Source organism: Bufo bufo, chromosome 5, assembly GCF_905171765.1.
Source record: "Bufo bufo chromosome 5, aBufBuf1.1, whole genome shotgun sequence".
NCBI classification, from domain to species: domain Eukaryota; kingdom Metazoa; phylum Chordata; class Amphibia; order Anura; family Bufonidae; genus Bufo; species Bufo bufo.
In genome coordinates this window covers 2,533,124-2,676,290 of record NC_053393.1, presented here as the reverse complement: position 1 = coordinate 2,676,290, position 143,167 = coordinate 2,533,124, and the positions used below count along the sequence as shown (strand labels likewise).

General features: G+C 52.2%; 2 protein-coding genes across 4 annotated transcripts; one reads left to right on the top strand and one right to left on the bottom strand.

Annotated features, from left to right (window-relative positions):
• The first annotated feature begins 25,878 nt into the window (after positions 1–25,878).
• CPSF1 (cleavage and polyadenylation specific factor 1) lies at positions 25,879–75,068 on the top strand. Its single transcript, XM_040434148.1, has 37 exons — positions 25,879–25,939; positions 29,534–29,678; positions 30,781–30,808; positions 30,890–31,023; positions 31,104–31,184; positions 32,988–33,139; positions 33,281–33,427; positions 33,505–33,644; positions 34,502–34,612; positions 34,717–34,810; positions 35,014–35,101; positions 35,333–35,455; positions 41,112–41,163; positions 42,078–42,172; positions 42,297–42,371; positions 42,566–42,646; positions 48,719–48,808; positions 48,883–48,987; positions 49,190–49,331; positions 53,868–54,046; positions 54,646–54,782; positions 56,072–56,243; positions 58,158–58,361; positions 60,056–60,142; positions 60,221–60,358; positions 60,440–60,592; positions 60,933–61,049; positions 66,502–66,592; positions 66,763–66,847; positions 67,536–67,677; positions 67,900–68,052; positions 68,204–68,380; positions 68,470–68,536; positions 68,614–68,661; positions 68,854–69,139; positions 72,700–72,841; positions 74,774–75,068. Exons 2-37 carry the CDS (start codon positions 29,535–29,537, stop codon positions 74,819–74,821), a joined length of 4,308 nt encoding a protein of 1,435 aa, XP_040290082.1. The 5' UTR covers positions 25,879–25,939; position 29,534; the 3' UTR covers positions 74,822–75,068.
• Positions 75,069–82,079: 7,011 nt separating this feature from the next.
• Positions 82,080–136,963, bottom strand: ADCK5 (aarF domain containing kinase 5). Of its 3 annotated transcripts, XM_040434151.1 has the most exons (15): positions 136,902–136,963; positions 133,104–133,192; positions 130,510–130,656; positions 94,555–94,630; positions 94,248–94,448; positions 93,634–93,774; positions 93,440–93,553; positions 92,585–92,716; positions 91,413–91,496; positions 91,046–91,127; positions 90,845–90,923; positions 90,670–90,761; positions 83,553–83,802; positions 83,221–83,322; positions 82,080–82,405 (listed from the first exon to the last, which is right to left on the bottom strand). In XM_040434151.1, exons 1-15 carry the CDS (start codon positions 136,914–136,916, stop codon positions 82,300–82,302), a joined length of 1,710 nt encoding a protein of 569 aa, XP_040290085.1. In that variant the 5' UTR covers positions 136,917–136,963; the 3' UTR covers positions 82,080–82,299. The 3 variants fall into 3 exon arrangements, with proteins under 3 accessions (XP_040290085.1, XP_040290083.1, XP_040290086.1); XM_040434149.1 differs by lacking the exon at positions 136,902–136,963 and having other exon boundaries at positions 133,104–133,431; XM_040434152.1 differs by lacking the exons at positions 133,104–133,192; positions 136,902–136,963 and having other exon boundaries at positions 94,248–94,443; positions 130,510–130,558.
• Positions 136,964–143,167: the final 6,204 nt, after the last annotated feature.

The following is a 143,167-nucleotide window of genomic DNA, read 5'->3' as shown; positions in this document are numbered from 1 at the left end:
CACATATCTGGGTATAACTACTGTGAGGGGGCACATATCTGGGTATAACTACTGTGAGGGGGCACATATCTGGGTATAACTACTGTGAAGGGGGCACATATCTGGGTATAACTACTGTGAAGGGGGCACATATCTGGGTATAACTACTGTGAAGGGGGCACATATCTGGGTATAACTACTGTGAAGGGGGCACATATCTGGGTATAACTACTGTGAAGGGGCACATATCTGGGCATAACTACTGTGAAGGGGGCACATATCTGGGTATAACTACTGTGATGGGGTACATATCTGGGCATAGCTACTGTGATGGGGTATATATCTGGGTATAACTGGGCTCTGTGGATGACACTGTTATGGGGGCTCTGTAAATGGCACTGTTATGGGGGCTCTGTGGATGACACTGTTATGGGGGATCTGTGGATGGCACTGTTATGGGGGCTCTGTGGATGACACTGTTATGGGGGCTCTGTGGATGGCACTGTTATGGGGGCTCTGTGGATGGCACTGTTATGGGGGCTCTGTGGGTAGCACAGTTGTGGGGGCTCTGTGGATGACACTGTTATGGGGGCTCTGTGGATGGCACTGTTGTGGGGGCTCTGTGGATGACACTGTTATGGGGGCTCTGTGGATGGCACTGTTGTGGGGGCTCTGTGGATGACACTGTTATGGGGGATCTGTGGATGACACTGTTATGGGGGCTCTGTGGATGGCACTGTTATGGGAGCTCTGTGGATGGCACTGTTATGGGGGCTCTGTGGATGGCACTGTTATGGGGGCTCTGTGGATGGCACTGTTATGGGGGCTCTGTGGGTGGCACAGTTGTGGGGGCTCTGTGGATGACACTGTTATGGGGGCTCTGTGGATGGCACTGTTGTGGGGGCTCTGTGGATGGCGCTGTTATGGGGGATCTGTGGATGGCACTGTTATGGGGCTCTGTGGGTGGCACAGTTGTGGGGGCTCTGTGGATGGCACTGTTATGGGGGCTCTGTGATGGCACTGTTATGGGGGCTCTGTGGATGGCACTGTTATGGGGCTCTGTGGGTGGCACAGTTGTGGGGGCTCTGTGGATGGCACTGTTATGGGGGCTCTGTGCATGGCACTGTTATGGGGGCTCTGTGGATGGCACTGTTATGGGGGCTCTGTGGATGGCACTGTTGTGGGGGCTCTGTGGATGGCACTGTTGTGGGGGCTCTGTGAATGGCACTTTTTTGGCGGCTCTGTGGGTGGCACTGTTGTGGGGACTCTGTGGATGACACTGTTATGGGGGCTCTGTGGATGGCACTGTTGTGGGGGCTCTGTGGATGGCACTGTTGTGGGGGCTCTGTGGATGGCACTGTTATGGGGGCTCTGTGGATGGCACTGTTGTTAGGGGGGATCTGTGGATGGCACTGTTATGGGGGCTCTGTGGATGGCACTGTTATGGGGGTTCTGTGGATGGCACTGTTATGGGGGCTCTGTGGATGGCACTGTTGTTAGGGGGGATCTGTGGATGGCACTGTTATGGGGGCTCTGTGGATGGCACTGTTATGGGGGTTCTGTGGATGGCACTGTTATGGGGGCTCTGTGGATGGCACTGTTATGGGGGCTCTGTGGATGGAACTGTTATGGGGGCTCTGTGGATGGAACTGTTATGGGGGCTCTGTGGATGGCACTGTTGTGGGGGCTCTGTGGATGGCACTGTTGTGGGGGCTCTGTGGATGGCACTGTTGTGGGGGGGGGGGATCTGTGGGTGACACAGATATAGCACCTTATGCTATATATGTGTCATCCACAGATCCCCCATAAAAGTGTCCCTGTGAGTGAATGACCCCCAATACAGGGTCTGGGGGCCGGCATCTGGTGCTGTAATGGCAGCGGGGCCCGGTGCAGTCACTGTATTCTATTACACCGGGCCCCGCTCACTGTAATATTGAGGCCTTAATGTAGGCAATAGGCATTAAACAAGAGAAATCCTCTGCGATACTCTCTGTACTCACAAACTCAGCAGCAGGCAGGCCGGGCGGGCGGCAGCGCAACTCACTGACGTCACGCGCCTGCTCCTCCCACTGTATGAATGAAGCAGGCGGAGCGGGCGCGTGACGTCAGTGAGATGCGCTGCCGCCCGGCCTGCTGCTACTGAGTTTGTGAGTACAGAGAGGATCGCAGAGGATTTCTCTTGTTCACATATGAATATTAGTATTACAGTGAGCGGGGTCCGGTGCGATAGAATACAGTGAGTGCACCGGGCCCGAAGTGCCCGACCGGTCAGTCCGCCCCTGCACACACACCTCCCAGCACTGTTCCCATTACCTTCTAAAGTCCTAAAAAAGAAATAAAAAAAATGAAATTTACAAAATGATAGTGACATAAAGCAGACACACGGGGAATGATGACTGATGACTGTTTTATGAGGCATCACTATCTGTCATAAAAGTAGAGAAACTCAAATTTAGAAAATTTTTGGTAAATTTGGGATTGTTTTATAAATAAAAGTGAAGTATATCGACACAAATTTACCAGTGTCATGAAGTACAATGTGTCTCAGAAAGTTATTAGAACATAGAGTAACACAGGTCATGGCCTGGGCAGGAGGGTGAAAACTGGCCCGGGGTAGAAGGGGTTAAACAAGTCGACACAAAGGGCGATTTCCACTTCCCCCAGGCGGACAATACCGCCGGATAAGGAAAGATTGTACCACAACTGAAGATTTCACCAAACAAGCCAAAATCCTGCAAAAGAGATTTAAAGAGAAAAAGATACCCATCAAAAATGTTATCCACAGCATTAAAGGGGTCCTCTCATCTTAGCAAATGGCATTTAGGATGTAGAGGAAGTTAATACAAGGCTCTTACTTATGTATTGTTATTATCCATATTGCTTCCTTTGCTGGCTTGGATAATGTTTCCATAACTTTATAGACGGCTCGTTTCCATGGTTACGGCCACCCTGCAATTCATCAGCGGTGGTTGTGTTTGCACAATATAGGAAAAAGCATCAGGACCGTGGGCGCTCACATAGGCTAGTGTATTTTCCTATATTGTGCAAGCACGACCACCACTGATGGATTGCAAGGTGGTCGTAACCATGGAAACGAGCCGTGTATAAATGTAATGGAAAAATGAATCCAGCCAGCAACGGAGGCAACATGGATAATAACAATACATTAGTAAGTGGCTTGTATTAACTGCATCAACATGATAAATGCTATTCACTGAAGGGAGAGGACCCCTTTCCTGACTCAAAATGACGGCCTAAAACAAAAATGAAGATCAATAACGAAATAAAAAACATATTTACAAAAACTGGAACATTCTACTAAATGACCTTATTCTGAAGAAAATATTACCAAAGAAAGCAAATATCCCCTACAGAAGAGCAGAGCCCTAAAAACCATCCTGGCACCAAGTATGGGGAATCTTTCAAAAAAGGTAAACACGCCCATAAATCCTGCGAATTCTATCCGGAATTAGTGATGTGAACATAGAAAACGTTTCTGCAGCAGGAACATCTCCCCCGGACTGTCGTCTATCACAGGGGAATATCGTAAAATACAAACGCCCCTGGACGGCGGCTCGGCCTTTATTATATCTCGGCGGTCCCTGCGACCTGCGATCTGTAGGATGATCAGCCCAGAGTATGAAAACCATAGAAGCAATAATAGTAACGGAAAACACCGCCACAGCATTCCCAGACATTGTGACGCACGGCACAACCGCCATATATCCGTAAACAACACTCATCAACTGGGTTCCTCCAAACACTAAGCAGAGATTCCAACAATTAGGAAATAAAGAATCCGACGGGATATTCCGCCTACAGACCCCGGACCAGAGGGGCTCAACGAAGAATAGAACGCAGAAAATAATCCGTATTCAGGCTCCTCCCACAAGCACTTATTATAGACAAAGAAATAATATATTTTTTCACTAGTTGGTGTTAGATATGATTGATGGACGATATAGGGTTGGATTAGCTTGTTATTTATTGTAAATGTGACTCCGTTATAGATTCCTTTGTGAGTGTGGGCATCCTTCTTTTCCATTTGTCGATTATTGGTAGGGGTTCTGCGCTGATCTTTGCTTGAACTAAATGTGAATAAATGGCCGATACGAATCCTTCGGGGCCCTCCTATAGGTGGGTATTTGGATACTCTAGTGCTGTTGTGTGGAAATTTGCAAATATGAGAAAATAAGGGTACGTGATATATCATATTTCTGAGTCAAGTCCTCAAATGTCATCATGATGCCTTGCTCATAAAAGAAATAATTATTTTAAGAGTTTTCTATTAGAAATACAGATTTTCTGTCAGCCATCTTAATTTTCTAATTTATTGATTGAATTGAATTATTTATTACTTAACTATAATTTGTCACCAAAACAGTAAATTGCTGCACTTTATAGTCTGATTTTACACATATCTATTTGTATCCTATCAGTTATTTATCTGCCTGTGTATCATATATTTGCACAATGTTTCATTTAGCTTTTTGTATCTGTGGACTGAATCTTTCAATATAATGATGTCATTTCCTGTTTTTCTGTGTGAATTCTGGTGTGTGGCTCTCCTCTGGGTCAGCCTGAAGAAGCCAACGGAGCAGTAGTGAAACGCGTAAAGGTCATCTTGAAGAAGCCAACTGAGCGGAAGTGAAACGAATAAAGGTCAGCCTGAAGAAGCCAACGGAGCAGTAGTGAAACGCGTAAAGGTCAGCCTGAAGAAGCCAACTGAGCGGCAGTGAAACGAATAAAGGTCAGCCTGAAGAAGCCGACAGAGCGGCAGTGAAACACGTGAAGAAGCCGACAGAGCGGTGGTGAAACATGTGAAGGTCAGCCTGAAGAAGCTGACGGAGCTGCAGTAAAATGCGTAAAGGTAAGCTTGAAGAAGCCAACGGAGCAGCAGTGAAATGCGTGAAGGTAAGCCTGAAGAAGCTGACGGAGCTGCAGTAAAATCCGTAAAGGTGAGCTTGAAGAAGCCAACGGAGCAGCAGTGAAACGCGTAAAGGTCAGGCCTGAAGAAGCCAACGGAGCAGCAGTGAAACACGTAAAGGTCAGCCTGAAGAAGCCGATGGAGCGGCGGTGAAACACGTGAAGGTAAGCCTAAAGAAGCTGACAGAGCTGCAGTGAAACGCGTAAAGGTCAGGCCTGAAAAAGCCAACGGAGCAGCAGTGAAACACGTGAAGGTAAGCCTGAAGAAGCCGATGGAGTGGCGGTGAAACACGTGAAGGTAAGCCTGAAGAAGCTGACAGAGCTGCAGTGAAACGCGTAAAGGTCAGTCCTGAAGAAGCCGATGGAGCGGCAGTGAAACATGTGAAGGTCAGCCTGAAGAAGCCGATGGAGCGGCGGTGAAACGCGCAAAGGTAAGTCTGAAGAAGCTGACAGAGCTGCAGTGAAACGCGTAAAAGTCAGGCCTGAAGAAGTCGACAGAGCGGTGGTGAAAAATGTCAAGGTAAGCCTGAAGAAGCCGAGGGAGCGGCAGTGAAACACATGAAGGTAAGCCTGAAGAAGCTGACGGAGCGGCAGTGAAACACGTGAAGGTAAGCCTGAAGAAGCCGACGGAGCGGCAGTGAAACACGTGAAGGTCAGCCAGAAGAAGCTGACAGAGCGGTAGTGAAACACGTGAAGGTATGCCTCAAGAAGCTGACTGAGCGGCAGTGAAACACGTGAAGATAAGCCTGAAGAAGCCGACGGAGCGGCAGTGAAACACGTGAAGGTCAGCCTGAAGAAGCCGACGGAGCGGCAGTGAAACACGTGAAGGTCAGCCTGAAGAAGCCGATGGGGTGGCGGTAAAATGCGTAAAAGTAAGCCTGAAGAAGCCGACGAAGCGGCACTGAAAAGCTTAAAGAAGAAGCCGACAGAGCGGTGGTGAAAAATGTCAAAGTAAGCCTGAAGAAGCTGACAGAGCTGCAGTGAAACGCGTAAAGGTCAGGCCTGAAGAAGCCGATGGAGCGACAGTGAAACATGTGAAGGTCAGCCTGAAGAAGCCGATGGAGCGGCGGTGAAACGCGTAAAGGTAAGCCTGAAGAAGCTGACAGAGCTGCAGTGAAACACGTAAAGGTAAGCCTGAAGAAGTCGACAGAGCGGTGGTGAAACGCGGAAAGGTCAGCCTGAAGAAGCCGACGGAGCGGCAGTGAAAGACTTATCTAAACCAAGACCCGATTGCTTTGTTTGTTTCTAGTTTTATCCTAAAATTAAGTGTGGTTATATGTTAGCGCCGGCAGTACTGACATTTTTTTAAAATAAACTTAACGTCACAGTTATGGGGTGCACTGATTCTGTACTGGGATACTGTCACAGTTATGGGGAGCACTGCTTCTGTACTGGGATACTGTCACAGTTATAGGGTGCACTGGTCCTGTACTGGGGTAAACACGTAAAGGTAAGTCTGAAGAAGCCGACAGAGCGGCGGTGAAACGCGTAAAGGTCAGCCTGAAGAAGCAAACTGAGCAGCGGTGAAACGTGTAGAGGTAAGCCTGAGGAAGTGGACGGAGCAGCGGTGAAATGCGTAAAGGTAAGCCTGAAGAAGCTGACGGAGCTGCAGTGAAACGCATAAAGGTCAGCCTGAAGAAGCCAACGGAGCGGCAGTGAAACATGTGAAGATCAGCCTAAATAAGCCGATGGAGTGGCGGTGAAACGCATAAAGGTCAGCCTGAAGAAGCTGATGGAGCTGCAGTAAAATGCGTAAAGGTGAGCTTGAAGAAGCCAGTGGAGCAGCAGTGAAACGCGTAAAGGTCAGGCCTGAAGAAGCCAACGGAGCAGCAGTGAAACACGTGAAGGTCAGCCTGAAGAAGCCGATGAAGCGGCGGTGAAACACGTGAAGGTAAGCCTGAAGAAGCTGACAGAGCTGCAGTGAAACACGTAAAGGTCAGGCCTGAAGAAGCCGATGGAGCGGCAGTGAAACATGTGAAGGTCAGCCTGAAGAAGCCGATGGAGTGGCGGTGAAACGCGTAAAGGTAAGCCTGAAGAAGCTGGCAGAGCTGCAGTGAAACGCGTAAAGGTAAGCTTGAAGAAGCCAACGGAGCAGCAGTGAAACGCGTAAAAGTCAGGCATGAAGAAGTCGACAGAGCGGTGGTGAAAAATGTCAAGGTAAGCCTGAAGAAGCCGACGAAGCGGCAGTGAAACACATAAAGGTAAGCCTGAAGAAGCTGACAGAGCTGCAGTGAAACGCGTAAAGGTCAGTCCTGAAGAAGCCGATGGAGCGGCAGTGAAACATGTGAAGGTCAGCCTGAAGAAGCCGATGGAGCGGCAGTGAAACGCACAAAGGTAAGCCTGAAGAAGCTGACAGAGCTGCAGTGAAACGCGTAAAGGTAAGCCTGAAGAAGCCAACGGAGCAGCAGTGAAACGCGTAAAAGTCAGGCCTGAAGAAGTCGACAGAGCGGTGGTGAAAAATGTCAAGGTAAGCCTGAAGAAGCCGACGGAGCGGCAGTGAAACACATGAAGGTAAGCCTGAAGAAGCTGACGGAGTGGCAGTGAAACACGTGAAGGTAAGCCTGAAGAAGCCGACGGAGCGGCAGTGAAACACGTGAAGGTCAGCCTGAAGAAGCCGACGGAGCGGCAGTGAAACACGTGAAGGTCAGCCTGAAGAAGCCGATGGAGTGGCGGTAAAATGCGTAAAAGTAAGCCTGAAGAAGCCGACGAAGCGGCACTGAAAAGCTTAAAGAAGAAGACGACAGAGCGGTGGTGAAAAATGTCAAGGTAAGCCTGAAGAAGCTGACAGAGCTGCAGTAAAAAACGCGTAAAGGTCAGACCTGAAGAAGCCGATGGAGCGACAGTGAAACACATGAAGGTCAGCCTGAAGACGCCGATGGAGCGGCGGTGAAACGCGTAAAGGTAAGCCTGAAGAAGCTGACAGAGCTGCAGTGAAACACGCAAAGGTAAGCCTGAAGAAGTCGACAGAGCGGTGGTGAAACGCGGAAAGGTTAGCCTGAAGAAGCCGACGGAGCGGCAGTGAAACACGTATCTAAACCAAGACCCAATTGATTTGTTTGTTTCTAGTTTTATCCTAAAATTAAGTGTGGTTATATGTTAGCGCCGGCAGTACTGACATTTTTTTAAATAAACTTAACGTCACAGTTATGGGGTGCACTGATTCTGTACTGGGATACTGTCACAGTTATGGGGAGCACTGATTCTGTACTGGGATACTGTTACAGTTATAGGGTGCACTGGTCCTGTACTGGGGTAAACACGTAAAGGTAAGTCTGAAGAAGCCGACAGAGCGGCGGTGAAACGCGTAAAGGTCAGCCTGAAGAAGCAAACTGAGCAGCGGTGAAACGTGTAGAGGTAAGCCTGAGGAAGTGGACGGAGCAGCGGTGAAATGCGTAAAGGTAAGCCTGAAGAAGCTGACGGAGCTGCAGTGAAACGCATAAAGGTCAGCCTGAAGAAGCCAACGGAGCGGCAGTGAAACATGTGAAGATCAGCCTGAATAAGCCGATGGAGTGGCGGTGAAACGCATAAAGGTCAGCCTGAAGAAGCTGACGGAGCTGCAGTGAAATGCGTAAAGGTAAGCTTGAAGAAGCCAACGGAGCAGCAGTGAAACGCATAAAGGTAAGCCTGAAGAAGCTGATGGAGCTGCAGTAAAATGCGTAAAGGTGAGCTTGAAGAAGCCAATGGAGCAGCAGAGAAACGCGTAAAGGTCAGGCCTGAAGAAGCCAACGGAGCAGCAGTGAAACACGTGAAGGTCAGCCTGAAGAAGCCGATGAAGCGGCGGTGAAACACGTGAAGGTAAGCCTGAAGAAGCTGACAGAGCTGCAGTGAAACGCGTAAAGGTCAGGCCTGAAGAAGCCGATGGAGCGGCAGTGAAACATGTGAAGGTCAGCCTGAAGAAGCCGATGGAGCGGCGGTGAAACGCGTAAAGGTAAGACTGAAGAAGCTGACAGAGCTGCAGTGAAACGCGTAAAGGTAAGCTTGAAGAAGCCAACGGAGCAGCAGTGAAACGCGTAAAAGTCAGGCCTGAAGAAGTCGACAGAGCGGTGGTGAAAAATGTCAAGGTAAGCCTGAAGAAGCCGACGAAGCGGCAGTGAAACACATGAAGGTAAGCCTGAAGAAGCTGACAGAGCTGCAGTGAAACGCGTAAAGGTCAGTCCTGAAGAAGCCGATGGAGCGGCAGTGAAACATGTGAAGGTCAGCCTTAAGAAGCCGATGGAGCGGCGGTGAAACATGCAAAGGTAAGCCTGAAGAAGCTGACAGAGCTGCAGTGAAACGCGTAAAGGTAAGCCTGAAGAAGCCAACGGAGCAGCAGTGAAACGCGTAAAAGTCAGGCCTGAAGAAGTCGACAGAGCGGTGGTGAAAAATGTCAAGGTAAGCCTGAAGAAGCCGACGGAGTGGCAGTGAAACACATGAAGGTAAGCCTGAAGAAGCTGACGGAGCGGCAGTGAAACACGTGAAGGTCAGCCTGAAGAAGCCGACGGAGCGGCAGTGAAACACGTGAAGGTCAGCCTGAAGAAGCCGATGGAGTGGCGGTAAAATGCGTAAAAGTAAGCTTGAAAAAGCCGACGAAGCGGCACTGAAAAGCTTAAAGAAGAAGCCGACAGAGCGGTGGTGACAAATGTCAAGGTAAGCCTGAAGAAGCTGACAGAGCTGCAGTGAAACGCGTAAAGTTCAGGCCTGAAGAAGCCGATGGAGCGACAGTGAAACATGTGAAGGTCAGCCTGAAGAAGCCGATGGAGCGGCGGCGAAACGCGTAAAGGTAAGCCTGAAGAAGCTGACAGAGCTGCAGTGAAACACGTAAAGGTAAGCCTGAAGAAGTCGACAGAGCGGTGGTGAAACGCGGAAAGGTCAGCCTGAAGAAGCCGACGGAGCGGCAGTGAAACACGTATCTAAACCAAGACCCGATTGCTTTGTTTGTTTCTAGTTTTATCCTAAAATTAAGTGTGGTTATATGTTAGCGCCGGCAGTACTTACATTTTTTTAAATAAACTTAACGTCACAGTTATGGGGTGCACTGATTCTGTACTGGCATACTGTCACAGTTATGGGAGCACTGATTCTGTACTGGGATACTGTCACAGTTATAGGGTGCACTGGTCCTGTACTGGGGTAAACACGTAAAGGTAAGTCTGAAGAAGCCGACAGAGCGGCGGTGAAACGCGTAACGGTCAGCCTGAAGAAGCAAACTGAGCAGCGGTGAAACGTGTAGAGGTAAGCCTGAGGAAGTGGACAGAGCAGCGGTGAAATGCGTAAAGGTAAGCCTGAAGAAGCTGACGGAGCTGCAGTGAAACGCATAAAGGTCAGCCTGAAGAAGCCAACTGTCACGGATGGTGTACAGGAAACAAGACAATGCAAAATAATCTATGACTCACTGGATCCACAACTAAGGAACAAAAGGGAGACCCCTGCATGAGACCTGGCACACTCTCCCTGACTGCTCAGCCTATGCGAACACCCCAAAGGTGGATGATCGCATATCCACGAACCTCGACTATCTAACGCCTGAAGACCCTACAATAGTGAGGGGACATGACCACCGGCTCCCTACACTAGACACGGAGGGAGTCAGGGTCTCCTAAGATCCAGCAAACAGAAAATCACAAATAAATATACAGCACTTATCTTGCAGAAGACTGGGATATAGGAACAGCATGCACACACACTCCAGGAAGTTGTATAAGCCGCACACTATTGCATTATAGGGAGGAATTTAAAGGGAAGCAATCAGTAAAAAACTGCATGACAGCTGAGAGAGGCTAACGAAATGAGGAACTGAAACCAAAACAAAGAAAACTCAAGGAGGAGGTTCTGAAAGGCTTCTGTCAGAGCTTCTCAGCTGTCTGGTTGTGACAGTACCCCTCCCTCTACGAGTGGACTCCGGACACTCAGAGCCCACCTTCTCAGGATGGGACCTATGGAAAGCCCTGATGAGACGAGTGGCCTTAATGTCCGTCACTGGGACCCACATCCTCTTCTCAGGACCATAACCCTCCCAATGAACGAGGTACTGGAGAGAACCGCGGACAAGACGAGAATCCACAATCCTAGAGACCTGAAATTCAAGATTCCCATCAACCATAATCGGAGGAGGAGGCAAAGGCGAGGGTACAATGGGTTGAACATAAGGTTTCAATAAGGACTTATGAAAAACATTATGGATCTTCCAAGTCTGAGGAAGATCAAGACGGTAGGCAACAGGATTGATGACAGACAGGATCTTGTAAGGCCCAATAAACCTAGGACCCAACTTCCAGGAGGGAACCTTCAATTTGATATTCTTGGTAGACACCCACACCAGATCACCAACATTCAGGTCCGGACCAGGCACACGTCTCTTATCTGCCACACGCTTATATCTCTCACTCATGCTCTTTAGATTATCCTGAATCTTTTGCCAAATAGATGACAAAGACGAGGAGAATCTGTCCTCATCAGGTAAACCAGAAGACCCCTCTCCCGAGAAAGTCCCAAACTGCGGATGAAACCCATATGCACCAAAAAATGGTGACTTATCAGAGGACTCCTGACGACGGTTATTTAAAGCAAACTCAGCAAGGGACAAAAAAGAACACAAATCCTCCTGATTCTCAGCCACAAAACAGCGCAGATATGTCTCCAGATTCTGATTGACGCGCTCCGTCTGGCCATTCGACTGCGGGTGGAAAGCAGAAGAGAATGACAACCGAACCCCCAAGCGAGAACAGAAAGCCTTCCAGAATCTGGAAACAAACTGCGTGCCCCTATCAGAGACTATGTCTGAAGGAATACCATGCAATTTGACAATGTGGTCAATGAATGCCTGCGCCAGCGTCTTAGCATTGGGCAAACCCGGAAAAGGGATGAAATGCACCATTTTGCTAAAACGGTCCACAACCACCAGAATCACAGTCTTCCCCGAGGAACGAGGCAGGTCCGTTATGAAGTCCATGGACAGATGTGTCCAAGGACGGGAAGGAATGGGTAAGGGAAGGAGAGGACCTGATGGCCGTGAATGATGGACTTTGGCACGAGCGCAAGTCTCGCAGGCTGCCACAAAACCCTCAACCGACTTACGAAGCGCAGGCCACCAGAATCTCCGAGCGATGAGATCCAGTGTGGCTCTTGCCCCCGGGTGCCCAGCAAGGACCGTATCGTGGTGTTCCTTAAAAATCTTGTGTCTCAAAGCGAGAGGCACAAACAACCTCCCAGGAGGACAAAGATCAGGAGCCTCTGACTGGGTTGCCTGCACCTCTGCCTCCAATTCAGGAAAAAGAGCAGAGACCACCACACCTTCAGCCAAAATGGGACGCGGGTCTTCAAAATTCCCACCTCCCGGAAAACAACGTGACAGGGCATCTGCCTTCACATTCTTAACCCCAGGGCGGAACGTAACAACAAAATCAAACCTTGAAAAGAACAAAGACCATCTGGTCTGTCTCGGGTTCAGACGCTTGGCTGACTCCAAGTAGGCCAGATTTTTATGGTCAGTAAACACGGTAATAGGGTGTCTGGCTCCCTCTAGCCAATGGCGCCATTCCTCAAAAGCCAACTTGATGGCCAACAATTCCCTATCTCCCACATCGTAATTTCGCTCTGCGGAGGAGAGTTTCTTCGAGAAAAAGGCACACGGTCGCCATTTGGCAGGAGAGGAACCCTGAGACAAGACCGCACCCACACCTACCTCAGAAGCATCAACCTCAACTATGAAGGGTAAAGAAATATCAGGTTGTACCAGGATGGGAGCGGAAGCAAAACTCTCCTTGATATTAGAAAAAGCCTTACGCGCCTCTACCGACCAGGAAGAAAAATCTACCCCCTTTCTGGTCATATCAGTGAGTGGTTTAACAACAGAGGAATAATTCAAAATAAACTTCCTGTAATAATTGGCAAAGCCCAAAAAACGCATCAGCGCCTTCTGATTCTCAGGAAGCTCCCACTCAAGCACAGCGCGGACCTTCTCGGGGTCCATGCGAAAACCAGAAGCGGAGAGAAGAAACCCCAGAAATTGAATTTCTGGAACCGCAAACACACATTTTTCCAGTTTCGCATATAATTTATTCTCCCGCAGGATGAGCAAGACCTGACGTAAGTGTTCCTTATGAGTTTTGAAATTAGGAGAAAAAATCAAAATGTCATCCAAATACACTAATACAAATTTTCCCATTAAATGATAAAAAATGCTGTTCACGAAATGCTGAAAAACGGCTGGGGCATTCATCAAACCAAAAGGCATAACCAAATTCTCAAAATGGCCCTCAGGGGTATTGAAGGCCGTCTTCCATTCGTCTCCTTTTCTGACCCTGACCAGGTTGTATGCCCCTCTTAGGTCTAATTTGGAAAAGACTTTAGCCCCAACAACCTGGTTAAACAGGTCCGGGATCAGAGGAAGCGGATAAGGGTCACGAATAGTGATACTGTTTAGCTCCCTGAAATCCAGACAAGGTCTTAAAGAACCATCTTTTTTCTTAACAAAGAAAAAACCAGCGGCAACAGGTGACTTCGAGGGTCGTATGTGTCCTTTTCTCAGACTCTCGGAGATATAAGTACGCATAGCGACCCTCTCAGGTTGGGAAAGATTGTATAAACGAGATTTAGGCAGTTTGGTGCCTGGGATGAGATTAATAGGGCAATCGTACTCCCTGTGCGGGGGCAAATCCTGAACACCACTCTCAGAAAACACATCCGGAAATTCAGAGAGAAAAGATGGTACAGTCTTAGTAGAAACCTCAGAAACAGATGTCATGAGGCAATTCTCTCTGCAAAAGTCACTCCAACCATTTATTTGCCTCGCTTGCCAATCAATGGTGGGGTTATGTTTAGTGAGCCAGGGTAGCCCCAACACTAGAGGAGTAGGCAAATCGCTAAGGACGAAACATGACACATCCTCAACATGAGTATCACTCACAATTAAACGGATATTGTGAACTATGCCCTTTAATGATCTCTGAGAAAGTGGAGCTTAATCAATAGCATAAACAGGAATATCCTTTCCCAGAGTGCATACCTGGAAACCATGAGTTATTGCAAATTAAAATGCTCTTGCTCTCTAGCGCCACCCTAGCAGGCAGGACAAAACGGGAACTACAAGCAAACGGAAAACCTTCAATTTCCGCCTCAACCCTGCCAATAGTAACAGACGGAACATTTTTAAAAGATTTTTTCCTTTTTGTTTCTTTATTACTCCCAGAAAACTGCCTGAATCTCCTAGAGGGACAAACATTTGCCAAATGATTTATACCTCCACAACAAAAACAAACCCTGCCATGCGGGCTGAATCTTCTATTGTCAGAGGCAATCAACCCCAGCTGCATGGGCTCCTGCTCAGAAGGGGCTGACAGCGACTGAGACCCCTGCGCACAGAATGAGACCGCTGCACTGTCCCGGGACTGAGTATGACAGGAAGGAGAGATCTCTCCTCTCTCTCTAAGACGCCTGTCAATACGAACGGCCTGAGACATAGCAGAGTCCAAGGAGATAGGCCTCTCATGAGTGCAGCATCATTCCAACCAGTATCAGCTGCCCATCTCCGAAATTCTGAGCAGTATATCTCTGCGGATTGTTTACCCTGGCATAACAGACGTAGTCTAGACTCAGCCAGAGCAAAACGATCCGGATCATCATATATCTGACCCAGGGCTAAAAAGACTAAAGGTCAGCCTGAAGAAGCAAACTGAGCAGCGGTGAAACGTGTAGAGGTAAGCCTGAGGAAGTGGACGGAGCAGCGGTGAAATGCGTAAAGGTAAGCCTGAAGAAGCTGACGGAGCTGCAGTGAAACGCATAAAGGTCAGCCTGAAGAAGCCAACGGAGCGGCAGTGAAACATGTGAAGATCAGCCTGAATAAGCCGATGGAGTGGCGGTGAAACGCATAAAGGTCAGCCTGAAGAAGCTGACGGAGCTGCAGTGAAATGCGTAAAGGTAAGCTTGAAGAAGCCAACGGAGCAGCAGTGAAACGCATAAAGGTAAGCCTGAAGAAGCTGATGGAGCTGCAGTAAAATGCATAAAGGTGAGCTTGAAGAAGCCAATGGAGCAGCAGTGAAACGCGTAAAGGTCAGGCCTGAAGAAGCCAACGGAGCAGCAGTGAAACACGTGAAGGTCAGCCTGAAGAAGCCGATGAAGCGGCGGTGAAACACGTGAAGGTAAGCCTGAAGAAGCTGACAGAGGTGCAGTGAAACGCGTAAAGGTCAGGCCTGAAGAAGCCAATGGAGCGGCAGTGAAACATGTAAAGGTCAGCCTGAAGAAGCCGATGGAGCGGCGGTGAAACGCGTAAAGGTAAGCCTGAAGAAGCTGACAGAGCTGCAGTGAAACGCGTAAAGGTAAGCTTGAAGATGCCAACGGAGCAGCAGTGAAACGCGTAAAAGTCAGGCCTGAAGAAGTCGACAGAGCGGTGGTGAAAAATGTCAAGGTAAGCCTGAAGAAGCCGACGAAGCGGCAGTGAAACACATGAAGGTAAGCCTGAAGAAGCTGACGGAGCGGCAGTGAAACACGTGAAGGTAAGCCTGAAGAAGCCGACGGAGCGGCAGTGAAACATGTGAAGGTCAGCCTGAAGAAGCCGATGGAGCAGCGGTGAAACGCGTAAAGGTAAGCCTGAAGAAGCTGACAGAGCGGTGGTGAAACGCGGAAAGGTCAGCCTGAAGAAGCCGACGGAGCGGCAGTGAAACACGTATCTAAACCAAGACCCGATTGCTTTGTTTGTTTTTAGTTTTATCCTAAAATTAAGTGTGGTTATATGTTAGCGCCGGCAGTACTGACATTTTTTTAAATAAACTTAACGTCACAGTTATGGGGTGCACTGATTCTGTACTGGGATACTGTCACAGTTATGGGGAGCACTGATTCTGTACTGGGATACTGTCACAGTTATAGGGTGCACTGGTCCTGTACTGGGGTAAACACGTAAAGGTAAGTCTGAAGAAGACGACAGAGCGGCGGTGAAACGCGTAAAGGTCAGCCTGAAGAAGCAAACTGAGCAGCGGTGAAACGTGTAGAGGTAAGCCTGAGGAAGTGGACGGAGCAGCGGTGAAATGCGTAAAGGTAAGCCTGAAGAAGCTGACGGAGCTGCAGTGAAACGCATAAAGGTCAGCCTGAAGAACCCAACGGAGCGGCAGTGAAACATGTGAAGATCAGCCTGAATAAGCCGATGGAGTGGCGGTGAAACGCATAAAGGTCAGCCTGAAGAAGCTGACGGAGCTGCAGTGAAATGCGTAAAGGTAAGCTTGAAGAAGCCAACGGAGCAGCAGTGAAACTCATAAAGGTAAGCCTGAAGAAGCTGATGGAGCTGCAGTAAAATGCGTAAAGGTGAGCTTGAAGAAGCCAACGGAGCAGCAGTGAAACGCGTAAAGGTCAGGCCTGAAGAAGCCAACGGAGCAGCAGTGAAACACGTGAAGGTCAGCCTGAAGAAGCCGATGAAGCGGCGGTGAAACACGTGAAGGTAAGCCTGAAGAAGCTGACAGAGCTGCAGTGAAAAGCGTAAAGGTCAGGCCTGAAGAAGCCGATGGAGCGGCAGTGAAACATGTGAAGGTCAGCCTGAAGAAGCCGATGGAGCGGCGGTGAAACGCGTAAAGGTAAGCCTGAAGAAGCTGACAGAGCTGCAGTGAAACGCGTAAAGGTAAGCTTGAAGAAGCCAACGGAGCAGCAGTGAAACGCGTAAAAGTCAGGCCTGAAGAAGTCAACAGAGCGGTGGTGAAAAATGTCAAGGTAAGCATAAAGAAGCCGACGAAGCGGCAGTGAAACACATGAAGGTAAGCCTGAAGAAGCTGACGGAGCGGCAGTGAAACACGTGAAGGTAAGCCTGAAGAAGCCGACGGAGCGGCAGTGAAACACGTGAAGGTAAGCCTGAAGAAGCTGACAGAGCGGTAGTGAAACACGTGAAGGTAAGCCTCAAGAAGCTGATGGAGCGGCAGTGAAACACGTGAAGGTAAGCCTGAAGAAGCCGACGGAGCGGCAGTGAAACACATGAAGGTCAGCCTGAAGAAGCCAATGGAGTGGCGGTGAAACACGTGAAGGTCAGCCTGAAGAAGCCGACGGAGCGGCAGTGAAACACGTGAAGGTCAGCCTGAAGAAGCCGATGGAGTGGCGGTGAAATGCGTAAAAGTAAGCCTGAAGAAGCCGACGGAGCGGCACTGAAAAGCTTAAAGAAGAAGCCGACGGAGCGGTGGTGAAAAATGTCAAGGTAAGCCTGAAGAAGCCAACGGAGCGGCAGTGAAACACATGAAGGTAAGCCTGAAGAAGTCAACGGAGCGGCAGTGAAACACATGAAGGTAAGCCTGAAGAAGCCAACGGAGCGGCAGTGAAACACATGAAGGTAAGCCTGAAGAAGCTGACGTAGCGGCAGTGAAACAAGTGAAGGTAAGCCTGAAGAAGCTGACGGAGCGGCAGTGAAACACGCAAAGGTTAGCCTGAAGCCGACGGAGCGGCAGTGAAACACGTGAAGGTCAGCCTGAAGAATCTGACGGAGCGGCAGTGAAACACGTATCTAAACCAAGACCCAATTGCTTTGTTTGTTTCTAGTTTTATCCTAAAATTCAGTGTGGTTATATGTTAGCGCCGGCAGTACTGACAATTTTTTTTTTAAACTTAACGTCACAGTTATGGGGTGCACTGTTTCTGTACTGGGATACTGTCACAGTTATGGGGAGCACTGATTCTGTACTGGGATACTGTCACAGTTATAGGGTGCACTGGTCCTGTACTGGGGTACTGTCAGGGTTATGGGGTGCACTGGTTCTGTATTGGAGTGCTGTCACTGTTATGGGGTGCACTGATTCTGTACTGGGATACTGTCACTGTTATGGGGTGCACTGGTTCTGTATTGGAGTGCTGTCACTGCTATGGGGTGCACTGATTGTGTACTGGGGTACTGTCAGGGTTATGGGGTGTGTAACGGATCTCCTAGCACCCCGACCGGCAACCTCCGTTGAATGGATGCTCCTAGTGCTTCCCGAGAACTCCAAGCACTCCACTTGACACAGTAAGCACTGCAGACCCCACAAACCGCCGAAGCTTGGTTGAGGTCTTACCATCTCCTACCCACCCTGGGCCTACGACAAGGCTCCAAGCTCCAGTGGGTGAACCTCTCCTAAATCCTGAGAGCAGGAACAGCTCTTACAAGAGCTAATAGTATAGCCAGGGGAGTATAGCAAATCTTCAGCGTATAGCAATCCCCCTGTGTCGATCAGTTACCCAAACACTAGCCTCAACATGATGAAGGATAAAACAGGAACTATTTATTGAGGGCTACCGGCCCGTATTTATGCAGGTCCCCATCTGGTGGATACTCCCCTAGGGGACCAGATGGAGGACTGTGACACAGGACAGATATGCAGCAATTCAGGATACACAGACACAATACATCCCCACAATACATCATGGTTTGCTCCTCTCTGCCCTGGAGACACTCGATGAGTAATTCAATTATCTCTCAGGACAAAGGGAAATCGCCAATACACATGTGGGGACAACAGGACAGAAATCACCCAGATCCGAGCAGGGGTTCCCGAATTCCATGGAAGTCACATTTGGCCGACCGCAAGCATGGCTTTCCTGCCCAAAACAGTTCCACAGATTTAAGCTGTGCGGCCGGTCTGTCTTCTCCTTCAAAGTTAGTATGGGCCATAATCCTGAGGCAAGAGGCTGGCAAACAGGCCCCTCCAAAACCCAGTGGCAAGGTTGGTTTTGCCACAGGGTGCACTGGTCCTGTCGCTGTTATGGGGTGAACTGGTTCTGTACTGGAGTGCTGTCACTGTTATGGGGTGCACTGGTTGTGTACTCGGGTACTGTCACTGTTATGGGGTGCATTGATTCTGTACTGGAGTACTGTCGCTGTTATAGGGTGCACTAGTTCTGTACTGGGGTACTGTCGCTGTTATGGGGAGCACTGGTCCTGTACTGGGGTACTGTCGCTGTTATGGGGTGCACTGGTTGTATACTGCGGTACTGTCGCTGTTATGGGGAGCACTGGTCCTGTACTGGGGTACTGTCGCTGTTATGGGGTGCACTGGTTGTGTACTGGAGTACTGTCACTGTTATAGGGAGCACTGGTCCTGTACTGGGGTACTCTCGCTGTTATGGGGTGCACTGGTTGTGTACTGGAGTGGTGTCGCTGTTATAGGTTTGCACTAGTTCTGTACTGGGGTACTGTCACTGTTATGGGGTACACTGGTTCTGTACTGGGGTACTGTCACTGTTATGGGGAGCACTGGTTCTGTACTGGGGTACTGTCACTGTTATGGGGTGCACTGGTCCTGTACTGGAGCTGTTGTGGGGAGCACTGGTTCTGTACTGGGGTACTGTTGCTGTTATGGGGTGCACTGGTCCTGTACTGGAGCTGTTATGGGGTGCACTGGTTCTGTACTGGGGTACTGTCGCTGTTATCGGGTGCAGTGGTTCTGTACTGGGGTGCTGTCACTGTTATGGGGAGCACTGGTTCTGTACTGGGGTGCTGTCACTGTCATGGGGTGCACTGGTTTTGTACTGGGGTACTGTCACTGTTATGGGGAGCACTGGTTGTATACTGGAGTACTGTCGCTGTTATGGGGTGCACTGGTTTTGTACTGGGGTGCTGTCGCTGTTATGGGGTGCACTGGTTTTGTACTGGGGTGCTGTGGCTGTTATGGGGTGCACTGGTTTTGTACTGGGGTACTGTCGCTGTTATGGAGTGCACTGGTTTTGTACTGGGTTACTGTCACTGTATGGGGAGCACTGGTTTTGTACTGGGGTGCTGTCACTGTTATGGAGTGCACTGGTTTTGTACTGGGGTGCTGTCACTGTATGGGGAGCACTGGTTTTGTACTGGGGTGCTGTCACTGTTATGGGGTGCACTGGTTCTGTACTGGGGTGCTGTCACTGTTATGGGGTGAACTGGTTGTGTACTGGGGTACTGTCACTGTTATGGGGAGCACTGGTTCTGTACTGGGGTGCTGTCGCTGTTATAGGTTTGCACTAGTTCTGTACTGGGGTACTGTCACTGTATGGGGTGCACTGGTTCTGTACTGGGGTGCTGTAACTGTTATGGGGAGCACTGGTTCTGTACTGGGGTGCTGTCACTGTTATGGGGTGCACTGGTTGTGTACTGGGGTACTGTCACTGTTATAGGGGGCATTGGTTTTGTACTGGGGTACTGTCACTGTTATGGGGTGAACTGGTTTTGTACTGGGGTGCTGTCACTGTTATGGGGAGCACTGGTTCTGTACTGGGGTGCTGTCGCTATTATGGGGTGCACTGGTTGTGTACTGGGGTACTGTCACTGTTATGGGGAGCACTGGTTCTGTACTGGGGTGCTGTCACTGTTATGGGAGCACTGGTTCTGTACTGGGGTGCTGTCACTGTTATGGGAGCACTGGTCCTGTACTGGGGTGCTGTCACTGTTATGGGAGCACTGGTTCTGTACTGGGGTGCTGTCACTGTTATGGGAGCACTGGTTCTGTACTGGGGTGCTGTCGCTGTTATGGGAGCACTGGTTCTGTACTGGGGTGCTGTCACTGTTATGGGAGCACTGGTCCTGTACTGGGGTGCTGTCACTGTTATGGGAGCACTGGTTCTGTACTGGGGTGCTGTCACTGTTATGGGAGCACTGGTCCTGTACTGGGGTGCTGTCGCTGTTATAGGGTGCACTGGTTCTGTACTGGGGTGCTGTCACTGTTATGGGGTGCACTGGTTCTGTACTGGGGTGCTGTCACTGTTATGGGGTGCACTGGTTCTGTACTGGGATACTGTCACTGTTATGGGGTGCACTGGTTCTGTACTGGGGTGCTGTCACTGTTATGGGGTGAACTGGTTCTGTACTGGGGTGCTGTCACTGTTATGGGAGCACTGGTTCTGTACTGGGGTGCTGTCACTGTTATGGGAGCACTGGTTCTGTACTGGGGTGCTGTCACTGTTATGGGGTGCACTGGTTCTGTACTGGGGTGCTGTCACTGTTATGGGGTGAACTGGTTCTGTACTGGGTTACTGTCACTGTATGGGGTGCACTGGTTCTGTACTGGGGTGCTGTCACTGTTATGGGGTGCACTGGTTCTGTACTGGGGTGCTGTGGCTGTTATGGGGAGCACTGGTTTTGTACTGGGGTGCTTTCACTGTTATGGGGAGCACTGGTTTTGTACTGGGGTGCTGTCACTGTTATGGGAGCACTGGTTCTGTACTGGGGTACTGTCACTGTTATGGGGAGCACTGGTTCTGTACTGGGGTACTGTCACTGTTATGGGGTGCACTGGTTCTGTACTGGGGTACTGTCACTGTTATGGGGTGCACTGGTTCTGTACTGGAGTGCTGTCACTGTATGGGGTGCACTGGTTGTGTACTGGGATACTGTCACTGTTATGGGGTGCACTGGTTCTGTACTGGGGTACTGTCACTGTTATGGGGTGAACTGGTTCTGTACTGTGGTGCTGTCACTGTATGGGGTGCACTGGTTGTGTACTGGGTGCTGTCGCTGTTATGGGGTGCAATGGTTCTGTACTGGGGTACTATCACTGTTATGGGGAGCACTGGTTCTGTACTGGGGTGCTGCCACTGTTATGGGGTGCACTGGTTCTGTACTGGGATACTGTCACTGTTATGGGGTGCACTGGTTCTGTACTGGGGTGCTGTCACTGTTATGGGGTGAACTTGTTCTGTACTGGGGTGCTGTCACTGTTATGGGGTGCACTGGTTGTGTACTGGAGTGCTGTCACTGTTATGGGGAGCACTGGTTTTGTACTGGGGTGCTGTTACTGTTATGGGGAGCACTGGTTTTGTACTGGGGTACTGTCACTGTTATGGGGAGCACTGGTTTTGTACTGGGGTACTGTCACTGTTATGGGGTGCACTGGTTCTGTACTGGGGTACTGTCACTGTTATGGGGTGCACTGGTTCTGTACTGGGGTACTGTCACTGTTATGGGGTACACTGGTTCTGTACTGGGGTACTGTCACTGTTATGGGGAGCACTGGTTCTGTACTGGGGTACTGTCACTGTTATGGGGTGCACTGGTCCTGTACTGGAGCTGTTGGGGGGAGCACTGGTTCTGTAGTGGGGTACTGTTGCTGTTATGGGGTGCACTGGTCCTGTACTGGAGCTGTTATGGGGTGCAATGGTTCTGTACTGGGGTACTGTCGCTGTTATCGGGTGCAGTGGTTCGGTACTGGGGTGCTGTCACTGTTATGGGGAGCACTGGTTCTGTACTGGGGTGCTGTCACTGTCATGGGGTGCACTGGTTTTGTACTGGGGTACTGTCACTGTTATGGGGAGCACTGGTTGTGTACTGGGGTACTGTCGCTGTTATGGGGTGCACTGGTTTTGTACTGGGGTGCTGTCGCTGTTATGGGGTGCACTGGTTTTGTACTGGGGTGCTGTGGCTGTTATGGGGTGCACTGGTTTTGTACTGGGGTACTGTCGCTGTTATGGAGTGCACTGGTTTTGTACTGGGTTACTGTCACTGTATGGGGAGCACTGGTTTTGTACTGGGGTGCTGTCACTGTTATGGAGTGCACTGGTTTTGTACTGGGGTGCTGTCACTGTATGGGGAGCACTGGTTTTGTACTGGGGTGCTGTCACTGTTATGGGGTGCACTGGTTCTGTACTGGGGTGCTGTCACTGTTATGGGGTGAACTGGTTGTGTACTGGGGTACTGTCACTGTTATGGGGAGCACTGGTTCTGTACTGGGGTGCTGTCGCTGTTATAGGTTTGCACTAGTTCTGTACTGGGGTACTGTCACTGTTATAGGGGGCATTGGTTTTGTACTGGGGTACTGTCACTGTTATGGGGTGAACTGGTTTTGTACTGGGGTGCTGTCACTGTTATGGGGAGCACTGGTTCTGTACTGGGGTGCTGTCGCTGTTATGGGGTGCACTGGTTGTGTACTAGAGTGCTGTCACTGTTATGGGGAGCACTGGTTCTGTACTGGAGTGCTGTCACTGTTATGGGAGCACTGGTTCTGTACTGGGGTGCTGTCACTGTTATGGGAGCACTGGTCCTGTACTAGGGTGCTGTCACTGTTATGGGAGCACTGGTTCTGTACTGGGGTGCTGTCACTGTTATGGGAGCACTGGTTCTGTACTGGGGTGCTGTCGCTGTTATGGGAGCACTGGTTCTGTACTGGGGTACTGTCACTGTTATGGGAGCACTGGTTCTGTACTGGGGTGCTGTCACTGTTATGGGAGCACTGGTTCTGTACTGGGGTGCTGTCACTGTTATGGGAGCACTGGTTCTGTACTGGGGTGCTGTCACTGTTATGGGAGCACTGGTCCTGTACTGGGGTGCTGTCACTGTTATGGGAGCACTGGTTCTGTACTGGGGTACTGTCACTGTTATGGGAGCACTGGTCCTGTACTGGGGTGCTGTCACTGATATGGAAGCACTGGTTCTGTACTGGGGTGCTGTCACTGTTATGGGAGCACTGGTTCTGTACTGGGGTGCTGTCACTGTTATGGGAGCACTGGTCCTGTACTGGGGTGCTGTCACTGATATGGGAGCACTGGTTCTGTACTGGGGTGCTGTCACTGTTATGGGAGCACTGGTTCTGTACTGGGGTGCTGTCGCTGTTATAGGTTTGCACTAGATCTGTACTGGGGTACTGTCACTGTTATGGGGTGCACTGGTTCTGTATGTTATGGGGTGCACTGGTTCTGTACTGGGGTGCTGTCACTGTTATGGGGTGCACTGGTCCTGTACTGGGGTGCTGTCACTGATATGGGAGCACTGGTTCTGTACTGGGGTGCTGTCACTGTTATGGGAGCACTGGTTCTGTACTGGGGTGCTGTCGCTGTTATAGGTTTGCACTAGTTCTGTACTGGGGTACTGTCACTGTTATGGGAGCACTGGTCCTGTACTGGGGTGCTGTCGCTGTTATAGGTTTGCACTAGATCTGTACTGGGGTACTGTCACTGTTATGGGGTGCACTGGTTCTGTATGTTATGGGGTGCACTGGTTCTGTACTGGGGTGCTGTCACTGTTATGGGGTGCACTGGTTCTGTACTGGGGTGCTGTAACTGTTATGGGAGCACTGGTCCTGTACTGGGGTGCTGTCGCAGTTATAGGGTGCACTGGTTCTGTACTGGGGTGCTGTCACTGTTATGGGGTGCACTGGTTCTGTACTGGGGTGCTGTGGCTGTTATGGGGAGCACTGGTTTTGTACTGGGGTGCTTTCACTGTTATGGGGAGCACTGGTTTTGTACTGGGGTGCTGTCACTGTTATGGGAGCACTGGTTCTGTACTGGGGTACTGTCACTGTTATGGGGAGCACTGGTTCTGTACTGGGGTACTGTCACTGTTATGGGGTGCACTGGTTCTGTACTGGGATACTGTCACTGTTATGGGGTGCACTGGTTCTGTACTGGGGTGCTGTCACTGTTATGGGGTGAACTGGTTCTGTACTGTGGTGCTGTCACTGTATGGGGTGCACTGGTTGTGTACTGGGTGCTGTCGCTGTTATGGGGTGCAATGGTTCTGTACTGGGGTACTATCACTGTTATGGGGTGCACTGGTTCTGTACTGGGGTGCTGTCACTGTTATGGGGAGCACTGGTTTTGTACTGGGGTGCTGTCACTGTTATGGGGTGCACTGGTTGTGTACTGGGGTACTGTCACTGTTATGGGAGCACTGGTTTTGTACTGGGGTACTGTCACTGTTATGGGGAGCACTGGTTTTGTACTGGGGTGCTGTCACTGTTATGGGGAGCACTGGTTTTGTACTGGGGTACTGTCACTGTTATGGGGAGCACTGGTTTTGTACTGGGGTGCTGTCACTGTTATGGGGAGCACTGGTTTTGTACTGGGGTGCTGTCACTGTTATGGGGAGCACTGGTTTTGTACTGGGGTGCTGTCACTGTTATGGGGAGCACTGGTTTTGTACTGGGGTGCTGTCACTGTTATGGGGTGAACTGGTTGTTATGGGGTGCACTGGTTGTGTACTGGGGTACTGTCACTGTTATGGGGAGCACTGGTTGTGTACTGGGGTACTGTCACTGTTATGGGGAGCACTGGTTTTGTACTGGGGTACTGTCACTGTTATGGGGAGCACTGGTTTTGTACTGGGGTGCTGTCACTGTTATGGGGAGCACAGGTTTTGTACTGGGGTACTGTCACTGTTATGGGGAGCACTGGTTTTGTACTGGGGTGCTGTCACTGTTATGGGGAGCACTGGTTTTGTACTGGGGTGCTGTCACTGTTATGGGGAGCACTGGTTTTGTACTGGGGTACTGTCACTGTTATGGGGTGAACTGGTTGTTATGGGGTGCACTGGTTTTGTACTGGGGTACTGTCACTGTTATGGGGAGCACTGGTTTTGTACTGGGGTACTGTCACTGTTATGGGGAGCACAGGTTTTGTACTGGGGTACTGTCACTGTTATGGGGAGCACTGGTTCTGTACTGGGGTACTGTCACTGTTATGGGGAGCACTGGTTTTGTACTGGGGTACTGTCACTGTTATGGGGAGCACTGGTTTTGTACTGGGGTGCTGTCACTGTTATGGGGAGCACAGGTTTTGTACTGGGGTACTGTCACTGTTATGGGGAGCACTGGTTTTGTACTGGGGTGCTGTCACTGTTATGGGGAGCACAGGTTTTGTACTGGGGTACTGTCACTGTTATGGGGAGCACTGGTTTTGTACTGGAGTGCTGTCACTGTTATGGGGAGCACTGGTTTTGTACTGGAGTGCTGTCACTGTTATGGGGAGCACTGGTTTTGTACTGGGGTACTGTCACTGTTATGGGGAGCACTGGTTCTGTCACTGTTATGGGGTGAACTGGTTTTGTACTGGGGTGCTGTCATGGTTACAAGATGCACTGGTCCTGTACTGTGCCGGGGACTCTAGAGCTGAGGGGCCCCGGGGGCTCTCAGGGGGCTCGCCATTCTATACCATTACCCGGTGACGTTTCCACATCTCTACCATACATAATGCTCCAATGGGTGTACACAAATGGAGCGATAAATACTTCCGCTTTTAGAGCGGAACAGTTGTCATGGAGACGCCGGAAGTAGCGGAGTGGTCTTGTCTAGCCCTCGACTCTATGACTGACAGAGCGGATTTCCGGCCAGAGTATAGCAATCTCTGCTGGCGGCGTGTGGCTCTATGACTGCAGGTAAGGACAGAGGCGCCTGCTTCCTGACGGTATCCCGGGGCCTCACAGAATATCTTCTCCTCAGTGTATACATCCCCTGTACTGTACTGATAATACCTCTCCTCAGTGTATACATCCCCTGTACTGTACTGATAATACCTCTCCTCAGTGTATACATCCCCTGTACTGTACTGATAATGCCTCTCCTCAGTGTATACATCCCCTGTACTGTACTGATAATACCTCTCCTCAGTGTATACATCCCCTGTACTGTACTGATAATACCTCTCCTCAGTGTATACATCCCCTGTACTGTACTGATAATGCCTCTCCTCAGTGTATACATCCCCTGTACTGTACTGATAATGCCTCTCCTCAGTGTATACATCCCCTGTACTGTACTGATAATGCCTCTCCTCAGTGTATACATCCCCTGTACTGTACTGATAATACCTCTCCTCAGTGTATACATCCTCTGTACTGATAATGCCTCTCCTCAGTGTATACATCCCCTGTACTGTACTGATAATACCTCTCCTCAGTGTATACATCCCCTGTACTGTACTGATAATGCCTCTCCTCAGTGTATACATCCCCTGTACTGTACTGATAATGCCTCTCCTCAGTGTATACATCCCCTGTACTGATAATACCTCTCCTCAGTGTATACATCCCCTGTACTGTACTGATAATGCCTCTCCTCAGTATATACATCCCCTGTACTGTACTGATAATACCTCTCCTCAGTGTATACATCCCCTGTACTGTACTGATAATGCCTCTCCTCAGTGTATACATCCCCTGTACTGTACTGATAATGCCTCTCCTCAGTGTATACATCCCCTGTACTGTACTGATAATGCCTCTCCTCAGTGTATACATCCCCTGTACTGTACTGATAATGCCTCTCCTCAGTGTATACATCCCCTGTACTGATAATGCCTCTCCTCAGTGTATACATCCCCTGTACTGTACTGATAATGCCTCTCCTCAGTGTATACATCCCCTGTACTGTACTGATAATGCCTCTCCTCAGTGTATACATCCCCTGTACTGTACTGATAATACCTCTCCTCAGTGTATACATCCTCTGTACTGATAATGCCTCTCCTCAGTGTATACATCCCCTGTACTGTACTGATAATACCTCTCCTCAGTGTATACATCCCCTGTACTGTACTGATAATGCCTCTCCTCAGTGTATACATCCTCTGTACTGATAATGCCTCTCCTCAGTGTATACATCCCCTGTACTGTACTGATAATACCTCTCCTCCGTGTATACATCACCTGTACTGTACTGATAATACCTCTCCTCAGTGTATACATCCCCTGTACTGTACTGATAATGCCTCTCCTCAGTGTATACATCCCCTGTACTGTACTGATAATACCTCTCCTCAGTGTATACATCCCCTGTACTGTACTGATAATACCTCTCCTCAGTGTATACATCCTCTGTACTGTACTGATAATACCTCTCCTCAGTGTATACATCCCCTGTACTGTACTGATAATGCCTCTCCTCAGTGTATACATCCCCTGTACTGTACTGATAATACCTCTCCTCAGTGTATACATCCCCTGTACTGTACTGATAATGCCTCTCCTCAGTGTATACATCCCCTGTACTGTACTGATAATACCTCTCCTCAGTGTATACATCCCCTGTACTGTACTGATAATGCCTCTCCTCAGTGTATACATCCCCTGTACTGTACTGATAATACCTCTCCTCAGTGTATACATCCCCTGTACTGTACTGATAATGCCTCTCCTCAGTGTATACATCCCCTGTACTGTACTGATAATACCTCTCCTCAGTGTATACCTCCCCTGTGCTGTACTGATAATACCTCTCCTCAGTGTATACATCCCCTGTACTGTACTGATAATACCTCTCCTCAGTGTATACATCCCCTGTACTGTACTGATAATACCTCTCCTCAGTGTATACATCCCCTGTACTGATAATGCCTCTCCTCAGTGTATACATCCCCTGTACTGATAATACCTCTCCTCAGTGTATACATCCCCTGTACTGTACTGATAATGCCTCTCCACAGTGTATACATCCTCTGTACTGTACTGATAATACCTCTCCTCCGTGTATACATCCCCTGTACTGTACTGATAATGCCTCTCCTCAGTGTATACATCCCCTGTACTGTACTGATAATGCCTCTCCTCAGTGTATACATCCCCTGTACTGTACTGATAATGCCTCTCCTCAGTGTATACATCCCCTGTACTGTACTGATAATGCCTCTCCTCAGTGTATACATCACCTGTACTGTACTGATAATACCTCTCCTCAGTGTATACATCCCCTGTACTGTACTGATAATGCCTCTCCTCAGTGTATACATCCCCTGTACTGTACTGATAATACCTCTCCTCAGTGTATACATCACCTGTACTGATAATGCCTCTCCTCAGTGTATACATCCCCTGTACTGTACTGATAATGCCTCTCCTCAGTGTATACATCCCCTGTATTGTACTGATAATGCCTCTCCTCAGTGTATACATCACCTGTACTGATAATGCCTCTCCTCAGTGTATACATCACCTGTACTGTACTGATAATGCCTCTCCTCAGTGTATACATCCCCTGTACTGATAATACCTCTCCTCAGTGTATACATCCCCTGTACTGTACTGATAATGCCTCTCCTCAGTGTATACATCACCTGTACTGTACTGATAATGCCTCTCCTCAGTGTATACATCACCTGTACTGTACTGATAATGCCTCTCCTCAGTGTATACATCACCTGTACTGTACTGATAATGCCTCTCCTCAGTGTATACATCCCCTGTACTGTACTGATAATGCCTCTCCTCAGTGTATACATCACCTGTACTGTACTGATAATGCCTCTCCTCAGTGTATACATCCCCTGTACTGTACTGATAATGCCTCTCCTCAGTGTATACATCCCCTGTACTGTACTGATAATACCTCTCCTCAGTGTATACATCCCCTGTACTGTACTGATAATGCCTCTCCTCAGTGTATACATCCCCTGTACTGTACTGATAATACCTCTCCTCAGTGTATACATCCCCTGTACTGTACTGATAATGCCTCTCCTCAGTGTATACATCCCCTGTACTGTACTGATAATGCCTCTCCTCAGTGTATACATCCCCTGTACTGTACTGATAATGCCTCTCCTCAGTGTATACATCACCTGTACTGTACTGATAATGCCTCTCCTCAGTGTATACATCCTCTGTACTGATAATGCCTCTCCTCAGTGTATACATCACCTGTACTGTACTGATAATGCCTCTCCTCAGTGTATACATCCCCTGTACTGTACTGATAATGCCTCTCCTCAGTGTATACATCCCCTGTACTGTACTGATAATGCCTCTCCTCAGTGTATACATCCCCTGTACTGTACTGATAATACCTCTCCTCAGTGTATACATCCCCTGTACTGTACTGATAATGCCTCTCCTCAGTGTATACATCCCCTGTACTGTACTGATAATGCCTCTCCTCAGTGTATACATCCCCTGTATTGTACTGATATCTCCCGCTCCATATTAGGACAGCCCCCCCCGTGCTCTTTGCTGACTCTTGTGGTCTTGGTCCCCCTGCAGGATGTATGCGGTGTACCGGCAGGCCCATCCCCCCACCGGGCTGGAGTTCTCCATGTACTGCAACTTCTTCTCTAATGCTGAAAAGAACCTGGTGGTCGCTGGCACTTCTCAGATCTACGTGTATCGCCTCAACCATGACGTCGAGGTTTGTGCTGCTCTGTACATAGTCCATGCGTATCATACTGTAAGAAGAGCGAGGGCCTGGCCCCGCCCACTGCGCTTATCCTCACTGCCCCTTTAGTCCATCCGTATGATACTGTAATAAGAGAAGAGCGAGGGCCTGGCCCCGCCCACTGCGCTTATCCTCACTGCCCCTTTAGTCCATCCGTATCATACTGTAATAAGAGAAGAGCGAGGGCCTGGCCCCGCCCACTGCGCTTATCCTCACTGCCCCTTTAGTCCATCTGTATGATACTGTAATAAGAGAAGAGCGAGGGCCTGGCCCCGCCCACTGCGCTTATCCTCACTGCCCCTTTAGTCCATCCGTATCATACTGTAATAAAAGAGCGAGGGCCTGGCCCCGCCCACTGCGCTTATCCTCACTGCCCCTTTAGTCCATCTGTATGATACTGTAATAAGAGAAGAGCGAGGGCCTGGCCCCGCCCACTGCGCTTATCCTCACTGCCCCTTTAGTCCATCTGTATGATACTGTAATAAGAGAAGAGCGAGGGCCTGGCCCCGCCCACTGCGCTTATCCTCACTGCCCCTTTAGTCCATCTGTATGATACTGTAATAAGAGAAGAGCGAGGGCCTGGCCCCGCCCACTACGCTTATCCTCACTGCCCCTTTAGTCCATCTGTATGATACTGTAATAAGAGAAGAGCGAGGGCCTGGCCCCGCCCACTACGCTTATCCTCACTGCCCCTTTAGTCCATCCGTATGATACTGTAATAAGAGAAGAGCGAGGGCCTGGCCCCGCCCACTGCGCTTATCCTCACTGCCCCTTTAGTCCATCCGTATGATACTGTAATAAGAGCGAGGGCCTGGCCCCGCCCACTACGCTTATCCTCACTGCCCCTTTAGTCCATCTGTATGATACTGTAATAAGAGAAGAGCGAGGGCCTGGCCCCGCCCACTGCGCTTATCCTCACTGCCCCTTTAAGTTGTCACACTGTGAATCCTCTGAGCACCCATCTCCTGCTTCTCCCTCCACCACTCTGACCTGTGACTTTCCGGCACTCATTGAGGCACGAGGTGCCAGGTGCCTCATTTTCATCCTTGATAAGACTTGTGCTTTTCTCTTCCAGAGCTCCAACAAAGGGGACAAGGGATCCGGTAAGATGGCCTCCTGCGCAGCGCAGATGCTGGATACAGGTGCCCCCTGCTGCTGATAATCCTCTCCTCTTGTCTTCACAGATGGGAAGGGCCACAAGGAGAAGCTGGAGCTAATGGCATCCTTCTCGTTCTTTGGTAATGTCATGTCCATGGCCAGTGTTCAGCTGGCAGGAGCCAAGAGAGATGCCCTGTTACTCAGCTTCAAGGAAGCCAAGGTGAGCCTGTGGTGCTGCAGCCTGTGCCTGTGTCGTCTGTGTGGAGGCGCTCATCACCTCATGCCTCTTCTTCCCCTCAGCTGTCTGTGGTGGAGTATGATCCTGAGACCCACGACCTGAAGACCTTGTCTCTTCATTACTTTGAGGAGCCAGAGCTACGGGTACGTTACTGCCAATAATCATGTGGGGGGGACACGAGTGATCACACCGGGGAGCACGGCGCCAGATAGGGAGCACACCGGGGAGCACGGCGCCCGATAGGGAGCACACCGGGGAGCACGGCGCCCGATAGGGAGCACACCGGGGAGCACGGCGCCCGATAGGGAGCACACCGGGGAGCACGGCGCCAGATGGGGAGCACACCGGGGAGCACGGCGCCAGATGGGGAGCACACCGGGGAGCACGGCGCCAGATGGGGAGCACACCGGGGAGCACGGCGCCAGATGGGGAGCACACCGGGGAGCACGGCGCCAGATGGGGAGCACACCGGGGAGCACGGCGCCCGATAGGGAGCACACCGGGGAGCACGGCGCCCGATAGGGAGCACACCGGGGAGCACGGCGCCCGATAGGGAGCACACCGGGGAGCACGGCGCCCGATAGGGAGCACACCGGGGAGCACGGCACCTTATGCACCAGATAGGGAGCACACCGGGGAGCACGGCGCCAGATAGGGAGCACCCCGGGGAGCACGGCGCCAGATAGGGAGCACCCCGGGGAGCACGGCGCCAGATAGGGAGCACACCGGGGAGCACGGCGCCCGATAGGGAGCACACCGGGGAGCACGGCACCTTATGCACCAGATAGGGAGCACACCGGGGAGCACGGCGCCAGATAGGGAGCACACCGGGGAGCACGGCGCCAGATAGGGAGCACACCGGGGAGCACGGCGCCAGATAGGGAGCACACCGGGGAGCACGGCGCCAGATAGGGAGCACACCGGGGAGCACGGCGCCAGATAGGGAGCACACCGGGGAGCACGGCGCCAGATAGGGAGCACACCGGGGAGCACGGCGCCAGATAGGGAGCACACCGGGGAGCACGGCGCCAGATAGGGAGCACACCGGGGAGCACGGCGCCAGATAGGGAGCACACCGGGGAGCACGGCGCCAGATGGGGAGCACACCGGGGAGCACGGCACCTTATGCACCAGATAGGGAGCACACTGGGGAGCACGGCACCTTATGCACCAGATAGGGAGCACACCGGGGAGCACGGCGCCAGATAGGGAGCACACCGGGGAGCACGGCACCTTATGCACCAGATAGGGAGCACACCGGGGAGCACGGCGCCAGATAGGGAGCACACCGGGGAGCACGGCGCCAGATAGGGAGCACACCGGGGAGCACGGCGCCAGATAGGGAGCACACCGGGGAGCACGGCGCCAGATAGGGAGCACACCGGGGAGCACGGCGCCAGATAGGGAGCACACCGGGGAGCACGGCGCCAGATAGGGAGCACACCGGGGAGCACGGCGCCAGATAGGGAGCACACCGGGGAGCACGGCACCTTATGCACCAGATAGGGAGCACACCGGGGAGCACGGCGCCAGATAGGGAGCACACCGGGGAGCACGGCGCCAGATAGGGAGCACACCGGGGAGCACGGCGCCAGATAGGGAGCACACCGGGGAGCACGGCGCCAGATAGGGAGCACACCGGGGAGCACGGCGCCAGATAGGGAGCACACCGGGGAGCACGGCGCCAGATAGGGAGCACACCGGGGAGTTTAGCACCTTAAGGTGCTGTGCTCACTATCAGGCCTATATACACCTGATAGGGAGCACACCGGAGAGCGTGGCGCCTTGTACGCCCGATGGGGAGCGCGGCGCCTTGTACGCCCGATGGGGAGCGCGGCGCCTTGTACGCCCGATGGGGAGCGCGGCGCCTTGTACGCCCAATGGGGAGCGCAGCACATCGGTCAGTCTGATATTACACAATTATCTGTCATCTCTTCCTCTTACAGGACGGCTTTGTGCAGAATATCCACATCCCCAAGGTCCGGGTCGACCCCAGTGGCCGATGTGCGGTTATGCTGATTTATGGCACCAGCCTGGTGGTGTTGCCCTTCCGGAGAGAGACCCTGTCAGAGGAGCATGATGGGCAAATGGCTGAGGGGTACGTGCCGAGACCTCCGTGTGTATTTCATACACATCATGTGATCCCTCTAACAGATGACCCCTCTGTGCAGCGGGGGTCCCTTACCAGGCGACCCCTGTATGGTCCCACCATATTTGATTGATTGTGTCTTCCCCACAGGCAGAAGTCCAGCTTCCTTCCCAGCTACATCATCGATGTTCGGGAGCTGGACGAGAAGCTGCTGAACATTATCGACATGCAGTTCCTCCATGGATACTATGAGCCCACGCTACTTATCCTGTTTGAGCCAAACCAGACGTGGCCCGGGTAGGTGGTTGTGGTGGTGAGGGGACAGCCGGCCCCTCCTGCCGGGATCGGCTTGTGATTTCATCTCTGCTTTGCAGGCGTGTGGCCGTGCGTCAGGACACCTGCAGTATTGTGGCCATCTCCTTGAACATTCTGCAGAAGGTTCATCCCGTCATCTGGTCGCTCTCCAGCCTTCCCTATGACTGCACTCAGGCCCTGGCCGTGCCCAAGCCTGTTGGTGAGTGTTGGTGGAGCGTGGGCAGCTTAGGGTTAATAGGGTTGTAATTCCCATGGTCAGAGAGCGAGTGATGCTGAGAGTTGGGGTCCGCAGGGATGAAGGGGGTTGTCAGAGTAACAGCGCTGCAGCTCTGACCGCCAACCGCTGGCCTCGACCGGTGTTATGTGGTGTGTATGGGGCCGCTGCAGCCAGGGAAACTAACAGCAGCAGGGGGGCCGGACCGATCTGATGTTTTATCACAGATACTGCCGCTGTCTGGATGTTTATGTAACTGACAACCCCTTTAAGGTTTGTGGTTAGCAGTGTCAGGGTGGGGGGATGGATATCAGAAGCAGATTCACATATTGGATCTGGCGCCTCTGCTTTGGTTCTCCCGGCTGCAGTGAAGGCGTCATGTTGTCTCCCATGACTGCTGCAGCCAATCAGTGGTGTGTCGCTGAGACCAGTGATCGACTGCAGCTTTCTCATGTGTCGGCATAACGCCATCCCCGCAGCCCGGTGATCTAAAGCTGCATCTAATAAGGGAGTAAAGCTTCTCTTATTGTTTTATGGTATTTCATTGTCCTTCCCCCAGAAACCAAACAGCTCCTTTGAGTAGGGGTCGGGTTATAGTAAGTGGGGTTACGGGCCGGAAGAGGGGAGGGTTTGGGTTTACAGAGCTGTGTAATACATGTATATTCCTGGGGGTTCGTCTCGGAGGATGTAGGGTTAACAGGGGGGAATTAAAGAGCTGCTAGAGGGAGAAAGAGGCATCTTCCTCTGATCAGACATATTGCAGCGTTCCTTGTATTGGAGGAGGATGCAGGGTCGGGGTTACTCTGGCTGCTCTGTACAATGGACCTCTCTTCTTCTTCCAGGTGGAGTTGTCATCTTTGCTGTAAACTCCCTGCTGTATCTGAACCAGAGCGTTCCTCCGTATGGCGTTTCCCTCAATAGTCTGACAAATGGGACCACCTCTTTCCCTTTAAGTAAGGAATGGGCCCCTTCTGCTCCCTGCCGCCACCCCACATGAACAGTCTGTACCGTCCTGTGGATCACCCTGCAGTCTCACAGACGGTTTTTCTGTCCACAGAGCCACAGGACGGCGTGCGGATATCCCTGGATTGTTCTCAGGCGACGTTCATTTCCTATGACAAGATGGTGATTTCTCTGAAGGGCGGTGAGATGTGAGTGAGGGCGGTGGGTCTGTGTGTTTCCCCTCTGTACCCAGGGTATACCCTGTGGAGGCTCCCACACATCGGTGCAGCAGAGCTGTGTGTGTCACTGCCAGCATCATGTGTAAGAGCGCCCCAGTCTACATGCTATTCTCATTACTGTTGGAGTGTTACTTGGTGCAGCACGATAATGATGTCTCCTGTGACTTCTGCAGTTATGTCCTGACTCTGATCACAGACGGGATGAGAAGCGTTCGCTCCTTTCACTTCGACAAGGCAGCAGCAAGTGTTCTGACTACATCTGTGCGTATCCTGAATGGGGGGGGGGGGGGGTAGGGTTCCTGGGGTGGGCGATGGCACCTGAGCTGGGGTCCCTGGGCTGGGTGATGGCACCTTATTTCGGGGGGGGGGGGGGGGGGATTGGGAGTCCTCGGGTGGGTCACGGCACCTGAGGATGGGGGTGCTCTGGTGGGGTATGTGATGGCACCTGAGGGGGTCTCAGTTGGGTGTTGGCTGATCTTTTGCTCCTTACAGATGACGCTGATGGAACCCGGATATCTATTTCTGGGTTCACGTTTAGGGAACTCGCTGCTGCTCCGATACACAGAGAAGGTCCAGGACAGCCCCTCAGGACTTGGGAAGGACCCCGAGAAGATGGTGAGTGCGGGTCATCTGTGTCTTGTTTGAGAGCTACTTGTCGGGTATATAAAGCAAATGCTTCATATAAAAAATAAATTACGGATCAAAAGAAAAATTATGCAAAAGATATTGATCTGCGAGGTGGACATATTTACACCTCCAAGAGTTCGATCGAGAACCTAATTATTTTGTGCAATCAGAAAAACAGGGTCCAAGCGTCTATGCAAATTTATAAATGATTTATTATATAGTAATTTAAAATACAATCAATAACAATGAGTATAAAACCAATGGTAGAAGAAAACTGTAGTACCCAAAATCTGCCACTAGATGGTGCCAACAGAACACAACTTTAACACCAAGACCAGCGTCTCGCAATCTATTATTCAACCTGTACAAGAATGCAATGCTGCTTATAATTATGAGGGATATATATTATTATTATTATTTATTATTAAAGCGCCATTCATTCCATAGCGCTGTACATGTGATAAGCGGTGCACATGCATAATACAGACAATTGCACTAAGCATAAACAAGGCGAGTTACAAACTGGTACAGAAGGAGAGAGGGCCCACAATCTATATGGTATGGGAGAAGGACACAGTAGGTGCGGGTGAAGCTGGTCATGGCGGTATAGAGGCAGCAGGGTCACTGGTTGGAGGCTTGTCTGAAGAGGTGGTTTTCAGGTTTCTTTTGAAGGATTCCACTGTCGGTGAGAGTCTGATATGTTGGGGCAGCGAGTTCCAGAGTGTGGGGGATGCACAGGAGAAATCCTGGAGGCGATTGTGGGAAGAGGCGATAAGAGGAGAGAAGGAGGTCTTGTGAGGATCGAAGAGTGCGTGTGGGGGTGTATCGGGAAAGTAGCTCAGAGATGTAGGGAGGGGACAGGTTATGGACGCCTTGTATGTATTTGTTAGTACTTTGAAGTGAATTCGCTGGGCCATGGGGAGCCAGTGAAGGGATTGGCAGAGGGGAGAGGCAGAGGAGTAATAGGGTGAGAGGTGGATTAGTCGGGCAGCAGAGATGAGGATAGATTGGAGGGGTGCGAGAGTGCTAGATGGAAGGCCACAGAGGAGAATGTTGCAGTAGTCTAGGTGGGAGATGATGAGGGCATGTAGAAGCATTTTCGCAGATTCAAAGTTAAGGAAAGCGCGGATGCGGGAGATGTTTTTGAGTTGGAGGTTGGCAGGTGGTGGAAAGAGCTTGGATTTGCGGTCGGAAGGAAAGTGCAGAATCCAAGGTCACTCCAAGGCAGCGGACTTTGTTGACCGGGGAGAGTGTGCAGCCATTGATCATGATAGATAGGTCTGTTGAGGGGGTTGAACAAGATGGGGAAAGATTATGAATTCTGTCTTATCCATGTTAAGTTTTAGAAAGCGAAAGGCGAAGAAGGAGAATATAGCAGATAGACATTGTGGGATTCTTGATAGTAAGGTGGTGATGTCTGGACTAGAGAGGTAGATTTGTGTGTCGTCAGCGTAGGAGTGATACTGAAAGCCATGGGACTCTATGAGATGTCCCAGGCCAAAGGTGTAGATAGAGAAGAGCAGGGGTCCTAGGACAGAGCCTTGTGGGACACCAACAGAGAGGGAATGAGACGAGGAGGTGGTGCGAGAGTGGGAGATGCTAAACGTCCGGTCTGTGAGGTATGATGTGATCCAGAAGAGGGCCAGGTCGATGATGCCGAGAGATGAGAGAGTTTGCAACAGAAGGGAGTGGTCAACAGTGTCGAAGGCAGAGGACAGGTCAAGGAGAAGGAGGACAGAGTATTGTTTCTTGGTTTTGGCTGTCAGCAGGTCATTGGTGACTTTGGTAAGGGCAGTCTCGGTTGAGTGGTGGGATCGGAAGCCAGATTGTAGGCGGTCAAAGAGGGAGCAGGAGGAGAGGTGGGAGGACAGTTCTGAATGGACATGTTGTTCAAGTAGCTTTGAGGCATACGGAAGAAGTGATATGGGGCGATAACTGGACAAGGAAGATGGGTCGAGTGAAGGCTTTTTGAGGATGGGTGTAATGGTAGCGTGTTTAAAAGCAGAGGGGAAGACACCAGAGGTAAGTGATTGGTTGAAGAGCTGAGTTAGGGCTGGGATAAACACTGTGGTGAGGTTAGGGATGAGGTGGGATGGGATCAGGTCAGGTCCACAGGTGGTCAGATGAGATCTGGAGAGTGGAGAGTTCTTCTTCTGTAATGGTGGAGAAGCGGGTTTTGGGAGAAGAGGACTGAGCAGTTGTGTAGAGGGTCTGTGGGGACTGTGCACCGAAGCCTTCTCTGATGTTGACTATCTTTTGTTTGAAGTATGTGGCAAAGTCCTCAGCTGAGAAGGGAGGAGAGGGTGGGGGCGCTGGGGGGCGGAGAAGGGAGTTAAAAGTGCTAAAAAGTTGTTTAGGGCTGTGGGCGAGGAAAGATATGAGAGATGAGAAGTCGCCTGCTTCCCATCAGCGAGTGAGGATTTGAATATGAGGAGTGATTGCTTGTATGCGGTGAAGTGATCCTTAGGGTGGGATTTCTTCCATTGCCGCTCAGCAGCCCTGGAAGCTTGTCTGAGTTTTTTGGTCAGGTTGGTGTGCCAGGGTTGTCTGTTGATTTTTCGGGTTTTGTTGTGTGTGAGGGGGCGACAGTGTCCAGAGCTGTACTTATTGTGGTGTTATACAGGGTGGTGGCAGCTTCTGGGTCTTAGAGGGAACAGATAGTAAAGAGTGGCAGAAAAGAAGTCAGAAAGCAAGCAAAAGTCGAGATGTTTAGTTTCCTGCGGGGGTGTGCTAGTGTGTGGACCGGGGGAGGAGCAGAAGAGACCAGTAAAGAGAAGGTGAGTAGGTTGTGGTCGGATAGGGGGAGAGGTGAGTCACAAAGGTTACATAGGGAGCAGAGACGGGTAAAGATCAGATCCAGAGTGTGACCATCTCTGGGTGGGAGCTGAAGACCACTGTGATAGGCCGAAGGAGGAAGAGAGTGACAGGAGTTTAGAGGCGGCCGAGTGGCAGGTGTCAATAGGGATGTTGAAGTCACCCATGATGATAGTGGGGATGTCGGCAGAAAGAAAGTGTAGGAGCAGCCAGGTGTTAAAGTGGTCAAGAAAGATGGTGGCTGGGCCTGGAGGGCGGTAAATGACGGCTACTTGAAGGTTGGAGGGAGAGTAGATGCGAACAGAGTGTACTCCAAATGAGGTGAGTGTAATGGAGGGTGGTAGTGGAGTTGGGCTGTAGGAGCAGGTGTCTGATAGGAGAAGACCAACTCCTCCACCATTTTTGCAGCCGGGGCGGGGGTGTGAGTGAATTGAAATCCACTATAAGAGAGTGCAGCAGGGGAGGAGGTGTCTGAGGGTGTCAGCCATGTTTCTGTGAGACCCAGAAAGGAAAGGTTTTGAGAGATGAACAGTTCATGAATGTAGGACAGTTTGTTACAGATGGAGCGTGCGTTCCATAATGCTCCTGCAAGAGGAACCAAAGGAGCAGGGGTCAGAGGAATGGTTATTAGGTTTAAGGGGTTGCAGAAATTTGTAGAAGGAGATTTGTATTGGAACGTAGAGGTGATAGTGGGGATTTGCTGAGGGGGGCCTGGATTTGAAGAGATATCACCAGCAGTAAGGAGAAGCAGAGAAAGTGTTAATAGATGAGAATAAGAGAGGGCATGAGGAGTGTGTGTGTGTTTGGGAAGGAAGTGTTTTATGTTGGCAAACAGGTTTGTGCAAGCCGTCAGATGAGAAGGTAAGATGGAGGGAGAGATGAATAGTTCCTTGCTGGGTGAATGGATGTGGGGGTATTTCAGGAGGTGTTGGAAAAGTGGGAAGAGTAAGAGGAAAAATTGAAACATTGTTTGCATTAACTATGTCTGTAATTACCTGTGATCCCCTTCTGGTCCAATTCTGGTATAATTCAGTCAGTGCACTTAAGAGTGGCACTTGAGAGATGTGGCATTTGGAAAGACCAAGGTCTGGAAGACCAAAGGACTTAGATTTATACCACTCAGTGTTCAATCAGGTGTGACCAAGAGGGGAGGGAGCTACATATGGCCTAATCAAGGGGCACAAGGGGCACCAGATACAGGGGTGAAATAGTCAATGCAAACAAATACTCAATAAATCTAGCAGGGAAGGAGACATTAATGCTTCAGAAAAGACATACCAGGATTTAGAAGGAGAGATGAGAAGGAGATATATCAATTGACAAAGCACAGAAACTCACTAAATGAAATGAGAGATACGAGCCCTTGCTCTGCCCCAAAACGATTACCAATCTCAGATTGTATAAGTAGTATTGCACTGAAACCTATAAATTATCGGCTCAATATCAAACTAGGGAATATAAAGATTCCCAGCAGAGAAGCTCTCTTGTTATCAATATCAGATCTTGTATTCAGTGATATGCATTCCGCTGATACTAATGTGGTACTAACACTATCTGTCCGCAATAAGCAGGGTTTGGCTAAGTATCAAGCCAATTAATCTATACCAATACTACATGAAACAAAATATACATTACCCAAGGGTCAAGTAATGTGTAGAGTCTCGGGGAAGTCTGCTCTCAAGAGTTTTTCTGATAATCAAGATCTTTTCCTGGGATCTCCCTTTCTTTCTTTGTTCTTTTTCCTTTGTATGTGGTTTCTTAACAAAAAACTTATCAGATGAACACACCTTCCTAGATTGGAACTTTCCAATCACTTTCGGATAGGCGTGTACATTGATAAGGGGTGTGACGTCATAACACTACCCAGAATGCACTTTTGCTACTGGTGTAGTGTTACCAACTCATACTTAGGTGGCACTGTTGTATAAGTCACACGCATCATGCCCTAAAGGGTTAACTATGCAAGTCTGACTTTATCTTCACCACACACCTGGTATTTGGAAGCTTAAATCAAAGCTAACGGATTAATTTTGACACTTCTTACCAATTAGAGACAGACTCTTAGACGCCTTTGAATGTTTCCCACATTGTTGACTTATAAAACCGATAATAATATTAATAAACTTTGTTTAGTCACAGAGATATCCGTGCCTCCTCTGCTACACCAATAGTACCACATCTTTACAGATACTCATTAACAAAGCCCATACTTAAGCTGTTTTGAATATATTCTAGGAATATATACGTCCCTAAAACATATACGATAACAGAGATATATAAATGTCCTTAAAAAGCCGTAACAATATAACCCAATACGTGTATCTTATTGATTTTTTTTTTTTTAATGCAAAACTAAGGTTGATCACAGACTTTCTGCTCATTAGCAAATACCAAACTGTGGATGTAATTAGCACCAGCTGCATCCATGGAGTCCTTATCTCAGAGCTAAGAGACAAACTTTGATACATGAATATATATTTCGAGGCACATCTAGAGAATTCTCACACTGGAATTTATGTTCAGATAAGAAAGCTAGTGAAGCCTCTACTTCTGCAGGTGTTGTGTATTCTAACTGTCTAAATATATAATTAATTGTTACTGTAACATTAGTTCTTTTGAACTTTTTCAGTAATCTTCCCATGGACCTACTTCGGCCTACATTAAAATTCATACAAAATAGTGAATATAAACGAACATTGCTCTTAAAGGCAATGAATATCTATTATGACTAGAATAAGTAAATATAACTGTTTACACTTCTGAAAAGGCATAACATACTTTTGGCCGCGCCACGACACTTAAATATGCCTGTGATACTTGTCTTTTCTAGGATGAGCCACCAAGTAAGAAGAAACGAGTGGACGCTTCTCTGTCCCGACCCGGTGAGTGTTCAGCTGCTGACGTACAGAGGCTGTTGGGCGCTGCGCTCAGTGCCACCCCCTCCTCCTCCTGTCGGGGCGCTGCACTCGCTGCCACCTCCCCCTCCTGTCGGGACGCTGCGCTCGCTGCCACCTCTCCCTCCTCCTCCTCCTGTCGGGGCGCTGCACTCGCTGCCACCTCTCCCTCCTCCTCCTCCTGTCGGGACACTGCGCTCGCTGCCATCCCCTCCTCCTGTCGGGGCGCTGCACTCGCTGCCACCTCCCCCTCCTCCTTCTGTCGGGACGCTGCGCTCGCTTCCACCTCCCCCTCCTGTCGGGACGCTGCGCTCGCTGCCACCTCCCCCTCCTCCTTCTGTCGGGACGCTGCGCTCGCTGCCACCTCCACCTCCCCCTCCTGTCGGGACGCTGCGCTCGCTGCCGCCCCCTCCTCCTCCTGTCGGGACGCTGCGCTCGCTGCCGCCCCCTCCCTCCTCCTCCTGTCGGGACGCTGCGCTCGCTGCCACCTCTCCCTCCTCCTCCTGTCGGGACGCTGCGCTCGCTGCCACCTCTCCCTCCTCCTCCTGTCGGGACGCTGCGCTCGCTGCCACCTCTCCCTCCTCCTCCTGTCGGGACGCTGCGCTCGCTGCCACCTCTCCCTCCTCCTCCTCCTCCTGTCGGGACGCTGCGCTCGCTGCCATCCCCTCCCTCCTCCTCCTGTCGGGACGCTGCGCTCGCTGCCACCTCTCCCTCCTCCTCCTGTCGGGACGCTGCGCTCGCTGCCACCTCTCCCTCCTCCTCCTGTCGGGACGCTGCGCTCGCTGCCACCTCTCCCTCCTCCTCCTCCTCCTGTCGGGACGCTGCGCTCGCTGCCATCCCCTCCTCCTGTCGGGGCTCTCTGCTCTGTACCGCCCCCTGTAGCTGTTTCTTTCTCTCTGCAGGCGGTAAGGGGGTGCTGCTGGATGAGATTGATGAGATCGAGGTGTACGGAAATGAGATGCTTTCAGGCACGCAGCTCTCCACATACTCGTTTGAGGTGAGTAGAGATGATGGGGGTGGGGTTTGAATCCAGCAGTGGCCCTGACCGGAAATAACAGGCTGACTATTGTCCCCACCCCCATCTGCCTGTTGGGGGTTATAGTTATTTGCGTCTCTTTCAGGTGTGTGACAGTATCCTGAACATTGGACCCTGTGCTATGGCCTCCATGGGCGAACCGGCCTTTCTGTCTGAAGAGGTAAGGAGCCATAACTGTTCCCCACAACATCTGCACTGCACGACCCTCTGCTGCGCCCTCCATGTAACCCACAATGGCAGCGAAGCATCGCTATTCACTTATCCCTTGTACCCCACAATATATGGGCTGCTGGCAGATGAATGCTGGAGCATCAGAGTCTGCAGATGATGGGGGTAACAGTCCTGATGGTTTAGTTTCAGAACAGCCCAGAGCCGGATCTGGAGATCGTCCTGTGTTCTGGATATGGGAAGAACGGGGCCCTGTCAGTGCTGCAGGTGAGTGCTGTATACAGGGTGAGGAGGATGAGGATGCAGGTGGGGGCTGTATACAGGGTGAGGAGGAGGATGCAGGTGAGGGCTGTATACAGGGTGAGGAGGAGGAGGATGCAGGTGAGGGCTGTATACAGGGTGAGGAGGATGAGGATGCAGGTGGGGGCTGTATACAGGGTGAGGAGGAGGATGCAGGTGAGGGCTGTATACAGGGTGAGGAGGAGGAGGATGCAGGTGAGGGCTGTATACAGGGTGGGGAGGATGCAGGTGAGGGCTGTATACAGGGTGAGGAGGAGGATGCAGGTGGGGGTTGTATACAGGGTGAGGAGGAGGATGCAGGTGGGGGCTGTATACAGGGTGAGGAGGAGGATGCAGGTGAGTGCTGTATACAGGGTGGGAGCTGTATACAGGGTGAGGAGGATGCAGGTGAGGGCTGTATACAGGGTGGGGAGGATGCAGGTGAGGGCTGTATACAGGGGGAGGAGGAGGATGCAGGTGAGGGCTGTATACAGGGTGGGGGCTGTATACAGGGTGAGGTCTGTATACAGGGTGGGGAGGATGCAGGTGAGGGCTGTATACAGGGGGAGGAGGAGGATGCAGGTGAGGGCTGTATACAGGGGGAGGAGGAGGATGCACGTGAGGGCTGTATACAGGGTGAGGAGGAGGAGGATGCAGGTGAGGGCTGTATACAGGGGGAGGAGGATGCAGGTGAGGGCTGTATACAGGGTGAGGAGGAGGATGCAGGTGAGGGCTGTATACAGGGTGAGGAGGAGGATGCAGGTGAGGGCTGTATACAGGGTGAGGAGGAGGATGCAGGTGAGGGCTGTATACAGGGTGAGGAGGAGGATGCAGGTGAGGGCTGTATACAGGGTGAGGAGGAGGATGCAGGTGAGGGCTGTATACAGGGTGAGGAGGAGGATGCAGGTGAGGGCTGTATACAGGGTGAGGAGGAGGATGCAGGTGAGGGCTGTATACAGGGTGAGGAGGAGGATGCAGGTGAGGGCTGTATACAGGGGGAGGAGGAGGAGGATGCAGGTGAGGGCTGTATACAGGGTGAGGAGGAGGAGGAGGATGCAGGTGAGGGCTGTATACAGGGGGAGGAGGAGGATGCAGGTGAGGGCTGTATACAGGGTGAGGAGGAGGATGCAGGTGGGGGCTGTATACAGGGTGAGGAGGAGGATGCAGGTGAGGGCTGTATACAGGGTGAGGAGGAGGATGCAGGTGAGGGCTGTATACAGGGTGAGGAGGAGGATGCAGGTGAGGGCTGTATACAGGGTGAGGAGGAGGATGCAGGTGAGGGCTGTATACAGGGTGAGGAGGAGGATGCAGGTGAGGGCTGTATACAGGGTGAGGAGGAGGATGCAGGTGAGGGCTGTATACAGGGGGAGGAGGAGGAGGATGCAGGTGAGGGCTGTATACAGGGTGAGGAGGAGGAGGAGGATGCAGGTGAGGGCTGTATACAGGGGGAGGAGGAGGATGCAGGTGAGGGCTGTATACAGGGTGAGGAGGAGGATGCAGGTGGGGGCTGTATACAGGGTGAGGAGGAGGATGCAGGTGAGGGCTGTATACAGGGTGAGGAGGAGGATGCAGGTGAGGGCTGTATACAGGGTGAGGAGGAGGATGCAGGTGAGGGCTGTATACAGGGTGAGGAGGAGGATGCAGGTGAGGGCTGTATACAGGGTGAGGAGGAGGAGGATGCAGGTGAGGGCTGTATACAGGGTGAGGAGGAGGAGGATGCAGGTGGGGGCTGTATACAGGGTGAGGAGGAGGAGGATGCAGGTGAGGGCTGTATACAGGGTGAGGAGGAGGATGCAGGTGGGGGCTGTATACAGGGTGAGGAGGAGGATGCAGGTGAGGGCTGTATACAGGGTGAGGAGGAGGAGGATGCAGGTGAGGGCTGTATACAGGGTGAGGAGGAGGATGCAGGTGGGGGCTGTATACAGGGTGAGGAGGAGGATGCAGGTGGGGGCTGTATACAGGGTGAGGAGGAGGAGGATGCAGGTGGGGGCTGTATACAGGGTGAGGAGGAGGAGGATGCAGGTGGGGGCTGTATACAGGGTGAGGAGGAGGAGGATGCACGTGAGGGCTGTATACAGGGTGAGGAGGAGGAGGATGCATGTGAGGGCTGTATACAGGGTGAGGAGGAGGAGGATGCAGGTGGGGTCTGTATACAGGGTGAGGAGGATGCAGGTGAGGGCTGTATACAGGGTGAGGAGGAGGATGCAGGTGAGGGCTGTATACAGGGTGAGGAGGAGGATGCAGGTGAGGGCTGTATACCGGGTGAGGAGGAGGATGCAGGTGAGGGCTGTATACAGGGTGAGGAGGAGGAGGATGCAGGTGAGGGCTGTATACAGGGTGAGGAGGAGGAGGATGCAGGTGAGGGCTGTATACAGGGTGAGGAGGAGGAGGATGCAGGTGGGGGCTGTATACAGGGTGAGGAGGAGGAGGATGCAGGTGAGGGCTGTATACAGGGTGAGGAGGAGGATGCAGGTGGGGGCTGTATACAGGGTGAGGAGGAGGATGCAGGTGAGGGCTGTATACAGGGTGAGGAGGAGGAGGATGCAGGTGAGGGCTGTATACAGGGTGAGGAGGAGGATGCAGGTGGGGGCTGTATACAGGGTGAGGAGGAGGATGCAGGTGGGGGCTGTATACAGGGTGAGGAGGAGGAGGATGCAGGTGAGGGCTGTATACAGGGTGAGGAGGAGGAGGATGCAGGTGGGGGCTGTATACAGGGTGAGGAGGAGGAGGATGCAGGTGGGGGCTGTATACAGGGTGAGGAGGAGGAGGATGCACGTGAGGGCTGTATACAGGGGGAGGAGGAGGATGCACGTGAGGGCTGTATACAGGGGGAGGAGGAGGAGGATGCAGGTGAGGGCTGTATACAGGGTGAGGATGCAGGTGAGGGCTGTATACAGGGGGAGGAGGAGGATGCACGTGAGGGCTGTATACAGGGTGAGGAGGAGGAGGATGCATGTGAGGGCTGTATACAGGGTGAGGAGGAGGAGGATGCAGGTGGGGTCTGTATACAGGGTGAGGAGGATGCAGGTGAGGGCTGTATACAGGGTGAGGAGGAGGATGCAGGTGAGGGCTGTATACAGGGTGAGGAGGAGGAGGATGCAGGTGAGGGCTGTATACAGGGTGAGGAGGAGGAGGATGCAGGTGGGGGCTGTATACAGGGTGAGGAGGATGCAGGTGGGGGCTGTATACAGGGTGAGGAGGATGCAGGTGAGGGCTGTATACAGGGTGAGGAGGAGGAGGATGCAGGTGGGGGCTGTATACAGGGTGAGGAGGATGCAGGTGGGGGCTGTATACAGGGTGAGGAGGATGCAGGTGAGGGCTGTATACAGGGTGAGGAGGAGGAGGATGCAGGTGGGGGCTGTATACAGGGGGAGGAGGAGGAGGAGGAGGAGGATGCAGGTGGGGGCTGTATACAGGGTGAGGAGGATGCAGGTGGGGGCTGTATACAGGGTGAGGAGGATGCAGGTGGGGGCTGTATACAGGGTGAGGAGGAGGAGGATGCAGGTGAGGGCTGTATACAGGGTGAGGAGGAGGAGGATGCAGGTGGGGGCTGTATACAGGGTGAGGAGGAGGATGCAGGTGAGGGCTGTATACAGGGTGAGGAGGAGGATGCAGGTGAGGGCTGTATACAGGGTGAGGAGGAGGAGGATGCAGGTGAGGGCTGTATACAGGGTGAGGAGGAGGAGGATGCAGGTGAGGGCTGTATACAGGGTGAGGAGGAGGATGCAGGTGGGGGCTGTATACAGGGTGAGGAGGAGGATGCAGGTGAGGGCTGTATACAGGGTGAGGAGGAGGATGCAGGTGAGGGCTGTATACAGGGTGAGGAGGAGGATGCAGGTGAGGGCTGTATACAGGGTGAGGAGGAGGATGCAGGTGAGGGCTGTATACAGGGTGAGGAGGAGGAGGAGGATGCAGGTGAGGGCTGTATACAGGGTGAGGAGGAGGATGCAGGTGAGGGCTGTATACAGGGTGAGGAGGAGGATGCAGGTGGGGGCTGTATACAGGGTGAGGAGGAGGAGGAGGATGCAGGTGAGGGCTGTATACAGGGTGAGGAGGAGGATGCAGGTGAGGGCTGTATACAGGGTGAGGAGGAGGATGCAGGTGGGGGCTGTATACAGGATGAGGAGGAGGAGGATGCAGGTGAGGGCTGTATACAGGGGGAGGAGGATGCAGGTGGGGGCTGTATACAGGGTGAGGAGGAGGAGGATGCATGTGAGGGCTGTATACAGGGTGAGGAGGAGGAGGATGCAGGTGGGGGCTGTATACAGGGTGAGGAGGATGCAGGTGAGGGCTGTATACAGGGTGAGGAGGAGGATGCAGGTGAGGGCTGTATACAGGGTGAGGAGGAGGAGGATGCAGGTGGGGGCTGTATACAGGGTGAGGAGGATGCAGGTGGGGGCTGTATACAGGGTGAGGAGGATGCAGGTGGGGGCTGTATACAGGGTGAGGAGGATGCAGGTGAGGGCTGTATACAGGGTGAGGAGGAGGAGGATGCAGGTGGGGGCTGTATACAGGGGGAGGAGGAGGAGGATGCAGGTGGGGGCTGTATACAGGGTGAGGAGGATGCAGGTGGGGGCTGTATACAGGGTGAGGAGGATGCAGGTGGGGGCTGTATACAGGGTGAGGAGGAGGAGGATGCAGGTGAGGGCTGTATACAGGGTGAGGAGGAGGATGCAGGTGAGGGCTGTATACAGGGTGAGGAGGAGGAGGATGCAGGTGAGGGCTGTATACAGGGTGAGGAGGAGGATGCAGGTGAGGGCTGTATACAGGGTGAGGAGGAGGATGCAGGTGGGGGCTGTATACAGGGTGAGGAGGAGGATGCAGGTGAGGGCTGTATACAGGGTGAGGAGGAGGATGCAGGTGAGGGCTGTATACAGGGTGAGGAGGAGGATGCAGGTGAGGGCTGTATACAGGGTGAGGAGGAGGATGCAGGTGAGGGCTGTATACAGGGTGAGGAGGAGGATGCAGGTGAGGGCTGTATACAGGGTGAGGAGGAGGATGCAGGTGAGGGCTGTATACAGGGTGAGGAGGAGGATGCAGGTGAGGGCTGTATACAGGGTGAGGAGGAGGATGCAGGTGAGGGCTGTATACAGGGTGAGGAGGAGGATGCAGGTGGGGGCTGTATACAGGGTGAGGAGGAGGAGGAGGATGCAGGTGAGGGCTGTATACAGGGTGAGGAGGAGGATGCAGGTGAGGGCTGTATACAGGGTGAGGAGGAGGATGCAGGTGAGGGCTGTATACAGGGTGAGGAGGAGGATGCAGGTGAGGGCTGTATACAGGGGGAGGAGGAGGATGCAGGTGAGGGCTGTATACAGGGTGAGGAGGAGGATGCAGGTGGGGGCTGTATACAGGGTGAGGAGGAGGATGCAGGTGAGGGCTGTATACAGGGTGAGGAGGAGGATGCAGGTGAGGGCTGTATACAGGGTGAGGAGGAGGATGCAGGTGGGGGCTGTATACAGGGTGAGGAGGAGGAGGAGGATGCAGGTGAGGGCTGTATACAGGGGGAGGAGGATGCAGGTGGGGGCTGTATACAGGGGAGGAGGATGCAGGTGAGGGCTGTATACAGGGTGAGGAGGAGGATGCAGGTGAGGGCTGTATACAGGGTGAGGAGGAGGATGCAGGTGGGGGCTGTATACAGGGTGAGGAGGAGGAGGAGGAGGATGCAGGTGAGGGCTGTATACAGGGGGAGGAGGATGCAGGTGGGGGCTGTATACAGGGGAGGAGGATGCAGGTGAGGGCTGTATACAGGGTGAGGAGGAGGATGCAGGTGGGGGCTGTATACAGGGTGAGGAGGAGGAGGAGGAGGATGCAGGTGAGGGCTGTATACAGGGGGAGGAGGATGCAGGTGGGGGCTGTATACAGGGGAGGAGGATGCAGGTGAGGGCTGTATACAGGGTGAGGAGGAGGAGGATGCAGGTGAGGGCTGTATACAGGGTGAGGAGGAGGAGGATGCAGGTGGGGGCTGTATACAGGGTGAGGAGGTGGAGGATGCAGGTGAGGGCTGTATACAGGGTGTGTGATTCAGAGGGGTGTCCTGAGTTCTTTATTCTTTCCCCCCAGAAAAGCATCCGGCCGCAGGTGGTGACCACGTTTGAGCTTCCTGGCTGCCACGACATGTGGACAGTGATCTCCTCTCACAAGAAGGAGGAGGTGGGTGGTGGTCTCCTTGCTCCTGCCTTCTGCTCTTGTCGTCCTGTTGCTTTAAGTCTTGTCCCCTCTTCCAGGCTGAGGACAAGGAGAGAGAGACGAGCAGCGCTGTGGAGCCGGAGGATGACGATGAGAAGAACCGCCATGGCTTCCTCATCCTGAGCCGGGAGGACTCCACTATGGTGAGGGACAGAGCGCTGCATCCTCTCCTCTCTGCGGGGGCTGCCGTGTGACACCAGTGGTGATCCTGAGGGTCTGGTCATGTCCATATTAACGGGGCGCAGGGTCCCGGCCTTCAGCAGACGTGGCTCCTGCTCCAAGTATGATGATGTCAGCTGCAGTATTCTCATTGCCTTCTTTCTCCTCCGTCTTCTTCATTTACAGATTCTTCAGACCGGACAGGAGATCATGGAGCTGGACACCAGCGGATTCGCCACCCAGGGCCCCACCGTGTACGCTGGGAACATAGGAGACAACAAATACATTATACAGGTGTCACCGCAGGGGATCCGCCTGCTGGAGGGAGGTGAGTCGTTACTGCCTGCCGCAGGCTATCACGGGACGGGGGGTCCACGCTGTGCACCACACGAAGAAACTCTCCATCTGTGCAGCTCCTCAGCAGTAAGGGCACCTACCTCCTGTCCATCAGATTGGAAGCTCCCGCTCCTCTGTATATTATACATTGTAAGCTCCCGCTCCTCGGTATATTATACATTGTAAGCTCCCGCTCCTCGGTATATTATACCTTGTAAGCTCCCGCTCCTCGGTATATTATACATGGTAAGCTCCCGCTCCTCGGTATATTATACATTGTAAGCTCCCGCTCCTCGGTATATTATACATTGGAAGCTCCCGCTCCTCGGTATATTATACATTGGAAGCTCCCGCTCCTCAGTATATTATACATTGTAAGCTCCCGCTCCTCTGTATATTATAGATTGTAAGCTCCCGCTCCTCGGTATATTATAGATTGTAAGCTCCTGCTCCTCGGTATATTATACATTGTAAGCTCCCGCTCCTCAGTATATTATACATTGTAAGCTCCCGCTCCTCGGTATATTATAGATTGTAAGCTCCTGCTCCTCGGTATATTATACATTGGAAGCTCCCGCTCCTCGGTATATTATAGATTGTAAGCTCCCGCTCCTCGGTATATTATACATTGGAAGCACCCGCTCCTCGGTATATTATACATTGTAAGCTCCCGCTCCTCGGTATATTATACATTGTAAGCTCCCGCTCCTCTGTATATTATACATTGTAAGCTCCCGCTCCTCGGTATATTATACAGTGTAAGCTCCCGCTCCTCGGTATATTATACATTGTAAGCTCCCGCTCCTCGGTATATTATACATTGTAAGCCCCCGCTCCTCTGTATATTATACATTGGAAGCTCCCGCTCCTCGGTATATTATACATTGTAAGCTCCCGCTCCTCGGTATATTATACAGTGTAAGCTCCCGCTCCTCGGTATATTATACAGTGTAAGCTCCCGCTCCTCTGTATATTATAGATTGTAAGCTCCCGCTCCTCGGTATATTATACATTGTAAGCTCCCGCTCCTCTGTATATTATACATTGTAAGCTCCCGCTCCTCGGTATATTATAGATTGTAAGCTCCCGCTCCTCGGTATATTATAGATGGTAAGCTCCCGCTCCTCTGTATATTATACATTGTAAGCTCCCGCTCCTCGGTATATTATAGATGGTAAGCTCCCGCTCCTCGGTATATTATAGATGGTAAGCTCCCGCTCCTCGGTATATTATACATTGTAAGCTCCCGCTCCTCGGTATATTATAGATGGTAAGCTCCCGCTCCTCGGTATATTATACATTGTAAGCTCCCGCTCCTCGGTATATTATACATTGTAAGCTCCCGCTCCTCGGTATATTATACATTGTAAGCTCCCGCTCCTCGGTATATTATACATTGTAAGCTCCCGCTCCTCTGTATATTATACATTGTAAGCTCCCGCTCCTCGGTATATTATACATTGTAAGCTCCCGCTCCTCTGTATATTATACATTGTAAGCTCCCGCTCCTCTGTATATTATACATTGTAAGCTCCCGCTCCTCTGTATATTATACATTGTAAGCTCCCGCTCCTCGGTATATTATACATTGTAAGCTCCCGCTCCTCGGTATATTATACATTGTAAGCTCCCGCTCCTCGGTATATTATACATTGTAAGCTCCCGCTCCTCGGTATATTATACATTGTAAGCTCCCGCTCCTCTGTATATTATACATTGTAAGCTCCCGCTCCTCGGTATATTATACATTGTAAGCTCCCGCTCCTCGGTATATTATACATTGTAAGCTCCCGCTCCTCTGTATATTATACATTGTAAGCTCCCGCTCCTCGGTATATTATACATTGTAAGCTCCCGCTCCTCGGTATATTATACAGTGTAAGCTCCCGCTCCTCGGTATATTATACATTGTAAGCTCCCGCTCCTCTGTATATTATACATTGTAAGCTCCCGCTCCTCTGTATATTATACATTGTAAGCTCCCGCTCCTCTGTCTATTATACATTGTAAGCTCCCGCTCCTCGGTATATTATACACTGTAAGCTCCCGCTCCTCGGTATATTATACATTGTAAGCTCCCGCTCCTCGGTATATTATACATTGTAAGCTCCCGCTCCTCTGTATATTATACATTGTAAGCTCCCGCTCCTCGGTATATTATACATTGTAAGCTCCCGCTCCTCGGTATATTATACATTGTAAGCTCCCGCTCCTCGGTATATTATACATTGTAAGCTCCCGCTCATCTGTATATTATACATTGTAAGCTCCCGCTCCTCGGTATATTATACATTGTAAGCTCCCGCTCCTCGGTATATTATACAGTGTAAGCTCCCGCTCCTCTGTATATTATACAGTGTAAGCTCCCGCTCCTCTGTATATTATAGATTGTAAGCTCCCGCTCCTCGGTATATTATACATTGTAAGCTCCCGCTCCTCGGTATATTATACATTGTAAGCTCCTGCTCCTCGGTATATTATACATTGTAAGCTCCCGCTCCTCGGTATATTATACAGTGTAAGCTCCCGCTCCTCGGTATATTATACATTGTAAGCTCCCGCTCCTCGGTATATTATACATTGTAAGCTCCCGCTCCTCGGTATATTATACATTGTAAGCTCCCGCTCCTCGGTATATTATACATTGTAAGCTCCCGCTCCTCGGTATATTATACAGTGTAAGCTCCCGCTCCTCGGTATATTATACATTGTAAGCTCCCGCTCCTCGGTATATTATACATTGTAAGCTCCCGCTCCTCTGTATATTATACATTGTAAGCTCCCGCTCCTCGGTATATTATACATTGTAAGCTCCCGCTCCTCGGTATATTATACATTGTAAGCTCCCGCTCCTCGGTAGATTATACATTGTAAGCTCCCGCTCCTCGGTATATTATACATTGTAAGCTCCCGCTCCTCGGTAGATTATACATTGTAAGCTCCCGCTCCTCGGTATATTATACATTGGAAGCTCCCGCTCCTCGGTATATTATACATTGGAAGCTCCCGCTCCTCGGTATATTATACATTGGAAGCTCCCGCTCCTCGGTATATTATACATTGGAAGCTCCCGCTCCTCTGTATATTATACATTGTAAGCTCCCGCTCCTCGGTATATTATACATTGTAAGCTCCCGCTCCTCTGTATATTATACATTGTAAGCTCCCGCTCCTCGGTATATTATACATTGTAAGCTCCCGCTCCTCGGTATATTATACATTGGAAGCACCCGCTCCTCGGTATATTATACATTGTAAGCTCCCGCTCCTCGGTATATTATACATTGTAAGCTCCTGCTCCTCGGTATATTATACATTGTAAGCTCCCGCTCCTCGGTATATTATACATTGGAAGCACCCGCTCCTCGGTATATTATACATTGTAAGCTCCCGCTCCTCGGTATATTATACATTGTAAGCTCCCGCTCCTCGGTATATTATACATTGGAAGCTCCCGCTCCTCGGTATATTATACATTGGAAGCTCCCGCTCCTCGGTATATTATACATTGGAAGCTCCCGCTCCTCGGTATATTGTAGATTGTAAGCTCCCGCTCCTCGGTATATTATACAGTGTAAGCTCCCGCTCCTCGGTATATTATACAGTGTAAGCTCCCGCTCCTCGGTATATTATACATTGTAAGCTCCCGCTCCTCGGTATATTGTAGATTGTAAGCTCTTGCTCACCCCCCTCCTCTTATACATACCTCTTGTGAGCTGTACTCGTTCTTTTGGCACTGTAGTCACAGCAGCGGTGCTGGTACCCTGTAGCAGTCACCTGCTCTGGATGACGCCAGCAGTGTCCCCCAGGAATTCCAGCAGGACTGAGCTGGATAACGAGCGGGTGGTCACAAGAGCCGTTTACTGGATCAGGACCTGGAAAAGGAAAGCAAACGGCAGCGCTGACCTGGAGTCCAGCAGGAAAGTTATAGAAGAACCAGGGGCCACTAGACGGGGGCCAAGGATTTGCTGGATTCCCACAATCACTGCTCAGATTCAGAGGGGTCATCATAGTTGGGGTCCATTCACATCGCCGCCACTCTGCTAGACAATGCCTTTTCTTGTCTGCAATCGGGGAAAAGAATAGGACGTTATATTTTTTTGCGGATGCGAACAGCACTTTCCGGCCCCATTGAAAAGGAATGGGTCCGCACCTGTTCGGATGCGGACCCATTTTGCGGACGTGTGAATGGACCCTTCATGTAAAAATGACCTCACATAGGACAGGACTAGAAGCAGCACCTCACATGGATCCAGGTTTATTTCCCTCCTCTGGTGTGGGGCCCCGTAACCGTCTCCGGTTCTCACAGTACATCCAGCTACGGAGCATGTGCGACCATCTCAGGCAGGTGGTCAGATTGCAGTACCAAACAGCAGGTGGCGCTGTACAGATGGTATTGACTAACTCTGTGGTCTCACTGCGCGCAGTTACCCCGGGGCTGGTGTGGAAAAGGCGGCCGGAGCGTCCTGCGCGGTCATTGTAGGGCACCAGGGGCCACACTGAGCTGTTTTATGTGTCTTGTTTCCAGTGATTCAGCTGCAGTTCATCCCCGTGGACCTGGGCTCCCCCATCATCCACTGCGCCGTGGCCGATCCCTACGTGGTGATACTTAGTGCCGAGGGTCAAGTCTCCATGATCCAGCTGAAGAGCGACTCGTTTGGAGGCAAAACTCACAGACTGGCCCTTCAGAAGCCCGGCCTCCATTATGTGAGTGACGCCGGGTATCGGGGCCCCTCATCTCTACCTCCCTTCTCATGCACTGACCTCGCTCACATATAAGGGGCCCCCTGTATCATAGCCGGGTATCGGGGCCCCTCATCTCTACCTCCCTTCTCGTGCACGGACCTCGCTCACATATAAGGGGCCCCCTGTATCATAGCCGGGTATCGGGGCCCCTCATCTCTACCTCCCTTCTCATGCACGGACCTCGCTCACATATAAGGGGCCCCCTGTATCATAGCCGGGTATCGGGGCCCCTCATCTCTACCTCCCTTCTCGTGCACTGACCTCGCTCACATATAAGGGGCCCCCTGTATCATAGCCGGGTATCGGGGCCCCTCATCTTTACCTCCCTTCTCGTGCACGGACCTCGCTCACATATAAGGGGCCCCCTGTATTATATCCGGGTATCGGGGCCCCTCCTCTTTACCTCCCTTCTCGTGCACTGACCTCGCTCACATATAAGGGGCCCCCTGTATTATATCCGGGTATCGGGGCCCCTCTTTTTTAAGGATTTCTTCCTCCTTGTGCACGGCCAGTAGTGCCCCCCATATTTACCGGTGCCCCCTCTACTGTCTTGTCTGCAGCAATCGAAGGTCATCGCTCTGTGCGTGTATCGGGATGTGAGCGGCATGTTCACCACCGAGGCCCGCTCATCTCAGGCCAAAGAAGAGAGCGCCGCTCAGAGCGCCCCCGGGGCCGACCCTGTGATCCAGGAGATGAGGTGAGTCCTGTCCATGTGTGACGCTTATCCTGCGCTGAGGTCAGACCCTCTCTACCATCCCTGTGTGACGCTTATCCTGCGCTGAGGTCAGCCCCTCTGTACCATCCCTGTGTGACGCTTATCCTGCGCTGCGGTCAGCCCCTCTGTGCCATCCCTGTGTGACGCTTATCCTGCGCTGAGGTCAGACCCTCTGTACCATCCCTGTGTGACGCTTATCCTGCGCTGAGGTCAGACCCTCTGTACCATCCCTGTGTGACGCTTATCCTGCTCTGTGGTCAGCCCCTCTGTACCCTCCCTGTGTGACGCTTATCCTGCGCTGCGGTCAGCCCCTCTGTACCATCCCTGTGTGACGCTTATCCTGTGCTGAGGTCAGCCCCTCTGTACCATCCCTGTGTGACGCTTATCCTGCGCTGAGGTCAGCCCCTCTGTACCATCCCTGTGTGACGCTTATCCTGCGCTGCGGTCAGCCCCTCTGTGCCATCCCTGTGTAACGCTTATCCTGCTCTGAGGTCAGCCCCTCTGTACCATCCCTGTGTGACGCTTATCCTGCGCTGAGGTCAGCCCCTCTGTACCATCCCTGTGTGACGCTTATCCTGCGCTGAGGTCAGCCCCTCTACCATCCCTGTGTGACGCTTATCCTGCGCTGAGGTCAGACCCTCTCTACCATCCCTGTGTGACGCTTATCCTGCGCTGAGGTCAGCCCCTCTGTACCATCCCTGTGTGACGCTTATCCTGCGCTGCGGTCAGCCCCTCTGTGCCATCCCTGTGTGACGCTTATCCTGCGCTGCGGTCAGCCCCTCTGTACCATCCCTGTGTGACGCTTATCCTGCGCTGCGGTCAGACCCTCTGTGACGCTTATCCTGCTCTGAGGTCAGACCCTCTGTACCATCCCTGTGTGACGCTTATCCTGCGCTGAGGTCAGACCCTCTGTGTGACGCTTATCCTGCGCTGAGGTCAGACCCTCTGTGCCATCCCTGTGTGACGCTTATCCTGCGCTGCGGTCAGACCCTCTGTACCATCCCTGTGTGACGCTTATCCTGCTCTGAGGTCAGCCCCTCTGTACCATCCCTGTGTGACGCTTATCCTGCGCTGAGGTCAGACCCTCTGTGTGACGCTTATCCTGCGCTGCGGTCAGACCCTCTGTGTGACGCTTATCGTGCTCTGCGGTCAGACCCTCTGTGTGACGCTTATCCTGCGCTGAGGTCAGCCCCTCTGTGTGACGCTTATCCTGCGCTGCGGTCAGCCCCCCTGTACCCTCCATTGATCCCTGGTATCTGCTCCTCTCCCAGTCACTCAGTAGATGATGAGGATGAGATGCTTTACGGCGACTCCGGATTTCCGTCCAGTCCCGGTAAGGATGAGCCGCGCCGGAGTAACTCCTCTGCCGACAGAGACTCCTCCCAGCACAAGATGGAGCCGACCCACTGGTGTGTGCTGGTGAAAGAGAACGGAGTGATGGAGGTGAGAGCCGCTTATCTTCTTCCTGGAGACATTACTGCTGTATAGATACCGGGGGTCCGGCCATAGCACCGTATACATGTCCGGTCCGCTGACCCCCGGAGACATTACTGCTGTATAGATACCGGGGGTCCGGCCATAGCACCGTATACATGTCCGGTCCGCTGACCCCCGGAGACATTACTGCTGTATAGATACTGGGGGTCCGGCCTTAACCCCGTCCTCCATACAGTGGTCTGCACCGTATACGCGTCCGGTCCGCTGACCCCCGGAGACATTACTGCTGTATAGATACTGGGGGTCCGGCCATAGCCCTCCCCTCCATATAGTGGTCTGCACCGTATACGTGTCCGGTCCGCTGACCCCCGGAGACATTACTGCTGTATAGATACCGGGGGGTCCGGCCATAGCCCCGTCCTCCATATAGTGGTCTATACATGTCCGGTCCGCTGACCCCCGGAGACATTACTGCTGTATAGATACTGGGGGTCCGGCCATAGCCCTCCCCTCCATATAGTGGTCTGCACCGTATACGTGTCCGATCCGCTGACCCCCGGAGACATTACTGCTGTATAGATACCGGGGGTCCGGCCATAGCCCTCCCCTCCATACAGTGGTCTGCACCGTATACATGTCCGGTCCGCTGACCCCCGGAGACATTACTGCTGTATAGATACTGGGGGTCCGGCCATAGCCCTCCCCTCCATATAGTGGTCTGCACCGTATATGTGTCCGGTCCGCTGACCCCCGGAGACATTACTGCTGTATAGATACCGGGGGTCCGGCCATAGCCCCCCCCTCCATACAGTGGTCTGCACCGTATACATGTCCGGTCCGCTGACCCCCAGAGACATTACTGCTGTATAGATACTGGGGGTCCGGCCATAGCCCCGTCCTCCATATAGTGGTCTGCACCGTATACATGTCCGGTCCGCTGACCCCCGGAGACATTACTGCTGTATAGATACCGGGGGTCCGGCCGTAGCCCCGTCCTCCATATAGTGGTCTGCACCGTATACGTGTCCGGTCCGCTGACCCCCGGAGACATTACTGCTGTATAGATACCGGGGGTCCGGCCATAGCCCCCCCCTCCATACAGTGGTCTGCACCGTATACATGTCCGGTCCGCTGACCCCCGGAGACATTACTGCTGTATATATACCGGGGGTCCGGCCGTAGCCCCGTCCTCCATATAGTGGTCTGCACCGTATACGTGTCCGGTCCGCTGACCCCCGGAGACATTACTGCTGTATATATACCGGGGGTCCGGCCGTAGCCCCGTCCTCCATATAGTGGTCTGCACCGTATACGTGTCCGGTCCGCTGACCCCCGGAGACATTACTGCTGTATAGATACTGGGGGTCCGGCCATAGCCCCCCCCCCCCCCCCCCCCCTCCATATAGTGGTCTGCACCGTATACATGTCCGGTCCGCTGACCCCGGAGACATTACTGCTGTATAGATACCGGGGGTCCGGCCATAGCCCCCCCCTCCATACAGTGGTCTGCACCGTATACATGTCCGGTCCGCTGACCCCGGAGACATTACTGCTGTATAGATACCGGGGGTCCGGCCTTAACCCCCCCCCTCCATACAGTGGTCTGCACCGTATACGTGTCCGGTCCGCTGACCCCCGGAGACATTACTGCTGTATAGATACCGGGGGTCCGGCCTTAACCCCCCCCCTCCCATACACACATGTACAGTCCCTGACATGACCCTTAGGGTCTTCCTTTTGACCTCCCATGATACATTGTGTCTGTGCTGCCTCTGTTGTGCGGGGGTCTGTGAATTCTCCTGGTGCCCCACAGCCTCTTCACTCTAGGGGTGGGGGAGGGGGGGGGCGGTCCCGCTCCCAGTCGGGGGTCCTAGTCCTCTGCCGTGCCTTCGTGTTCATGTCCTCTCCATCTCCTGACAGATTTACCAGCTTCCTGAATGGCGCTTGGTGTTTCTGGTGAAGAACTTCCCGATGGGGCAGCGCGTCCTGGTGGACAGCTCTTCTGTGCAGACGTGCGCCCCCGGAGAGGGCAGGAAGGAGGACGCCCGCCAGGATGAGATGCCGCTGGTCAAGGAGGTGCTGCTCGTCGGGCTGGGAAATCGCCAAAGTCGTCCATATCTATTGGTGAGTAGTGAACCGGTCACCGAGCTCCGGCTATGCCTTTTATTTATTTATTTATTTATTTATTTTTTGTTTATTTAAAAGTTTTTAAAGGGGTCATCCCATGAATAATGTAAAAAAAATCTGAAAATCGGATCTCATATAGTCCATGACCATCTCTTTCTAATAAACCGAGAACCAAATCCAGAGATCTCCCCATTCATTTTTCTGCTAGATTTATATCAAGCTGGCAGCTCAGGGGAGTGTCCTTTCTGCTGCGGCTCTCAGGGGGAGTGTCCTTTCTGCTGCGGCTCTCAGGGGGAGTGTCCTTTCTGCTGCGGCTCTCAGGGGGAGTGTCCTTTCTGCTGCGGCTCTCGGGGCGTGTCTCAGCTCTCCCTTTCACAACTGAGCATGTGTGGCCTTCTTAATGAGCAGGTCAAAGAAATAAGACATTAAGTTGCACTATAAAGATACATTTTACTGAAGTACTCCGTAGCTATACAACATGTTTAATTACATGCAATTACAAAAGTCTTCGGATCCAGGTGCTGGGGACAAAAGTCCTACAAAGAATCCAAACAAGGTGTGATTGGGACATAGAGGTAGGAACTGGCTCAGCTGCTAGAAATGAGTTATAAATGGCTGCCATATGGGGTAATAACTCCGATCTAAAGGTCTTGTAGTATTGATAGGAAGAGCCGTCTGGTCCAGGTAGACGGGTAATAACTTCCTCCATCTCATCCATCATGACCGGTCCATTAGGCCGAGGCCTCGTACGTCTGCATTAGACGCTCTCTGGACTCCTCACTTGCGGGAAGGCTGCTCGGTGTAAAATCTCAGTAATGCACTCCGGGGGGCATAGAGCCTAGTACCGTCTACTACCGCCATGGGCCGTTTGGCCAATAGAGAGTGAGGATTATTACCCCAAGCGTAGTACCGCTGCCACGTGTAGAGTAACCGCCATCCACCTTCCCTGGAGCTGTTAAGTTGGGCACAGAGATCTACGATGGGCTGCCATTGCTCTACCCCGCAAGTATGGACTATACCCTCTGGTGGTTCTGACCACTGGCGTGTGTCAGTAGTTGGTGAGGTCTCCTTACCCGATTGTTGAGACAGTGGGGCCCTTGATATGGAATAAGGGGTACCTGTGCCTCTCCGCTGTTTAGCAGGGGGTTGTTGAGCTGCCATATTGGCCGTCACGGTAAGAAATCCTCAGTTGTGTGCTGCCAGCCGGTGACCTGCTGGAGGATGCGACGAGGGGCCTATGCGGACACTGTGGCAGGAAGCTGCGGCTTGTAAGGAATGCCCCGCCAGAGTGGGAGGCCTTGGTGCTCACGTCCTGGATGGAGATGCTGAGTCCTGGGGTGAAGCAGGTCGCCTGGTGGCCATTTGGTCGCGGGTGCGCTGGCCAGATCTAATGTGGAGGAGCAGGAGCCGAACTCTCAAGCAGCCATCTTAGACTGCATCCGGACACACCACCAATAACAGGACTTCTGTCCACGTCTGATGTCACCCATGTGTTCTGTCGGCGTGCTCCGTCCACGTCTGATGTCACCCATGTGTCCTTTCTGCGAGCTCTGTCCACGTCTGATGTCACCCATGTGTTCTGTCGGCGAGCTCCGCCCATATCTGATGTCACCCATGTGTCCTTTCTGCGAGCTCCGTCCATATGTATTGTCCCTGTCCTCTGACTTAGGACTGTGTCTCTGCTTCCTCAGGTCCTTGTAGACGTTGAGCTGATGATTTATGAGGCGTTTCCACTTTCTCCAGGAGCAAAGGGCAACCTGAAAGTTCGTTTTAGGAAGGTACGTTTCTGCTTGGCCGCCCTCTTCTTTCTCCTATGTGTCTCAGATCTCTGTCCTCACATCTCCTTCCACTCGCAGGTTCCTCACAATATTAATTTCCGTGAGAAGAAGCAGCGACAATCCAAGAAGAAGTGTGAAGGGTCGAGTGAGGATTTTGCAGCTCGAGGTCGTGTGGCTCGCTTCCGCTATTTCCAGGATATCTATGGATACTCGGGGGTGGGTGCCGCCCTCCGAGCTTCTCATATGCCTCCTCATATCACTGCTTCTGGTCTCACCTTCTTCACCTTCTGCCTCCAGGTCTTCATCTGTGGACCATCTCCTCACTGGCTCATAGTCACGTCCCGTGGAGCGCTGCGGCTTCATCCCATGACCATCGATGGCAGTATTGAGTCGTTTGCCCCCTTCCATAACGTCAACTGCCCCAGAGGCTTCCTCTACTTTAACCGACAGGTAAGGGTAACCCTCATCAAGAGGCAGAACTAAGTAAAATCTGCATCTGATGATCAGCCACACCATGAGCCTGAAGATCCAGCCGGATTATCAGAAATGTGCCCGATTGTCCGCTCACACCCTGGTGGCTCCTGAAGATCTGGATGAAGTTCTTGACAGGAGCAGCAGTGTTGATGCTCATGTCGGACACTTGCATCAGGTACTTCATTGTTGGCTTCAGGAGCCATGGGTAAGTGCATGTTCATCAGGTAAGTCTATAGAGGAGGACCATGTTAGTGACCGGGAAGAGGGGGGATTACTGCAGCTCACAGGGGGTTCAAGTTAGTGTTTCCCTCCTCAGGGTGAGCTGCGGATCAGCGTCCTCCCGGCATATTTATCCTATGATGCTCCGTGGCCTGTGAGGAAGATTCCCCTTCGCTGCACCGCACATTACGTGTCCTATCACGTGGAATCCAAAGTAAGTCCTCGTCTCCCAGTCTGACCAGTGTATCTTATGAACTGGTGTTTCTGCCTAGTGCCGGCCCTTGCTGTCATTGTGGGAGTTGTACTGGGCAGCACTTCATCTGTCACTGCGGGTAATTAATAATCTCTTTATTCACATCCAGCCTGAGGCCCTGAGCAATACAAACTAGGTCCACGTCGTGGTCCTCTACAGCCACCCCTCTGTCCATGATCTCGGCGATGGCCACTGACCCCTGTACTACTACCACCAGACACTATATATAATGCCTGAGGTCCATGTAGTGGTCACCCCCAGCCGCCCCTCTGTCCATGATCCCGGTGATGGCCACTGACCCCTGTACTACCACCAGACACTATATATAATGCCTGAGGTCCATGTAGTGGTCACCCCCAGCCGCCCCTCTGTCCATGATCCCGGTGATGGCCACTGACCCCTGTACTACCACCAGACACTATATATAATGCCTGAGGTCCATGTAGTGGTCACCCCCAGCCGCCCCTCTGTCAATGATCCTGGTGATGGTCACTGACCCCTGTACTACTACCACCAGACACTATATATAATGCCTGAGGTCCATGTAGTGGTCACCCCCAGCCGCCCCTCTGTCCATGATCCCGGTGATGGTCACTGACCCCTGTACTACTACCACCAGACACTATATATAATGCCTGAGGTCCATGTAGTGGTCACCCCCAGCCGCCCCTCTGTCCATGATCCCGGTGATGGTCACTGACCCCTGTACTACTACCACCAGTCACTATATATAATGCCTGAGGTCCATGTAGTGGTCACCCCCAGCCGCCCCTCTGTACATGATCCTGGTGATGGTCACTGACCCCTGTACTACTACCACCACCAGACACTATATATAATGCCTGAGGTCCATGTAGTGGTCACCCCCAGCCGCCCCTCTGTCCATGATCCTGGTGATGGTCACTGACCCCTGTACTACTACCACCAGACACTATATATAATGCCTGAGGTCCATGTAGTGGTCACCCCCAGCCGCCCCTCTGTCCATGATCCCGGTGATGGTCACTGACCCCTGTACTACTACCACCAGACACTATATATAATGCCTGAGGTCCATGTAGTGGTCACCCCCAGCCGCCCCTCTGTCCATGATCCTGGTGATGGCCACTGACCCCTGTACTACTACCAGTCACTATATATAATGCCTGAGGTCCATGTAGTGGTCACCCCCAGCCGCCCCTCTGTCCATGATCCCGGTGATGGTCACTGACCCCTGTACTACCACCAGACACTATATATAATGCCTGAGGTCCATGTAGTGGTCACCCCCAGCCGCCCCTCTGTCCATGATCCTGGTGATGGTCACTGACCCCTGTACTACTACCACCAGACACTATATATAATGCCTGAGGTCCATGTAGTGGTCACCCCCAGCCGCCCCTCTGTCCATGATCCCGGTGATGGTCACTGACCCCTGTACTACTACCACCAGACACTATATATAATGCCTGAGGTCCATGTAGTGGTCACCCCCAGCCGCCCCTCTGTACATGATCCTGGTGATGGTCACTGACCCCTGTACTACTACCACCACCAGACACTATATATAATGCCTGAGGTCCATGTAGTGGTCACCCCCAGCCGCCCCTCTGTCCATGATCCCGGTGATGGTCACTGACCCCTGTACTACTACCACCAGACACTATATATAATGCCTGAGGTCCATGTAGTGGTCACCCCCAGCCGCCCCTCTGTCCATGATCCTGGTGATGGTCACTGACCCCTGTACTACTACCACCAGACACTATATATAATGCCTGAGGTCCATGTAGTGGTCACCCCCAGCCGCCCCTCTGTCCATGATCCTGGTGATGGCCACTGACCCCTGTACTACTACCAGTCACTATATATAATGCCTGAGGTCCATGTAGTGGTCACCCCCAGCCGCCCCTCTGTCCATGATCCCGGTGATGGTCACTGACCCCTGTACTACCACCAGACACTATATATAATGCCTGAGGTCCATGCAGTGGTCACCCCCAGCCGCCTCTCTGTCCATGATCCTGGTGATGGTCACTGACCCCTGTACTACTACCACCAGTCACTATATATAATGCCTGAGGTCCATGTAGTGGTCACCCCCAGCCGCCCCTCTGTCCATGATCCCGGTGATGGTCACTGACCCCTGTACTACTACCACCACCAGACACTATATATAATGCCTGAGGTCCATGTAGTGGTCACCCCCAGCCGCCCCTCTGTCCATGATCCCGGTGATGGCCACTGACCCCTGTACTACTACCACCAGACACTATATATAATGCCTGAGGTCCATGTAGTGGTCACCCCCAGCCGCCCCTCTGTCCATGATCCTGGGGATGGTCACTGACCCCTGTACTACCACCAGACACTATATATAATGCCTGAGGTCCATGTAGTGGTCACCCCCAGCCGCCCCTCTGTCCATGATCCTGGTGATGGTCACTGACCCCTGTACTACTACCACCAGACACTATATATAATGCCTGAGGTCCATGTAGTGGTCACCCCCAGCCGCCCCTCTGTCCATGATCCCGGTGATGGTCACTGACCCCTGTACTACTACCACCAGACACTATATATAATGCCTGAGGTCCATGTAGTGGTCACCCCCAGCCGCCCCTCTGTCCATGATCCCGGTGATGGTCACTGACCCCTGTACTACTACCACCACCAGACACTATATATAATGCCTGAGGTCCATGTAGTGGTCACCCCCAGCCGCCCCTCTGTCCATGATCCCGGTGATGGCCACTGACCCCTGTACTACTACCACCAGACACTATATATAATGCCTGAGGTCCATGTAGTGGTCACCCCCAGCCGCCCCTCTGTCCATGATCCTGGGGATGGTCACTGACCCCTGTACTACCACCAGACACTATATATAATGCCTGAGGTCCATGTAGTGGTCACCCCCAGCCGCCCCTCTGTCCATGATCCTGGTGATGGTCACTGACCCCTGTACTACTACCACCAGACACTATATATAATGCCTGAGGTCCATGTAGTGGTCACCCCCAGCCGCCCCTCTGTCCATGATCCCGGTGATGGTCACTGACCCCTGTACTACTACCACCAGACACTATATATAATGCCTGAGGTCCATGTAGTGGTCACCCCCAGCCGCCCCTCTGTCCATGATCCTGGTGATGGTCACTGACCCCTGTACTACCACCAGACACTATATATAATGCCTGAGGTCCATGTAGTGGTCACCCCCAGCCGCCCCTCTGTCCATGATCCCGGTGATGGTCACTGACCCCTGTACCACCACCAGACACTATATATAATGCCTGAGGTCCATGTAGTGGTCACCCCCAGCCGCCCCTCTGTCCATGATCCTGGTGATGGTCACTGACCCCTGTACTACTACCACCAGACACTATATATAATGCCTGAGGTCCATGTAGTGGTCACCCCCAGCCGCCCCTCTGTCCATGATCCCGGTGATGGTCACTGACCCCTGTACTACCACCAGACACTATATATAATGCCTGAGGTCCATGTAGTGGTCACCCCCAGCCGCCCCTCTGTCCATGATCCCGGTGATGGTCACTGACCCCTGTACTACTACCACCAGACACTATATATAATGCCTGAGGTCCATGTAGTGGTCACCCCCAGCCGCCCCTCTGTACATGATCCTGGTGATGGTCACTGACCCCTGTACTACTACCACCAGACACTATATATAATGCCTGAGGTCCATGTAGTGGTCACCCCCAGCCGCCCCTCTGTCCATGATCCCGGTGATGGTCACTGACCCCTGTACTACTACCACCAGACACTATATATAATGCCTGAGGTCCATGTAGTGGTCACCCCCAGCCGCCCCTCTGTCCATGATCCCGGTGATGGTCACTGACCCCTGTACTACCACCAGTCACTATATATAATGCCTGAGGTCCATGTAGTGGTCACCCCCAGCCGCCCCTCTGTCCATGATCCTGGTGATGGTCACTGACCCCTTTACTACTACCACCAGTCACTATATATAATGCCTGAGGTCCATGTAGTGGTCACCCCCAGCCGCCCCTCTGTCCATGATCCCGGTGATGGTCACTGACCCCTGTACTACTACCAGTCACTATATATAATGCCTGAGGTCCATGTAGTGGTCACCCCCAGCCGCCCCTCTGTCCATGATCCTGGTGATGGTCACTGACCCCTGTACTACCACCAGACACTATATATAATGCCTGAGGTCCATGTAGTGGTCACCCCCAGCCGCCCCTCTGTCCATGATCCCGGTGATGGTCACTGACCCCTGTACTACTACCACCAGTCACTATATATAATGCCTGAGGTCCATGTAGTGGTCACCCCCAGCCGCCCCTCTGTCCATGATCCCGGTGATGGTCACTGACCCCTGTACTACCACCAGTCACTATATATAATGCCTGAGGTCCATGTAGTGGTCACCCCCAGCCGCCCCTCTGTCCATGATCCTGGTGATGGTCACTGACCCCTGTACTACTACCACCAGACACTATATATAATGCCTGAGGTCCATGTAGTGGTCACCCCCAGCCGCCCCTCTGTCCATGATCCCGGTGATGGTCACTGACCCCTGTACTACCACCAGACACTATATATAATGCCTGAGGTCCATGCAGTGGTCACCCCCAGCCGCCCCTCTGTCCATGATCCTGGTGATGGTCACTGACCCCTGTACTACCACCAGTCACTATATATAATGCCTGAGGTCCATGTAGTGGTCACCCCCAGCCGCCCCTCTGTCCATGATCCCGGTGATGGTCACTGACCCCTGTACTACCACCAGACACTATATATAATGCCTGAGGTCCATGTAGTGGTCACCCCCAGCCGCCCCTCTGTCCATGATCCCGGTGATGGTCACTGACCCCTGTACTACCACCAGACACTATATATAATGCCTGAGGTCCATGTAGTGGTCACCCCCAGCCGCCCCTCTGTCCATGATCCTGGTGATGGTCACTGACCCCTGTACTACTACCACCAGTCACTATATATAATGCCTGAGGTCCATGTAGTGGTCACCCCCAGCCGCCCCTCTGTCCATGATCCTGGTGATGGTCACTGACCCCTGTACCACCACCAGACACTATATATAATGCCTGAGGTCCATGTAGTGGTCACCCCCAGCCGCCCCTCTGTCCATGATCCTGGTGATGGTCACTGACCCCTGTACTACTACCACCAGACACTATATATAATGCCTGAGGTCCATGTAGTGGTCACCCCCAGCCGCCCCTCTGTCCATGATCCCGGTGATGGTCACTGACCCCTGTACTACCACCACCAGACACTATATATAATGCCTGAGGTCCATGTAGTGGTCACCCCCAGCCGCCCCTCTGTCCATGATCCCGGTGATGGTCACTGACCCCTGTACTACCACCACCAGTCATTATATATAATGATATAATCACCACTCTCCTCCCCTCAGGTTTATGCTGTAGTCACCAGTGTGAACGACGTATGTACTCGAATCCCTCGCATGACCGGGGAAGAGAAAGAGTTTGAGACTATTGAGAGAGGTGAGATGTTCTGCAGTGTATTGCTCTTTGTGTGGAGGTCTGCTGGAGAATTGCTCCCAGTGCAGAGGTCTATAATGCCTCCTCTCAGATAAGGTCACCCCGTACAATAATCGTGTCCTCCTCATTTGCCCTTGGTACCCAGTCTTCTCCTCACGTCTTCTCTTTTGCAGATGATCGTTACATTGCTCCTCACCAGGAGGTCTTCTCCATCCAGCTCATCTCGCCCGTCAGCTGGGAGACCATTCCTAATACCAGGTATTGTGGTGTCTCCTGCCGCCTCAGGAATCTCTCCTCTGTCCTTGTGCAGTCATCGGACCCTCACATGATCAGGGCACGTCAGCCTCTTACGGGACTGGTCGTGTGTCATGTAGTTAATACGTCTAGTCCTAATCTTCAGGTCTGGAGATCCCATTTCAGATATTCTCCTATATCCCCTCGCTCTTGTTTCAGTGACTTCTCTGCTTCGTTCCCTGGTACCCATCTTAACTGGAGATGCCAAGATGGAGCACAGTGGGAGGTCATCAGGGTTGTGGACATCAGTAGTCGGCGGATTGTAGTGCAGGAAACTTCTGGCACATGGTTGCGTTGGTCACTGGCAGATCATTTGGTGCTGCCCCCGTCTTCCAGGATAGATCACTGGCTTTGACTGTTGCACGTTTCCTGGATCTTCGATCTGTGCTTTCGTCATAGGGCAGTCAGTATAGATGATGCCTGTTATCAGATGTTAGTGTCTGTCATGTCTGGAGTCTTCAGTTACGTGGAGATGACGCTTGTTGGCTCGTGAGATGAGATTCGGTCTCTCTTCCGCCAGTCTTTACGGTATAACGGCTTCAGTCTGTGTCCACCTCTGAGGCAGCTGGGTCAGTGTCTCCTCAGAGCGGACGCTCTTCTTTGGGCTAGACCTACACTCCTGTGAGTTACATCTTGAGGTTCTGTGCTGCAGGATAGATCTGGAGGAGTGGGAGCATGTCACCTGTATGAAAACGGTCAGTCTGAAGAGCGAGGAGACCGTGTCGGGACTGAAGGGGTACATCGCTGCGGGAACGTGCGTCATGCAAGGGGAGGAGGTGACCTGCCGAGGTCGGGTGAGTACTGCAGGAAGTATGTGTGCATTGTACTGGTCATCCGTAGTCGGTATGATGGCGTCCGCACTCCTATGTTCTCTCATGCACATTGATTTAATATTTGGTATTTAATGGGAGTGTTGGCCATTTAGTTGGCTGTCCTCACCCCTTCCTTCTTGGGGTAGATGGTCGTCTCTTATTTAAGCAGTTCCTCCTCTGACCACTCATTCTCTTGCTTATCAGATTCTCATCATGGATATCATTGAGGTTGTCCCAGAGCCCGGGCAGCCACTGACCAAGAATAAGTTTAAGGTCTTGTATGAGAAGGAGCAGAAGGGTCCGGTCACTGCGCTGTGTCACTGTAACGGATACCTGGTGACCGCTATTGGCCAAAAGGTAAGATGGCGACTTGTCTCATCAGTCAGCACACAACTACTCATCTGTCATATTGTCCTGGCAGCCATGGTGCACGTCCAGTGGGTTGGATGGTGACTTGTAATGTACAGTAGGGAAGCCATCATCTCCAGACATGTTTTTGTCCCTTCAGATCTTCCTGTGGAGTTTGAAGGACAATGACTTGACGGGAATGGCGTTTATAGACACCCAGCTCTACATCCACCAAATGATCAGCGTCAAGAACTTCATCCTGGCTGCCGACCTCATGAAGAGCATCTCTCTGCTGCGGTACCAGGAGGAGAGCAAGACCCTGTCTCTGGTCAGCAGGGTGAGTACTGCCCCCCTGGGTGTAGTCCACATGGTGAGGCTTGTCCTGTGGTCGTATTCTGACCACACGTGGTCTTCTCTCGCACGCAGGACGTGAAGCCTGTGGAGGTTTACAGTGTGGAGTTCCTGGTGGATAATTCTCAGCTCGGCTTCTTGGGTAGGTGATTGGTGGAGTTATATCACATGATGTCGGGGGGATGACCGCCAGATCTGACCTATTTCTTTATGTTCTAGTGTCCGATCGAGACAGAAACCTGCTCCTGTACATGTACCTCCCAGCAGGTGAGAGCACGGCTGTGTCTATAGTGAACCCTTTACTTCCCACAGATCTTCCTGGATTATCAGAGGTTCCTTGCTCCGCGGTGGTTTCCTATATCCCCCCCCTGTCATGATCTCGTAGATCCGTCACTCGCACAATAATCTGCTCTTCATCCTTCGTTCTCAAATCTCATATGGTGTTTCCTATTGTTACAGCAAAAGAAAGTTTTGGCGGACTCCGTCTCTTGCGGCGTGCAGACTTCCATGCAGGGTCCCATGTAAATGCTTTCTGGAGAACACCGTGCCGCGGCGCCAGTGAGAGCTCAAGCCGCAAAACAGCGCTGTGGGACAACAAACACATCACGTGGTTTGCCACTTTGGACGGAGGAATAGGTTTGCTGCTCCCGATGCAGGAGAAGACGTACCGGAGGCTGCTGATGTTACAGAACGCCCTGATCACCCACATACAACACCACGCTGGACTCAATCCCAGGGCATTCAGGTAGGTGGAAGGAGGATGGTCTATCATATAGGTCTGGAGATGATGGGGGTTGTATTAGCCCTGGCATCTAGATGCTGCTGCTACACACTACTTGGAAATGACAGTAAATACAGAGGCGTCTTTTCTGACCATGGTCGAAGACTTCTACACAATCTGCTCACAAACAAGACCTTGGAGACCTGGAGAATGTTGACCTAGCAGTGGGACCCATAGTTTAGGTAAGAGGAGAACATGTGCTTCTGTGTTGGAGACGGGGAACAAGCGGCTGGGATTAAAGTGACCGGCTTCTTACAGAGATGTCCTGTCCTCCAGTTAACGGGTGTGGACACACAGAGGCGCTCCTGTGGGCATGTGAGCCCAGAACTTGGATCATTGAGCAGTGGAAAACCATGGCCTGGCCAGGTGAACGCAGAATTCTGTAGCACCATGCTGATGGGAGGGTCACATTTAGTGCAAGCAGTTTAGGTGGATAATGTTTTCTTGGACACCCTGGGTCCTGGGATATCTGTCGATGGCTGTTTAGACAGTAGTCACCTAACCATTGTGGCTGACCGAGTTCATCTCTTCAGGTCAGCTTTGTAGCCTATGCGTATGACAGTGCCCCATGCCACAAGATGGTAAAGAGTCCCGTAGTCTGGCTGCTCTTGCGGTAAAGAGTCCCGTAGTCTGGCTGCTCTTGCGGTAAAGAGTCCCGTAGTCTGGCTGCTCTTGCGGTAAAGAGTCCCGTAGTCTGGCTGCTCTTGCGGTAAAGAGTCCCGTAGTCTGGCTGCTCTTGCGGTAAGGAGTCCCGTAGTCTGGCTGCTCTTGCGGTAAAGAGTCCCGTAGTCTGGCTGCTCTTGCGGTAAAGAGTCCCGTAGTCTGGCTGCTCTTGCGGTAAAGAGTCCCGTAGTCTGGCTGCTCTTGCGGTAAAGAGTCCCGTAGTCTGGCTGCTCTTGCGGTAAAGAGTCCCGTAGTCTGGCTGCTCTTGCCGTAAAGAGTCCCGTAGTCTGGCTGCTCTTGCCGTAAAGAGTCCCGTAGTCTGGCTGCTCTTACCGTAAAGAGTCCCGTAGTCTGGCTGCTCTTACCGTAAAGAGTCCCGTAGTCTGGCTGCTCTTACCGTAAAGAGTCCCGTAGTCTGGCTGCTCTTACCGTAAAGAGTCCCGTAGTCTGGCTGCTCTTACCGTAAAGAGTCCCGTAGTCTGGCTGCTCTTACCGTAAAGAGTCCCGTAGTCTGGCTGCTCTTGCGGTAAAGAGTCCATAGTCTCACTGCTCTTACGGTATAGAGTCCATAGTCTCACTGCTCTTACAGTACAGAGTCCATAGTCTCACTGCTCTTACAGTAAAGAGTCCATAGTCTCACTGCTCTTACAGTAAAGAGTCCATAGTCTCACTGCTCTTACAGTATAGAGTCCATAGTCTCACTGCTCTTACAGTATAGAGTCCATAGTCTCACTGCTCTTACAGTAAAGAGTCCATAGTCTCACTGCTCTTACAGTAAAGAGTCCATAGTCTCACTGCTCTTACAGTAAAGAGTCCATAGTCTCACTGCTCTTACAGTAAAGAGTCCATAGTCTCACTGCTCTTACAGTAAAGAGTCCATAGTCTCACTGCTCTTACAGTATAGAGTCCATAGTCTCACTGCTCTTACAGTAAAGAGTCCATAGTCTCACTGCTCTTACAGTAAAGAGTCCATAGTCTCACTGCTCTTACAGTAAAGAGTCCATAGTCTCACTGCTCTTACAGTAAAGAGTCCATAGTCTCACTGCTCTTACAGTAAAGAGTCCATAGTCTCACTGCTCTTACAGTAAAGAGTCCATAGTCTCACTGCTCTTACAGTATAGAGTCCATAGTCTCACTGCTCTTACAGTAAAGAGTCCATAGTCTCACTGCTCTTACAGTAAAGAGTCCATAGTCTCACTGCTCTTACAGTAAAGAGTCCATAGTCTCACTGCTCTTACAGTAAAGAGTCCATAGTCTCACTGCTCTTACAGTAAAGAGTCCATAGTCTCACTGCTCTTACAGTAAAGAGCCCATAGTCTCACTGCTCTTACAGTAAAGAGTCCATAGTCTCACTGCTCTTACAGTAAAGAGTCCATAGTCTCACTGCTCTTACAGTAAAGAGTCCATAGTCTCACTGCTCTTACAGTAAAGAGTCCATAGTCTCACTGCTCTTACAGTAAAGAGTCCATAGTCTCACTGCTCTTACAGTAAAGAGTCCATAGTCTCACTGCTCTTACAGTAAAGAGTCCATAGTCTCACTGCTCTTACAGTAAAGAGTCCATAGTCTCACTGCTCTTACAGTAAAGTGTCCATAGTCTCATTGCTCTTACAGTAAAGAATCCTCTTCTATGTTTGTGTACAAACCTTCTTTCCTCCAGACGCAGAGGATGTCCCCTCGTCACAGTCACAGTCCTGGGGATAAATAGATGATGGGAGTGATCTCTGTACTGACCCCTGATATATTTATACATAGTAATTAGATCTCCCCTCAGTCGTCTTTTTTCTAACGTGAATAACCCTAATGTTGATAATCTTTCAGGGTCCTGTAGTTGCCCCATTCCAGTTATTACTTTAGTTGCCCTCCTCTGGACCCTCTCCAGCTCTGCTATGTCTGCCTTGTTCACAGGAGCCCAGAACTGTACACAGTCCTCCATGTGTGGTCTGACTAGTGATGTGTAAAGTGGTAGGACTATGTTCTCATCACCACCATCTATACCCCTTCTGATGCAACCCATTATCTTATTGGCCTTGGCAGCAGCTGCCTGACACTGGTTTTTGCTGCTTAGTTTGCTGTTTATTAAAATTCCTAGATCCTTTTCCATGTCAGTGTTACCGAGTGTTTTACCATTTAGTATGTACGGGTGACTTGTAGTATGTACGGGTGACATGCAGTATGTACGGGTGACTTCCATTGTTCCTTACCATGGGCATAAGTTTACATTTGTAATTTTTAGTTGTTCCCTTATCTAGTCCCCGATGCATCCTTCCATTTTTACGTGTCTTGGTTTTGTTATTAATCTTTCTCATTCTCGGCATACGCCATGATTGTTGCTGCCCGCCAGTGGCCACGTCATCCTCCTGCGTCTCCACATCTTGCTGACATGTCGCCCAGTCATACTCCGACGACTCGAGTGTGCCTGGGTGACATGTGGACGCAGGAGGCTGGATTAGGGCGCAGCAGCTGTCACTTTGAGGACTTCTATATGAAAGTGAGCGTTTTAGTAATATCGAACACCTCTTAGGAATTTTTTCTGTTTTTGGCTTTGGAGATTTTTACCATTCTGCATGTTAATAGCACCCATCTGGGTTATTAATAAGATCTTGTGTCGTCCTGGGAGTTTGTGGATCGTCGTCTCTGATAGAGAAGGTCCCATCTGCCTGTGATCGGTCACATTTGGTATGGATGGCTGTCAGAATTTACACATTTTTGGCTCTCTTGACTTTCACAATGGATGCCGCAGCGATGTCTCGTAATGCTCTGTAAGGTTTCTGTCATTGATGCCAAGGGGCCTTGCATGTGATAGAGGAACATAAGGTAGCCTCCTCGTTATTGGATAATCCTCTCCCCGTCTCCATTTCAGAATGTTGCACAGTGGACGCAGAAACCTGCAGAACGCGGTGAGGAACGTGCTGGATGGAGAGCTCCTGAACAGATACCTGTATATGAGCACCAATGAGCGCAGTGAGGTGGCCAAGAAGATCGGAATAAGCTCCACCGATATCGTAAGTGTAGAGTTGGAAGGTTCCTCTGGCGCATGTAGCCTCATTCCACCAGAGAGAACAGCCTGCGGGGAATGACCTCGAGGATCCACATAGGAACATGATGGGTGGAGTGGCTCTTTACAACTCTAATGCAACCAGGGAGGGGGGGGGGGGGCTCTTTAGTCTGAGGGTTTCAATGTTTTAAACCTTTCAGTCACGGTGGCTGAGGGAAAGTATTGAGCGGGCTGCTGCACTGAGCCAGCTATAATACAGCAGGCACCAAGCCGCAATGGCCAGGATCGGCGATGATGCAGAAATTGGTCATTTAACCCCTCAGATGCCGCTTTCAATAATTGTGTCATCAGTAGGTTAGGCAGAGGGACGAGGCTCCTTCTGATCATAGCCCCCACAGTAAAATTGCGGGGCTTGGAACGGTTACCATGACGGCCTGGGGCCTGCTGAAGCTTTCCAGGTCTGCCATAGTAATCTGCCTGTTGAGCTGTGCACGAGGCATGACTTGGCAGGCAGAGCATCAGAATACCATAGACCATAATGGATTTCGGGTATGATAAATGGGACAAGGGATCAAAAGATGCCAGGTCCTTGCCCCCTTAGGATTTTAAAGTTTACATCACTCTCCCTTTCTACTTTTACATATAAAAATATATAAATAATAAAAAATGGCTGAACTATTAAAATATAAATATGTAGTGTACAATTTAGTGGAAAAAACGTGGTTTATCATTTTTGGTCACTTTATCCCCCACAAATTGAATAACTGATCAAAAAGTTGTATGTACCCCAAAAATGGTACCAATAAAAACTCCAGTTCGTCCTGCAAAAAACAAGACTTCATTCGGAAATGGCAATGCAAAGAAAGTGTTTTTATTTTTTTTTAAATAGTAAAACAAAATAATTATACAAATTTTGTATTGAGCCACAGACTAAGGAGCACAGTGAACGCCGAAATATCAAAACCCAAAAAAAGATTTATTTTTTTAATGTTAACACAAAAAAAATTCCCTGTTTGCCAATACAAAAGACGGTAAATTAAATGGTGCCATTAAAAAATACAACTTATCCCATAAAAGCCCTCATAGAGCTATATGAACGGAAAATTGTAAAAAATATGGATATTGGTGAAACACGGGGAGTAAAAAACGAAAATGAGCCTGATACTTAAAGGGGTCGTCCCCCGAATAATCTACAGTTTCCACACTAGCCCCTGGATCTGAATACTCCTGAATAACATGGCGACTGAATTATCCAATAGCATGTATCTGTACAGCGCCACCTGATGTTTTTCTTTTCTAATTTCTTTGTCCTGCTCACTGAGAAGGCCGCACATGCTCAGTTTCATCCTTCAACTGCCTCCTAAGTTGTGATAGGGAGAGCATGGACACGCCCCCCTCCTGAGCTGCCGCAGTAAAGACACGCCCCCTCCTGAGCTGCCGCAGTAAAGACACGCCCCCTCCTGAGCTGCCGCAGGAAAGACACGCCCCCCTCCTGAGCTGCCGCAGGAAAGACACGCCCCCTCCTGAGCTGCCGCAGGAAAGACACGCCCCCCTCCTGAGCTGCTGCAGGAAAGACACGCCCCCTCCGAGCTGCTGCAGGAAAGACACGCCCCCCCCCCCCCGAGCTGCTGCAGGAAAGACACGCCCCCCCCCCCCCCCGAGCTGCTGCAGGAAAGACACGCCCCCCCCCGAGCTGCTGCAGGAAAGACACGCCCCCCCGAGCTGCTGCAGTAAAGACACGCCCCCTCAGCTGTCAGCTCGATATAAATCTAACAGCGCAATGAGTGGGGAGATCTCCGGACCCTTGTGAGGTCCGGGGCTGGTTCTGGCTTTCTTAGAATCGGTCACCTTGTACAATCTGATGTTAATTTTTTTACATTCGTCATGGGAGAACCCCTTTAAGGGGTTAAAGTCTGACCACTTCTTTTCCTCTTTTCAGATTCTGGATGACTTGCTGGAGATTGAGAGGGTGACATCACATTTTTGAGGCCACGTCCTGATTTCTAAACATTTTGTATAAATTTTTCTTTTTATCGCTCTGGACATTCTCCACCCAATGCTGTTTCATCATCTTCGTATCTGCAGAGGACATTGGAGCGATCGCCCGTCATCCGTGACACTTTGTGACGGAAGTTTTAGATGACGTATTTTTGTAAATACAACCTGTCATTTCATACAATGTCTGCGTCATTCTGTGAACCCTACTGTGCAGTCCGACCAGCAGGAGGGAACCTGAAGAGGGCGCCGTCACTTCTATGGGGGGGGGGCGTGCACAAAGTGTTCTGTCTAAAATATAACAATTAATTTACCAGAAATTTTAATTTCCTGTAGTCTACGGCAGCACAGTCAGGAATGGGTTAAACCCCTAGGTACAACTAGACAGACAAGTTGGTAAGGAGCGGGTTTGCATTCACGTTATAGGGTTCCGCTTTGCTCCATCATAATACAGGTCTATGGCCATAAATATAGAAGGTCCATGCATTCCAACATGAAGCTGAGGTGCCGTGTGTAACAGACATAATCCACCGTGCCCACCACGGTCAGAGGTCTGCCACGGCGTGGATGCTGGAGTTTTAGCCCAGCATGGATACGTCTAAAAGTTCTAGGCTCTAGGCCAGGCATCCTCAACCTGCGGCCCTCCAGCTGTTGTAACACTACAACTCACACAATGCCCGGCTGATACCTGTAGGCTGTTCGGGCATGCTGGGAGTTGTAGTTTTGCAACAGCTGGAGGGCCGCAGTTTGAGGATGCCTGGTGTAGAGACATCTGTTCCAAAGAGTGTATATTGTCCTGGTGGCCGTGGACCGGAGCTGTGGCCCCTAGTGTTAAATCTGTGATGAGGAGAGGTGACTTGGCCCCGTCAGGATTGCATCTCTCCTCTCTGAAGATGAGGTTTATGATGAAACCTGGGAGTTCAGGTCCTGATTGATCAAAAGCCATCACCTTGTGCCCGCTGCAGATCCGCCAGAAGCGGTTGCTTGGAGGACTCTTTCACCTGCCCGCCATCTAAGTACGGGGCGCCAGTCCCACCTCGCACCCTTAGGACTCATGCACACAAACGTGTCCGTTCCGGTTCTTTTGAAGTTTAACCGTGTGCATTCAGTTTCAAAACATCCGTTCCGCAAAAAAAATAGAACATGTCCTATTATTGTCCGCATTACTGACAAGGATAATACTGTTCTGGTTGGGGCCGGCTGTTCCGTTCCGCAAACTACAGAATGCACACGGATGTCATCTGTATTTTTTGTGGACTGCAAAATACATACGGTCGCGTGCATGAGCCTTTCAGAAACGCTGCGCTCTTGGTGACGCCATGGGAGCAGAAGCAACGCTGGAGGGCAGAGAACTGCATCAATATCAGATCGGCGGGGCTCCACGTGAGCACTACTTCCTGTTCATTATACTGCCCGTCGTCTCCATTCAGGACAACCCCTTTAACTCTTCCCTGACCACCCCATGTAAATTTATGTTGGCAGTCAGGCATTTAAAAATGTTGCCTGCTCCGCTTGCCCGGTGCCTGCCATTTTAAACAGCAGGCACCCGGAACTAATGTATGGGAACGTCGATCGCATACATTTAACCCCTCAGGTGATGTGGTTAAAGACTGGGAGTGCGTGCTCCCGGCGGGGGTAGCCGGATGCAACTGCCCCTGTACTCGGGGTGCTACACACTAGTTCCTATGGAGGGCCTGTCTGTGGCTCATACACTCCGTCCTGCACAAACGAGCCCTGGCTCCGTACACCTAAAAAGAAAAGGTAACCATGCGCGAAAATCGCACCCCATCCACACTTGCTTCACGCATCCCCATTCACTTCTATGGGGCCTGCGTTGCGTGAAAAACACAGAATATAGAGCATGCTGCGATTTTCACGCAACGCACAAGTAATGCATGAAAATCGCCGCTCATCTCAGCCCCATTGAAGTGAATGGGTCCGGATTCAGTGCAGGTGTGATGCGTGAGGGGAACACATTGCACCCGCATGGAATTCTCGCCCGTGTGAAAGGGGCCTTAATGTTCAAAGGAGCGTCGCAGAGAAACTCTGATGCGGACTTTGGTAAGGGCGGGTTCTGTAGGATCTCCCCTCTTACAATCGCAGCACAGATTCACAGTATAAGGCCTCATTCACACGGCAGGTCCGCAATACACAGGGCACCGGCCGTGTGCATTCCGCATCAGGGATGAATGGGTCCGCAAATCCGGAATGCGGTGTGGAATGGAATGGAAGCACTACGGATTGCTTTCTGGGGTCCCGTGCCTCAGCACCGCAAAAAGATAGAGCAAGTTCTATCTTTTTGTGGAACGGACGGATCACGTACCCATTCAAGTGAATGGGTCTGCATGCGGCTGGCCCACGGTCGGTGCCCGTGCATTGCGGACCGCAATTTGCAGTCCACAGCATGGGCACGGAGGGGCAATGTTCGTGTGAACAAGCCCTAAGGGTCCATTCAGATGTCCGTTGAATGGGTCCGGATCCATTAGGTGCAGACCCATTTATTTTTAATGGGGCCGGAAAAGATATGGAGCGCATCCGCATTTCCGGTCTGCGGCTCCGGAAAAAATAGAGCATGTCCTATTCTTGTCCACAGCTGCGAACAAGAATAGGAATGATCTATTAAGTGCTGGCGATGTGCGGCGTAAAACACGACGGACGTCTGAATGGACCCTAAGACGGTTTCCTTGGTTTGCGAGAGGCAGAGGGCCCCTCGCACTCACTCCGCACATTACTGTCCCTCTCAGCGGTAGATCGTCTGCATGTGACCATGTATGAGAAGGCACCGGGCTCCCATCCAGACCAGAACCCAGCTCTGCTTAGCTTCCTGTTCAGGACTGAGGGGCTGCAGAGACAGAAGATACCATCTTACCACTAAGGCCGAATGCACACGGACGTGGTTGCTTTGACGCGCCGCACTTCATGCTGCCGCTGCACTACAGTAATACACTGGTATGATCTCCTGCTGTCAGCAGGAATCCAGGCCGGGATACCACGGACCGCTCACGGCCGTGTGCATTTGGCCTAAGGCTGAGTTCACACTTCAGTTATTGTGAGCAGATCTTTCCATTACACCTGATCTCTGAGTAGGCTTCACTACAATAACTGATGGAAATAACTAAAGTGTGAACTGGGCCTTAGACAAAACATTCCAGACACAGACTTGAACGGGTCCGCGATCCACAAGAAATGGTCCGCACTGCACAAAAAATAGGACATGTCTGCGGTGCGGAGGCATGGACCGAAATCCCACGGAGGCGCTCTGTAGTGCTTCTGATCAGTGCCTAAGCTCCATATCTTGAGGATTGTGGACCCAATCAAGTCAATGGGCGATATGGAGTGCGCACAGCCGCTGCCCGTATATTGCGGACATGCTGTGTGCATGAGCCCTTACCGCTACCAGGAGAGGGCGCTCCAGTGACATGTAGACACTCTCCGCAGATGCACCACCTGTCCATCCCCCCCTCAGCCGGGCAGTGCATGTATGAGAGCCGCTGCAGGTACAACCCCAGGGGAGGAGCAGCCAACCATGACCGGAGACTAAACCAAAGGTAAAACTTCTCCTTGCAATCAAGAGGCGCCACTTAAAGCTGAAGGCACCATCTTGAATGCTGCCTGGACATCAGTAACTCCATGCACCGCACCTCGCGGTATACGGTCCCGGAAAGGCACAATGCAGTAAGACCTCGACTCCATCAAGAACTAGAGAGAAATAACATCCAGCGGCTCCTGCTCAGCTTTATAGGGGCCACAGTGACTGGTTAATTTATCATTAACCTGCCTCTGTCTAGGGGGCTTTAACCCATTCCTGACTGTGCTGCCGTAAGAGGTCCAGGAAAGTATGATGTAATGGAACAAATCTGTGCAAAAATCTGGATTCTCCGTTCTGGTCCATTGGACCTAAATGCTGCACTTCAGCTTTTTCAATGTCTCTACTCAGAGAAGAACAGGGACTCACCCCCTCATAGCCATAAGTGTTGGCACCCCTGAAATTTGTCCAGAAAATGAAGTATTTCTCCCGATTTTTTTTTTAATTACACGTTTTGTTATACACAGGTGTATTTCCTTTGTGTGTATTCGACCAACACAAAAAAACTGAAAAAAAGCCAAAATTTATATAATTTCACTCAAACTCCAAAAGTGGGCCGGACAAATTCACTGGCACCCTCAACTTAATATTTGGTTGCACACCCTTTGGAAGAAATAACTAAAATCAGTCGCTTCCTATAACCATCCACAAGCTTCTTCCCCGATATTTTGGAGCACTCTTCTTTTGGAGACTGCTCCAGGTGTCTCATATTTGAAGGGTCCCTTCTCCTAACAGCAATTTTAAGATCTCTCCACAGGTGTTCAATGGTATTTAGATCAGGACTCATTGCTGGCCACTTCATAACTTTCCAGTGCTTTGTTCCCATCCATATCTGGGTGCTTCTTGAAGTATATTTGGGGTAATTGTCCTGCTGGAAGTCCCATGACTTAAGACACAAACCCAGCTTTCTGACACTGGGCCCTACATTGCGACCCAAAATCCTTTGGTAATCTTCAGATTTCATGATGCCTTGCACACAGTCAAGACACCCAGGGCCAGAGGCAGCAAAACAACCCTAAACATCTTGGAACCTCCACCATATTTGACTGTAGGTACCATGTTCTTTTGTTTGTAGGCCTCATTCTGTTTTCGGTAAACAGAATGATGTGCTTTACCAAAAAGCTCTATCTTGGTCTCATCTGTCCACAAGACGTTTTCCGGATTTTGGCTTACTTGTGTACATTTTGGCAAACTGTAGTCTAGCTTCTTTATGTCTGTGTGTCAGCAGTGGGGCTCTCCTGGGTCGACAGATAGTTTGCGCTGACACTGATGCACCCTGAGCCTGCAGGACAGCATGAATATCTCTGGAACTTGATTGGGGCTACTTATCCACCATCTGGACTATCCTGCGTTGCAACCTTTCATCAATTTTTCTCTTCCGTCCAACTCCAGGGAGATAAGCGACAGCCATGGGTTGTAAACTTCTTGATTATATTGCGCACCGTGGACAAAAGAACATCAAGATCTCTGAAGATAGACTTATAACCTTGAGATTGTTGATATTTTCCACAGTTTTGGTCTCATGTCCTCAGACAGTTCTCTTCTCTTTCAGTTCTTCAGGCTGATATTTCCCACAGTTTTGGTCCTCACGTCCTCAGGCAGTTCTCTTCTCTTTCTGTTCTCCATACTTATATTTCCCACAGTTTTGGTTCTCGTGTCCTCAGGCAGTTCTCTTCTCTGTGCTGATATTTCCCACAGTTTTGGTTCTCGTGTCCTCAGGCAGTTCTCTTGTCTGTGCTGATATTTCCCACAGTTTTGGTTCTCGTGTCCTCAGGCAGTTCTCTTCTCTGTGCTGATATTTCCCACAGTTTTGGTTCTCGTGTCCTCAGGCAGTTCTCTTCTCTGTGCTGATATTTCCCACAGTTTTGGTTCTCGTGTCCTCAGGCAGTTCTCTTCTCTGTGCTGATATTTCCCACAGTTTTGGTTCTCGTGTCCTCAGGCAGTTCTCTTCTCTGTGCTGATATTTCCCACAGTTTTGGTTCTCGTGTCCTCAGGCAGTTCTCTTCTCTGTGCTGATATTTCCCACAGTTTTGGTTCTCGTGTCCTCAGGCAGTTCTCTTCTCTGTGCTGATATTTCCCACAGTTTTGGTTCTCGTGTCCTCAGACAGTTCTCTTCTCTGTGCTGATATTTCCCACAGTCTTGGTCCTCGTGTTCTCAGGCAGTTCTCTTCTCTGTGCTGATATTTCCCACAGTTTTGGTTCTCGTGTTCTCAGGCAGTTCTCTTCTCCTCTTTCTGTTCTCCATGCTGATATTTCCCACAGTTTTGGTTCTCGTGTTCTCAGGCAGTTCTCTTCTCCTCTTTCTGTTCTCCATGCTGATATTTCCCACAGTTTTGGTTCTCGTGTCCTCAGGCAGTTCTCTTCTCTGTGCTGATATTTACCACAGTTTTGGTCCTCGTGTTCTCAGGCAGTTCTCTTCTCTGTGCTGATATTTACCACAGTTTTGGTCCTCGTGTTCTCAGACAGTTCTCTTTTCTGTGCTGATATGTCCCACAGTTTTGGTTCTCGTGTTCTCAGGCAGTTCTCTTCTCTGTGCTGATATTTCCCACAGTTTTGGTCCTCGTGTTCTCAGGCAGTTCTCTTCTCCTCTTTCTGTTCTCCATGCTGATATTTCCCACAGTTTTGGTTCTCGTGTTCTCAGGCAGTTCTCTTCTCTGTGCTGATATTTCCCACAGTTTTGGTTCTCGTGTTCTCAGGCAGTTCTCTTCTCCTCTTTCTGTTCTCCATGCTGATATTTCCCACAGTTTTGGTTCTCGTGTCCTCAGGCAGTTCTCTTCTCTGTGCTGATATTTACCACAGTTTTGGTCCTCGTGTTCTCAGGCAGTTCTCTTCTCTGTGCTGATATTTACCACAGTTTTGGTCCTCGTGTTCTCAGACAGTTCTCTTTTCTGTGCTGATATTTCCCACAGTTTTGGTCCTCGTGTTCTCAGGCAGTTCTCTTCTTCATGCTGATATTTCCCACAGTTTTGGTTCTCGTGTCCTCAGGCAGTTCTCTTCTCTGTGCTGATATTTCCCACAGTTTTGGTTCTCGTGTTCTCAGGCAGTTCTCTTCTCTGTGCTGATATTTCCCACAGTTTTGGTTCTCGTGTCCTCAGACAGTTCTCTTCTCTGTGCTGATATTTCCCACAGTTGTGGTCCTTACGCCCTCAGACAGTTCTCTTCTCCTCTTTCTGTTCTCCATGCTTAGTGTGGCACACAGACACAATGACTTCTCCCCTCTTTATCTGGTTTCAGGTGTGATTTTTATATTGCCCACACCTGGTACTTGCCGCAGGTGAGTGTGAACGAGCATCTCAGGCTTCAAACAAAGTTGTCTACCCACAATTTTGAAAATGTGCCAACAATTTTTGTCCAGCCCATATTTGGAGTTTTGTGTGAAATTATGTCAGATTTCCTTTTTTTCTCATTTTTTATTTTTTTTGTGTTGGTCCAGTACACACAAAGGAAATAAACATGTGTATAATAAAACATGAGTAATTGCAATAATTTTCTGGAAAAATTTGTGGGATGGCCATGACTGTACATAACTCTTTTTTGCTCCATCCCCCCAATCTACAGGAGACTAGAACTTAAGGGGCAGAGATTAAACTTTCCTGAAGTACGGTCATGGCCCCCCCCCCCCCCCCCCCCCCGCTCTTCTCGTATGAACTGCATGATGATATAATACAGTGAATTGTTTATTGCTCCATCTAGGGATCGGGCTGTGCCACGACAGGACATCCGCTCTTCGGCCTTCACATTGTCCTGTTTTCATCCAGAGCCCCTTTTGACACTGAAGATATAGAGAAAGAACTTGTTTGTGGCACTTTAGCGAATGATCCCCCTACTTCTTGGTCCAGGCCACCACTGCACAGAAGTCCTCAGTGCCTCTTCCCCAATAATGTCTATGCCTGAAGGAACTGCTGAATCTGCTCATTGTCAGCTAGAAAGTCAAAGTGAATCAGGAGGCGGATGATGAAGAATGTGAATCGCTGCATGAGGCTGTCCCACCTGCGCAAATACAAAGTGACACATGAGCAGAAGGGCACATTACCTGCAATCTCAACACCTGCAGAAACTCAGAACTCGACTTTGCTGAAGAGACTGTAACCAGGGGCAGCAGGACAGCTCACTCCGACAGCAGAATAACATTCAACTGGCCACAAAGTCTACTACCCTGCATATGTGGTTTCTGGCAGAGCAAAGGGCCCAAAGCAGAAGCAGCCACACCCATGAGGATCAACACTACGCAAGCTTCACTGCAGCCCTGCCCATGAGGAACAACACTTTACAGGATTCTCTGCAGCCCCACCCATGAGGTTCACACTCCACAGGAAAATCTGAAGCCCCACCCACGAGGTTCACACTCCACAGGAGACTCTGCAGCCCCGCCCATTAGGTTCAACACTCCACAGGAGGCACTGCAGCTCCGCCCATGATGTTCAACACTCCACAGGAGGCACTGCAGCTCCGCCCATGAGGTTCAACACTCCACAGGAGGCACTGCAGGCCTGCCTATAACATTCAATACTACACAAGAGACTCTGCCCATGAGGCTCTGTAATACACAGGATGATCAGCAGCCATGTCCATGTTGAGCTGTGTATTACAGAGCCTATCAAGAGGTCTCACAGACCACACACAGGATAATCTGCAGATCCTCCAATGAGTCCTGCTATTACACAAGACTTGCTAGACAACATAGTACAGGATCTTCATTAAAACGCCTATGATGGTACTGATTATAGGATTAAGCACTGCCCAGGCACCATGCCCTGCTCACCTGGCCAATAATACTCTGCACAGTTATTAAGGTTGAAACTCACCTCAAAGCCACCTCAAACTTTAGATGTTCCCACATCACGGCAACCCATCGCATTATTCCAGAGGAATTCTGCTTTGCTAGACGCCTCCACGCTCGCACCGCACTGAAGCAAGAATACAAATATTAATCTTGTGCATGTATGGTGGTGGTGGTGGTAAACCAACACAGTAATAAATCTCTGAACTCATTCTATATAATAAAATGTACTCAGTACCCAAACCTGCTCTATATTTCTCCTGCCTCAGAAAAGGCGCTATGCCTCTGGCCCTAACCCATATAACACTGTGCACATCACAGATACCAGGTGTTACCAGTACATACTGCAATCCTCACCTGTGGGCCATGAGAAGATAGCGGTCAGCCGGAGCCCCCAGTCCAATGTTAAGAGCACGAACAGTGTTGAGGTTTCTGAAGACAAGCAGCATTGGGCGCGGTATCGCACGAAGGACTCGCATGATATCATCAAAGTGCTCCTTGGCCATCTCCTGCATGTACTGCGTCTCTTCCAGAGTCAGTACATTGCCCAGGGTTCCAGTAAGTGACAGGGGGCGCTGCAGGAGGATTTCACAGAACAGTAGGTAATCTTCAGGGGGAGACAAGAAGATTTTAGTTTACTATTCTTAATAAAGACAACGCTTGGTTCTAGATGTAGAGAGACGCAGCACAAGGTCAGCTCTGACATGCTAAGTTTGGACCCTTCTCAGATACCACTACCAGATCATATCACGGTGCACACAGGTTCCCATACGTCCTACCAGCAGCCCAATAATGGAGGCATTTCTGGAAGGAGGGATGGAACATTTACATAGTAATTAATTCTAATTAAACACCCCCCACAGAATAGAGACGGGTGGAGAGCAGGGCCTCTCTGTGCCTCGCTCCTGTGTTTGTCTCCTTCAGCTGCAGGGACCGTGACATTCCTCTCAGCTACGAGTATACTAGGTGCCATCAATGCCACCCTCGGGAGCCTACTGAGGGGCAATCACTTGTAATATGGGTGAAGGTCTTTGTGCTGGTTTATCTGAAGGAGATGAGGGAGTCTATATCCAACTTATCCAGGATTAAGTCACTTTCCTTCAAGCCGAAGAGGACATGGATGTTGAGAAATGCAGAGGTTGCTAAGATCCACCTGGTCATTGGACCAAGATGTTGATAAACGGGAAGCTGCAGCGTCCACTGCTAGGTGGGCTAGGGCCTTCAAAGTGGATGACTTACTTAAAGGGATTGTCTGCTTTTTTATATTGATGACCTGTCCTAAGGAGAAGTCATTAATACCAGATTGGCGGGGGTCCGATTCCCGGCACCCCCGCCGATCTCTTCATTATTTACCTGCTCACCGTCGCAACCGCAGCAGTGATCAGTGTAATTACAACTAAATAGGAAGAAGCCACGCCACTGAAGAGAATGGGATGGCGGAGCTGAAATTACACGGCTCACCGCTGCAATGTCCAAAAGTGAGCAGATAAACAGTGAAGAGAAGGCAGCCCGGTGTAGGACCCCTGCCACTCTGATAGGTCATCAATATGGAGAAAAAAAGCGGACAACCCCTTTAATAAGGCAATGATGGCGGAATGGGAACATCCTGAAAAGGTTTAAGATCATATACTCTATTATAGAAGAGCATTTCAACCGACGCCCCGAAACTCTCTTGCCGTACGGTGGTTCCTTCTGATACATGTTAAACTTAGTGGACCCCATGAACAGAGGGGCTGATAGTGCCCTCCGGAAACGCTAACTCTGTTCAGGGTTCATGTTGCCTACAGTGAGGTAGCTAGATTCCTCAGGAAGACCCTCCTTCACATAGGTGGCACCTTGGTTTCATTCAGACAGGTTAAGGTGGCTTCCAAAGCTATGGCCTTATCCACTGCAGACAAACATTATGGCTAAAACTCTGCATAGCAGGTAATACCTCCAAGTACAATCTGTGTGGGCTCCCTTACGAGCCGAGCAGGAAATTTGGGTCCAAGATGAACAAGCTCACAGAAGAGCCAACAGACAAACAAAGGCAAATCCCTTCCACAGTCCTTATGTGGCCATCAAGGTCAATACAGAAAGTGCAGATCTCCATAAAGATCCAGCAACCCTCGGGGAGTTGCTAGATGCACCCAGTGCTCTCTCTCCATGAGAACTTGTCCCCATGGTGGTGCCATCTAAAGGACAGGAGGTACTTTGTCAGCCACACTGCACTCTGTTGACCACTGATGCATCCCAACTAGGTTGAGGAGCCCATCTGGACAGAATTCCTGTGAGGGGCAACTGGAATGTTCAGGAGGGGCTGTTTTTATCCAGAGCTCAGAGCAATAGCCGTCCCATACTTTGCCCCCACATTCAGGGAAGAGCAGTCAGGATCTGGTCGGACAACATGACTTTTATCTTATACATCAACAAACATCGACTTCTCAAGGAAGTGGGCATGATCTTGTCCTGGGCAGAACCTTTCCCATCTGTCTGCAGTTCACATTGAGGGGACTCTCATACAGTATGTTGTAGCAGATCATCTGAGTCTAGGGGACTCAGTTCCAGGAGGGTGGTCTCTGAATCCAGAGATCTTCTGTCAGATCGCTCCAGAGATACAGGGTGGCCCATGAAAAGTAGTATGGGCCACCAGAAAAGATGCAGAAAGGGGTCCCCGTCCAGGTCATCTTTGGGCAGGTCGGATTCTGTTGACTGATGCTGCGGGCATCTCTTCAGCAGCGATGCTGTGGATGGCGTTTGTGATGTTCTCCTTGACTTCATCTGGGAGATGTGGATTGTTAGCGGACACTTTCTGGTTCAAATTTCCCCACAGATAAAAATCACATGAGGACAAGTCTGGAGAACGTGGCGGCCATAACCCCTTGGTCACAGCTCGCCCCTCCGTAAACAGTTTATGAACCTGTCTAGTGCAAGCCGTATCAGCCGACAGAATCCGACCTGCCCAAAGATGCAGAGACCTGAACGGGGACCACTTTCTGCATCTTTTCTGACTTGTAGGTAATTAAAGAAAAACAATCCACTTGCTTGTTTATCTGGTCATACTATCACTGGAGGCGGGTTACCTTTTCGTGGCGCACCCTGTAGATCTCATAGCTACAAGGCCTTATGTCAGGTTGGATAAATTCTCCCTTTATTGGGAGGACAATCCCTTGGCAGTGGATGCTCTTGTCCATTGAGTGAACGTTCAAGCTGGCCTATGATTTCCCTCCAGTTAACATGATGCCAAAGGTACCAATGAATACCAGGCAAAACCTGGGCACAGTAACTGCTATCATATGGTTTGGGCCAAAGAGGTCACCCAGCAGTATTAGAGACATCCCCCAGTGCAGAAGCTGATATCTCGCAGGTCTGCCCAGATCTGAAGAGATTCCACCTGACAGCATGGAGACTGACCAGCCCCTATTGCAATCTAGAGGGTTATTATCTGTTGCTTTCTTGAGAACGGTATCTCGTGAGCTATGCCAGAATGAAGAGAATCTTCACAGCTTGGTGCGAGCGAGGAGTGGACTGCCTCAATCCTCCACGCAGTAAGATTCTGGACTTCCAGTAGGATGGCCTCAACAAAGCTCAGTATCAACACTCAAGGTCCAGATCTCAGCCTTATCTGCTGCCTTGCTTAGACCCTTAGCCTGCGACCCTCTAGTTATAAGGACTCGTAGTCCTCAAGCCTATCCCCCAGAGAGATTTATCTACGGCCATAAAGGGCCAGTGTGAAGCTCCATTTGAACCTCTTGAGGAGGTTGACCTCAGACACCGATCCAGAGAACGGTGTAATGAGCAAATTTCTAAATTGCTTCACTTAAAAAAATGTGCCTGCATCCACCTGAAATAAGCTGTAAAGTTATGGCCACCTAATTTGTAGTCCACTGGCTGTTGTCAGGCAAGATCTGTCCTTAGTAACAGAGAGACAGAAGACCATACACAGGAAGTGGGGGCGTGGTCAGAGCTAGCGGACATCCTGTGCCTGTTAAAAGAGCCGTTTCTACACTGCTTCTGATCACAGGCGCCTCCTGTGTCCTCCTTATCAGTTCTGTGAGCTCCAGCAGACATCAGCAGCCAGAGCTGAAAACAAACATAGTGGGAAGTAAGGGAAAGGATGTCACAGCAGTACAGTGCTGGCAGATTCCACAGAAGGAAGATGCCCCCTGCTTCTGAGAGAAATGCACCTAACGGTGCAGCTGAAGAAGGGGATTAGGGAAGCCTTTAAAAAGACCTGTTCCTTCACGGTTATGATAGTACAATGAAGCACAGCCATCATCCAAACTTTTTGTTGAAAACTCAGGTACGCTTTAAAAATGACCTTTATTAGCCGTCACTTCAGCCAACAGGAAAGCAGAGCTGCAGGCTCTTTCATCATCTGAACCCTATACTCCGTTCCTGACGCATTACGCGAGAAACATGGAATGAATCTCAGCAGCACCTTAGGTCCCATCTTTGCCTACACTTAACCAGGTTATTTCCCTTTGTCTATGACATCCAAACCCTTCTGCTTAGGAGATGAAATTACAAACCCTTGACATTGCTAAATGCTTAAAAGTCTACTTAAGGAGAACCCAGAGATTCAGGAAGGATTATATTTTTGTAGCCAGAAGGGTTTAAAGGGGTTGTGTCACTTCAGTGAATAGTATTTATTATGTAGAGAAAGTTAATACAAGGCACTTACTAATGTATTGTGATTCTCCATATTGCTTCCTTTGCTGGCTGGATTCATTTTCCCATCACCTAATCTCCATGGTTACGACCACCCTGTAATCCATCAGAGGTGGCCGTGCTTGCACAATATAGAAAATACCACCACCCTATGTGCGCTCCCACGGTCCCGGCCAACAGAAAGACCGGCGCTTTTTCTTATAGTGTGCAAGCACGACCACCTCTGATGGATTGGAGGGTGGATGGAAAAATGAATCCAGCCAGCAAACGAAGCAATATGGACAATCACAATACATTAGTGTCTTGTATTAACTTTCTCTACTAATGCCACTTACTGAAGTTAGAGGACCCCTTTAAGGTCTCAAAACCTAACTAGAGTAGGTGGATTAAAAAAGCAATTTCTCTTTGTTTTTCATCCCAGGGTTTGGATCCACCCAGGTTTGTAAGAGCTCATTCTACTCAGTCAGAGAGGATGACACTGGATCAGATTTGTAATGGTCACTCTTGACGGTGTAGCTTTTCTGCCTGGATTTCCAGTAGTACTGAATTCCATTCCACCAGAGGACCCTCCCTTTGAGGATCCTTCTTGTTAATACCCTATTACTGTGCTTGTGGTATGATGTAAGGGAAGCATTGATTTCTAACTATCTGTTTTCCCTTAGTCCTAACAGCAGCACAAGCTTCCCTCCCTTCTTTATATTCTTGCTATTAACACATTGTCATATTGGGTTCAGTGGCCTTTAAGGAGGAGAAGGAGTGTTCAATTACAATTAATTACTATTTAATTAAATACACTGCTCAAAACAATAAAGGGAACACTTAAACAACACGATGTAACTCCAAGTCAATCCCACTTCTGTGACATCAAACTGTCCACTTAGGAAGCAACACTGAGTGACATCAATTTCACATGCTGTTGTGCAAATGGGATAGACAACAGGTGGAAATTATAGGCAATTAGCAAGACACCCCCAATAAAGGAGTGGTTCTGCAGGTGGTGACCACAGACCACTTCTCAGTTCCTATGCTTCCTGGCTGATGTTTTGGTCACTTTTGAATGCTGGCGGTGCTTTCACTCTAGTGGTAGCATGAGACGGAGTCTACAACCCCCACAAGTGGCTCAGGTAGTGCAGCTTATCCAGGATGGCACATCAATGCGAGCTGTGGCAAGAAGGTTTGCTGTGTCTGTCAGCGTAGTGTCCAGAGCATGGAGGCGCTACCAGGAGACAGGCCAGTACATCAGGAGACGTGGAGGAGGCCGTAGGAGGGCAACAACCCAGCAGCAGGACCGCTACCTCCGCCTTTGTGCAAGGAGGAACAGGAGGAGCACTGCCAGAGCCCTGCAAAATGACCTCCAGCAGGCCACAAATGTGCATGTGTCTGCTCAAACGGTCAGAAACAGACTCCATGAGGGTGATATGAGGGCCCGACGGCCACAGGTGGGGGTTGTGCTTACAGCCCAACACCGTGCAGGACGTTTGGCATTTGCCAGAGAACACCAAGATTGGCAAATTCGCCACTGGCGCCCTGTGCTCTTCACAGATGAAAGCAGGTTCACACTGAGCACATGTGACAGACGTGACAGAGTCTGGAGACGCCGTGGAGAACGTTCTGCTGCCTGCAACATCCTCCAGCATGACCAGTTTGGCAGTGGGTCAGTAATGGTGTGGGGTGGCATTTCTTCGGAGGGCCGCAGAGCCCTCCATGTGCTCGCCAGAGGTAGCCTGACTGCCATTAGGTACCGAGATGAGATCCTCAGACCCCTTGTGAGACCATATGCTGGTGTGGTTGGCCCTGGGTTCCTCCTAATGCAAGACAATGCTAGACCTCGTGTGGCTGGAGTGTGTCAGCAGTTCCTGCAAGACGAAGGCATTGATGCTATGGACTGGCCCGCCCGTTCCCCAGACCTGAATCCAATTGAGCACATCTGGGACATCATGTCTCGCTCTATCCACCAACGTCACGTTGCACCACAGACTGTCCAGGAGTTGGCAGATGCTTTAGTCCAGGTCTGGGAGGAGATCCCTCAGGAGACCGTCCGCCACCTCATCAGGAGCATGCACAGGCGTTGTAGGGAGGTCATACAGGCACGTGGAGGCCACACACACTACTGAGCCTCATTCTGACTTGTTTTAAGGACATTACATCAAAGTTGGATCAGCCTGTAGTGTGTTTTTCCACTTTAATTTTGAGGGTGACTCCAAATCCAGACCTCCATGGGTTAAAAAATTTGATTTCCATTTTTTTATTTTTGTGTGATTTTGTTGTCAGCACATTCAACTATGTAAAGAAGAAAGTATTTCAGAAGAATATTTAATTAACTCAGATCTAGGATGTGTTATTTTTGTGTTCCCTTTATTTTTTTGAGCAGTGTATTCCATCTGTCCTACTAGTACCCAGGGAAAGAAATACCCCCATTATTGTGCTGCTGTTAGGATTAAGGGAAAGCAGATTAATACTAGAAATCAACAAATCATCGGGTGAGACTAACCTGAGCAGCTCAGGGGATCCCAGGAAAGAGACTTCTAACCAGCCCCCGATCAGTGACTGTGACTACATGGCCACGGCTCAACACCGAGGATATGTGGCTGGAATTTCCCTTATATGTGATGTAAAGATTAATGCCCCCATTTGCTCCACCCAACCCCAGAGACAACGCTGTGCTCGACCACAACCCATATGGGACCCCGAACCAACAGAATGATTCAACTCATGGTACTCCCCTGCTACATTTCATCCCTACACTGAGCTGCCGTCAGAGGAGTGTTTTCACCAGCCAGTACCAGCTGAGAATATAATGGTCCGTCCAGTCACTTGCACCGACCTTTCACGCCGAGCTGAGCCGAGTACTCCTCCATACGCTGCCGATCCCGCAGTACAATAGACCTCCACAGTTTACAGAGTGCGGTGCGGTCCCTGCCAGACACAAGACGCACAGTGACACAATATACAGCAAGTGTACGACACATGGTAGACATCCAGCCGGGGCGATGGGTTACCTCTCACTCAGATTTTCATAGAGTCCATGATCTAGCAGGACCAGCCGAGCTTTCCCATCCGGACCCACATTTACCAGCACTGAAAACACAGGAAGGGGAAGCATAAATTTGGGCTGAGCCCCCCATTGTCATTGAACCTTCCCCTCAATCACCCAATCAACGCGTCAACGGGCAGGAAGCCACCAGCAGAATCTAACCTACCATTCCCAGGGTGGGGGTCGGCATGGATGAATCCTGTGAAGAAGATCTGCTCCGCAAAAACCTTAATCACCTTCTCAGCCACCTGGAAAAAAACACCAACGGATAAAGCAAAGACCCCGGACAGAGACAGAAGACCCCCACACAGAGAGGGGCAACAAGCTGGGGGGGAGACCACACAGGAGGCAACATACAGCAGGATAATCTGCATGATTACTGCAGGAGGACTGGAGGTATTGGGTGCTGTCCGCGTGAGATTCTCTGACCAGGTCAGGTGCGATTTACAGGAAACTGCAGTCTAAGGTGCGGCAGGAAACGGATGCCATGTCCCCCCCCCTCCATGCACATACATGACACAAGGGGCACTCACATCCTTCAGCTCCAGTCCCTGCTCCTTAATGCCCTCCACGCTGCTGACCTTGCAGCCCTCACAGTAGTCGGCCGTCAGGACCCGCTGTAAGAAGTAGAAGACAGAGATAGGTTCACACAGGAGGTCCACAGGCTGCTCCACCTGCACATATACCAGGAGGTCCACAGGCTGCTCCACCTGCACATATACTAGGAGGTCCACAGGCTGCTCCACCTGCACATATACCAGGAGGTCCACAGGCTGCTCCACCTGCACATATACCAGGAGGTCCACAGGCTGCTCCACCTGCACATATACCAGGAGGTCCACAGGCTGCTCCACCTGCACATGTACCAAGGGCTTCAGCTTACCAACACGGTGCATGGGGTATATAGTCCATGTAGGATTCTCACCTACGCAGGTTGAAGGGGATCCCTGAAGTAGGAGCACAATACATGTGTGGGTTCTCTGTCTCTTTAAAAGCAATGTTCTGGGTAGAGTGAAGCCTCCAGAGTCCAGACCTACTCCCGTTTCTAGGTTTCTCGGGTAAAGGCCCCATTAGCAGGAGCAGCTGGGCCGAGGCTGAGTAAGAACCCTGGTAGACTGGGCCCTGTCTGTCTGGACAAAGCCTGGAGGCTGCACACAAGCTGCTGCTTATTGTTTGTAAGATGGAAAGGGGATGTATACGGTTCAGTTAGCGCTTGAACAGGCAGGACTTTGTTTATCTCTTGTGTTATTTTGTATCTTGCAACTTGCACATACGCTGCCAACAAGAGCAGGAAAGGACTCGTGAAGATTTGAAGCCAGTCTGTCTCTATAAAGCCTGACCACTGAGCTACAACCCCCACCATATAAAGCTACGGTTCTGAGGGGGCAACGGGGGCTTACCTTACTGGTGTCATCCCAGTGCACTCTGGGTAATGGTTGGTTGTGGGAGAAGGGGTTATGGGGCTCTTCTCACCTTACTGGTGTAATCCCAGTGCACTCTGGGTAATGGTTGGATGTGGGGGGGGGGGGGGGGGGGTTATGGGGCTCTTCTCACCTTACTGGTGTAATCCCAGTGCACTCTGGGTAATGGTTGGATGTGGGGGGGGGGGGGGGGTTATGGGGCTCTTCTCACCTTACTGGTGTAATCCCAGTGCACTCTGGGTAATAATTGGTTGTGGGGGTAGGGGTTATGGGGCTCTCCTCACCTTGCTGGTGTAATCCCAGTACACACGAGGAATCAGCACATATGGCAGTTTTCGGAGGTCCTGTGCACAGCGCTCAGCATTCTGCCCTTCATTCTGGAAGTCCAGCTCCTGAGAGAGGGTGTGTTTCAGGTCCTGTATTGGAGGAGATACCCCAATTATCAGCAGTACTACATTTCTGGCCTGCTGGAGGTCATTTTGCAGGGCTCTGGCAGTGCTCCTCCTGTTCCTCCTTGCACAAAGGCGGAGGTAGCGGGCCTGCTGCTGGGTTGTTGCCCTCCTACGGCCTCCTCCACGTCTCCTGATGTACTGGCCTGTCTCCTGGTAGCGCCTCCATGCTCTGGACACTACGCTGACAGACACAGCAAACCTTCTTGCCACAGCTCGCATTGATGTGCCACCCTGGATAAGCTGCACTACCTGAGCCACTTGTGTGGGTTGTAGACTCCGTCTCATGCTACCACTAGAGTGAAAGCACCGCCAGCATTCAAAAGTGACCAAACATCAGCCAGGAAGCATAGGAACTGAGAAGTGGTCTGTGGTCACCACCTGCAGAACCACTCCTTTATTGGGGGTGTCTTGCTAATTGCCTATAATTTCCACCTGTTGTCGATCCCATTTGCACAACAGCATGTGAAATTGATTGTCACTCAGTGTTGCTTCCTAAGTGGACAGTTTGATGTCACAGAAGTGGGATTGACTTGGAGTTACATTGTGTTGTTTAAGTGTTCCCTTTATTGTTTTGAGCAGTGTATATACAGTGCTGCTGTATACAGAAGCTCCACAGAGAAATCTGGGGCACAAGGTACAGGGTTCGGGAGCCCACCCCATCATCTAGAGGAACAAGATGGAACCCACCTTTAGAACCCAGCTGAAGCCAAACTTGGGGTGCATGAACTCGATGAGTCGGAGGAGCCACTCTAAGGTTTTGATATCTCCATCAAATCTGTCCCGGAGATCAATGTACTGGACCTGGAGAGACAGAAGCGTGATCTAAGATGAAGCAGCTACACGGCACACACCCCGGAGGGGACAGCACTGCTACATCTCACCTTCACCGCCACCTCGGTGCCATCATGTAATGTCGCTCTGTGAACCTGCGCTAAGCTGGCCGCTGCCATCGGCTGATGGTTGAAGTGCAGGAAGAGACGCTCCGCTGGTTGTCCAAAATCTTCCAGAAGGATTTCATTCACCTGCAGGTACAACAACCCCCAACAATCACAACCACAACCTCCTACAAATGACACACAACCCTCGCTATGACAGCCTGATCCCGCTATACATGACTGCTATAGTCAGAAAGTATTCACTCCCCCCAAAAACTGTGACTGGGGAGAAGATTTATTACATAGCGAGACTCCGATCATGAAGCTGTGCAGCAAGGACACAATGTTAAGGTCACTGATGATGTCATACACCGTGCACCCATGTGACCTGAGTGAGCGGGAAAAGACTGGATGAAGGTGGAAGATGGACCCCACAAGACTGTAACTACTGCAGAAAGAGCAGCTTCTGTATACTGACATGTGGGGAGTGAATACTTATGCAGCTTTTTACAGCATGAACTACAAATCATAGAGTATTCTGTTAATGCTTGGGGGAAGGGGGGTACATACTTTTTACATGACTGATACGATGGTACTATGTCTTACACCCATGCTCGTACCTCGTTGGTCCTCCGTGGCAGCGCCTGGTCCTCCAGAACACGCAGAGTGCTGATATACTCGGGGGGAAGCAGGTGGTTGAAGGTGCAAAGACCTTGCCCCAGCTTGATATAGAGACCTCCATTTACTAACGCTCCATCCACCAATCTGTCTGCCGTCCGCTGGTGACACTGAGACATGATGGCTTCATGCAGAGGACTGTTCTACCCCAAGATGGACAACAAAACAACGACATCCTCAGTCCAATGCACATCAGTATAGGGACTGCAGTTATGGAGAGCGATCCCCCCTCCACCATGCTGTGCTCACCTCATCTTCTCCACGGAGAGTCACGTTCCTTGTCCACCAGTAATCTATGGAGATCTGAGAGGCGACCTGTAATGATCTGGACAATAAACAAGAAGCATAAAAAACCTAATTAGTACCTCAGTGCCAGGGCCGGCCTTTGGGGTGTGCGGGCTGTGCGGCCGCACAGGGCGCCATAGTAACAGGGGCGCTGGGCGGCCGACAGCTCGCAATGTAATATGCGGCAGGCGAGGCTGAACTTGTGTTCTCCCTCGGGGCGCCCCCTCCATCTAGCCCTCCCCTGTCTGACCTGATTCGTTCCTCCTCCCCTGTGCCTGACCTGCCTGCTGCCCCCGCCGCTGCCAATAAGAAGAGACAGGAGGAGGAGGAGGGGCTGTGGCCACTGCGCCACCAATGAAGATAACTGAGCTGTAATACAAATACAGGAGGCGGGTGCTGGAATCAAATAGCCGACACCCGACCTCTGTGACAGGGAGCTGCGATCAGCTGCAGTTGAGTTAACCCTTCAGGTGCGGTACCTGAGGGGTTAACTGCCGCTGATCGCAGCTCCCTGTCACAGAGGTCGGGTGTCGGCTATTTGATTCCGGCACCCGCCTCCTGTATTTGTATAAGAAACGTTGGTGGCACAGTGCACCCCCCCCCCCCCCCCCAACACCAGTATAAGAAACGGTGGCACAGTGCGGCCCCCCCCCCCCCCAACACCCCAGTATAAGAAACGGTGGCACAGTGCGGCCCCCCCCCCCAACACCCCAGCATAAGAAACGGTGGCACAGTGCGGCCCCCCCCCCCCCCCCCCAACACCCCAGGATAAAAAACGGGGGCACAGTGCGGCCCCCCCCCCCAACACCCCAGTATAAGAAACGGTGGCACAGGGCGGCCCCCCCCCCCCCCAACACCAGTATAAGAAACGGTGGAACAGTGCGCCCCCCCCCCCCCAACACCCCAGTATAAGAAACGGTGGCACAGTGCGGCCCCCCCCCCCCCCCCCCAACACCCCAGTATAAGAAACGGTGGCACAGTGCGGCCCCCCCCCCCCCCAACACCCCAGTATAAGAAACGGTGGCACAGTGCGGCCCCCCCCCCCCAATATAAGAAACGGTGGCACAGTGCGGCCCCCCCCCCCCCCCAACACCCCAGTATAAGAAACATTGGTGGCACAGTGGGAAGTGCCAGTGAGGGTTAAAAAATAATTTAAAAAAATTAACTCACCTCCTCCAGTTGATCGCATAGCTGCCGGTCTCCAAGTTTTCTTCAGGACCTGTGGTGACGTCACTGAGCTCATCACATGACCCATTACCATGGTGATGGATCATGTGATGAGCACAGTGATGTCACCACAGGTCCTTTGACAGGTCATGAAGAAAGAACAGAAGACGATCAATTGGAGGAGGTGAGTTAATTATTTTTTAACCCTCATTGGCACTGCCCACTGCGCCACCAATGTTTATTATATTGGGGGGGCGCACTGCGCCACTAATGTTTATTATACTGGGGTGTTGGGGGGGGCGCACTGCACCACCAATGTTTATTATACTGGGGTGTTGGGGGGGCGCACTGCACCACCAATGTTTATTATACTGGGGTGTTGGGGGGGGCGCACTGCGCCACCAATGTTTATTATATTGGGGGGGCGCACTGCGCCACTAATGTTTATTATACTGGGGTGTTGGGGGGGGGCGCACTGCGCCACCAATGTTTATTATACTGGGGTGTTGGGGGGGGCGCACTGCGCCACCAATGTTTATTATACTGGGGTGTTGGGGGGGCGCACTGCACCACCAATGTTTATTATACTGGGGTGTTGGGGGGGGCGCACTGCACCACCAATGTTTATTATACTGGAGTGTTGGGGGGGCGCACTGCGCCACCAATGTTTATTATACTGGGGTGTTGGGGGGGCGCACTGCGCCACCAATGTTTATTATATTGGGGGGGCGCACTGCGCCAATGTTTATTATATTGGGGGGGCGCACTGCGCACAACGATGGGTTAGGGAAATTTCACAGCAGAGTGCGCATGCGCTGGGAGCCTCGCCGGCGGTTAGGGTAGGGAAAAATTATGGGCCAGTGCACAGGTGCGGTGATCGGATGGATGTTCTCAGCTGGACACCGGCCAACACTGCGGGAGCCTCACCAGCGGTTAGGGTAGGGAAAAAGCACTGGCCCGTACGTAATTTTTCCCTTCCCTAACCGCTGGTGAGGCTCCTGGCGCATGCGCACTCTGCTGTGAAACTTCCCTAACCTGTCGTTGTGCGCCTGCGCGGCGCTGCACACCTCCTCACGTCATGTCCGGTGCGACCGAAAGTGACGAGGGTAGGGAAATCTCACGAAGTAGGGAAGTATAACATTACACCGGCCTTTGGGGTGTGTGGGCTGGTAACTACTTGGTTGGATAGTCAGCCAGCCTATGCCATGATGCCAGCAACAAGCAGTGTTTTTTTTTTTTTTTTTGGGGGAGGGGGGGGGGGGGGGGCGCCACAAGGTTAGCTCGCACAGGGCGCCTGAACACCTAAGGCCGGCCCTGCTCAGTGCAACCATCAGGTGTCACACAACATTGTGCCATACTATTCTATAACTAACCCCAATCATCCCCAGAGATAAACACTCTATACAGAACAACCAGGCCCATCATCTCTAGAGATAAATCATCCAAAAATACTAACCAAACCCATCATCTCATCTCCACAAATCAGTTGTCCATACATACTAACCAAACCCGTCACCTCCGGAGATCGACAGTCCATACATACTAACTAAACCCGTCACCTCCGGAGATCGACCGTCCATACATACTAACCAAACTCGTCACCTCCGGAGATCGACAGTCCATACAAACTAACTAAACCCGTCACCTCCGGAGATCGACCGTCCATACATACTAACCAAAAGCGTCACCTCCGGAGATCGACAGTCCATACAAACTAACTAAACCCGTCACCTCCGGAGATCGACCGTCCATACATACTAACCAAAAGCGTCACCTCCGGAGATCGACAGTCCATACAAACTAACCAAACCAGTCACCTCCATGCATACTAACCAAACCCGTCACCTCCGGAGATCGACAGTCCATACAAACTAACCAAACCCGTCACCTCCGGAGATCGACAGTCCATACAAACTAACTAAACCCGTCACCTCCGGAGATCGACCGTCCATACATACTAACCAAACCCGTCACCTCCGGAGATCGACAGTCCATACAAACTAACCAAACCCGTCACCTCCATACATACTAACCAAACCCGTCACCTCCAGAGATCGACCGTCCATACATACTAACCAAACCCGTCACCTCCATACAAACTAACCAAACCCGTCACCTCAATACATACTAACCAAACCCGTCACCTCCAGAGATCGACCGTCCATACATACTAACCAAACCCGTCACCTCCTGAGATCGACAGTCCATACATACTAACCAAACCCGTCACCTCCAGAGATCGACCGTCCATACATACAAAAAAAAAACATCACCTCCGGAGATCGACAGTCCATACATACTAACCAAACCCGTCACCTCCAGAGACCGACCGTCCATACAAACTAACCAAACCCGTCACCTCCATACATACTAACCAAACCCGTCACCTCCATAAATACTAACCAAACCCGTCACCTTCAGAGACCGACCGTCCATACATACTAACCAAACCCGTCACCTTCAGAGACCGACCGTCCATACATACTAACCAAACCCGTCACCTTCAGAGACTGACCGTCCATACATACTAACCAAACCCGTCACCTTCAGAGACCGACCGTCCATACATACTAACCAAACCCGTCACCTCCGGAGATCGACAGTCCATACATACTAACCAAACCCGTCACCTCCAGAGACCGACCGTCCATACAAACTAACCAAACCCGTCACCTCCATACATACTAACCAAACCCGTCACCTCCATAAATACTAACCAAACCCGTCACCTTCAGAGACCGACCGTCCATACATACTAACCAAATCCGTCACCTTCAGAGACCGACCGTCCATACATACTAACCAAACCCGTCACCTTCAGAGACTGACCGTCCATACATACTAACCAAACCCGTCAGCTTCAGAGACCGACCGTCCATACATACTAACCAAACCAGTCACTTTCAGAGACCGACCGTCCATACATTCTAACCAAACCAGTCACCTCCAGAGATCGACCGTCCATACAAACTAACCAAACCAGTCACCTTCAGAGACCGACCGTCCATACAAACTAACCAAACCCGTCACCTTCAGAGACCGACCGTCCATACAAACTAAACAAACCCGTCACCTCCATACATACTAAGCAAACCAGTCACCTCCATACATACTAACCAAACCCGTCACCTCCATACATACTAACCAAACCCGTCACCTCCGGAGATCGACCGTCCATACATACTAACCAAACCCGTCACCTCCGGAGATCGACCTTCCATACATACTAACCAAACCCGTCACCTCCAGAGATCGACCGTCCATACATACTAACCAAACCCGTCACCTCTGGAGATCGACCGTCCATACATACTAACCAAACCCGTCACCTCCGGAGATCAACCGTCCAGACATACTAACCAAACCAGTCACCTCTGGAGATCGACCGTCCATACATACTAACCAAACCCGTCACCTCCATACATACTAACCAAACCCGTCACCTCCATACATACTAACCAAACCCGTCACCTCCGGAGATCGACCGTCCAGACATACTAACCAAACCCGTCACCTCCATACATACTAACCAAACCCGTCACCTCTGGAGATCGACCGTCCAGACATACTAACCAAACCCGTCACCTCCATACATACTAACCAAACCCGTCACCTCCATACATACTAACCAAACCCGTCACCTCCGGAGATCGACCGTCCATACATACTAACCAAACCAGTCACCTCCAGAGATCGACCGTCCATACATACTAACCAAACCCGTCACCTCCGGAGATCGACCGTCCAGACATACTAACCAAACCCGTCACCTCCGGAGATCGACCGTCCATACATACTAACCAAACCCGTCACCTCCGGAGATCGACCGTCCATACATACTAACCAAACCCGTCAGTGGGCTTCTGCCCACTGACCCTGCGAGCCACCTGCCAAGCTCCTGGTCATTGTTACCTGTCCGAGCTCCTGCAATGTTTGCCCCACCACCCATTGCATCAGGCAATGACTGCTCGTTATGCATGGTTCTCTACCAATTGTCAGTTCCAACCAAACAGAAGGCCTATCGGGGCTCGACTGGCACCTATCACAAAGCTCACAAGGTGCCTAATCTGAGCGACTGGCACTTTATTTAAAGAGCCACTCCCAGATTTTTTGTGTCCCCCCGCTTTGTAAGTGATCAGGTATACATATGGATGGATTTACCATTTTCAGCCTCCATTACTTTTACCAGATCATGTGACCCCTGATGAGACTCGCTGGACCCCACGGTGTCCCCGCATGGACAGGAGGTCCCCTTCTTCATTCCTATGAGATTAACACTGAGGCTCTCATAGGAATGAATAAATAAGGGATGATAGAAGTTGAAGCACATGATTCCTTCCAGAGTCTGACTTCATCTCCATTTCTTCAGGGTGTTTCGTGCAGTTGTCACGGCTTCTCCTCTTTCTTTCACATACGTTGTGTGTCTTCTGACTTTACTTCGGGCAGTGGAATTGTGCTAACACTTCAGTCCCCGCAGGTACTTGTGTCTTTCCAGGTCTCCCCAGGAAGAGTTCGCCGCCTCCTCCTCACGCGGTTGCTCTGTAGTTTAGCAGCCGCCTCCTCACGCGGTCGTGTGAATGTGTATCTGAGGCCATGTGTCGGTGCAGCAGTGCACAGTCTGTGTGGGCCGGTCGTGTGAATGTGTATCTGAGGCCATGTGTCGGTGCAGCAGTGCACAGTCTGTGTGGGCCGGTCGTGTGAATGTGTATCTGAGGCCATGTGTCGGTGCAGCAGTGCACAGTCTGTGTGGGCCGGTCATGTGAATGTGTATCTGGGGCCATGTGTCGGTGCGGCAGTGCACAGTCTGTGTGGGCCGGTCGTGTGAATGTGTATCTGGGGCCATGTGTCGGTGCAGCAGTGCACAGTCTGTGTGGGCCGGTCATGTGAATGTGTATCTGGGGCCATGTGTCGGTGCAGCAGTGCACAGTCTGTGTGGGCCGGTCGTGTGAATGTGTATCTGAGGCCATGTGTCGGTGCAGCAGTGCACAGTCTGTGTGGGCCGTTCATGTGAATGTGTATCTGGGGCCATGTGTCGGTGCGGCAGTGCACAGTCTGTGTGGGCCGGTCGTGTGAATGTGTATCTGGGGCCATGTGTCGGTGCAGCAGTGCACAGTCTGTGTGGGCCGGTCATGTGAATGTGTATCTGGGGCCATGTGTCGGTGCAGCAGTGCACAGTCTGTGTGGGCCGGTCGTGTGAATGTGTATCTGGGGCCATGTGTCGGTGCGGCAGTGCACAGTCTGTGTGGGCCGGTCGTGTGAATGTGTATCTGAGGCCATGGGTCGGTGCAGCAGTGCACAGTCTGTGTGGGCCGGTCGTGTGAATGTGTATCTGGGGCCATGTGTCGGTGCAGCAGTGCACAGTCTGTGTGGGCCGGTCGTGGGAATGTGTATCTGAGGCCATGGGTCGGTGCAGCAGTGCACAGTCTGTGTGGGCCGGTCGTGTGAATGTGTATCTGGGGCCATGTGTCGGTGCAGCAGTGCACAGTCTGTGTGGGCCGGTCATGTGAATGTGTATCTGGGGCCATGTGTCGGTGCAGCAGTGCACAGTCTGTGTGGGCCGGTCGTGTGAATGTGTATCTGAGGCCATGTGTCGGTGCAGCAGTGCACAGTCTGTGTGGGCCGGTCGTGTGAATGTGTATCTGGGGCCATGTGTCGGTGCAGCAGTGCACAGTCTGTGTGGGCCGGTCATGTGAATGTGTATCTGGGGCCATGTGTCGGTGCAGCAGTGCACAGTCTGTGTGGGCCGGTCGTGGGAATGTGTATCTGAGGCCATGGGTCGGTGCAGCAGTGCACATTCTGTGTGGGCCGGTCGTGTGAATGTGTATCTGGGGCCATGTGTCGGTGCAGCAGTGCACAGTCTGTGTGGGCCGGTCGTGGGAATGTGTATCTGAGGCCATGGGTCGGTGCAGCAGTGCACAGTCTGTGTGGGCCGGTCGTGTGAATGTGTATCTGGGGCCATGTGTCGGTGCAGCAGTGCACAGTCTGTGTGGGCCGGTCATGTGAATGTGTATCTGGGGCCATGTGTCGGTGCAGCAGTGCACAGTCTGTGTGGGCCGGTCGTGTGAATGTGTATCTGAGGCCATGTGTCGGTGCAGCAGTGCACAGTCTGTGTGGGCCGGTCATGTGAATGTGTATCTGAGGCCATGTGTCGGTGCAGCAGTGCACATTCTGTGTGGGCCGGTCGTGTGAATGTGTATCTGAGGCCATGTGTCGGTGCAGCAGTGCACAGTCTGTGTGGGCCGGTCGTGTGAATGTGTATCTGAGGCCATGTGTCGGTGCAGCAGTGCACAGTCTGTGTGGGCCGGTCGTGTGAATGTGTATCTGAGGCCATGTGTCGGTGCAGCAGTGCACAGTCTGTGTGGGCCGGTCATGTGAATGTGTATCTGGGGCCATGTGTCGGTGCAGCAGTGCACAGTCTGTGTGGGCCGGTCGTGTGAATGTGTATCTGGGGCCATGTGTCGGTGCAGCAGTGCACAGTCTGTGTGGGCCGGTCGTGTGAATGTGTATCTGAGGCCATGTGTCGGTGCAGCAGTGCACATTCTGTGTGGGCCGGTCGTGTGAATGTGTATCTGGGGCCATGTGTCGGTGCAGCAGTGCACATTCTGTGTGGGCCGGTCGTGTGAATGTGTATCTGAGGCCATGTGTCGGTGCAGCAGTGCACAGTCTGTGTGGGCCGGTCGTGTGAATGTGTATCTGAGGCCATGTGTCGGTGCAGCAGTGCACAGTCTGTGTGGGCCGGTCGTGTGAATGTGTATCTGAGGCCATGTGTCGGTGCGGCAGTGCACATTCTGTGTGGGCCGGTCGTGTGAATGTGTATCTGAGGCCATGTGTCGGTGCAGCAGTGCACAGTCTGTGTGGGCCGGTCGTGTGAATGTGTATCTGAGGCCATGTGTCGGTGCAGCAGTGCACAGTCTGTGTGGGCCGGTCATGTGAATGTGTATCTGGGGCCATGTGTCGGTGCAGCAGTGCACAGTCTGTGTGGGCCGGTCGTGTGAATGTGTATCTGGGGCCATGTGTCGGTGCAGCAGTGCACAGTCTGTGTGGGCCGGTCGTGTGAATGTGTATCTGAGGCCATGTGTCGGTGCAGCAGTGCACAGTCTGTGTGGGCCGGTCATGTGAATGTGTATCTGAGGCCATGTGTCGGTGCAGCAGTGCACATTCTGTGTGGGCCGGTCGTGTGAATGTGTATCTGGGGCCATGTGTCGGTGCAGCAGTGCACATTCTGTGTGGGCCGGTCGTGTGAATGTGTATCTGGGGCCATGTGTCGGTGCAGCAGTGCACAGTCTGTGTGGGCCGGTCGTGTGAATGTGTATCTGAGGCCATGTGTCGGTGCGGCAGTGCACAGTCTGTGTGGGCCGGTCGTGTGAATGTGTATCTGAGGCCATGTGTCGGTGCGGCAGTGCACAGTCTGTGTGGGCCGGTCGTGTGAATGTGTATCTGAGGCCATGTGTCGGTGCAGCAGTGCACAGTCTGTGTGGGCCGGTCGTGTGAATGTGTATCTGAGGCCATGTGTCGGTGCGGCAGTGCACAGTCTGTGTGGGCCGGTCATGTGAATGTGTATCTGGGGCCATGTGTCGGTGCAGCAGTGCACAGTCTGTGTGGGCCGGTCGTGTGAATGTGTATCTGAGGCCATGTGTCGGTGCAGCAGTGCACAGTCTGTGTGGGCCGGTCGTGTGAATGTGTATCTGGGGCCATGTGTCGGTGCAGCAGTGCACAGTCTGTGTGGGCCGGTCATGTGAATGTGTATCTGGGGCCATGTGTCGGTGCAGCAGTGCACAGTCTGTGTGGGCCGGTCGTGTGAATGTGTATCTGAGGCCATGTGTCGGTGCAGCAGTGCACAGTCTGTGTGGGCCGGTCGTGTGAATGTGTATCTGGGGCCATGTGTCGGTGCAGCAGTGCACAGTCTGTGTGGGCCGGTCATGTGAATGTGTATCTGAGGCCATGTGTCGGTGCAGCAGTGCACAGTCTGTGTGGGCCGGTCGTGTGAATGTGTATCTGAGGCCATGTGTCGGTGCAGCAGTGCACAGTCTGTGTGGGCCGGTCGTGTGAATGTGTATCTGAGGCCATGTGTCGGTGCAGCAGTGCACAGTCTGTGTGGGCCGGTCGTGTGAATGTGTATCTGAGGCCATGTGTCGGTGCAGCAGTGCACAGTCTGTGTGGGCCGGTCGTGTGAATGTGTATCTGGGGCCATGTGTCGGTGCAGCAGTGCACAGTCTGTGTGGGCCGGTCGTGTGAATGTGTATCTGGGGCCATGTGTCGGTGCAGCAGTGCACAGTCTGTGTGGGCCGGTCATGGGAATGTGTATCTGAGGCCATGTGTCGGTGCAGCAGTGCACAGTCTGTGTGGGCCGGTCGTGTGAATGTGTATCTGAGGCCATGTGTCGGTGCGGCAGTGCACATTCTGTGTGGGCCGGTCGTGTGAATGTGTATCTGAGGCCATGTGTCGGTGCAGCAGTGCACAGTCTGTGTGAGCCGGTCGTGTGACTGTGTATCTGAGGCCATGTGTCGGTGCGGCAGTGCACATTCTGTGTGGGCCGGTCATGTGAATGTGTATCTGAGGCCATGTGTCGGTGCAGCAGTGCACAGTCTGTGTGGGCCGGTCGTGTGAATGTGTATCTGAGGCCATGTGTCGGTGCAGCAGTGCACAGTCTGTGTGGGCCGGTCGTGTGAATGTGTATCTGAGGCCATGTGTCGGTGCAGCAGTGCACAGTCTGTGTGGGCCGGTCGTGTGAATGTGTATCTGAGGCCATGTGTCGGTGCAGCAGTGCACAGTCTGTGTGGGCCGGTCGTGTGAATGTGTATCTGAGGCCATGTGTCGGTGCAGCAGTGCACAGTCTGTGTGGGCCGGTCGTGTGAATGTGTATCTGAGGCCATGTGTCGGTGCAGCAGTGCACAGTCTGTGTGGGCCGGTCGTGTGAATGTGTATCTGAGGCCATGTGTCGGTGCAGCAGTGCACAGTCTGTGTGGGCCGGTCGTGTGAATGTGTATCTGAGGCCATGTGTCGGTGCAGCAGTGCACAGTCTGTGTGGGCCGGTCGTGTGAATGTGTATCTGAGGCCATGTGTCGGTGCAGCAGTGCACATTCTGTGTGGGCCGGTCGTGTGAATGTGTATCTGAGGCCATGTGTCGGTGCAGCAGTGCACAGTCTGTGTGGGCCGGTCGTGTGAATGTGTATCTGAGGCCATGTGTCGGTGCAGCAGTGCACAGTCTGTGTGGGCCGGTCGTGTGAATGTGTATCTGAGGCCATGTGTCGGTGCAGCAGTGCACAGTCTGTGTGGGCCGGTCGTGTGAATGTGTATCTGAGGCCATGTGTCGGTGCAGCAGTGCACAGTCTGTGTGGGCCGGTCGTGTGAATGTGTATCTGAGGCCATGTGTCGGTGCAGCAGTGCACAGTCTGTGTGGGCCGGTCGTGTGAATGTGTATCTGAGGCCATGTGTCGGTGCAGGCAGTGCACAGTCTGTGTGGGCCGGTCGTGTGAATGTGTATCTGAGGCCATGTGTCGGTGCGGCAGTGCACAGTCTGTGTGGGCCGGTCGTGTGAATGTGTATCTGAGGCCATGTGTCGGTGCAGCAGTGCACAGTCTGTGTGGGCCGGTCGTGTGAATGTGTATCTGAGGCCATGTGTCGGTGCAGCAGTGCACAGTCTGTGTGGGCCGGTCGTGTGAATGTGTATCTGAGGCCATGTGTCGGTGCAGCAGTGCACAGTCTGTGTGGGCCGGTCGTGTGAATGTGTATCTGAGGCCATGTGTCGGTGCAGCAGTGCACAGTCTGTGTGGGCCGGTCGTGTGAATGTGTATCTGGGGCCATGTGTCGGTGCAGCAGTGCACAGTCTGTGTGGGCCGGTCGTGTGAATGTGTATCTGAGGCCATGTGTCGGTGCAGCAGTGCACAGTCTGTGTGGGCCGGTCGTGTGAATGTGTATCTGAGGCCATGTGTCGGTGCAGCAGTGCACAGTCTGTGTGGGCCGGTCGTGTGAATGTGTATCTGAGGCCATGTGTCGGTGCAGCAGTGCACAGTCTGTGTGGGCCGGTCGTGTGAATGTGTATCTGAGGCCATGTGTCGGTGCAGCAGTGCACAGTCTGTGTGGGCCGGTCGTGTGAATGTGTATCTGAGGCCATGTGTCGGTGCAGCAGTGCACAGTCTGTGTGGGCCGGTCGTGTGAATGTGTATCTGAGGCCATGTGTCGGTGCAGCAGTGCACATTCTGTGTGGGCCGGTCGTGTGACTGTGTATCTGAGGCCATGTGTCGGTGCGGCAGTGCACAGTCTGTGTGGGCCGGTCGTGTGAATGTGTATCTGGGGCCATGTGTCGGTGCAGCAGTGCACAGTCTGTGTGGGCCGGTCATGTGAATGTGTATCTGAGGCCATGTGTCGGTGCAGCAGTGCACAGTCTGTGTGGGCCGGTCGTGTGAATGTGTATCTGAGGCCATGTGTCGGTGCGGCAGTGCACAGTCTGTGTGGGCCGGTCGTGTGAATGTGTATCTGAGGCCATGTGTCGGTGCAGCAGTGCACAGTCTGTGTGGGCCGGTCGTGTGAATGTGTATCTGAGGCCATGTGTCGGTGCAGCAGTGCACAGTCTGTGTGGGCCGGTCGTGTGAATGTGTATCTGGGGCCATGTGTCGGTGCAGCAGTGCACAGTCTGTGTGGGCCGGTCGTGTGAATGTGTATCTGAGGCCATGTGTCGGTGCAGCAGTGCACAGTCTGTGTGGGCCGGTCGTGTGAATGTGTATCTGAGGCCATGTGTCGGTGCAGCAGTGCACAGTCTGTGTGGGCCGGTCGTGTGAATGTGTATCTGAGGCCATGTGTCGGTGCAGCAGTGCACAGTCTGTGTGGGCCGGTCGTGTGAATGTGTATCTGAGGCCATGTGTCGGTGCAGCAGTGCACAGTCTGTGTGGGCCGGTCGTGTGAATGTGTATCTGAGGCCATGTGTCGGTGCAGCAGTGCACAGTCTGTGTGGGCCGGTCGTGTGAATGTGTATCTGAGGCCATGTGTCGGTGCAGCAGTGCACAGTCTGTGTGGGCCGGTCGTGTGAATGTGTATCTGAGGCCATGTGTCGGTGCAGCAGTGCACAGTCTGTGTGGGCCGGTCGTGTGAATGTGTATCTGAGGCCATGTGTCGGTGCAGCAGTGCACATTCTGTGTGGGCCGGTCGTGTGAATGTGTATCTGAGGCCATGTGTCGGTGCAGCAGTGCACATTCTGTGTGGGCCGGTCGTGTGAATGTGTATCTGGGGCCATGTGTCGGTGCAGCAGTGCACATTCTGTGTGGGCCGGTCGTGTGAATGTGTATCTGGGGCCATGTGTCGGTGCAGCAGTGCACAGTCTGTGTGGGCCGGTCATGTGAATGTGTATCTGGGGCCATGTGTCGGTGCAGCAGTGCACAGTCTGTGTGGGCCGGTCATGTGAATGTGTATCTGGGGCCATGTGTCGGTGCAGCAGTGCACAGTCTGTGTGGGCCGGTCATGTGAATGTGTATCTGAGGCCATGTGTCGGTGCAGCAGTGCACAGTCTGTGTGGGCCGGTCATGTGAATGTGTATCTGAGGCCATGTGTCGGTGCAGCAGTGCACAGTCTGTGTGGGCCGGTCATGTGAATGTGTATCTGAGGCCATGTGTCGGTGCAGCAGTGCACAGTCTGTGTGGGCCGGTCATGTGAATGTGTATCTGAGGGCCATGTGTCGGTGCAGCAGTGCACAGTCTGTGTGGGCCGGTCGTGTGAATGTGTATCTGGGCCATGTGTCGGTGCAGCAGTGCACAGTCTGTGTGGGCCGGTCGTGTGACTGTGTATCTGAGGCCATGTGTCGGTGCAGCAGTGCACAGTCTGTGTGGGCCGGTCGTGTGAATGTGTATCTGAGGCCATGTGTCGGTGCAGCAGTGCACAGTCTGTGTGGGCCGGTCATGTGAATGTGTATCTGGGGCCATGTGTCGGTGCAGCAGTGCACAGTCTGTGTGGGCCGGTCGTGTGAATGTGTATCTGGGGCCATGTGTCGGTGCAGCAGTGCACAGTCTGTGTGGGCCGGTCGTGTGAATGTGTATCTGAGGCCATGTGTCGGTGCAGCAGTGCACAGTCTGTGTGGGCCGGTCGTGTGAATGTGTATCTGAGGCCATGTGTCGGTGCAGCAGTGCACAGTCTGTGTGGGCCGGTCGTGTGAATGTGTATCTGAGGCCATGTGTCGGTGCAGCAGTGCACAGTCTGTGTGGGCCGGTCGTGTGAATGTGTATCTGAGGCCATGTGTCGGTGCAGCAGTGCACAGTCTGTGTGGGCCGGTCGTGTGAATGTGTATCTGGGGCCATGTGTCGGTGCAGCAGTGCACAGTCTGTGTGGGCCGGTCGTGTGAATGTGTATCTGAGGCCATGTGTCGGTGCAGCAGTGCACAGTCTGTGTGGGCCGGGCGTGTGAATGTGTATCTGAGGCCATGTGTCGGTGCAGCAGTGCACAGTCTGTGTGGGCCGGTCGTGTGAATGTGTATCTGAGGCCATGTGTCGGTGCAGCAGTGCACAGTCTGTGTGGGCCGGTCGTGTGAATGTGTATCTGAGGCCATGTGTCGGTGCAGCAGTGCACAGTCATGTGTGGGCCGGTCGTGTGAATGTGTATCTGAGGCCATGTGTCGGTGCAGCAGTGCACAGTCTGTGTGGGCCGGTCGTAGTTAATGTGTATCTGAGGCCATGTGTCGCTGCAGCAGTGCACAGTCTGTGTGGGCCGGTCGTGTGAATGTGTATCTGGGGCCATGTGTCGGTGCAGCAGTGCACATTCTGTGTGGGCCGGTCGTGGGAATGTGTATCTGGGCAATGTGTCGGTGCAGCAGTGCACATTCTGTGTGGGCGGTCGTGTGAATGTGTATCTGAGGCCATGTGTCGGTGCAGCGTGCACAGTCTGTGTGGGCCGGTCGTGTGAATGTGTATCTGAGGCCATGTGTCGGTGCAGCAGTGCACATTCTGTGTGGCCGGTCCGTGTGAATGTGGATCTGGAGCCATGTGTCGGTGCAGCAGTGCACAGTCTGTGTGGGCCGGTCGTGTGAATGTGTATCTGAGGCCATGTGTCGGTGCAGCAGTGCACAGTCTGTGTGGGCCGGTCGTGTGAATGTGTATCTGAGGCCATGTGTCGGTGCAGCAGTGCACAGTCTGTGTGGGCCGGTCGTGTGAATGTGTATCTGAGGCCATGTGTCGGTGCAGCAGTGCACAGTCTGTGTGGGCCGGTCGTGTGAATGTGTATCTGAGGCCATGTGTCGGTGCAGCAGTGCACAGTCTGTGTGGGCCGGTCGTGTGAATGTGTATCTGAGGCCATGTGTCGGTGCAGCAGTGCACAGTCTGTGTGGGCCGGTCGTGTGAATGTGTATCTGAGGCCATGTGTCGGTGCAGCAGTGCACAGTCTGTGTGGGCCGGTCGTGTGAATGTGTATCTGAGGCCATGTGTCGGTGCAGCAGTGCACAGTCTGTGTGGGCCGGTCGTGTGAATGTGTATCTGGGGCCATGTGTCGGTGCAGCAGTGCACAGTCTGTGTGGGCCGGTCGTGTGAATGTGTATCTGAGGCCATGTGTCGGTGCAGCAGTGCACAGTCTGTGTGGGCCGGTCGTGTGAATGTGTATCTGAGGCCATGTGTCGGTGCAGCAGTGCACAGTCTGTGTGGGCCGGTCGTGTGAATGTGTATCTGAGGCCATGTGTCGGTGCAGCAGTGCACAGTCTGTGTGGGCCGGTCGTGTGAATGTGTATCTGAGGCCATGTGTCGGTGCAGCAGTGCACAGTCTGTGTGGGCCGGTCGTGTGAATGTGTATCTGAGGCCATGTGTCGGTGCAGCAGTGCACAGTCTGTGTGGGCCGGTCGTGTGAATGTGTATCTGAGGCCATGTGTCGGTGCAGCAGTGCACAGTCTGTGTGGGCCGGTCGTGTGAATGTGTATCTGAGGCCATGTGTCGGTGCAGCAGTGCACAGTCTGTGTGGGCCGGTCGTGTGAATGTGTATCTGAGGCCATGTGTCGGTGCAGCAGTGCACAGTCTGTGTGGGCCGGTCGTGTGAATGTGTATCTGGGGCCATGTGTCGGTGCAGCAGTGCACAGTCTGTGTGGGCCGGTCGTGGGAATGTGTATCTGAGGCCATGTGTCGGTGCAGCAGTGCACAGTCTGTGTGGGCCGGTCGTGTGAATGTGTATCTGAGGCCATGTGTCGGTGCAGCAGTGCACAGTCTGTGTGGGCCGGTCGTGTGAATGTGTATCTGAGGCCATGTGTCGGTGCAGCAGTGCACAGTCTGTGTGGGCCGGTCGTGTGAATGTGTATCTGGGCCATGTGTCGGTGCAGCAGTGCACAGTCTGTGTGGGCCGGTCGTGTGAATGTGTATCTGAGGCCATGTGTCGGTGCAGCAGTGCACAGTCTGTGTGGGCCGGTCGTGTGAATGTGTATCTGAGGCCATGTGTCGGTGCAGCAGTGCACAGTCTGTGTGGGCCGGTCGTGTGAATGTGTATCTGAGGCCATGTGTCGGTGCAGCAGTGCACAGTCTGTGTGGGCCGGTCGTGTGAATGTGTATCTGAGGCCATGTGTCGGTGCAGCAGTGCACAGTCTGTGTGGGCCGGTCGTGGGAATGTGTATCTGAGGCCATGTGTCGGTGCAGCAGTGCACAGTCTGTGTGGGCCGGTCGTGTGAATGTGTATCTGAGGCCATGTGTCGGTGCAGCAGTGCACAGTCTGTGTGGGCCGGTCGTGTGAATGTGTATCTGAGGCCATGTGTCGGTGCAGCAGTGCACATTCTGTGTGGGCCGGTCGTGTGAATGTGTATCTGAGGCCATGTGTCGGTGCAGCAGTGCACAGTCTGTGTGGGCCGGTCGTGTGAATGTGTATCTGAGGCCATGTGTCGGTGCAGCAGTGCACAGTCTGTGTGGGCCGGTCGTGTGAATGTGTATCTGAGGCCATGTGTCGGTGCGGCAGTGCACAGTCTGTGTGGGCCGGTCGTGTGAATGTGTATCTGAGGCCATGTGTCGGTGCAGCAGTGCACAGTCTGTGTGGGCCGGTCATGTGAATGTGTATCTGAGGCCATGTGTCGGTGCAGCAGTGCACAGTCTGTGTGGGCCGGTCGTGTGAATGTGTATCTGAGGCCATGTGTCGGTGCAGCAGTGCACAGTCTGTGTGGGCCGGTCGTGTGACTGTGTATCTGAGGCCATGTGTCGGTGCAGCAGTGCACAGTCTGTGTGGGCCGGTCGTGTGAATGTGTATCTGGGCCATGTGTCGGTGCGGCAGTGCACAGTCTGTGTGGGCCGGTCGTGTGAATGTGTATCTGGGGCCATGTGTCGGTGCAGCAGTGCACAGTCTGTGTGGGCCGGTCGTGTGAATGTGTATCTGAGGCCATGTGTCGGTGCAGCAGTGCACATTCTGTGTGGGCCGGTCGTGTGAATGTGTATCTGAGGCCATGTGTCGGTGCAGGCAGTGCACATTCTGTGTGGGCCGGTCGTGTGAATGTGTATCTGGGGCCATGTGTCGGTGCAGCAGTGCACAGTCTGTGTGGGCCGGTCATGTGAATGTGTATCTGGGGCCATGTGTCGGTGCAGCAGTGCACAGTCTGTGTGGGCCGGTCGTGTGAATGTGTATCTGAGGCCATGTGTCGGTGCAGCAGTGCACAGTCTGTGTGGGCCGGTCGTGTGAATGTGTATCTGAGGCCATGTGTCGGTGCAGCAGTGCACAGTCTGTGTGGGCCGGTCGTGTGAATGTGTATCTGAGGCCATGTGTCGGTGCAGCAGTGCACAGTCTGTGTGGGCCGGTCGTGTGAATGTGTATCTGAGGCCATGTGTCGGTGCAGCAGTGCACAGTCTGTGTGGGCCGGTCGTGTGAATGTGTATCTGGGCCATGTGTCGGTGCAGCAGTGCACAGTCGGTGTGGGCCGGTCGTGTGAATGTGTATCTGAGGCCATGTGTCGGTGCAGCAGTGCACAGTCTGTGTGGGCCGGTCGTGTGAATGTGTATCTGAGGCCATGTGTCGGTGCAGCAGTGCACAGTCTGTGTGGGCCGGTCGTGTGAATGTGTATCTGAGGCCATGTGTCGGTGCAGCAGTGCACAGTCTGTGTGGGCCGGTCGTGTGAATGTGTATCTGAGGCCATGTGTCGGTGCAGCAGTGCACAGTCTGTGTGGGCCGGTCGTGTGAATGTGTATCTGGGGCCATGTGTCGGTGCAGCAGTGCACATTCTGTGTGGGCCGGTCGTGTGAATGTGTATCTGAGGCCATGTGTCGGTGCAGCAGTGCACAGTCTGTGTGGGCCGGTCGTGTGAATGTGTATCTGAGGCCATGTGTCGGTGCAGCAGTGCACAGTCTGTGTGGGCCGGTCATGTGAATGTGTATCTGAGGCCATGTGTCGGTGCAGCAGTGCACAGTCTGTGTGGGCCGGTCGTGTGAATGTGTATCTGGGGCCATGTGTCGGTGCAGCAGTGCACAGTCTGTGTGGGCCGGTCGTGTGAATGTGTATCTGAGGCCATGTGTCGGTGCAGCAGTGCACAGTCTGTGTGGGCCGGTCGTGTGAATGTGTATCTGAGGCCATGTGTCGGTGCAGCAGTGCACAGTCTGTGTGGGCCGGTCGTGTGAATGTGTATCTGAGGCCATGTGTCGGTGCAGCAGTGCACAGTCTGTGTGGGCCGGTCGTGTGAATGTGTATCTGAGGCCATGTGTCGGTGCAGCAGTGCACAGTCTGTGTGGGCCGGTCGTGTGAATGTGTATCTGAGGCCATGTGTCGGTGCAGCAGTGCACAGTCTGTGTGGGCCGGTCGTGTGAATGTGTATCTGAGGCCATGTGTCGGTGCAGCAGTGCACAGTCTGTGTGGGCCGGTCGTGTGAATGTGTATCTGAGGCCATGTGTCGGTGCAGCAGTGCACAGTCTGTGTGGGCCGGTCGTGTGAATGTGTATCTGAGGCCATGTGTCGGTGCAGCAGTGCACAGTCTGTGTGGGCCGGTCGTGTGAATGTGTATCTGAGGCCATGTGTCGGTGCAGCAGTGCACAGTCTGTGTGGGCCGGTCGTGTGAATGTGTATCTGAGGCCATGTGTCGGTGCAGCAGTGCACATTCTGTGTGGGCCGGTCGTGTGAATGTGTATCTGAGGCCATGTGTCGGTGCAGCAGTGCACAGTCTGTGTGGGCCGGTCGTGTGAATGTGTATCTGGGGCCATGTGTCGGTGCAGCAGTGCACAGTCTGTGTGGGCCGGTCGTGTGAATGTGTATCTGAGGCCATGTGTCGGTGCAGCAGTGCACAGTCTGTGTGGGCCGGTCGTGTGAATGTGTATCTGAGGCCATGTGTCGGTGCAGCAGTGCACAGTCTGTGTGGGCCGGTCGTGTGAATGTGTATCTGAGGCCATGTGTCGGTGCAGCAGTGCACAGTCTGTGTGGGCCGGTCGTGTGAATGTGTATCTGAGGCCATGTGTCGGTGCAGCAGTGCACAGTCTGTGTGGGCCGGTCGTGTGAATGTGTATCTGAGGCCATGTGTCGGTGCAGCAGTGCACAGTCTGTGTGGGCCGGTCGTGTGAATGTGTATCTGAGGCCATGTGTCGGTGCAGCAGTGCACAGTCTGTGTGGGCCGGTCGTGTGAATGTGTATCTGGGGCCATGTGTCGGTGCAGCAGTGCACAGTCTGTGTGGGCCGGTCGTGTGAATGTGTATCTGAGGCCATGTGTCGGTGCAGCAGTGCACAGTCTGTGTGGGCCGGTCGTGTGAATGTGTATCTGAGGCCATGTGTCGGTGCAGCAGTGCACAGTCTGTGTGGGCCGGTCGTGTGAATGTGTATCTGGGGCCATGTGTCGGTGCAGCAGTGCACAGTCTGTGTGGGCCGGTCGTGTGAATGTGTATCTGAGGCCATGTGTCGGTGCAGCAGTGCACAGTCTGTGTGGGCCGGTCGTGTGAATGTGTATCTGGGGCCATGTGTCGGTGCAGCAGTGCACAGTCTGTGTGGGCCGGTCGTGTGAATGTGTATCTGAGGCCATGTGTCGGTGCAGCAGTGCACAGTCTGTGTGGGCCGGTCATGTGAATGTGTATCTGGGGCCATGTGTCGGTGCAGCAGTGCACAGTCTGTGTGGGCCGGTCGTGTGAATGTGTATCTGAGGCCATGTGTCGGTGCAGCAGTGCACAGTCTGTGTGGGCCGGTCGTGTGAATGTGTATCTGGGGCCATGTGTCGGTGCAGCAGTGCACAGTCTGTGTGGGCCGGTCGTGTGAATGTGTATCTGGGGCCATGTGTCGGTGCAGCAGTGCACAGTCTGTGTGGGCCGGTCGTGTGAATGTGTATCTGAGGCCATGTGTCGGTGCAGCAGTGCACAGTCTGTGTGGGCCGGTCGTGTGAATGTGTATCTGAGGCCATGTGTCGGTGCAGCAGTGCACAGTCTGTGTGGGCCGGTCGTGTGAATGTGTATCTGAGGCCATGTGTCGGTGCAGCAGTGCACAGTCTGTGTGGGCCGGTCGTGTGAATGTGTATCTGAGGCCATGTGTCGGTGCAGCAGTGCACAGTCTGTGTGGGCCGGTCGTGTGAATGTGTATCTGAGGCCATGTGTCGGTGCAGCAGTGCACAGTCTGTGTGGGCCGGTCGTGTGAATGTGTATCTGAGGCCATGTGTCGGTGCAGCAGTGCACAGTCTGTGTGGGCCGGTCGTGTGAATGTGTATCTGGGCCATGTGTCGGTGCAGCAGTGCACAGTCTGTGTGGGCCGGTCGTGTGAATGTGTATCTGGGGCCATGTGTCGGTGCAGCAGTGCACAGTCTGTGTGGGCCGGTCGTGTGAATGTGTATCTGGGGCCATGTGTCGGTGCAGCAGTGCACAGTCTGTGTGGGCCGGTCGTGTGAATGTGTATCTGGGGCCATGTGTCGGTGCAGCAGTGCACATTCTGTGTGGGCCGGTCGTGTGAATGTGTATCTGAGGCCATGTGTCGGTGCAGCAGTGCACAGTCTGTGTGGGCCGGTCGTGTGAATGTGTATCTGAGGCCATGTGTCGGTGCAGCAGTGCACATTCTGTGTGGGCCGGTCGTGTGAATGTGTATCTGGGGCCATGTGTCGGTGCAGCAGTGCACAGTCTGTGTGGGCCGGTCGTGTGAATGTGTATCTGGGCCATGTGTCGGTGCAGCAGTGCACAGACTGTGTGGGCCGGTCATGTGAATGTGTATCTGAGGCCATGTGTCGGTGCAGCAGTGCACAGTCTGTGTGGGCCGGTCGTGTGAATGTGTATCTGAGGCCATGTGTCGGTGCAGCAGTGCACAGTCTGTGTGGGCCGGTCGTGTGAATGTGTATCTGGGGCCATGTGTCGGTGCAGCAGTGCACAGTCTGTGTGGGCCGGTCGTGTGAATGTGTATCTGGGGCCATGTGTCGGTGCAGCAGTGCACAGTCTGTGTGGGCCGGTCGTGTGAATGTGTATCTGGGGCCATGTGTCGGTGCAGCAGTGCACAGTCTGTGTGGGCCGGTCGTGTGAATGTGTATCTGGGCCATGTGTCGGTGCAGCAGTGCACATTCTGTGTGGGCCGGTCGTGTGAATGTGTATCTGGGGCCATGTGTCGGTGCGGCAGTGCACAGTCTGTGTGGGCCGGTCATGTGAATGTGTATCTGAGGCCATGTGTCGGTGCAGCAGTGCACAGTCTGTGTGGGCCGGTCGTGTGAATGTGTATCTGGGGCCATGTGTCGGTGCAGCAGTGCACAGTCTGTGTGGGCCGGTCGTGTGAATGTGTATCTGGGCCATGTGTCGGTGCAGCAGTGCACAGTCTGTGTGGGCCGGTCGTGTGAATGTGTATCTGGGGCCATGTGTCGGTGCAGCAGTGCACAGTCTGTGTGGGCCGGTCGTGTGAATGTGTATCTGGGGCCATGTGTCGGTGCAGCAGTGCACATTCTGTGTGGGCCGGTCGTGTGAATGTGTATCTGGGGCCATGTGTCGGTGCAGCAGTGCACAGTCTGTGTGGGCCGGTCGTGTGAATGTGTATCTGGGGCCATGTGTCGGTGCAGCAGTGCACAGTCTGTGTGGGCCGGTCATGTGAATGTGTATCTGAGGCCATGTGTCGGTGCAGCAGTGCACAGTCTGTGTGGGCCGGTCATGTGAATGTGTATCTGAGGCCATGTGTCGGTGCAGCAGTGCACAGTCTGTGTGGGCCGGTCGTGTGAATGTGTATCTGAGGCCATGTGTCGGTGCAGCAGTGCACAGTCTGTGTGGGCCGGTCGTGTGAATGTGTATCTGGGGCCATGTGTCGGTGCAGCAGTGCACAGTCTGTGTGGGCCGGTCGTGTGAATGTGTATCTGGAGCCATGTGTCGGTGCAGCAGTGCACATTCTGTGTGGGCCGGTCGTGTGAATGTGTATCTGAGGCCATGTGTCGGTGCAGCAGTGCACAGTCTGTGTGGGCCGGTCGTGTGAATGTGTATCTGAGGCCATGTGTCGGTGCAGCAGTGCACAGTCTGTGTGGGCCGGTCGTGTGAATGTGTATCTGAGGCCATGTGTCGGTGCAGCAGTGCACAGTCTGTGTGGGCCGGTCGTGTGAATGTGTATCTGAGGCCATGTGTCGGTGCAGCAGTGCACAGTCTGTGTGGGCCGGTCGTGTGAATGTGTATCTGGGGCCATGTGTCGGTGCAGCAGTGCACAGTCTGTGTGGGCCGGTCATGTGAATGTGTATCTGGGGCCATGTGTCGGTGCAGCAGTGCACAGTCTGTGTGGGCCGGTCGTGTGAATGTGTATCTGAGGCCATGTGTCGGTGCAGCAGTGCACAGTCTGTGTGGGCCGGTCGTGTGAATGTGTATCTGAGGCCATGTGTCGGTGCAGCAGTGCACAGTCTGTGTGGGCCGGTCATGTGAATGTGTATCTGAGGCCATGTGTCGGTGCAGCAGTGCACAGTCTGTGTGGGCCGGTCGTGTGAATGTGTATCTGGAGCCATGTGTCGGTGCAGCAGTGCACAGTCTGTGTGGGCCGGTCATGTGAATGTGTATCTGGGGCCATGTGTCGGTGCAGCAGTGCACAGTCTGTGTGGGCCGGTCATGTGAATGTGTATCTGAGGCCATGTGTCGGTGCAGCAGTGCACAGTCTGTGTGGGCCGGTCGTGTGAATGTGTATCTGAGGCCATGTGTCGGTGCAGCAGTGCACAGTCTGTGTGGGCCGGTCATGTGAATGTGTATCTGGGGCCATGTGTCGGTGCAGCAGTGCACAGTCTGTGTGGGCCGGTCGTGTGAATGTGTATCTGGGGCCATGTGTCGGTGCAGCAGTGCACAGTCTGTGTGGGCCGGTCATGTGAATGTGTATCTGGGGCCATGTGTCGGTGCAGCAGTGCACAGTCTGTGTGGGCCGGTCATGTGAATGTGTATCTGAGGCCATGTGTCGGTGCAGCAGTGCACAGTCTGTGTGGGCCGGTCGTGTGAATGTGTATCTGGGCCATGTGTCGGTGCAGCAGTGCACAGTCTGTGTGGGCCGGTCATGTGAATGTGTATCTGGGGCCATGTGTCGGTGCAGCAGTGCACAGTCTGTGTGGGCCGGTCATGTGAATGTGTATCTGAGGCCATGTGTCGGTGCAGCAGTGCACAGTCTGTGTGGGCCGGTCATGTGAATGTGTATCTGAGGCCATGTGTCGGTGCAGCAGTGCACAGTCTGTGTGGGCCGGTCATGTGAATGTGTATCTGGGGCCATGTGTCGGTGCAGCAGTGCACAGTCTGTGTGGGCCGGTCGTGTGAATGTGTATCTGGGGCCATGTGTCGGTGCAGCAGTGCACAGTCTGTGTGGGCCGGTCATGTGAATGTGTATCTGGGGCCATGGGTCGGTGCAGCAGTGCACAGTCTGTGTGGGCCGGTCATGTGAATGTGTATCTGAGGCCATGTGTCGGTGCAGCAGTGCACAGTCTGTGTGGGCCGGTCGTGTGAATGTGTATCTGAGGCCATGTGTCGGTGCAGCAGTGCACAGTCTGTGTGGGCCGGTCGTGTGAATGTGTATCTGAGGCCGTGTGTCGGTGCAGCAGTGCACAGTCTGTGTGGGCCGGTCATGTGAATGTGTATCTGGGGCCATGGGTCGGTGCAGCAGTGCACAGTCTGTGTGGGCCGGTCATGTGAATGTGTATCTGGGGCCATGTGTCGGTGCAGCAGTGCACAGTCTGTGTGGGCCGGTCGTGTGAATGTGTATCTGGGGCCATGTGTCGGTGCAGCAGTGCACAGTCTGTGTGGGCCGGTCATGTGAATGTGTATCTGGGGCCATGTGTCGGTGCGGCAGTGCACAGTCTGTGTGGGCCGGTCGTGTGAATGTGTATCTGAGGCCATGTGTCGGTGCAGCAGTGCACAGTCTGTGTGGGCCGGTCGTGTGAATGTGTATCTGGGGCCATGTGTCGGTGCGGCAGTGCACAGTCTGTGTGGGCCGGTCGTGTGAATGTGTATCTGGGGCCATGTGTCGGTGCGGCAGTGCACAGTCTGTGTGGGCCGGTCGTGTGAATGTGTATCTGGGGCCATGGGTCGGTGCGGCAGTGCACAGTCTGTGTGGGCCGGTCGTGTGAATGTGTATCTGGGGCCATGTGTCGGTGCAGCAGTGCACAGTCTGTGTGGGCCGGTCATGTGAATGTGTATCTGGGGCCATGTGTCGGTGCGGCAGTGCACAGTCTGTGTGGGCCGGTCGTGTGACTGTGTATCTGGGGCCATGTGTCGGTGCGGCAGTGCACAGTCTGTGTGGGCCGGTCGTGTGAATGTGTATCTGGGGCCATGTGTCGGTGCGGCAGTGCACAGTCTGTGTGGGCCGGTCGTGTGAATGTGTATCTGGGGCCATGGGTCGGTGCGGCAGTGCACAGTCTGTGTGGGCCGGTCGTGTGAATGTGTATCTGGGGCCATGTGTCGGTGCAGCAGTGCACATTCTGTGTGGGCCGGTCGTGTGAATGTGTATCTGAGGCCATGTGTCGGTGCAGCAGTGCACAGTCTGTGTGGGCCGGTCGTGTGAATGTGTATCTGAGGCCATGTGTCGGTGCGGCAGTGCACAGTCTGTGTGGGCCGGTCGTGTGAATGTGTATCTGAGGCCATGTGTCGGTGCGGCAGTGCACAGTCTGTGTGGGCCGGTCGTGTGAATGTGTATCTGAGGCCATGTGTCGGTGCAGCAGTGCACATTCTGTGTGGGCCGGTCGTGTGAATGTGTATCTGAGGCCATGTGTCGGTGCGGCAGTGCACAGTCTGTGTGGGCCGGTCGTGTGAATGTGTATCTGAGGCCATGTGTCGGTGCAGCAGTGCACAGTCTATGTGGGCCGGTCGTGTGAATGTGCATCTGGGGCCATGTGTCGGTGCAGCAGTGCACAGTCTGTGTGGGCCGGTCGTGTGAATGTGCATCTGAGGCCATGTGTCGGTGCAGCAGTGCACAGTCTGTGTGGGCCGGTCGTGTGAATGTGCATCTGGGGCCATGTGTCGGTGCAGCAGTGCACAGTCTGTGTGGGCCGGTCGTGTGAATGTGTATCTGGGGCCATGTGTCGGTGCAGCAGTGCACAGTCTGTGTGGGCCGGTCGTGTGAATGTGTATCTGAGGCCATGTGTCGGTGCGGCAGTGCACAGTCTGTGTGGGCCGGTCGTGTGAATGTGTATCTGAGGCCATGTGTCGGTGCAGCAGTGCACAGTCTATGTGGGCCGGTCGTGTGAATGTGCATCTGGGGCCATGTGTCGGTGCAGCAGTGCACAGTCTGTGTGGGCCGGTCGTGTGAATGTGCATCTGAGGCCATGTGTCGGTGCAGCAGTGCACAGTCTGTGTGGGCCGGTCGTGTGAATGTGCATCTGGGGCCATGTGTCGGTGCAGCAGTGCACAGTCTGTGTGGGCCGGTCGTGTGAATGTGTATCTGGGGCCATGTGTCGGTGCAGCAGTGCACAGTCTGTGTGGGCCGTTCATGTGAATGTGTATCTGGGGCCATGTGTCGGTGCAGCAGTGCACAGTCTGTGTGGGCCGGTCATGTGAATGTGTATCTGGGGCCATGTGTCGGTGCAGCAGTGCACAGTCTGTGTGGGCCGGTCGTGTGAATGTGTATCTGGGGCCATGTGTCGGTGCAGCAGTGCACAGTCTGTGTGGGCCGGTCGTGTGAATGTGTATCTGAGGCCATGTGTCGGTGCAGCAGTGCACAGTCTGTGTGGGCCGGTCATGTGAATGTGTATCTGAGGCCATGTGTCGGTGCAGCAGTGCACAGTCTATGTGGGCCGGTCGTGTGAATGTGCATCTGGGGCCATGTGTCGGTGCAGCAGTGCACAGTCTGTGTGGGCCGGTCGTGTGAATGTGCATCTGAGGCCATGTGTCGGTGCAGCAGTGCACAGTCTGTGTGGGCCGGTCGTGTGAATGTGCATCTGGGGCCATGTGTCGGTGCAGCAGTGCACAGTCTGTGTGGGCCGGTCGTGTGAATGTGTATCTGGGGCCATGTGTCGGTGCAGCAGTGCACAGTCTGTGTGGGCCGTTCATGTGAATGTGTATCTGGGGCCATGTGTCGGTGCAGCAGTGCACAGTCTGTGTGGGCCGGTCATGTGAATGTGTATCTGGGGCCATGTGTCGGTGCAGCAGTGCACAGTCTGTGTGGGCCGGTCGTGTGAATGTGTATCTGGGGCCATGTGTCGGTGCAGCAGTGCACAGTCTGTGTGGGCCGGTCGTGTGAATGTGTATCTGAGGCCATGTGTCGGTGCAGCAGTGCACAGTCTGTGTGGGCCGGTCGTGTGAATGTGTATCTGAGGCCATGTGTCGGTGCAGCAGTGCACAGTCTGTGTGGGCCGGTCGTGTGAATGTGTATCTGGGGCCATGTGTCGGTGCAGCAGTGCACAGTCTGTGTGGGCCGGTCGTGTGAATGTGTATCTGGGGCCATGTGTCGGTGCAGCAGTGCACAGTCTGTGTGGGCCGGTCGTGTGACTGTGTATCTGAGGCCATGTGTCGGTGCAGCAGTGCACATTCTGTGTGGGCCGGTCGTGTGACTGTGTATCTGAGGCCATGTGTCGGTGCAGCAGTGCACAGTCTGTGTGGGCCGGTCGTGGGAATGTGTATCTGGGGCCATGTGTCGGTGCAGCAGTGCACAGTCTGTGTGGGCCGGTCGTGTGACTGTGTATCTGAGGCCAGGTGTCGGTGCAGCAGTGCACATTCTGTGTGGGCCGGTCGTGTGAATGTGTATCTGGGGCCATGTGTCGGTGCAGCAGTGCACAGTCTGTGTGGGCCGGTCGTGTGAATGTGTATCTGGGGCCATGTGTCGGTGCGGCAGTGCACAGTCTGTGTGGGCCGGTCGTGTGAATGTGTATCTGAGGCCATGGGTCGGTGCAGCAGTGCACAGTCTGTGTGGGCCGGTCGTGTGAATGTGTATCTGGGGCCATGTGTCGGTGCAGCAGTGCACAGTCTGTGTGGGCCAGTCGTGTGAATGTGTATCTGAGGCCATGTGTCGGTGCAGCAGTGCACAGTCTGTGTGGGCCGGTCGTGTGAATGTGTATCTGGGGCCATGTGTCGGTGCAGCAGTGCACAGTCTGTGTGGGCCAGTCGTGTGAATGTGTATCTGAGGCCATGGGTCGGTGCAGCAGTGCACAGTCTGTGTGGGCCAGTCGTGTGAATGTGTATCTGGGGCCATGTGTCGGTGCGGCAGTGCACAGTCTGTGTGGGCCGGTCGTGTGAATGTGTATCTGGGGCCATGTGTCGGTGCAGCAGTGCACAGTCTGTGTGGGCCGGTCGTGTGAATGTGTATCTGGGGCCATGTGTCGGTGCGGCAGTGCACAGTCTGTGTGGGCCGGTCGTGTGAATGTGTATCTGGGGCCATGTGTCGGTGCAGCAGTGCACAGTCTGTGTGGGCCGGTCGTGTGAATGTGTATCTGAGGCCATGGGTCGGTGCAGCAGTGCACAGTCTGTGTGGGCCGGTCGTGTGACTGTGTATCTGAGGCCATGTGTCGGTGCGGCAGTGCACAGTCTGTGTGGGCCGGTCGTGTGAATGTGTATCTGGGGCCATGTGTCGGTGCAGCAGTGCACAGTCTGTGTGGGCCGGTCATGTGAATGTGTATCTGAGGCCATGTGTCGGTGCAGCAGTGCACAGTCTGTGTGGGCCGGTCGTGTGAATGTGTATCTGAGGCCATGTGTCGGTGCAGCAGTGCACAGTCTGTGTGGGCCGGTCATGTGAATGTGTATCTGGGGCCATGTGTCGGTGCAGCAGTGCACATTCTGTGTGGGCCGGTCGTGTGACTGTGTATCTGAGGCCATGTGTCGGTGCAGCAGTGCACAGTCTGTGTGGGCCGGTCATGTGACTGTGTATCTGGGGCCATGTGTCGGTGCAGCAGTGCACAGTCTGTGTGGGCCGGTCGTGGGAATGTGTATCTGGGGCCATGTGTCGGTGCAGCAGTGCACAGTCTGTGTGGGCCGGTCGTGGGAATGTGTATCTGGGGCCATGTGTCGGTGCAGCAGTGCACATTCTGTGTGGGCCGGTCGTGTGAATGTGTATCTGAGGCCATGTGTCGGTGCAGCAGTGCACAGTCTGTGTGGGCCGGTCATGGGAATGTGTATCTGAGGCCATGTGTCGGTGCAGCAGTGCACAGTCTGTGTGGGCCGGTCATGTGAATGTGTATCTGGGGCCATGTGTCGGTGCAGCAGTGCACAGTCTGTGTGGGCCGGTCGTGGGAATGTGTATCTGAGGCCATGTGTAAACTGACCAGAGCGTAGTTACCGCAATATTGCACCGTTCATGACGGTGGATATCACAGCCTGTAACCAGATATACTATTTGTGCTCCTGATGCCGCCATTGTGCTTTTTCCTGCCCCCTCTGTGCACCATGCGGCCCCCCTCTAAGCGTCATTACTGCATGGAGATGGCAGCGGCTCCAGAATTGAGCTATGATGTAAGGGGTTAACAGAGGGAGGGAGTTCCCTCTTTCACTGATTGGACTGCTTAGGCCAAATGTCAGTGTAAAACTGACATTAAAATACACTGCAACAGATGTCGTAAAAAAAAAGTATTACAAAAAGTTAAAAAAAAAAAAATTCTGTGAATTTTTTTTTTGAGTTTTCCACATATTCACTAATTGGTTAAAAGATAAAATAAACTACACATAATTGGTATCGCCACATCCGTAATGACCTGATCTATAAAATAAGAATGTTATTTATTCCACATGGTGAACGCTATAAAAATAATTTGCTGTTTTTGTTACCTCCCCTCCCAAAAAATTGTATGCAGCCCAAAATGATACCCAACAAAAACTTCAGCCAGTCCCCCAAAACACAAGCCCTCACACCATTACTTTGAGGAAAAAATTAAAATGTTATGGATGTCAGTATATGGCGATGCAATCTACACTCACCTAAAGAATTATTAGGAACACCTGGTCTATTTCTCATTGATGCAATTATCTAGTCAACCAATCACATGGCAGTTGCTTCGATGCATTTAGGGGGGTGCTCCTGGTCAAGACAATCTCCTGAACTCCAAACTGAATGTCAGAATGGGAAAGAAAGGTGATTTAAGCAGTTTTGAGCGTGGCATGGTTGTTGGTGCCAGACGGGCCGGTCTGAGTATTTCACAATCTGCTCAGTTACTAGAGTTGTTGCGATACCAAATTTTTGATTCGGTTTCGATACCATGAAAAAGTATTGCGATACTCGATACCATTCGATACCACGCGGAAAAAATAAACAAAAAAAGCCACGTGCATTCCTCATTTTTAAAAATGGCGAATCGCGCAGTTTTTATTTTATTTTTTCTGTTCCGGCATTCACCACCTAGATTTTTTTTTTTATATTTTAATAGTTTGGACTTTTCTGACGTGGCGATGTAATATGTTTATTTATATATTTTATATGTGAAATTGGGAAAAGGGGGGTGATTTATACTTCATATTTTAGTGTTTTTTTTTTTTTCACTTTTTATTTAATAACTATTTCCCCCCTTAGGGGCTAGAACCTGGGATCTTTCATCCCTTTTTCTATTCACCCTGATAGATCTCTATCAGGGTGAATAGGACTCCACACTGTCCCTGCTGCTCTGTGCTTTGTGCACACAGCATCAGGGATGTTACCATGGCAACCAGGGCTTCTGTAGCGTCCTGGCTGCCATGGTAACCGATCGGAGCCCCAGGCTTACACAGCTGGGGCTCCGATCAGAAGCTGCCACTGCACCACCAATGAGGGGGAGTGGAGAGGTCCCTGTGGCCACTGCCACCAATGATTTTAATACTGGAGGGTTGAGAGGGGCCGGCGCACTGTGCCACCAATGATTTTAATGGGATGGGGGGATTGAGGGGGGGGGCACACTGCACCACCAATGATTTTACCCCTTTATACAGGAGGCGGGTACTAGCAGATCAGCGGCAGTTAACTGCCGCTGATCGCAGCTCCCTGTCAGGGGCAGGGTGCCGGCAATGCGATTCTGCTGCCGGCACCCGCCTCCTGTATGTGTTAAAGACTGACTACTGTATATGAGTCCAGACTTTCACTATTAGGCCACACAGAGCGGCGCCCAGCGATGTCTCAGCACTCACTATTTAGTCCTGGGCGCCGCTCCGTTCGCCCGCAGTGCCCCATTACTGTCTCCTCTCCTGCTCCACATGCTGCTGATTACTATCGGAGCGATGGGAGGAGACATCAGCTTCACTAGTGGGCGTTCCTTCTCCCTGGCTGTAGCGCTGTCCAATCGCAGCGCAGGGAAAAGGAACGCCCACTAGTGAAGCTGATGTCTCCTCCCATCGCTCCGATAGTAATCCTATCATTGGTGGCGCAGTGCGCCCGCCCCTCCTCCGCCCCTCTCTTCTTATTGCCGCCCCTCCTCCACCCCCTCTCTTCTCATTGCCGCCCCTCCTCCGCCCCTCTCTTCTCATTGCCGCCCCTCCTCCGCCCCTCTCTTCTCATTGGTGGCAGCGGCAGCAGCACAGGGGGGAGGGAGGACAGCTTCCTTCTCCCCGTGCTGCTGAGAGAGAACATGAGCGCGCCGATAGCAGCGCGCTCATGTTCAGAGATACTAGACTGCGCAGAAGCGCAGCCCAGTATCGAAAAAAACGGAAATCCCGGTATCGTATCGATACCGGGACAAAAGTATCGATTGGGTATCGAAATTTCGATACCCGCAACAACCCTATCAGTTACTGGGATTTTCACGCACAACCATTTCTAGGGTTTACAAAGAATGGTGTGAAAAGGGAAAAACATCCAGTATGCGGCCGTCCTGTGGGTGACAATGCCTTGTGGATGCTGGAGGTCAGAGGAGAATGGGCCGACTGATTCAAGCTGATAGAAGAGCAACGTTGGCTGAAATAACCACTCGTTACAACCGAGGTCTGCAGCAAAGCATTTGTGAAGCCACAACACGCACAACCTTGAGGCGGATGGGCTACAACAGCAGAAGACCCCACCGGGTACCACTCATCTCCACTACAAATAGGAAAAAGAGGCTACAATTTGCACGAGCTCACCGAAACTGGACTGTTGAAGACTGGAAAAATGTTACCTGGTCTGATGAGTCTCGATTTCTGTTGAGACATTCAAATGGTAGAGTCCGAATTTGGGGTAAACAGAATGAGAACATGTCTCCATCCTCTGATGGCTACTTCCAGCAGGATAATGCACCATGTCACAAAGCTCCAATCATCTCACATTGGTTTCTTGAACATGACAATGAGTTCACTGCACTAAAATGGCCCCACAGTCACCAGATCTCAACCCAATAGAGCATCTTTGGGATGTGGTGGAACGGGAGCTTCGTGCCCTGGATGTGCATCCCTCAAATCTCCATCAACTGCAAGATGCTATCCTATCAATATGGGCCAACATTTCTAAAGAATGCTATCAGCACCTTGTGGGATCAATGCCACGTAGAATTAAGGCAAAAGGGGGTCCAACACCGTATTAGTATGGGGGCACTAATAATTCTTTAGGTGAGTATACAACTTATTACGCTGCTGACATTTATAAAATGACGCCAACATAAAGCAGACATATGGCGAATGCTAATTAATTACGAGGAATCACTGTCTGTATTAAAAGCAAAGAAAATCAAATTTAGAAAAAAAAATTAATAAATAAAAGGTAAAACATATCGACACAAATTTACCACTAACATGAAGTACAATGTGTCACGAGAAGACAAGGTCAGAAAGACTTGGATGAGTAAAAGCCTTCCAGAGTCTTACCACTGTGACAGGACCAGGGGGAGAGCGGTGGAAGGAGTCTACATGTCACCGAGGTTCCCGTTACCGATGAAGATGTCACCGAGGCTCCTGTCAGGGAGTTGAAGCAGCAAGGAAAACTGTTTTCTGTGTGTGAGGGTTATTATCAAAAACCTGGTGAGAAGGGCCTGGCTGCTTGGAGCGGTGAGAGTTGGGGGGTCCTTGCCCCAGCTTTTGGTGGTAACTGTGTCTAGTCACCTGAGGAGCTGGGTATGCTATAAGGGGCAGGCCGCTGACTAGCTGAGGCCTCTGCTCCTGGGAAGCTCTGCTTATGGTGCAGGCTCAGCTCCCTGCTCGAGGTCTACAGGTAGCGACCAGGGCTTGCTTTTATCTGCAGAAGCCAGTAGCTCCAAACGTGCTTGGACTGGACTGTGTTTTGTGTGCCCGCAGCGCCCGTCTATCCCAGGAGACGGTGATCCCGTGAGCTAAGGCTACTCTCACACTGGCGTCTTTGGCTTTCCGTTTTTGAGATCCGTTCAGGGCTCTCACAAGCGTCCAAAACGGAACAGTTCTTCCCTAATGCATTCTGAATAGAAAGGGATCTGCTCAGAATGCCTCAGTTTGCCTCTGTTCCGTCTCCGTTCCGCTCTGGAGGCGGCCTGCAGCGTTATGGTGTCCGTCTGACGAAACTGAGCCAAACGACACAATTGAAAACGGATCCGTCCTCCATTGACTTTCAATGGTGTTCAGGACGGATCCGTCTTGGCCATGTTACAGATAATACTAACGGATCCGTTCTGAACGGATGCAGACGCTTGTATTATCTGAACGGATCCGTCTGTGCAGATCCATGACGGATCCGCACCAAAAGCGAGTGTGAAAGTAGCCTAATCCTGTTACCCCCCTGTTACAGCGACACGTCAGATTTAAATAATGGAGCTTCAGTATTTGGTCCAAAACTGGCTTTTGCTTGAAGGGGTTAATAGAAATGGAGGAAAGAGGTTGAAAAGGCGGCCTAGATTCAGAACCAGAAACAAATCCTAGGGGAACAATGCCTTAACCCCTTCAGCCCCAGCAATTTTCTGTTTTTGCATTATCATTTCTTAGGCCTCTTTCACACTTGCGTTGTCCGGATCCGGCGTGTACTCCACTTGCCGGAATTACACTCCGGATCCGGAAAAACGCAAGTGTACTGAAAGCATTTGAAGACGGAACCGTCTTCCAAATGCTTTCAGTGTTACTATGGCAGCCAGGACGCTATTAAAGTCCTGGTTGCCATAGTAGGAGCGGGGAGCGGGGGAGCAGTATACTTACAGTCCGTGCGGCTCCCGGGGCGCTCCAGAATGACGTCAGAGCGCCCCATGCGCATGGATTACGTGTCCAATGCGATCACGTGATCCATGTGCTTGGGGCGCCCTGACGTCACTCTGGAGCGCCCCGGGAGCCGCACGGACGGTAAGTATACTGCTCCCCCGCTCCCCACTACACTTTACCATGGCTGCCAGGACTTTAGCGTCCTGGCAGCCATGGTAACCATTCAGAAAAAGCTAAATGTCGGCTCCGGCAATGCGCCGAAACGACGTTTAGCTTAAGTCCGGATCCGGATCAATGCCTTTCAATGGGCATTAATTCCGGATCCGGCCTTGCGGCAAGTCTTCAGGATTTTTGGCCGGAGCAAAAAGCGCAGCATGCTGCGGTATTTTCTCCGGCCAAAAAACGTTCCGTTCCGGAACTGAAGACATCCTGATGCATCCTGAACGGATTTCTCTCCATTCAGAATGCATGGGGATAATCCTGATCAGGATTCTTCCGGCATAGAGCCCCGACGACGGAACTCTATGCCGGAAGACAAGAACGCAGGTGTGAAAGGGCCCTAACTCCCTGCCTTCCCAGAGCCATAACTTTTTTATATTTCCATTCACATTGCCATATGAGGGCTCAATTTTTGCAGGACGTTGTACTTTCTAATGGTACTATTTACTATTGCGTACAATGTAGGTGGAAGGTGGGAAAAAATTCCAAATGGACCACCACCAACAATGATGAATGGCTTCCCCCATCTCAGGCATTTGGGCTACGGGAAGAACTCCTGAGGAAAAACACCCTGCTTATCACTGTATAGTATAAGGACAGGAGAGAACACAGAAGAGGTGAGAACTGATTATCTATCACTAGAACACCCCATTTATCACTGTATAGTATAAGGACAGGAGAGAACACAGGAGAGATGAGAACTGATTATCTATCACTAGAACACCCTGCTTATCACTGTATATAGTATAAGGACAGGAGAGAACACAGGAGAGGTGAGAACTGATTATCTATCAATAGAACATCCTGCTTATCACTGTATAGTATAAGGACAGGAGAGAACAGAGCTGAGAACTGATTATCTATCAATAGAACATCCTGCTTATAACTATGTATAGTATAAGGACAGGAGAGAACACAGAAGAGGTGAGAACTGATTATCTATCATCACTAGAACACCCTGCTTATTATCACTATTTATAGTATAAGGATAGGAGAGAACACAGGAGAGGTGAGAACTGATTGTTATCACTAGAACATCCTGCTTATCACTGTGTATAGTATAAGGACAGGAGAGAACACAGGAGAGGTGAGAGCTGATTATCATCACTAGAACATCCTGCTTATCACTGTGTATAGTATAAGGACAGGAGAGAACACAGGAGAGGTGAGAACTGATTATTATCACTAGAACACCCTGCTTATCACTGTATATAGTATAAGGACAGGAGAGAACACAGGAGAGGTGAGAACTGATTATCATCACTAGAACACCCCGCTTATCACTGTATAGTATAAGGACAGGAGAGAACACAGGAGAGGTGAGAACTGATTGTTATCACTACAACACCCTGCTTATCAATGTGTATAGTATAAGGACAGGAGAGAACACAGATAATCAGTTCTCACCTCTCCTGTATTCTCTCCTATCCTTATACTATAACAGTGATAAGCGGGGTGTTCTAGTGATGATAATCAGTCCTCACATCTGCTGTGTTCTCTCCTGCCCTTATACTAAATACAGTGATAAGCAGGATGTTCTAGTGATGATAGATAATCAGTTCTCACCTCTCCTATCATCACTAGAACATCCTGCTTATCACTGTATATAGTATAAGGACAGGAGAGAACACAGGAGAGGTGAGAACTGATTATCATCACTAGAACACCCTGCTTATCACTGTGTATAGTATAAGGACAGGAGAGAACACAGGAGAGGTGAGAACGGATTATCTATCACTAGAACATCCTGCTTATCACTGTGTATAGTATAAGGACAGGAGAGAACACAGGAGAGGTGAGAACTGATCATCTATCACTAGAACATCCTGCTTATCACTGTGTATAGTATAAGGACAGGAGAGAACACAGGAGAGGTGAGAACTGATCATCTATCATCACTAGAACATCCTGCTTATCACTGTATATAGTATAAGGACAGGAGAGAATACAGGAGAGGTGAGAACTGATTATCATCACTAGAACACCCCACTTATCACTGTATAGTATAAGGACAGGAGAGAACACAGGAGAGGTGAGAACTGATTATCTATCATCACTAGAACATCCTGCTTATCACTGTATATAGTATAAGGACAGGAGAGAACACAGGAGAGGTGAGAACTGATTATCTATCATCACTAGAACATCCTGCTCATCACTGTATATAGTATAAGGACAGGAGAGAACACAGGAGAGGTGAGAGCTGATTATCATCACTACAGGTCTGATTGGTGGTCATTCACATGGAGGTCTAATCTAAGGTCTAATTGGGGGACCTAGTAATATGGAGGTCTGTTCTGAGGCCTAAAGAAAAATATGTTTTTTCTTATTTTCCTAGGTGCGTCTTATAGGGCGAAAAATACATCACATGTATGTGGGGATTGTATGGAGTAGGCATCAGACACCTGTCTGCAATGTCCTGTATATACCGTATATCACATGTTTTGCACACGTCCCCCGGTCTATATACCGTATATCACGTGTTCTGCACACGTCCCCCGGTCTATATACCATATATCACATGTTCTGCACACGTCCCCCGGTCTATATACCGTATATCACGTGTTCTGCACACGTCCCCGGTCTATATACCGTATATCACGTTTTCTGCACACGTCCCCGGTCTATATACCGTATATCACGTGTTCTGCACACGTCCCCCGGTCTATATACCGTATATCACGTTCTGCACACGTCCACCGGTCTATATAGTGTATAGACGGCCTGGGGATGCAGCTCTGGGGCTGGAAGCTGGACACAAATGATCAGGATAAGGCCCCTTGCAGACGAGCGTTGCGAATGCGTTCAGTGAAAAATGCATGATTTCGCAAACAAAGTCATACAGTTTTGTCTGCGATCGCATTCAGTTTTTATCGCGCGATGCTCCGGCACCACCCGCTATATCACTGGCTAAGGGTCGGGTGCTGACAGTACAGGGTCACCCTTCTGTACAGCCGAGTAGAGCTCCGTCCAATCTTTTTAGGTCAGGAAAAATATGGATATTGGGCGTGCCCCTCTGACGACTGGATCGGTCACAAGCATCATCTTGGCGATCCCCTTCCACGGTACCTGCAGATGTAGTGTTGTATACGGCCATGTATTTGGGACTCCTATGTATTGGTGCACCTTTGCTTTCCTAGGGCACCGAGGTCACAAGATGGGGTGTGACCCCGATAATGACCTGTCATCCCCACACAATACAACACTGTGGATGTGACCTCCTCACCTGCAGAATCGGAGAATCCCCTGCAGCGAGATCCTTATTCTCCTCCTGTTGGGGCCATCTGAGCTGTAATAGACAAGGGCCCCTGCTGATGGGGCCCCAACAAAGGTGCCTAGGCAGATGATCCGAAACCACCTACGTGGGGGCGACCTAAGGGCAGATTAAAAGACTTTTACTTTATTACTGATATAAACCTCCCCACAAGCAGACAGTATAGAGACCCGTGTATACAGCACGCCTGCCCCATCCGTCTACTAATGTCCACTCAGTTCCTGGGGGTCTCATTCAGTGGCTGGGGGGCTCATTCAGTTCCTGGGGGGCTCATTCAGTGGCTGTGGGTCTCATTCAGTGGCTGGGGGGCTCATTGCAGATTGCAGACCAGTTTTCAAAGGTAATAGAAATAGAAATAAACTTCTGATCACCGAGATCCAGCACACAACTAGTTAACCGGGCAGAGATGAGAATATGGCCCTGACCCATTATCTGCTCATCTGTCCTCCACCTCGCAGATAAGGAGGTCTCAGTCCCCTCCATGGATGGTGAGGAGACAGTCAGGATGTCTCACCAGCCACTCTGTATGGAGGGAAAGCAGACCGTGTGGAGGTCTCATAGAGAGTAACAGCACAGAGGAGCAGTCTCTAATTAAGGACCCTATGTGGAGAGATGAGACAGTCCTGAGGTCTTATGAGTTCTCTGTCGGGAGGGAGAGGAGACAGCCCCAAGATTTGATGAGCGCTCTGCATGAAGCAAAAGGAGACAGTCCGGAGGTGTCACGAGCATTGTGTAGGGAGGGAGAGGAGAGGAGACAGTCCGGAGGTGTCACGAGCATTGTGTAGGGAGGGAGAGGAGAGGAGACAGTCCGGAGGCGTCACGAGCATTGTGTAGGGAGGGAGAGGAGACAGTCCGGAGGTGTCACGAGCATTGTGTAGGGAGGGAGAGGAGAGGAGACAGTCCGGAGGCGTCATGAGCATTGTGTAGGGAGGGAGAGGAGAGGAGACAGTCCGGAGGTGTCACGAGCATTGTGTAGGGAGGGAGGAAGAGGAGACAGTCCGGAGGTGTCACAAGCATTGTGTAGGGAGGGAGAGGAGACAGTCTGGAGGTGTCACGAGCATTGTGTAGGGAGGGAGGAAGAGGAGACAGTCCGGAGGTGTCACAAGCATTGTGTAGGGAGGGAGAGGAGACAGTCTGGAGGTGTCACGAGCATTGTGTAGGGAGGGAGAGGAGACAGTCCGGAGGTGTCACGAGCATTGTGTAGGGAGGGAGAGGAGAGGAGACAGTCCGGAGGTGTCACGAGCATTGTGTAGGGAGGGAGAGGAGAGGAGAGGAGACAGTCCGGAGGTGTCACGAGCACTGTGTAGGGAGAGGAGAGGAGACAGTCCGGAGGTGTCACGAGCATTGTGGAGGGAGGGAGAGGAGAGGAGACAGTCCAGAGGGGTCACGAGCACTGTGTAGGGAGGGAGAGGAGACAGTCCGGAGGTGTCACGAGCATTGTGTAGAAAGGGAGAGGAGACAGTCCGGAGGTGTCACGAGCACTGTGTAGGGAGGGAGAGGAGACAGTCCGGAGGTGTCACGAGCATTGTGTTGGAAGGGAGAGGAGAGGAGACAGTCTGGAGGTGTCACGAGCATTGTGTAGGGAGGAAGAGGAGACAGTCCGGAGGTGTCACGAGCATTGTGTAGGGAGGGAGAGGAGACAGTCTGGAGGTGTCACGAGCATTGTGGAGGAAGGGAGAGGAGACAGTCTGGAGGTGTCACGAGCATTGTGGAGGGAGGGAGAGGAGACGAGACAGTCCGGAGGTGTCACGAGCATTGTGGAGGGAGGGAGAGAGAGGAGAGGAGACAGTCCAGAGGTGTCACGAGCATTGTGTAGAGAGGGAGAGGAGACAGTCCGGAGGTGTCACGAGCATTGTGTAGGGAGGGAGAGGAGACAGTCCGGAGGCGTCACGAGCATTGTACTGGAAGGGAGAGGAGACAGTCCGGAGGTGTCACGAGCATTGTGTAGAAAGGGAGAGGAGACAGTTCGGAGGTGTCACGAGCATTGTACTGGAAGGGAGAGGAGACAGTCCGGAGGCGTCACGAGCACTGTGTAGGGAGGGAGAGGAGACAGTTCGGAGGTGTCACGAGCATTGTGTAGGGAGAGAGAGGAGACAGTCCAGGGGTGTCACGAGCATTGTGTAGGGAGGGAGAGGAGACAGTCCGGAGGTGTCACGAGCATTGTGTAGGGAGGGAGAGGAGACAGTTCGGAGGTGTCACGAGCATTGTGTAGGAAGGGAGAGGAGACAGTCCGGAGGTGTCACGAGCATTGTGTAGGGAGGGAGAGGAGACAGTTCGGAGGTGTCACGAGCATTGTGTAGGAAGGGAGAGGAGACGAGACAGTCCGGAGGCGTCACGAGCACTGTGTAGAAAGGGAGAGGAGACAGTCCGGAGGTGTCACGAGCATTGTGTAGAAAGGGAGAGGAGACAGTCCGGAGGTGTCACGAGCATTGTGTAGGGAGAGGAGAGGAGACAGTCCGGAGGCGTCACGAGCACTGTGTGTTCTTTGCCCTTACAGTCAGCTATAGTGTATGGGTGGGGTTAGTGAGGGTCTCGTGTGCTCTTACCCCGGGGTCTGGGTGCTCAGACTCCTCACAGTCATGGAAATTTTGGGGCGACATCTGCTCAGCAGTGAGCTGTGAAATCGACATAGAAGCTGCAGGAGAGAAAACAAGTATAACATCCCAAAAATGTGCACCCCTCCCCCGCACAGGTGCTGCCAGCACTGCTCCTGCGCCCCCCTGATAACACGGAGGTGACAGGGCAGGAAGGATCAGAGGCATAGTCCCAGTGACAACTCTGCAGCGCTCCCCATCTGATCTGTCACATTTATAACCCATCGCCCCTCTGCTTGGAGACAAGCAGCACTCGCCCCTCTGCTCTTCCCCCACCGCGCCCCTCCATCGCCCCCCTCTGCTCTTCCCCCACCGCACCCCTCCGTCGCCCCCCTCTGCTCTTCCCCCACCGCGCCACTCAGTCACCCCCCTCTGCTCTTCCCCCACCGCACCCCCTCTGCTCTTCCCCCACCGCACCCCTCCGTCGCCCACCTCTGCTCTTCCCCCACCGCGCCACTCAGTCACCCCCCTCTGCTCTTCCCCCACCGCACCCCCTCTGCTCTTCCCCCACCGCACCCCTCCATCACCCCCTCTGCTCTTCCCCTCCCGCGCCCCTCCATCACCCCCCTCTGCTCTTCCCCCACCGCGCCCCTCCGTCGCCCCCTCTGCTCTTCCCCTCCCGCGCCCCTCCATCACCCCCCTCTGCTCTTCCCCCACCGCGCCCCTCCGTCGCCCCCCTCTGCTCTTCCCCCACCGCGCCCCTCCGTCGCCCCCTCTGCTCTTCCCCCACCGCGCCCCTCCGTCGCCCCCTCTGCTCTTCCCCCACCGCGCCCCTCCGTCGCCCCCCCTCTGCTCTTCCCCCACCGCGTCACTCCGTCGCCCCCCTATGCTCTTCCCCCACTGCGCCAATCCGTCGCCCCCCTCTGCTCTTCCCCCACCGCGCCCCTCTCTGCTCTTCCCCCACCGCGCCCCTCTCTGCTCTTCCCCCCACCGCGCCCCTCTCTGCTCTTCCCCCACCGCGCCCCTCCTGCTCTTTCCCCACCGCACCCCTCCGTCGCCCCCCTCTGCTCTTCCCCCACCGCGCCCCTCCTGCTCTTCCCCCACCGCACCCCTCCGTCGCCCCCCTCTGCTCTCCCCCCACCGCGCCCCTCCGTCGCCCCCCCCACCGCGCCCCTCCGTCGCCCCCCTCTGCTCTCCCCCCACCGCCTGCCTCTGCTCTTTCCCCATCGCCCCCACTGCACCCCTCCGTCGCCCCCACTGCACCCCTCTGCCACCCACACACCCCTTACAGTCTCACACACGGCCTCCCTCTGTGCTCTACATCTGCCTCTGTAGTCGGCTGTCATCCATGCGTATGGACAGATGTGGATGTCAGCTCCTGAGGACAGCGGGGGAACGTCCCCTCATACAAAGGAGAGACCCCTCTTATGTCACCGGATGTCTCTCTGTCTCTGTTGGTTGCTCATTCAGTCTCTCAGTCACTGCATGTCTCTCAATGCCAGTCTGTCACTAGATGTCTCCTTTAGTCTGTCTCTGTCACCGGACGTCTCAGTCTGTTTCTGTCTTTCAACCTCACCCTCAGTCTCGCTCACTCTCTCTCTCTGTGTCTCTCAGTCTCTAACTCTCTCTTAGTCTCTTGTTCTCAGTCAGTCTCTCTCATTCTCTGTCTCTGACTCTCTCTCAGTCTCTCTAATTCTCTCTCTCTGTCAGCCCTCACTGTCTGCCAGTGTCTCACTCTATCGTCTGTCACTCTCTCAGTCTCTTGTTCTCAGTCAGTCTCTCTCACTGTCTGTCACTCTCTCAGTCTCTGACTCTCTCTCTCATTCTCTCTCTCTGTGTCTCTCACTCTCTCTCTGTCAGCCCTCACTGTCTGTCACTCTCTCAGTCTCTCTCAGTCTCTGACTCTCTCTGTCAGCCCTCACTGTCTGCCAGTGTCTCACTCTATCGTCTGTCACTGTCTGTCACTCTCTCAGTCTCTGAATCTCTCTTAGTCTCTTGTTCTCAGTCAGTCTCTCTCATTCTCTGACTATCTCTCAGTCAGTCTCTGACTCTCTCTCTCTCTGTCAGCCCTCACTGTCTGTCACTCTCTGTCTCTGACTCTCTCTCAGTCTCTCTCACTGTCTGCCAGTGTCTCACTCTATCGTCTGTCACTGTCTGTCACTCTCTCAGTCTCTGACTCTCTCTCATTCTATGACTCTCTCTCAGTCTCTGACTCTCTCTCTCTCTCTGTCAGCCCTCACTGTCTGTCACTCTCTGACTCTCTCTCTCAGTCTATGACTCTCTCATTCTCTCTCTCTGTCAGCCCTCACTGTCTGTCACTCTCTCTCTCTTAGTCTCTTGTTCTCAGTCAGTCTCTCTCTCTCTGTCAGCCCTCACTGTCTGCCACTCTCTCAGTCTCTGACTCTCTCTCTCTGTCAGCCCTCACTGTCTGTCACTCTCTCACTCTATCGTCTGTCACTGTCTGTCACTCTCAGTCTTTCTCTCTCTCTGTCAGCCCTCACTGTCTGTCACTCTCTCAGTCTCATTCTCTCTCTCTGTCAGCCCTCACTGTCTGTCACTCTCTCAGTCTCATTCTCTCTCTCTGTCAGCCCTCACTGTCTGTCACTCTCTCAGTCTCTCTCTCTGTCAGCCCTCACTGTCTGTCACTCTCTCTCTCTCTCTCAGTCTCTGACTCTCTCTCAGTCTCTCTCTCTGTCAGCCCTCACTGTCTGTCACTCTCTCAGTCAGCCCTCACTGTCTGTCACTGTCTGTCACTCTCTCAGTCTCATTCTCTCTCTCTGTCAGCCCTCACTGTCTGTCACTCTCTCAGTCTCTCTCTCTGTCAGCCCTCACTGTCTGTCACTCTCTCTCTCTCTCTCAGTCTCTGACTCTCTCTCAGTCTCTCTCTCTGTCAGCCCTCACTGTCTGTCACTCTCTCAGTCAGCCCTCACTGTCTGTCACTCTCTCAGTCTCATTCTCTCTCTCTGTCAGCCCTCACTGTCTGTCACTCTCTCAGTCTCTGACTCTCTCTCAGTCTCTGACTCTCTCTCTCTCAGTCTATGACTCTCTCATTCTCTCTCTCTGTCAGCCCTCACTGTCTGTCACTCTCTGTCTCTGACTCTCTCTCAGTCTCTGACTCTCTCTCTCTCAGTCTATGACTCTCTCATTCTCTCTCTCTGTCAGCCCTCACTGTCTGTCACTCTCTCAGTCTCTGACTCTCTCTCTCTGTCAGCCCTCACTGTCTGTCACTCTCTCAGTCTCTGACTCTCTCTCTCTGTCAGCCCTCACTGTCTGTCACTCTCTCAGTCTCATTCTCTCTCTCTGTCAGCCCTCACTGTCTGTCACTCTCTCAGTCTCATTCTCTCTCTCTGTCAGCCCTCACTGTCTGTCACTCTCTCAGTCTCTGACTCTCTCTCTCTGTCAGCCCTCACTGTCTGTCACTCTCTCAGTCTCATTCTCTCTCTCTGTCAGCCCTCACTGCCTGTCACTCTCTCAGTCTCATTCTCTCTCTGTCAGCCCTCACTGTCTGTCACTCTCTGACTCTCTCTCTCAGTCTATGACTCTCTCATTCTCTCTCTCAGTCTCTCTCTCCGTCAGCCCTCACTGTCTGTCACTCTCTCAGTCTCATTCTCTCTCTCTGTCAGCCCTCACTGTCTGTCACTCTCTCAGTCTCTGACTCTCTCTCTCTCTGTCAGCCCTCACTGCCTGTCACTCTCTCAGTCTCATTCTCTCTCTCTGTCAGCCCTCACTGTCTGTCACTCTCTCAGTCTCTGACTCTCTCTCTCTCTCTGTCAGCCCTCACTGTCTGTCACTCTCTCAGCGCTCACTCACCGGTGTCGGGAACATGTCTGGCCGCTTCTGGTCATGTGACTGCGCAGACGCTCAATAGTGACCACACCCCCTCTCCGCTATTGGTCGGACTAGACTGATAAAGGTCAGCTGGTCTCTCTGCATCACGTGACCTCGCGCCCGCCTATAATCGGCGGGAAAGGTGAAACTGAGGTAAATGACCGATTGTTGAATGAAAAGCCCCGCCCCCCGCCGGGTGTCACCGGTTACCAGAAGCTCCGGATGAGTCCTCCTCCCGCTGTCCCTGGTGTCCTCTCTGCCTAATGTCCACCTCAGATGCGGGGTCCCTGTGGCATCAGAACGTGGCCCATTGATTCGTGTAAAACCGGATTTACACATTTTTATATTTTGCTGTTTTCTGTTTTTTCTATTTGAAATGTAATTCTCCTTGTTTCTCTATTTAAAGGGAGTCTGTCGCCGTTCTGGAGCAGCACGGACCCCATCTTGGAATGATGCTACTTACCGTACAGCTCTCCGTCCCTAATGTTCCCTAAAAACCACTTTTTTTATTCAATATGTTAATTAGGTTCTGAAGGCGCCCAGCGGCCGGGGCCCAGGCCCCTCGTGGCTTTTTATACGAAACCCCTTCCCCCTCCGGCCGCCCCAGGTTCTTCAGAAACCCAGCGCCGTTCACAAGATTCGTTCCCCATTATGGGTCGAGGCACAAGAGCGTTTACTGCGCATGTGCCGGAATGGGGCATGAAGTGCGCGGGCGCGGCGAGACTTGTGAACTGGGTTTCTGAAGAACCTGGGGCGGGTGAGAGGGAAGGGGTTTCGTATGAAAAGCCACGAGGGGCCTGGGCCCCGGCCGCCTGCACGCCGCCCCTGGGCGCCTTCAGAACCTAATTAACATATCAAATAAAAGGGGTTTTTTGCGAAAATTAGGGACGGACAGCTATACGGTAAGTAGCATTCCAAGATGGGGTCCGTGCTCTATACGGTCAGCCCGGGCGACAGACTCCCAGCATTACCAGCTACGCAGCAGTCATCTCATTATCATAAGAAGGCGGGGTTACAGTACCCCACATGACCTAGGATCCACCATTGACAGCGATGATGGCGCCTCAACAGGTCAGAGCATGCCCCAGCACTCTCCATGTAACAGACCATGGGTGTGGCCCTCCTGTACCCGCCAACAGGTCAGAGCATGCCCCAGCACTCTCCATGTAACAGACCATGGGTGTGGCCCTCCTGTACCCACCAACAGGTCAGAGCATGCCCCAGCACTCTCCATGTAACAGACCATGGGTGTGGCCCTCCTGTACCCACCAACAGGTCAGAGCTTGCCCCAACACTCTCCATGTAACAGACCATGGGTGTGGCCCTCCTGTACCCACCAACAGGTCAGAGCATGCCCCAACACTCTCCATGTAACAGACCATGGGTGTGGCCCTCCTGTACCCACCAAACAGGGTCAGAGCATGCCCCAACACTCTCCATGTAACAGACCATGGGTGTGGCCCTCCTGTACCCACCAACAGGTCAGAGCATGCCCCAACACTCTCCATGTAACAGACCATGGGTGTGGCCCTCCTGTACCCACCAACAGGTCAGAGCATGCCCCAGCACTCTCCATGTAACAGACCATGGGTGTGGCCCTCCTGTACCCACCAACAGGTCAGAGCATGCCCCAGCACTCTCCATGTAACAGACCATGGGTGTGGCCCTCCTGTACCCACCAACAGGTCAGAGCATGCCCCAACACTCTCCATGTAACAGACTATGGGTGTGGCCCTCCTGTACCCACCAACTCAGAGCATGCCCAACACTCTCCATGTAACAGACCATGGGTGTGGCCCTCCTGTACCCACCAACAGGTCAGAGCATGCCCCAACACTCTCCATGTAACAGACCATGGGTGTGGCCCTCCTGTACCCACCAACAGGTCAGAGCATGCCCCAACACTCTCCATGTAACAGACCATGGGTGTGGCCCTCCTGTACCCACCAACAGGTCAGAGCATGCCCCAGCACTCTCCATGTAACAGACCATGGGTGTGGCCCTCCTGTACCCTAGCGGGGCAACTCGATGGGTGTGGCCCTCTGTACCCACCAACAGGTCAGAGCATGCCCATCACTCTCCATGTAACAGACCATGGGTGTGGCCCTCCTGTACCCACCAACAGGTCAGAGCATGCCCCAGCACTCTCCATGTAACAGACCATGGGTGTGGCCCTCCTGTACCCACCAACAGGTCAGAGCATGCCCCAACACTCTCCATGTAACAGACCATGGGTGTGGCCCTCCTGTACCCACCAACAGGTCAGAGCATGCCCCAACACTCTCCATGTAACAGACCATGGGTGTGGCCCTCCTGTACCACCAACAGGTCAGAGCATGCCCCAACACTCTCCATGTAACAGACCATGGGTGTGGCCCTCCTGTACCCACCAACAGGTCAGAGCATGCCACAACACTCTCCATGTAACAGACCATGGGTGTGGCCCTCCTGTACCCACCAACAGGTCAGAGCATGCCCCCAACACTCTCCATGTAACAGACCATGGGTGTGGCCCTCCTGTACCCACCAACAGGTCAGAGCATGCCCCAACACTCTCCATGTAACAGACCATGGGTGTGGCCCTCCTGTACCCACCAACAGGTCAGAGCATGCCCCAACACTCTCCATGTAACAGACCATGGGTGTGGCCCTCCTGTACCACCAACAGGTGAGAGCATGCCACAACACTCTCCATGTAACAGACCATGGGTGTGGCCCTCCTGTACCCACCAACAGGTCAGAGCATGCCCCAACACTCTCCATGTAACAGGACCATGGGTGTGGCCCCTCCTGTACCCACCAACAGGTCAGAGCATGCCCCAAACACTCTCCATGTAACAGACCATGGGTGTGGCCCTCCTGTACCCCACCAACAGGTGAGAGCATGCCACAACACTCTCCATGTAACAGACCATGGGTGTGGCCCTCCTGTACCCACCAACAGGTCAAGGCATGCCCCAAACACTCTCCATGTAACAGACCATGGGTGTGGCCCTCCTGTATCCCACAACAGGTCCAGAGCAGGCCCCAACACTCTCCATGTAACAGACCATGGGTGTGGCCCTCCTGTACCCACCAACAGGTCAGAGCATGCCCCAACACTCTCCATGTAACAGACCATGGGTGTGGCCCTCCTGTATCCACCAACAGGTCAGAGCATGCCCCAACACTCTCCATGTAACAGACCATGGGTGTGGCCCTCCTGTACCCACCAACAGGTCAGAGCATGCCCCAACACTCTCCATGTAACAGACCATGGGTGTGGCCCTCCTGTACCCACCAACAGGTCAGAGCATGCCACAACACTCTCCATGTAACAGACCATGGGTGTGGCCCTCCTGTACCCACCAACAGGTCAGAGCATGCCCCAACACTCTCCATGTAACAGACCATGGGTGTGGCCCTCCTGTACCCACCAACAGGTCAGAGCATGCCCCAACACTCTCCATGTAACAGACCATGGGTGTGGCCCTCCTGTACCCACCAACAGGTGAGAGCATGCCACAACACTCTCCATGTAACAGACCATGGGTGTGGCCCTCCTGTACCCACCAACAGGTGAGACTTCGGGCGTTATCCTGGCGATGCCATGAGCCCTATACAAGGATCTGGCCTTCGCTGCTGTTATCGCGACTTAAGCGATTCTCATCTTTGTGTGGTGCCAAATCAATTAGAAGTCTACAGGTGCAAGAGAAAGTATGTGAACCCTCTGGAATGATCTGGATTTCTGCACAAATTGGTCATAAAATGTGATCTGATCTTCATCTAAGTCCCAACAATAGACAATCACAGTCGGCTTAAACTAATAACACACAAAGAGTTAAATGTTACCATGTTTTTATTGAACACACCATGTAAACATTCACAGTGCAGGTGGAAAAAGTATGTGAACCCTTGGATTTAATAACTGGTTGAACCTCCTTTGGCAGCAATAACTTCCACCAAACGTTTCCTGTAGTTGCAGATCAGACACAACGGTCAGGAGTAATTCTTCACCATTCCTCTTTACAGAACTGTTTCAGTTCAGCAATATTCTTGGGATGTCTGGTGTGAATCGCTTTCTTGAGGTCATGCCCCAGCATCTCCATCGGGTTGAGGTCAGGACTCTGACTGGGCCACTCCAGAAGGTGGATTCTCTTCTGTTTAAGCCATTCTGTTGTTGATTTACTTCTATGCTTTGGGTCGTTGTCCTGTTGCAACACCCATCTTCTGTTGAGCTTCAGCTGGTGGACAGGTGGCCTTAAAGGGTTTCTGTCACCAGGTTTTGGCCTATAGAGATACGGACATGCACGGCTAGATCGCTTTTTACACTTCTGACCTACACTACTTTAACCGTTTATTGCTCGGTCATGCAACTTACCACCCAAATGAATTTTACCTCCTTTTCTTCTCACTAATAAAGCTTTCATTTGGTGGTATTTCATTGCTGCTGACATTTTTACTTTTTTTTGTTATTAATCGAAATTTAACGAAATTTTTGCAAAAAAATGCAATTTTTCACTTACAGTTGTAAATTTTTTTTAAAAAAACGACATCCATATATAAATTTTTCTCTAAATTTATTGTTCTACATGTCTTCAATTAAAAAAGGTAAAAAAAAAAATGGTTTGGGTAAAAGTTATAGCGTTTACAAACTATGGTACAAAAATGTGAATTTCCGCTTTTTGAAGCAGCTCTGACTTTCTGAGCACCTGTCATGTTTCCTGAGGTTCTACAATGCCCAGACAGTAGAAACACCCCACAAATGACCCCATTTCGGAAAGTAGACACCCCAAGGTATTCGCTGATGGGCATAGTGAGTTCATGGAAGTTTTTATTTTTTTTCACAAGTTAGTGGAATATGAGACTTTGTAAGAAAAAAAAAAATCATCATTTTCCGCTAACTTGTGACAAAAAATAAAAAATTCTAGGAACTTGCCATGCCCCTCACGGAATACCTTGGGGTGTCTTCTTTCCAAAATGGGGTCACTTGTGGGGTAGTTATACTGCCCTGGCATTTTCCAGGGGCCCTAATGTGTGGTAAGTAGGTAAATGACCTGTGAAATCCTAAAGGTGCTCTTTGGAATGTGGGCCCCTTTGCCCACCTAGGCTGCAAAAAAGTGTCACACATCTGGTATCTCCGTATTCAGGAGAAGTTGGGGAATGTGTTTTGGGGTGTCATTTTACATATACCCATGCTGGGTGAGAGAAATATCTCGACAAAAGACAACTTTTCCCATTTTTTTTTTATACAAAGTTGGCATTTGACCAAGATATTCCTCTCACCCAGCATGGGTATATGTAAAATGACACCCCAAAACACATTCCCCAACTTCTCCTGAGTACGGCGATACCACATGTGTGACACTTTTTTGCAGCCTAGGTGCGCAAAGGGGCCCACATTCCTTTTAGGAGGGCATTTTTAGACATTTGGATTCCAGACTTCTTCTCACGCTTTGGGGCCCCTAAAATGCCAGGGCAGTATAAATACCCCACATGTGACCCCATTTTGGAAAGAAGACACCCCAAGAGGGGCATGGCGAGTTCATAGAAATTTTTATTTTTTGGGCACAAGTTAGCGGAAATTGATTTTTTTTTTTTGTTTGTTTTTTCTCTCACAGTCTCCCTTTCCGCTAACTTGGGACAAAAATTTCAATCTTTCATGGACTCAATATGCCCCTCAGCGAATACCTTGGGGTGTCTTCTTTCCAAAATGGTGTTATTTGTGGGGTGTTTGTACTGCCCTGGCATTTGAGGGTCTCCGCAATCATTACATGTATGGCCAGCATTAGGAGTTTCTGCTATTCTCCTTATATTGAGCATACGGGTAATGAGATTTTTTTTTTCCGTTCGGCCTCTGGGCTGAAAGAAAAAAATGAACGGCACAGATTTCTTCATTCGCATCGATCAATGTGGATGAAAAAATCTCTGCCAAAAAAAGAAAAAGGAGGGGAAAGGCGTCTGCCAGGACATAGGAGCTCCGCCCAACATCCATACCCACTTAGCTCGTATGCCCTGGCAAACCAGATTTCTCCATTCACATCAATCGATGTGGATGAATAAATCATTGCCGGGATTTTTTTATATTTTTTTTATATATACAAAGTGTTTGCCAAAGTATATGAACACCGCCACCTCCTCAGCTCATATGCCTCGGCAAACGTATCTTTTACTGCAGAGGAGAAATCTCGTCTTGCAGCGCCGCATACACCGACTTGCGTGTAATCTGACAGCAGCGCAATGCTTCTGTCAGAATGCACATCAGTGCT

Bases quoted from the DNA above. Each gene is read 5' to 3' on its own strand.
- CPSF1 (XM_040434148.1), top strand. From the start codon at position 29,535: ATGTATGCGGTGTACCGGCAGGCCCATCCCCCCACCGGGCTGGAGTTC. The intron at 31,185-32,987 runs GTACGTTACTGC...TTCCTCTTACAG, and splicing joins TTGAGGAGCCAGAGCTACGG to GACGGCTTTGTGCAGAATAT. The intron at 33,140-33,280 runs GTACGTGCCGAG...TCTTCCCCACAG, and splicing joins GATGGGCAAATGGCTGAGGG to GCAGAAGTCCAGCTTCCTTC.
- ADCK5 (XM_040434149.1), bottom strand. From the start codon at position 133,219: ATGTTATACTTGTTTTCTCTCCTGCAGCTTCTATGTCGATTTCACAGC. The intron at 93,775-94,247 runs GTACGAGCATGG...TTGTACCTGCAG, and splicing joins TGCCACGGAGGACCAACGAG to GTGAATGAAATCCTTCTGGA. The intron at 93,554-93,633 runs GTGAGATGTAGC...CTGTCTCTCCAG, and splicing joins GCACCGAGGTGGCGGTGAAG to GTCCAGTACATTGATCTCCG.